Source organism: Dermacentor silvarum, chromosome 2 (genome assembly GCF_013339745.2).
Source record: "Dermacentor silvarum isolate Dsil-2018 chromosome 2, BIME_Dsil_1.4, whole genome shotgun sequence".
NCBI classification, from domain to species: domain Eukaryota; kingdom Metazoa; phylum Arthropoda; class Arachnida; order Ixodida; family Ixodidae; genus Dermacentor; species Dermacentor silvarum.
Window position 1 is genome coordinate 227,903,567 of NC_051155.1, and position 144,179 is coordinate 228,047,745.

At 46.8% G+C, this 144,179-nt stretch overlaps 4 protein-coding genes and 1 non-coding gene across 6 annotated transcripts in view; 3 read left to right on the forward strand and 2 right to left on the reverse strand.

Moving 5' to 3' along the window:
* Positions 1 to 7,330: 7,330 nt before the first annotated feature.
* Trnav-uac (transfer RNA valine (anticodon UAC)) lies at positions 7,331 to 7,403 on the reverse strand. The gene has a single exon. It is a non-coding gene; the product is annotated as a tRNA-Val (tRNA).
* A 548-nt stretch (positions 7,404 to 7,951) lies between these two features.
* Positions 7,952 to 52,614, forward strand: LOC119442809 (importin subunit alpha-3-like). Its single transcript, XM_037707842.2, has 11 exons — positions 7,952 to 8,124; positions 13,608 to 13,813; positions 17,668 to 17,763; positions 21,266 to 21,351; positions 21,480 to 21,566; positions 22,749 to 22,963; positions 23,681 to 23,812; positions 31,287 to 31,415; positions 38,213 to 38,317; positions 45,056 to 45,382; positions 48,597 to 52,614. The coding sequence occupies exons 1-11, from the start codon at positions 8,059 to 8,061 to the stop codon at positions 48,690 to 48,692; spliced, it is 1,545 nt and encodes a 514-aa protein (XP_037563770.1). The 5' UTR covers positions 7,952 to 8,058; the 3' UTR covers positions 48,693 to 52,614.
* Positions 52,615 to 55,860: 3,246 nt separating this feature from the next.
* On the reverse strand, positions 55,861 to 85,533 carry LOC119442812 (uncharacterized). 2 transcript variants are annotated; one of them, XM_037707843.2, is made up of 7 exons: positions 85,360 to 85,533; positions 79,304 to 79,400; positions 75,529 to 75,614; positions 72,720 to 72,812; positions 69,987 to 70,076; positions 66,075 to 66,135; positions 55,861 to 56,114 (listed from the first exon to the last, which is right to left on the reverse strand). In XM_037707843.2, the coding sequence occupies exons 1-7, from the start codon at positions 85,435 to 85,437 to the stop codon at positions 56,014 to 56,016; spliced, it is 606 nt and encodes a 201-aa protein (XP_037563771.1). In that variant the 5' UTR covers positions 85,438 to 85,533; the 3' UTR covers positions 55,861 to 56,013. The 2 variants fall into 2 exon arrangements, with proteins under 2 accessions (XP_037563771.1, XP_037563772.1); XM_037707844.2 differs by lacking the exon at positions 69,987 to 70,076.
* Positions 85,534 to 124,741: 39,208 nt separating this feature from the next.
* Positions 124,742 to 136,001, forward strand: LOC119442813 (uncharacterized). Its single transcript, XM_037707845.2, has 4 exons — positions 124,742 to 125,668; positions 130,458 to 130,878; positions 135,380 to 135,696; positions 135,950 to 136,001. The coding sequence occupies exons 1-4, from the start codon at positions 125,391 to 125,393 to the stop codon at positions 135,999 to 136,001; spliced, it is 1,068 nt and encodes a 355-aa protein (XP_037563773.2). The 5' UTR covers positions 124,742 to 125,390.
* Positions 136,002 to 140,685: 4,684 nt separating this feature from the next.
* The window catches only part of LOC119441241 (membrane metallo-endopeptidase-like 1), an 8,119-nt gene continuing 4,625 nt past the window's right edge, over positions 140,686 to 144,179 (forward strand). The window contains exon 1 of the mRNA XM_037705884.2: positions 140,686 to 141,232. Coding sequence (XP_037561812.1) covers positions 140,904 to 141,232 — 329 coding nt within the window. The 5' untranslated portion in view covers positions 140,686 to 140,903. The remainder of the gene's footprint in view (positions 141,233 to 144,179) is intronic.

Consider the following 144,179-nt stretch of genomic DNA (forward strand, 5'->3'; position numbering starts at 1 on the left):
CAAGTTTAGTCCATACTTGGGGAACCCACCACCTAACGAAGGCGTGTGCATGGCCTCTCGACAGAAAGTGACCTCGCGCGACCCGTGGGTCGCACCTGCTTACTTTGTGGGCGACACAGCCTCATTAATAGTTGTGAGCATGTGCCCCTTGCAGGCATATTCCAGGGGCGGCAAAGCGCGGCGCCTGGTCAGGGCCGCGTCGTGGCAACTATAATGCTAAGACTGTCGCTGTGCTGATGGTGCACCCGCCAGGGCGAATCAGTAAAAAACGTTTATAGAACGGTGGCTATATGGTTTTGTGCTCCTGAGAATGAGGTCGTGGGTTCAATTCGTGGCTGCATTCAAATGGGGGCTGAATTAAATGACGTTCGCGCATTTTTAGGGGCACGTTACAGAGCCATAGGTTCAAATTAAACCTAAACCCACCACTACGGCATCCCTCATAGCCGATGTGTTGCTTTGTACGTACGTAGCCAGGATTTGCTTGTCTAGAGCGGGGCTACGCAGAAGCGAGTCCCACTCATCTTTGCTGAACTTGGGGTATCTCGACCCGCACTCCCAGAGCATGTGTGCTAGAGTGGAGGTCTGCCCGCAGGATGGGCAGGCGTCGTCGCGATATACGTCAGGGTAAACGTCGTGCAGAACGGCCAGACACGGATCTGTAAAAGTCTAAGCGAAACAGCTTGCGCCCTATTCAATTTGGGGTGAGGGCGTGGAAAGACCCTACTGGACATGTAGAAAAAGTTTGTTACCTCGTTGTGAGTAGCGGGAGCATCCCTGTGGCCGTAGGGGGGAGGGGTGTCGGCTCTCCTTACAGAGGAAGCGCGGTCGGTGAGGTCGCGCGCAGCCTCGTGAGCAGACTCATTGAGGTTCGGGGGAGCACCCTCGACTGACCCTACGTGAGCGGGAAACCAGTGAATCGAATGATGCGTGAGAGCATCCGGATTGGAGACGCTAAGAAGACGAGCAGCTTGCTCGGCGATGCGACCCTTCTGAAAAGCCCTAACTGCCGTTTTGGAATCGCTGTAGATCTCAGACCCACGACCGTCTAGCAGGGCGAGGGCGATGGAGGCTTGCTCGGCGACTTCGGGGTCTGAAGTGCGAATTGAAGCGCTATTGGTGGCGTGGAGCAGAGGTAGAACACCGGGCTTCTAATCTGAAGGTCGTAATTAAGCTCCAATCCTCCTCCAGCCCACTACATTTTCAGGCATGGAGTGGCGCCTGACACCGGCAAGAAATATTGCCGAGAGCTAGTGGGGCTACTAGTCCAGGTGCAACCAAATTCGGAAAGCCTACTAAGCTTCAACGAAGTCACTCCCTCACCAGAACAGGAATTGGCCTCCTTGTTGCAGTATTCGGCCACTACCTTCGTCATGACTCCTGCAAATAACCCATGGCCCTCAGTCCCCAGCGGCTGCGGAGCACCTGACCAAGGCGACGGTCAGACCTGCGACGTGGCAGAGGGTGCTAAGAATCTCTGGGTCCGGACAGGCCGCCACTGGAAATTGAACCTGACAACGTTCAACATGCGCACCCTCTCAAGTGAGGCTAGCTTAGCAGAGCTATTTGAGGAATTGATTTATTGCTTTGCTTTATTTTGCTTCGTCATAGTACAGTGTAACAGGAGGCGGATGGAAAAGTCGTTCAAATGACGGCTTGATCGAGGGATCCTCCGCCCCCTTTGTGAACAATGACAGCAGCTGAAAGACAGCACAATATCACTTATCAGGCATTACCTGGGATATTATTGGCCTTAGTGAGGTTAGAAGAACTGGTGAGGCTTATACAGTGCTGACTAACGGCCACGTCCTCTGTCACAGAGGTCTTCCAGATAAGAGAGAATTTGGGATAGGATTTCTAGTCCATAACGACATTGATGGCAACATTGATGAATTCTACAGCATCAATGAGGGGGTAGCAGTCGTCGTAATAAAGCTGAATAGCAGGTATAGAATGAAGGTTATACAAGCCCCAGCCTCCAGTCACGATGATGAAAAAATAGAACAGTTCTATGAAGATGTTGAATTAGCGATGAGAAAGGTGCGTACTCAGTATACTGTAGTCATGGGCGACTTCAATGCAAAAGTGGGGGAAAAGCAGGCTGGTGAGCAAGCAAGTGACAACAACGGCATCGATTAATACTAGAGATGTTGGTAGAATTCGCGAAAAGTAATAGGCTCCGAATAAGGAATACCTTCTCCAGGATGCGCAGCAACAGCAAGTGGGCCTGGAAAAGCCCTAATGGAGAAACACGGAATGAAATAGATCTCGTATACTCTCTGCCGATCCCAGCATAGTGCAGGATGTAAAAGTGTTAGGTAGGATAAAGTGCAGTGACCATAGGTTAGTGAGGTCTAAGATTTCTCTCAATTTGAAGAGAGAAATAGTAAAATTAGTGAAGAAGAAACAGGCCAACCTAGACGCAGTGAGGGTAAAACCGGACCAATTTAGGCTGGTGCTCGCAAAATATGGAACAGAAAGATGAAGATAACATAGAGGTAATCATTGAAACCGTAACTAGGCTGATCTCAGAAGCAGCAATTGAAGTGGGAGGTAAGGCACCAAGGCAACCAGTAGGTAAGCTCTTCCAAGTAACAAAGGACCTAATAAAAAGCGGCAAAACATGAAAGTGTCAAACTCGAGAGATCAGATAGAATTCGCTGAAACTTCAAAACTGACCAACAAGAAAGTAAGGGATATTCGAAATTATAACGTGGGAAAGACTGAGGAAGCCATAAAATATGGACGCACCATAAAATCAGAGAAGAAAACTTGGCATAGGACAAGGCAAGATGTATGCACTGAAAGATAAGCATGCAGGGTAATATTATCAGCAATTTAGGTGAAATAGTAAAAGCAGCGGGATAATTATATACTGACCTGTACAGTACCTAGAGCAGCCAAGCTATAATTTCATTCGAAGTAGTGCTGAACGGGAAAGAGAGGCTTCTATAACTAGCGATGAAGTTAAAAGGACCTTGCAGGGCATGACCAGGGGAAACGCTGCTGGAGAAGGTGGAATAACAGTCGATTTAATCAAATTGGAGGAGATATCATGCTTGAAAAAAAAAATCACCGCCCAATTGAGCACTCCGTACAGATGGTTAACCAGCGAAGCTGAAACGCGCGGCCCCGGTGTTTAGCAGTGGGTTAATCCCGACGCTGTATTGAAGCATTTCTCAATTCACATTTCTCAATTATTGGGACACACACACCAGCGCTGGCGTGTGTCTCCCTTCTTGTCTTCTTGTCGTGTTTTTTGCGCTTTTCCCCTATTGAGTATGTACCGACTAGCCCAGCCTCTACGGTCTTGCAATTGGTTACATGTTTGTGTTTCTAGTGGAACGCAAGCGCCAATGGCGGGCGGACGCTCTAACCACAACGCCGAGCTAACTCGAGATATCGAACGCATGCGACAACGGTGAGCCGAGGAAGCGGCGTTGCGGGCAGAGCAGCGTCAACGTGGCAATGGCGGGAACGCGTTCGCCGGGGCTAGTACACTCTACCGGGGCCAACGCCCGCTTTCGGCGGGAGTTTCTCTAGCGGCACTTTGGCTTCGGCTGCGACGAAACGTCCACGTTGAAATCACGAAGTGGAACGCAAGCGCCAATGGCGGGCGGATGTTGCTAAGCAGACGCCCAGCTAACTCGAGATGTCGAACGCATGCGACAACGGCGAGCCGAGGAGGCGGCGTTGCGGGCAGAGCAGCAACTACGTCACTAACGGCGCTGCCAATGGCACGCGCGCTTGGGTGCGACGTAGAGAACGACGTAACTGACGGCACAGCCAATGAGCCCTTTATCTAAACATGTGGCGAACGGTTTTTCGTTTCGCCTAGCCATATACAGCTTTCGCTGTAAAACTTGCGGCCCTTTACACGCAATGCATCACGACTTCAAGTGTACCAGAGAGCTGGAAGAACGCCAAGGTTATACTAATCTATAAGAAGGGAGATGTTAAATAATTGAAGAATTATAGACCCATTAGCTTGCTCTCAGTATTGTATAAAATATTCACCAATATAATTTCCAATAGAATCACGGCAACACTTGACTTCAACCAACCAAGAGAACAGGCTGGTTTCAGGAAGAGATATTCTACGATGGATCATACCCATGTCATCAATCGGGTAATCGAGAAATCTGCGGAGTAGACCCAACCTCTCTATATGGCTTTCATAGATTATGAAAAGGCATTTGATTCATTAGAGATACCAGCAGTCATAGATCTCCATAGCCTTTTGGAGTTTGTGGCATTGAACTCGGAGGTAGAGGACAAGCGCGCAAGCCGAACGTGTGACTCGCTCTCGGAGGAGGAAATGGCAGATGCGAAGCCATGTGACTACTGCTAACGTCCGATGTTTCGCCCATCCAAAGCTAAACCGGCGGACGCGCCGGTGGGACGACCGTTCGTTGAAACGCCAGCATGCTGTGGCCTAGGCTACGGTGGACCGTCGCCAAGAACGGCGACGCTGTCCTGTGGTGACGTTGCTGGAAACGCTATAATCTTGACGAGTGCTCCGACGACAGGGCGCGGAGTGCCTCAGAGCGCTCGAAGATGGAGGAGAGCGATCGAAAGAAACCAGACGAACGCAAGGCGCGCACCCTCTTTCAACCAGCCGAAGACAAAGCCGCTCGCGAGAGCGGTCTGGAGCGCTACGAGACAGCCAGCCGAAGATGCCATAAGTTATCCAAGCTTTCCGCTTATGAATAGACAACTTGTAAAATAGTGCGCGTACGTCCACTTCCATGCATGCAGCGGCTGAACTACAAATTCTGGTTGGAAAACAAGGCAATATCCCCGTTAGTACTATTGGTGATATTTCACCGCTTCTCGGTAGCTCTTCCGGCTCGTGCTCTGCCCGGATTGACATTTCTCGGGCATGGTAGTGAAGAGCTACCGCACCCGGTTACCAGCTTTCGGGACATTACCCGGATGTACCGAGAGGAAAGGTGCAAACTGCCAGAACCGCACCCCAAACTCACCAGGCAACAACAGACCATCCTGCGTCGAGCGCAGGCGGGATCGCTTGCGCATCCCGTACTGATGAACCGCATGTACCCCGCGGAACATAATACGCTCTGTCCTTTTTGCGAAAGGGAAAAGAGCACCCTGCCGCACATCTTGGCCGAGTGCACAGAACTCAAGACCCCCCCTCCTCCCCTTCCCGCCAACACCTCCAATCCCCAACCCCTTGAGCGATGGGAGACCTTGTTATCCAGCCCCGCCCTACCGATTCAGCTCGCACTGACGGACAGGGGCCAGGAGCTGCTGGGAACATATGGGTCCCGTAACTAGGGAACCACCCCGTCTGGTGCCTGTGGGCACCACCAATATATTTTGGGCCCAATAAATATTTATTCATCATCACCGCTTCTCGGCCAGCTGAATTGGGCTGAGTCACTGAATTGCGTCTCATGAGATAACGGTAACATGGCCTAGAACGCGCGCTCTTCGCAACTGGGCCGGTATTTTGAAGCGATGCCTTATGACTTATTCTATACTAGTTTTATCATCCACCGCTCACGACTAAAGCCCCTATATATACTCACGACCGGCTGATCCCGTTGATAACGCGAGCGGACCGTCGCTCTGACCACGCACTGACAAAGAGCGATAAGGCATTAGCACCAGAAAGGCATCGCTATAAAATACCGGCCCTGGAATGAGGGACCCTCCCACCTAGAGTGATCCAAAGCTAAAACGCTCGGGAACATGTCTCGCAAATTAAAGTTTATTTCATCATCATCATCCCATGTTGATAAGCACCTGTAGATGGAAAATACATTTCTTGCGCATGCGCAGAATAGTTTGCAAACGGGTCATTGAATCAGGATCAGTGTATTTTGCTCTTCGTTTTTCACTTGCCAAATACTTTAAGCAGCGGCTTGTCACGTTTCTCGCTCAGTGAAGTTCATCGGTGCAGTCACTCTGATTATTTTCTGCCTAATCACTCGTGTGTGTGCTCAGTTGCAATTGATTTGTTCTTGCTGCACACAAGGATTGGAACGTAGGGGTTCTGTACTGTGTAATAGCTTGTAGCGAATATGTATTATCGCTAGTAACTCGCTTACTCCTGTGGACCGTCAAGAAACATTCAGCTTCGACCATTCGTGTGTTAATTGTCGGTGTAGTCGCTGTCACCCATGCTTCGGCGCATTGATTAAAGTGTGCGCCCATTCACATATTCTTAATACGTTGGCGATAGAGTGTGCGTAAGTTTGCGTGTGAGTTGAGGTAGATTTGTGTAGATAACGTGCGCGAAACTTACTTTGCCAGGAAGCGGCGCTACACCCTTTGTCATGAATTGTTTAACGAGCGGTACTCACTCTTGCTCACTCTTGCTGACGTTCCGGCCGGGTTGAAGTCTTTTCTTCGGAGGTTAGCCGTGAAGTTGGACACATATATTCTTTCCATTCCTTAATATGCCAGTCACTATTTTTGCAGCCAACTACTGCACACGTCTTCAATCCACCGCTCCATATTTTGCAGCGTGAATGTAGCACAGTGCGCGAGCAAAAACCCAGTTGCATTTCCAACAGCTGATCGCGCAGAAACAAGGCAGAAGGAGTGTTTTATAGGTGTTCTGTGGTAATGGTTTCGTATTCGTGCGCTTTCGCTCAGGCAACGTGCGGCGCGCCGCCGAAAGCGCCATCTCATTTCTTGAGAACAAACTGCTCCGCGAAAAGTGTCACATTACACCTGACTAATCTGACTGCCAACAACAGCAGTGGTGCACGCTTGTCTCCTGTATTAATTTTTTTTTTTTGCACAACCTGTGCGGAAATTGTAGAATTTCTCGGGCGGGTGTCGGTCCTTCGTGTTTTCGAGGCTGTTGCGGCATTGAACGGCAGGCTTGTGCGGACAAATATACGGGAGACACGATATCGCAGTCCGCACTCCCGCATACAACAGCTCTAGCGTGGTAGCACGCGCTGGTAACACACATAACTCTGTTACGCGCATTGCAGACGATGTTACGAAGCCATGTCAAACCATGCATATTGCCTGTTTTCACAACCTCCGCAACAGCCCTGGATGTTTAATGGAATTTCAAGAAATATTCATTTTACTTTTGTAAATGTACGTCATATCTAGAACTCATATAGTTTGCGAGAACTATACGTTCGCATCGAAGGTTTTTTAATCTGAGAATTTTCTGTTGGGTTTGGGCGACGAACATAGCACGCACCCTTCGCATGGCCAATGCCCTCTCGTGGGTGCGTGCCACATGCTGAAGGGAACATTAATCGGTGTCTTTGTATCGGCTGGTGCAAACCTAATCATAAAAACGGCAAAAAAAAAAAAAAAGGAAAAAAATTTACATATGTGGTTCCGCCCGGGATCGAACCGGGGACCTTTCGCGTGTAAAGCGAACGTGATAACCACTACACTACGGAACCAGCTGACCATGGCGTTATTCTAGCGGTACATAAAGGCATTTATAAACTGACAAGCTAAAGTTTAACTTTTGGTTTTATGATTGCACTGCACCATACCATCAAGTGCAATCCGTGCAAGACAAAACAAACGCAAGATTTTATTTACCCTGTCTAGAATGCCGAGTTATTAGTCTGAAACAGCCTAAACACAGCAGACAACAGACAGCGTGCGCGGCAGGAGTCGGCGCGTATCGCAACCTGACTGCTATGCTGGTCGCTATCGCATGCATACTTGTAAGCTGCTACAAAATCATGCAGGGAATGCAGAAAATTAAAAGGATTTCAGTCATAACACTAGCAATCGTCATTTTTATCCGTTATGCAAAATGTGCGCTCCGGCTGAAGGCACGATGAGTGCTGCGCCGTGGATGCTCGAAAGTGTGTTTCATTGCTAAACCATTTTGCGCCGCCTCTATGTTGGCGTTCTTACTTGCAACCCATTTTTTCTGATTTAATTACACGCAGTTTTATAAAAAAAACTTCCACATTGGCATTCGCAGCCTTCAGATACCTGTGACGTCATCAATGAAGTGCAGACCGGCATTTTGAAAGACGTGTTTGGTTCTGCAAGCCTCCGTTTTTCAAAGACTGCCGCGGCCAAATCAAAGAAGCCAGCATGGCTACAGATGGCCTACAGAAATCGAGGTTGCAGCACTTTAAAAACAAGGGCAAGGATCAAGACGTAAGTGCTTATCATCGTTTGCACACAACGTTTTTACACGCACAACCCTAGGCCTAACTGCTTTACCGTGTTAGTGAAAGAGCTTGCTCGCGTTGGTGGAGTGAACGACCTGACGAGCGCCTTAGTAACGCTAGCGTAATTCACCGTGACGTTGTCCCCAACAACAAAGTTCTTACTAGCTGACTTCTTATGGTGTGGCCGTTGTGTGTTGTGAAGCGCAGGTCACTTGTCTGTATTAGGCCTATTCGATAGTTCAAAGCAGAACTTGATCGTGCGTTGTGCGAGTTGCGGGTACACTCTTAGCTTGAAATTTCACGTTTTTACAAAAGTGCTCGTTCCTTAAGTTTATTCGACGTTCCGTAACGTAGTTACTTCACGCTACCAGTTGTCGCATTTTATTAACATTCCAGCGTGGTGTAAATGTCCCGAGACGGATCGTATGAAGGGCCCGGGGTGGTTGGTGCATCGACTGCGCGTTTTTGTTCATTTTGGGGTTTAGCTGATGCCGGCTTCAGACTGCTGTTTTTGACATATCTGACTGCATGAAATTACTCGACGACTCGTTTATGTGGTGTGTACGCAGTTGGCTTCCAGAAGCGCTTGGTTTTTGTCCCGCTATGTCAAGAATGTTTTTCCGAGTCGCAGCGTTGAATATACTTCAGCGCTTTAACTTTAGATGCTTAGCTACGGTGATCGATAAGTCGTTATTAAAAAGTAAAATAGATCGGTTGCTGTTTGCCGGTATGGTAGAATGATATGCTCGCGTCGCCACGTGCATATGCAAGTACGCAGCGTTGATGTCCACGCCGCGGTCCATTGTCGGAGGCGGTGCGTATCGCGGAGTGGTGACAGCGCGCCGTGGCACGGCGAATGGAGTTCGCATCTTAAATTGGCTATAGCGGTTGCAACAGCTTTTCGTTAAGTTTGGCTCGCGAGACAAGACACTTCTTCCGAAAAAGTCGTTTGATAAACCAACCGATGGCTTTCTAAAGCTGTAGCAGAGGCAGCCAGCGATCACTTATTAAATCTGCCCGAGTAAAAAGTAAGATAAATACGCTGTCAAATATTTCTTTACGTTTACTGCTTAACACGAGACCATTGGCGATGTTTGTCGTTTATTTGATGTTGCTCTTTCAAACATAAATATGTATTTGAAAGTTTTTTGTTAAAGTGTATTCTGGCACGAAATAGAGACTGTGCTTAAGCTTGCACTGCTTCAACTGAAGTGTTGAATGGAAATAGGTATTTAAGCATTATATATATATTTTTTCTTTGTGCTCGCAAAATTAAGGTACATCATTTAATCAAACCACCATGAATTAAACTGATAAATTGTTATGGTAAAAGTCTTGAAATACCACATTTTGTATCAGTTGGCAAATGAGTGAACACTTGCATTTTAACTAGTACAGCTAAAACTGCTGGATGTTTTTACCATGCATTTATTGTTCTGCGTCACATGCTATGTCTTACAAGCGATTGTGCTTCATGACAAGTAGTTTGAAGGATGGTTACCCATTGCTGCGCACTTCATTGTTCAACATTGTGCTGCTAGGCGTCTGAAACTTGTTTGTAGCTAATGCAGCAGTTGAATGCTTTGTGGGGAATTGTCAACCTCTTATGTGGCTTCAGTGTGAAAGCAGTGCAACAGACCAGTGTCTCAAATGAAACCAGCCAGTGCTGTTTATGATTTGCATGGCGTTAAGAACAAGCTGGAGAGCTGTGAAAATGATGCATCTTTGAAGCACAGTGACATACACAAATTGAATTATACATTATTTTTCATGCAATCTGCACTGTGAGTACTGTTATCAACAAACAATATTTTCTAAGATTTCCATATGCTGTGGTGACATGCTTTTTCTTGCATACTGTTCATGTGCGATGCTTAAGCACCAAATATTCCCAAATCCTAGGTGTTGGTACATCCTAAAGATACCATGCTTTGATGAGAACAGTTTATTTCATTACGAAGGCTTAGGTGGGCTCAGCTTCATTTAATACAAAAATTTTGCCACCTATAATATCCAGACTCTCATGGCTGCATCTTTCCTGACTTCATAAGGCTTTTGCGTGTTAGGTTTGTGCACGGCATGAGTTCCTTTGTTGCCCATTCGGGTACCTAACGATTAAATTGCTACTTGGCTTTTTGTGACAAAACTTCTGCAACTGTTTGAGATGTCAAGGAGTAGTACTACTTCAGTGATAAGCTACATGCAGTAACAAAAACACAAATGAGCCTTGCTAGTTGGTTTGTGACACACTTTGCCAGATGTGTGAAGCTTTCGAATTTGTCTATCGATAGCATAGTTCAGTCTGATTTCGAATTGGTAAACTTGAAAAAGGGGAGGTACCAGCAAATACATAGTTCATCATGCACCAACTGGCCCAAGAGCTTGTGCTCTTGCACCTTCAAATTGGTGCCTAATAACCTGCAAAATTGCTTTTAATCTTTGTATGCTGTGTGAGTTGCTGCTTTGCATATCTTGTAGGAACCAGCTGTACTTAAAGTGACACTAAGGTGCAATATGTCGGAGCAGATTGGTAGACAACACTAGCAAAATATTGAATACATTGATTTTGTTAACAGCAAAGGGGTTTGGTGTGCCAGTAAATAGTGTTGAAGCGGGAGGCAGAGGTGCCGCTGAATTCCCCACAAATCGTTGTATGACGTTTACAAATCTTAGCATTGCCTGAATATGGTTACTTAACTGCATAGTGTTAAAAATGTTTGAATAGGAATAAGCAGCTTAAAAACGAAGAAAGATCTTGCAGGCATCTTACAGTTTTCCTGCAGAAAAATGACTGATAGGTCTTTGAAAATGCCATGCTGCGTGTCACTTTTCATGGCTGCATCATAGTTACAGTGGCTTAGCAGCAAAAATGAAAATGGAAGTAAACAATATGCAGAATCCATAAAATGATTTTTTTACATAACTCGACTGGTGGAGCTAGTTTTCACACAGAACTAAATGCCACCGATATAGTGGATCAGTGCTCTAGGAATGAGCAAGTTGTGCCTTACAGGCTGAGAGAGAGAGAGAGAGAGAAATGAACTTTATTAAAGCACCGGCGGAGGTAGCAGGGTGCCACGCAGGGCCCTCTTGCTACCCGACTATATATGTGCAGTCATCAAGTTGCGTCTCGACGCTTACGCCGGGGGACCCAACGTTCTCCACGAAGCTGTCGCCCCTGGGTCCCGTCGCGCGTTTGGAGAGCAAGAGTGGAAGAGTGGCATGTATTAATGCATATTGGATTAAGAAATGAGGCAGAGCTGCTGTTATCTGTGCAAAAGAATGGATTTTGTTTCCATAAAGGGGGCATGAAACCAAATTTTCGAGCTTAAATTATGTATCTCTTGTTAAACCATATTGGATTAAGAAAAGAGGTAGAGCTGCTGTCATCTGTGCAAAAGAATGTATTTTGTTTCCACAAAGGGGCCATGACACCAAATTTTCGAGCTTAAATTATGTATTGTGTGTTAAACCATATTGGATTAAGAAACGAGGCAGAGCTGCATCTGTGCAGAAGAATGGATTTTGTTTCCTTGCCCGTCGCGGTTGCTCAGTGGATATGGTGTTGGGCTGCTGAGCACGAGGTCACGGGATCGAATCTCGGCCACGGCGGCCGCATTTCGATGGGGGCGAAATGCGAAAACACCCGTGTACTTAGATTTAGGTGCACGTTGGAGAACCCCAGGTGGTCCAAATTTCCGGAGTCCCCCACTACGGCGTGCCTCATAATCAGATCGTGGTTCTGGCACGTAAAACCCCATAATTAAAAAAAAATTTTGTTTCCTTAAAGGGGCCATGACACCAAGTTTTCTAGCTTATATTACATATTGCATGTTAAACTGTATGCGTCCCACAGCAAGCTGGCAACATTTGAGTGCATTTGGTGCAGTAAAAAGTTTGTATTGGAATTCTTTAATGTCACAGTTGAACAGTAAGCAGTCTGGTGACACGGAGTGGTGACAGAATAAATAGGCACCCCGGTAATGGCTCCCTTGGATAACAGAAACCTGTCTCAAAGGCCATGCTTTTGTGTACTGCAAACACCCTAAGTGATTGCAGGAGCTGGGAACACGTCATGTCCGCCCTGCGTCGCTTCGTTTTTGCAAGTGTTCTTGGCGCATCTTTGTGGTTTGTTACTGCATTTTATAGCGCAAACGAAAGAATTGCAGGCACAATTCAGTGGCGACACCATTGCTATACACTGTTGGGTGCTAGAGCATGTGGAGAAAGATGTCCGATGTTGTCCCTAACTGTTTCAAATCAGACGACACAGGGGTGGCCACTCGTTTCCTGACGTCACAGCCTTGCCAAAGTGGCGGTTGGGTTCGGTGGGAGGGTTTGGGGAGCAGCGATTTCAAATTGAAATTTTGGGTTAAAATGTGCATTGACGCCCAGTTTCTTTGGTTTATAACCATACTGGGCCCTCTACTCTCAGTTAAAAATTTAAACTGACAACTGTTGGCCGACCGTGTCATGGCTCCTTTAATTGGAAGTGTGAACTGCACTTATCACTGCCACGCCTCGGCCTTCCGTTAGTTTGAGTGCAGAGTTTCTGTAGCCTGATTCTGATATCTTGAAAAGCTTGTTAAATTTTTGCAACGAAGCCTACTCGGGGTGTGTTCTGTTTTTTTTTGCAGTCTTCATCTCTTTTAATACCCCTGTCACACGGGCACTCGAAAGTCTTTTCAGCAAAAAGACTTCTCCCGAAAAAGAATTTGGCTCGCACACACATGACAGGGAGCGATCTCTTTTTCAGAAGCGGTCTTTTCTGGAAGCAGAGTTCGTCGATCTCCTTTACGGCTAAAAGGAGTAGCCTCGAAACCAGTGGGCGCCAGCAATTATTATGTATTCAAGAAAATAAGCAAATGCGTATTTTTCTGTCGCCTTGGCTCATCATAAAAAATAATTTTATGTCTCGCAGAAGGTGGTAGTAAACCCAGTAACGTCAGAAAAAGAAGCCCAATGTTGCCAGACAAGCATGTGCACTTCGCTAGTTCTGCAAACGCTCTTTAAACTACTACAATATATCTTTACATTAATGTTTCTTAATCTGGCGTTGTTAAATTTATTTCAAAAACGTGTAATACAATAAGTTTTCACTTTACATGTCGAGACACATCAGTGTATTTTGGCCGATATTGTTTCGAACGCTAGCACCACGCTTTCGGTAGTGTGTCCAGAAGGAAAAACTAAAATGAGATCGTCGGTGCCGTGTGTCAGCTGCGTAACACCTCTTCATTAAAAAGTCTTTCAACTTGGTAAAAGACCGCTTGTGTAAAAGAGTTTTTTGCGTGCTCGTGTGACAGAGGTATAACACACCGTTTCTTTTTGGAAAGCTTGTTCTAAAATTGTATAAATTTCTCGCCTAATTTACTGTTTGTTGATAGTGTCCCTTTTGAGGATACTGCTGTTTTTATCGTTGTTGCTGCTGTGTGCTTATGTTGTAACATGGCTTTTTTTGCATCCCAGGAAATGCGAAGGCGGCGAAATGAGGTGACAGTAGAATTGAGAAAGAACAAGAGGGACGAGTCGCTGCTCAAGAGACGCAACGTGCCCCAGGTGGACTCCACGGACGATGAAGAAGTTGACAGGGGCCACCCAGATCTCCAGGCTATTGTGGCTAATGCAAGCAGTGGGGATCCCAATGTCCAGCTCAGTGCAGTCCAGTCAGCCAGGTGATTGTCTGCAGCAGTGTTTTTTCTGTGCTGTGTATGCTGTTACTGGATGAGTAATTGATCTGCCATCTCATCTTGGTAGCTAATCTAGTTTCTTTGAGCACCTATACCCGCGTCACACATACAAAGTTATAATTCTTTCAGCACACATTTTACAGACTTGCAGCAGAACTACACCAGTAGGCTGCAGATTGGAATGCTAGGGCTGTTAATTGTACTGAGTGATACCATATGGGATTTACTGGAAATTTGTGCAATTTTTATAGTGAGTTCACTTCGGTTGCTCTCGGTACGTGGAACTACACGAATGTATTAGTGGCTTATGTAGACTAACATGTATTTTTGCAGTGTGCTGAAACTGTGCCAGTTCAATCTGTTTTGTCATTGGCCTTTTTTTTATGCAATTATTTTATTTATTTTTTTTATTTACAAAATACTGCGGTCGAAAGACCAAGCAGGGGGGCATAACAAAAGCGATTGCCAAAAGAAATTCAAAAAACACAAAACATGAAACAAAAGAACGCAGTGAAGTGGTAGAACACTGTAAAATCCATAATTATAATCAAAAGGTAACAGGATTAAGCAAAAGTGCAATGCACAACCAAACAAATACGCACTATAAAAAACAGCACAGTTTATACCGTGTGGTCACAAACAGAATGGTACACATCTCTCAAAATCAGGATTATCCCCATCATAAATTGCTTCCAACGGTAACGCATTCCATTCATTTATAGTCCGAGGAAAAAAAAGACTACATAAAAAAATGTTTGCGCGCAAAGTAGGGTTCAAGAGTATGAGCATGTGTATGTCTCATTTGCCTTCATGCCACCTTCACAGCCGTGTGCTGCTAAGCTGTGCCATTTGTGTGGTCCTTCATGTTCTTTTGCTTTCTCTCATTTTATGGAATGCTTTTATCTTGTTAGCAGTAATGTTTATTCGCATTTGATACCCATTTGTTCAACCTTATTATTCTCCTGACAGGCCGCACAGAATGCACATAGAAACTAACATAAATGAATTATTTTGATGTCGCATCTTCTTTATTGCTGGTTATCCTATATTTCAACCCTGTATATATAAAAAGAGTATGCAAAGCAAGCAAGAGAGAATTTGTGACTGGAATTTTTGCACTATTCAGTAAATTGGCTCACAAAATCCCATTGACTGCATTTGGAATTATATTTAGTAATGTCACACACTGTTGCAGCGAAAGTAGAGGTCTGCACATTGCAACAGCCATGTGGACTTTACTTTTTTGCACTAGTGTATATTTGCAGCTGTGAAATACAAAATTACGTCGTCGTGCTCTAACAGGAAGCCTATTACAGAGACTTGCACAGAGACTTGCACAGTGGCTTTTAACGTGAGAAACAAAATAAGTTCGTTAGTGATATCGTCAAAAGATAGAAAAGTAGTTTTGCCACCTTTTTGCAGATAAAATTGTTATTGACAATATAATTGCGAGACCTTGTTTAAATGCAATCAAATGTCAAGGGCCTGGGCAGGTTTCTTTGTGTAAACATTTTCAGAGCCATTTAAAGATAATTAGTTAGAATGCTTTGGCAGATTATTGTTCAATTTGGCTTCTAAACTCTGCAAAAAAAAAATGAAGGTAGAATCTATTTACAGATTAATGTTACCTGTGGCAAGCATGCCTCACTTCATATTAGTTATTGGTCATGAGGTATTTTCGTTAACTGCAGTTGAATGTTTTTATAGTCATCTGCATACATTTAATGCACTGAACTGTCTTTTCTTGATGAAATCCTCTAACGATTTTGTACAGTTAGTCACACGTGCACATAACAAGCATACATTTCCATTTTTATACAGTTGACTTCTGTTAATTCGACCCCGAGAGCACTGACGAAATTGGTCTAATTATCCGGCGGTTCACACCTGAATTGTCAGTGCACCTGCATTTTATGGGTTTAAGGTAGCAAAATAATGTCAAAATGACATTACAGCTCCTAAACAAAGTAAAATTAGAATGTCCACCCTGTCTTCTAGCATGCAAAATGACCTCTGTACAGTCCATAGCACGTTTGATATTCTGCATTTCTCAAACAGCTCTGCAACATTTGCAAATGAGATGGTGGCTTACGCCTAGATTAACCATTTCGCTGATTCGTCCTGCGACGCAAGCACTTCTCTGGAACACCAAAAACATGTCGCTACTTTTTGCCAGTAGCTTAACATGTTAAATAAATTAGTAATCAAATTCGTAATCAGATTGATAGCGGTGCATTCTTGTCGTGCTATGCGAGAAAAATAATCTGTTGCCACCATTGGTTGCCATCTTGGGATGGCAAAGCATTCTTATAGACTATCTTTAAATGGCTCTGGAAATGTTTACACAGTAGACTGATGCAAAAGCCGCGAACACGGTTTTGGTTTTGTATCGAATTTCACCGCGCAAGCAATCCAGACAAATATTTTTTTAAAAAGAAAGGCGGCTGGTAAGCTCGGGTAAATACTGCAGGGATGGAAGTGCTGTGCCATCTTGCGCCAAACCATCAAGCCGCACCAGCCTACGTCAAAATGCTAATTCGCACGATGTGCGTGTGTTCATTGCCAACCACACAGCTATGTGTTGCCTAGCGTTTAGCCTTGGAATCCGAGCCTAAGCAATTCATTTCAGCGTCAGCGTCTTTTTAGTGTGGGTGTATTTGGTGGCACATTTTAACTTGCCCGCAGGATAATGAAAATCGTTTTGTGCTATACATCGCATTAGAATGTTTTATATGTCTTATGCATTTGACGTACTATGTGGACCAGCTAAAGGTGAATTGACCTGGCGCTCTTTTTATGGGGGAGTCGGGAAAAAAAGCCGCGCATTCAGCTGAATGTATAAGTCGTCTGTTCAGTGTGCAGCTCAGCAGTTTCGTTGAGAATTTCAAGCCTCACGTTTGGGCCTTTTTGAAAAATCTGCGTCGAATAATGGCGAACACTGTGAGAGTAACATTCGATTAGATTTTGCATATGCCGCACTTACATCTTGGTAACCAGACACACACGCACACACAAAAAAAACAACAAAAAACAACTTGGCTAGCATTACCAAAAGGCTATCATCATACAGTGGGCACTCTTTGCATAAAGCCCTTGGTGATTTTTTTTTTCTTGGCCACATTTAGTCGGCTCACTGAATATGTAACCTAATAGTGGCTTCTGTGAAACCCATATGGGGTTTCCTTTGTTAGGTGGATGAACTGCACTCCACTTTGCGGGCCTCCGCAGAACACGTTCCTTGGTTTGCCTGTATTTCACTCATGTTGAGCTTTACCAAGCTGACCCAAACCGCATATCTCCTGCTTCAAAATGGGCAATTCCTGCTCCAAACCTGCTCTAAAGTGCCGAATTTGCTGCTCCCACGGTTGCTCCAAAACTCCCTTGGCCACTTCCATCCCTGTACTGTAATAATTCATCATGAGCTACCGTTTTCACTTCAAAATGTTTGTGGTGCAGGCCGTAAATGGCTGTCTTCGACCAAAGGTGATGGATTTTTGATGCTTTAACTGTGCCCTAAGCACTCCCAAGACAGACGCGCTATTGGAGACACCACTGGGATCAGTTGCATGCATGTTGACTAGCCAAGTTGGATTTATCCGGCAAAGGCAAATTTCAGGATCAAAATAGCCAAAGTTGGACCGATAGAAATGTACGACCGACAGTGGTGCCTTCACTTCGGATCGAATTAACCGGGAAATTGAATGTACTGAAGTTGAATTAACAGAAGTCGGCTGTAAACATTTTCAAAGTGCAACTTCAGTTTTTATAAGCAAGCATTGATAGCTTTGTGCCTATGTAGGATGAAAAATTACTAATGAAGGTGTGTTTCGTTTTGTCAGGAGGCTACTCTCGAGCGATCGTAATCCGCCTATTGACGATCTGATCAACTCCGGAATCCTCCCTATATTAGTTCAAGCCTTACGAAGGCATGACAAGTAAGTATCCTCCTTTCTATTTTGTGGTTGTTGGGTGTTGCCAGTTGTTGCAATTTTGTTGGAGCTATTGTTTAATGTTGAGGTGTACACACATTACATGGGTGGGTGATAGGTGGGTTCTGACGACGAAAAATGTTCCACAGCTGAGGGGGCTTATTTTGAATTTGGACATTTGAAAATTTTGTATACATATCGAACAGTGGAAGTACGCTTTTGGATATTTCAGGTAAATGCACAAAATTGTTGTGTTGCTGGTACCGATTCATGTCCCAAAGTAACACAGGGACTATTTCGTAGATGCTTTTCGTACTTTTCGTACTTTTCATACTTTTCCCACCTGGGGTAGTGTTTATGCATCCACTGTTTGGTATGCTAGCATGATGAACGTGGTACACTAGCAGTCATGATGAATCATTGGATCACGTGTTAGGTTCATCAGGTGTGTTGTGACCGACTGTTGAATTGCACACTTTTTGAGCTTTTCTTGAGCTCGAGAGAGATGGAGCTGCTGCACTTGCAGTTAGAAGCAACAAGAACTTTTCGAATGTACTGATTCTTTTGCAAAGATATTTTGCACTACAGGGGAACTGCACAGGTGTAGTAACCATCGTCATACGTGCTGCAATAAATGTGGTAATTTTCATTTGACTTGATATCTTATGCCAGCAAGCTGGGCTCGTTACCTCTGCATCAGAAACTATCCTAACGACTTCAAAAGAAAATGTTGGTCACGGCTGTAGTTTACATTGACCACTATCTAATAGAGTGATTACAGTGAAACCTCGTTACTATGAACACCGCATTAACTTTTCAGGTTAATGAACTTTTCAGAAATTCCCTGCTCACTGCTTATAGTTTCAATGTAAAAATATTTCAGTACTACAAACTTAAGAATACCAAACTTTAGACAATAATTATCGTTATTCAGTTTCCGTGTCATGTTAACACCTTAATACTACTAATTATTATTCTGAAATCTGGGAGTTCGATTTCCGTCACGGCAGCCAGAACAATAGGCTAGCGACGACAAGGTGGCGAAAGCAAATGCCGTGGCACATGGGTTTGGAAAACCTTAAACGGAACCGGCGGACCAAAATGTGAGAGGAAACGTTTTTTTTCTGTTAGGGAGGCAACAACGCATCAGGTTTTGCTAGCGCATGCTGCGCCCAGACATGTCGCCTAGCAACATAGGCACGTCTTTCCTTCTTTTTCCCTTCTTTCTGTACACGCCTCTTCTTTTTTACGCGCTTCTTTCTGCAACAGTACCAGAATACCAAGAGTACCAGCCATGCGCGGGGGAAAATGTAACCTTCATGCTTGCGGGGTTGCCACATGGTTGCACTTTCTGGACGATGTCAAAGCTTGCACGTTGAAACAGTGCAGGTGTCTACCCAGTGTCCACGGCATCCACGGCAAGAAATGTGAAAAACAAACAAAAAAGAAACATGCTTTGGAGGTGACATAGAGCTTCCTCTTTGTCCGAATTAATGAGGTTTTACTATAACAGTGCCATTATTGAACGAAGACAGCCATGAGTTGTTACGCGCGATCAGAGCGCGCAGGAAGCAGAGTTACGAGTCAACACAAATCAGCAGCCAGATGGAGGAAAGTGGTGGGGAGGGGCACTGGCCTCCCCGCCATTGTAGTTTTCTCGCAACAGCTCTGCCGTTCCCCTATTCTTTTTTTTTTTTTTTTTCATGCGACCCAGTTATAACAATTACAGGTTATAACAATGGAATTTTCGTGGTGCTTGAATATTGTTATAAATGGGTTCAACTGTATAACGAAGCAATTTTTGTCTCAGATGCATGTGCCTTTACTATAACGAGGCAGGCTAAGTTACCCCTCATCCTATATAACAGTTTTTGGCAGAACGTGGGTCGTCGACTTGCAACCTACAGCTAGCATGTTGGCAAAGGCATAACCAAAGGCGCATACATATCCAAATGCGATTGCTGGCTCCCCCTTTTTGTTGCTGCTGTCTCCCCTTGTGTGCACTCTTCCTCGACCTCGTCTGTGATTTGCGTTTTATTTTTTGTCTGAGCGATGAGCAGCGGCACACGCACACGATTTTCAGCGGTGTTCAGGATAAAAGTTGTAGACATTGCTGAAGCGAACGGCAACATTGCCACTCAGGGCCATTTTGGCGTTTATTAAAGTTGTAGACATTGGCGGGCACAGAAAGGAAAACTGCCTGCTTGCAAACGAAGTGTAATGTCATTTCGTAGGTGTCGTACAGTTGCATTCTTAGCTTGAGAACGCACTTGAGGACTTTGTATGGGAGTTGCGGTTGTGCTCGTGACAGTGCAGTCACTTTGCTGCAAAGCTGCAGTGCTGTTGAAAAATAAGGCCGTTTTGGCTTTCCTTTTGTGGTTCCCCTCCTTTCTTCTCATTTCTTTCACTTAGAAGATAAGGGGTCGACCTACATTCCCACTCAAGTTTATATTCCGGATTATACAATCTTGTTTCTTAGTACTGAAAGGAATAAATTTGAAAAATGCTTAGAAGTCTCTAATACCCCTGTGAGACGGGCATCCGCAAACTCCTCTTAACTCCGTCGTCTTTATCTTGAAGGAGATGCATGCGATGTCACACGGTCGCCCTTCCACTAAGGGAGTTTAACGGAGCTTTTGGTCAAGGGAGATCGGCGATCTCCCTCAGCGGCTGAAGGGAGTACTCTCGTGGCCGTGCTTGTTGTAAAGCTGAGAATTTAATTATGGTTTGCATTAAAAGAAATGTCGAGTGTTTTTAAAACAGTTCTGTTGAAATAAATAAACATTCAAGTACAATTCAGCAACATTTATGCTTGCTGCTGGACCATACTCTCGACCTGTAGGCTATAGGCCTATAGGTCGCTCACGAGCTTACGACATCACAGTGCACGAAATGTTGAGTATTGTTCGGGTAAAACAACACAGAGCCGTGCAGAGCCTACTCGCCACGCCGCAAAGGAACACGGAGAAGCACGAGGTTACTAGTGTCATTGTCAGCACTGCTATGTTTAGCGAGCGCACTTTGATTTTTAGCGAGGTGTATGTTTTTCACATCAAATATAATAAACAGTATTTTTTATGGAAGGAGCATTAATGGTAATAGCTACAAGCATAATTATAAGTGATATTTTTGTAATTCTACAAACATCAAACGCCGCTGATAGCGCCTCTGGCGGCTTCTTTTGAAAACTTGTCATTGGCCGTGTGACACGGCCACAACTTCCTTGAGGTCGAACACCCCTAGGAAGTTTCGCGCTCCCTTATCCTAAAGGAGTTTGTGGGTGCCCGTGTGACACGGGTATTAGAATGCTTAGAAATTTGGTTTTAAAAGATTAGTTGAGTGGGGTATTCGGGCAGAAAAATATGTGACAAGCACATATTTTCTATTCTGTTCGGGAAAAGAAGTAGAAGGTATTACGCAGGAAGCCCAGATATTTGTGCAGTTTTGCACATTACATGACATGTGAATTCGTTGAAGCATATGTCTTACTGTACCTTCATTTTTTCAGCCCTTCCTTACAGTTTGAAGCTGCGTGGGCACTAACGAACATTGCATCAGGAACATCGCAGCAAACGCAAGCAGTTGTCAACGCAGGTACATTTACTGTTCTAAATTTCTAGCCTGGGAAGATTTCTTCCTTGCCTTGTTTTTGTGCTTTTGATTCAATATTTCTTTTCTCCACTTCACTAATATTGTATGTGTTGCCTTTTTTGTCCATCAAGATGCAGTACCACTTTTCTTGGACTTGTTGAGGTCACCACACCAAAATGTCTGCGAACAAGCAGTTTGGGCATTGGGCAACATAATCGGTGAGTTGTGTATCATTGCAGTTTTTGTAGCAACATAATGGTCATTGTCTAAGGTGAACCTTGAGTCGCACTAGTGTTCGCTTTGGATGGGAAGAGATTGTCAGGTTATTGTAAGTGGTGCCAAGGTGGGACAAGGCTCTTTTTAAATAAATTCCAAGTGTTGAGGTTCTTGCCCTTGCTTGTAACTCAGTCTGGTCAGATTGTCCAAACAGAGGTTATCTGTGCTGTTCAGGCCAGTCCGGCCAATACGCTTTAAGTAATGGTTTTCTAGTCGCATTACAATAGACCACCCTCAAAGCAGAGTTAACTACAGCACCATTGCTTTAAACAATGCTGGTGGTAGTCGTGCTTAGCAGATCAAATCGCAAATACGGTCTCTTCACGGTGTCATTTATCACAACACATTGAACAGCACCTTTGCTGAAATCCGCTATACTGAATATAAAGGGGAAAATATAAATTTTACTGACCTGTGCACTCCACTCGAAGCATACTTGAGCCTAAGCTTGGCATTAAAGGAAGTGAAAAATTAGTGAGCTTTATGAAAAAAATTACACTTTGTTTGCCACTCTTGCCTTGATAAGGAGGCTTGATAAGCCAGAAAAGATGCAAAAATGAGACAGGTGGTGACATCACTTTGATGTTGCCGCACTAGCTTGCTGTAGTGTCAAGGATTTTGACCACGTGCTCAGGCCTAGTTATCAGTAACGATGGGCTACATTGTATTAAAAAGGAGGTAAAGACAACTTCGCAAACTTTTACTGAGCCATAATGGCCCTAGTGCGAAAAAATACGTTGAAATCTCCGTCTTACTTGATGTATTGGTGCTGAGGTATCAGCGTGAAATTGAAATAAAGCTTTGAATAGTTATCAGCCTCTTACCTTGAAATTAATGCAAATAGTTTTGAAATACTATTTTGTCAGCCGGAACTGATTTAGTGTTTCTTTTTAGTGTCCCTTTAAGTCAGTGAAGGCTACTGGCGTCATGGTGCCAGCAGGACCTGTGCACATGCATGCACCCTCAAGTCTGGTGGACTGTTAATTAATTGCATGTAATGTGTATTCTGGATGCTTATGAAGATTCGAGGTGTTTGCTTGTAATTGTTCTTGGAAGAGGTATTAATGCTAATCTTTTAATGGGATTGCTGGTATCTTTATTACAAATTACCATCTTTGTTTCAGGGGATGGGCCACAGCTTCGAGACTATGTAATTAAACTTGGTGTTGTAGAGCCACTGCTGTCGTTCATCAAGCCTTCCATGCCGCTAACATTCTTGCGCAATGTCACCTGGGTCATTGTAAACCTCTGTCGGAACAAAGACCCTCCACCACCCCTGGAAACTATTAGGGAAATTCTACCTTCCCTTTGTCTCCTCATTCACCACACGGACAACAACGTAAGACACTTTTTTTCCTGTTAACCTTTGTTTTGCTGAGAACGCTTATTGACAGTATGGTCAACATTTTGGCAGTGCTGGTAAAATAAAAAGCTTCAACTGAGTGGACTAGGTTGAAATCAGATCAACAGTTTGAAAAAAGGAAATGTAGCTTAGCTTGTTGGGAAAATTTATAAATTACTGGCCTTTGTTTGGCAAGTGGCACCATACTGTAGATGCAATCCACAAACATGGAAAGATGAGATGACTGAGGAGAAATTGGCATAACTCAAGTGCGTGGCTCAAGGCTTGGCTGGGGGCACAGCTTGGTTTTGTTGTTGCTGCTGCAAGCTGAAATTACTTTTGGCCTGAGGTAGCATAGCTCAAGCAAGGAAACTTCATTGTCTCAGCCAAGTCTGTTGTTGGCCCAAGTTTTGTTCATTATAGCTTCTTTATATAATCTTATAACCAAGTCTGTTGAAGGTGTATTTTGAAAGTGTCTGTTGAAGGTGTAGAACTAATGGGAAATGTAGTCCACCATGTTAGAAAGCCTGTTGTATGTGAGGATTCTACCGGCCTAGCTTGGAAGTAATGCGCTCTCTCTCTCTCTCTCTCTCCTATGGCACATTTTCATTTTGAAGTGCAAGCAAGAACTTCGTCTCATGACCCTTGGCATAACATACTTTTTCTCAGTTTTTCAACGTGCTCAGCTCTGCCACCATTGCTTTTATACTGCAGATCTTGGTGGACACAGTGTGGGCCATTTCCTACTTAACGGATGGCGGCAACGAGCAGATCCAGTGGGTGATTGACTCTGGAGTGGTGCCCCTGCTGGTGCCTTTACTTAGCCACAAGGAGGTGAAAGTGCAGGTATGCCTTGCCTAGAAATAGCTCAGTTTAGACGCTGACATGCTTGCACTACTATTACACTGGCTGGAATCTGGGGAATCTCACATATATTGAAGCAATGCCAAGAAAAGGCTACCCCCTTGCCTCCCAGATGCACGCATAATAGGGGTTGTAGACGCACAGCCTATGAATAAGTGTTCACACAGTGACTCTTCAGCTTTCGCACCGAAAATCAATCCTTCGATGTTGTTTAAAAGCCGAGAAAGGGTGGAAAAGATATGTATGCCCAACACTGAGTATCAAGAATTCCTTTTCAGTAATGTAATGTTTCTGTTATGCACATGTGTGCTGCTATCTTTGAAATGGCTGTCATCTTATGCAGACGATATGTGACATGCCTTCTAAGTTCTGCAGTGTCACAGACTATGAAAAAGCATGCCAATAAGCTAGTTGGAAGACTAGCAAACCCTTTTGAATTGCTGACTGTGGTTGCATCTGACATTAGTGTGGTGTCCAGAAGGGAATCAGTGGGTGGGTTGTTGATGCCTGCTGCTACCTGTACTGAAAGCGATGGCCAGGAGCAAGGAAGAATTGATGGAAGCTTTCTCAGCAGCTGTGATCATTGGCGGGTGGCTTCAGCAAAATGTTTTTGTCACCTGCAGTTTCGGCTAAGTTCTTTAATTTGTGTCGAACAGTCCCTGAAGTTGTTTGCCCAGTCCACACATCCAGAAGAGGCTCCTTCTCACTTGCTGCTGCCCAGGAATGCTAAGGCTCCTGTGTAGGCTCCCCTTTTGGTTCCTGTTTTCTGGCTAATATGCATGGAAATGGGTGGGTTTCCGGCATCATAAGCAGCAAGAGGAACTGAATTGCAAACATTCAGCACAGCTATGAGCTTTGTACAGTAAAACCCCGGGGAAACGATCATGGCTGGTACGAATTTCGCTGTGATACGAAGGGAATCAGTGGGAGGGTTGTTGATGCCTGCTGCTACCTGTACTGAAAGCGATGGCCAGGAGCAAGGAAGAACTGATGGAAGCTTTCTCAGCAGCTGTGATCATTGGCGGGGGTGGCTTCAGCAAAACGTTTTTGTCACTTGCAGTTTCGGCTAAGTTCTTTAATTTGTGTCGAACAGTCCCTGAAGTTGTTTGCCCAGTCCACACATCCAGAAGAGGCTCCTTCTCACTTGCTGCTGCCCAGGAATGCTAAGGCTCCTGTGTAGGCTCCCCTTTTGGTTCCTGTTTTCTGGCTAATATGCATGGAAATGGGTGGGTTTCCGGCATCATAAGCAGCAAGAGGAACTGAATTGCAAACATTCAGCACAGCTATGAGCTTTGTACAGTAAAACCCCGGTGAAACGATCACGGCTGGTACGAATTTCGCTGCGATATGAATACATTGCTCACAATACGAAAAAAAAATAGCTGTTCCGAACGCTGTCGCCGCGCCGCTGCGGATCGTACGAACGCGCGAGCAACAGTGGCGGTGGCCGAGCCAGCAGAGCGACCGGCACAGACAAGGCGCACAGCGGGATGTGGGCGGGATCCATACTTGCCAAGCAACCGGTTACGTCACGCGGCGGCACAGACAAGGTGCACAGCGGGATGTGGGTGGGATCCATACTCGCCAAGCAACCAGTTACGTCACGCGGCTGTGCAATGTCTCGTTGGTCCCCACATCGAGCGGATCAGACCACATCACAGCCTAGCTGATGCTTTGACGAGCGAAAAAGTAGACAAGGACCGCTGCAGCAACGACCGTGGCAGCAGCCCCGACGGCTAAAACGCTCCCTGCACTCGACGTACTGAGGCGTTCAGTGGCGTGCGAAAACATTCGCGAGATCATGTGCGTGCACTTTTATGCCTTTCATAGGGGGTTGGTTGACGATTTGGGCACGAAGAAAGCACACATGATTAGTAGAACCCCGTTGGTATGTTTTGCAAGTGACTGCAAAAAAAAGAAAGCAAAAAAAGCGCAGTTTCGTCTAAAAGGTGAAGCAACAATTGCCATAGCAAATTAGTAGACAGCTGTACAAAGTAAGGATAGTAGTTTTACTGGCCGTATAAACTTGTAAATATTCGCTTACTAACTAAATTACCAAGCACGGTGTCACGCATGCACAGGTAAATATGAACACATCTTGCTCGAGGACCGTGGAAACTCGCTGTCAAAATGGTAGAGTAAAGAAGTGCGGCCGCAGCAGTGAGCGAATTGACCTTTGCGCTGTCTCTCGCTACAATGAGAACTAAACGTTGAAAGCATAGTGCATACGAAGCTACCGGCACTAGGGGCACTTTGTCAACATCCAACCGCCACATTCAAACGCAACGTAACATGCAGGAACATTACAGTACAGCAGGGGTTCTCTAGCATGTTGGTTCCAGGGAACCCTGCTAAGCTCCATGAAGCGCCAAGGAACCCCCCCCATTTAACCGAATTAAAATGTCCTAATTAACCGAATGTCGAATTACCCAAGGTATCAAGAAAACAATAAATGAATGCTTACTACGTCAACAGGTTTTTATTTACTGAATGAATTAGCAAATCTTGTTTCTATTTTGCACAACAGTGCGGCACCCGCCGCGGTGGCTCAGTTAGCAAAGGCGTTTCGTGGCTGAGCACGAGGTCACGGGAATCGAATCCCGGCCGCGGCGGCCGCATTTCGATGGAGGCGAAATGCAAAAACTTTTGCCCGTGTACGTGCTTGCGTTGTAGTGCATGTTAAAGAACCGCATGTGGTCAAAATTAATCCGGAGCCCTCCACTACGGCGTACCTCACAGTCAGAACTGGTTTTGGCAGGTAAAACCCTAGAAAGAAGAGCAGTGCGGAAGCTGAAGTTCTCGTCATCTCATGACTTATTTGAGCTAGCAGCGGTGAAGGCCTCGCGACATCCTTCGCAGCACGGCCGCGGCGCGCATCTTCATCTGAGACACGCTTTTCACTACCGCGCGCACATCCCGATTATTTTTTCGCTAGTGAGCTGGTCGCCAACAAATTGCCCGCCCATCGCGATGTAGCCGGTGCTCTTCATCTTCGACAGCTTTGCACTGAGTCAAAGCGAAACTACTGCTTACCGCAACCGCTGCGGAGAAAACCGCGGCCGTTATCGACGAGATCATGGTCGGCTACCTTGCGGTTCAGAAGGCAGGCGGCCGACGCCATAGCCGACGCACTCACCAAGTCAAAACGAAACTACCGTTTGCTGCAACAAGTGCACACGAAACCGCGGTCGCTATCGACGCGATCATGGATGGCGACTACGCAGCTGCGAAAGGCACGCAGCCGACACGCGCACCGTCAAAACGAAACTACTATTTCCCGCAACCGCTGCTGCGGGCGAAACTGTGCTGGTTATCGACGCGATCATAGATCGCGATTACGCACTTATGAAGGCACGCGGCTAGCCGCCAACGCGGTGTTACGCGAGGCAATTAACGCAAGAATAAAGGCTTTGAGGACACAATTAGGCACGAAGAGTTCCGGCGTTGCTGTCTGTCACGTATAGCGTACGATTGCCGCTGAGACCATACCAATGAGGACTGCATCGCTTCGTTTTTGGACGCTAGCGCCGTTTTAGCTCTTTTGCGGCGCGCACTTGTGGTGCTCCGCGCATCAGTTTTTTTTTATTCCTCCGAAGTATAACATCAGTGCGCACGCTATGGGCACCTACCCTATCTACAAACGGGAGAAATGCGCACGGTGGTAAGTTAGAGCCTCCGAGATTCAAGTGCGAAAGCTTAGGCGCGCTGCCCATGGCTGCCCGTTTTCGGAGACTGGGTGGCTACAAGCTGCTTGCGGATTTATTGCGCAGTTCGCGCGTTGCCGTTACGCACTGTGATGTGCTTTTTGACACTCGGGCATAGGTAATTGAGGTTCTGTGGATCAAGCGCACCTCGTGTTCGCCGTTTTCGCCACTTGGCGAGCGCGGGACCACGGAAAATTTATCAGTGGCTCGCGGAACCCTGAGCAGGGGCCTGCGGAACCCCCGGGTTTCGCGGAACCCACTTTGAGAACCCATGCAGTACAGATTGGCGACATTTCAAGGGGAACTTAATACGTGGAAGTCAATGGGATTTAGGTTGGGATCGCGAGAGCGGGACATAGCAGCGAGGAACGCATCAACGGAATTCCACTATTAGGAATTTTTTGTGCTAAAAATAAATTCATTTTTTCTTGACTTTGTGCATGTTTTGATGATACGAATGTTGGGTGATACGAATATTTCGCGCGACCCTGCGAGATTCGTATAGAGATTTTACTGTAGCTCATTTCTCACAGGGGCGAATTGTTCTTCTGGTGTTTGCCAATGTTTGCCAACTAAGGTCTCAAGGTGGCAGCTGTAGGCAAGGGTTGAACAGTGGTCACGGCTGGATCGTGCAGCTCGTCTTGGTGATATGAAGGGTGTATTGCAGTGGACAAATGGACCAGAGCACGAGTAGTTGCTGCAGCCAATTCCCTGAGGTGCAGTCAAGGCAGGCTTATTGATAAACAAAATGTGTTTGCCAATTGGTTGGTTGGAAAAGAGGAGTAGGGCTTCTAGTACAGCAGTCTCCAAGCATGAGGCCATCAGCCACCTTGGCAAGCTTTGCCATATTGGCATATTGTTTATTTTCTACTGTGTGTTGGTGTTGCTGGTGCATCATGGAGGAACCTACGGCACCTAGGCTCGAGAGTAGCTAGGCTTGACGCGCGTGCGAGGCCGTCATATTGAAATGCCGACGGCTGTATGGTAACGCAGATTTAGGGTCATACTCGATTCTAACGTGCACGCAATTTTTGGACCTGCTTTATTGGGAAAAAAGTGCGCGTTAGATTCGAGTAAATACGGTAAGTGAAGGAAACACTAAAGGATGGTGGTAGAAGTCATGAGTAGAGATGGGCAAAACGGCTCACTTCAGTGAGCGGCTCGGAACGGCTCAGCTCACTGAAATGAACCGGTTCATTTCAGCGGCTCACCGGTTCACTTAAACGTGTAACCTGTGTTATGCATGTTCTATAGTTATCTGGCTTTGAAAAAAAAACTATATATGCATAATTTAATAACCGTGTTATTGGTATTATCGTTATGTTTAGAGAATATATTTTTACATATATTAAAAGCGTGAATTTTTAGTTGTAATGAAACTTTCTTTTCTGATATTGGGGATAAAATGCTTATGATACTGTAACAGGCAGAATGTGACTTATTTTTTTCAGAAAAAAAAATATGTAACTTCATCGTCATTACAGAAGCTTGTCTGTTTTTGTGGTACTTTAAAATCAAGTTTTCTTAAAATCACAACACAAAATGATTGTATATTATGTTTCAACTTTATTCATTTATTCACATACGTATGTTCACTATAATATGAGTAAGCTGTAACGCCATGGAAAATGAATATAAAAATCATTTCTTGACGTACAATACAAAAATCATACGAAAGATCCACGAAACTGCCGCACGTACCTTTCGTTTTTTCTTTTTTTTTTTTTCCTTGAGTGCACGCGCGATACTGGCGATCATGCCATCATACGCCGGGACAAAAAAAAGGAAAAAAAGAAATGAAGTTCTATTACTACACAACAGATCATTGACCTCGTTTTAATGACGTGCTAATGATACACGTTCAGAAAATGCATTGAAGTGGATGTGATGGGCGACATTTTCATGACTATGCACTAATCAGCACAAATGAAAACCAGGACGTAAACTCTACGTTCACCTGTTGTCTTTAAAGAAACGGAAGACCATCTTCGAAGTGTTATTGGAGCAGCGCACGATGTGCGATCGGTGAGAGTCATGAGACATCGTTCGAACAGCAGCAGACAACGAACGGTACCATCCTTTGCCAATTAAGACTTCTTTACATCTCCCCTCGGTAGCATCGGGTGCCACACCATGGCCACCATTCGTCGGTCAGAAATCAAAACCTCGAAACCCAGCAGAAGACCCAGCTCTGACGGAACCGTTTGGCACGGCTCATTCAAGGAAAGAGAACCGGCTTCCTCACTCTGAAAGAACCACCGCTCACTTACTGAACAAAGGCCCAATCGGTCTTCAAAAGAGCGGCTCAAAAGATCCGGCTCGTTCCTGAGCGCTCTCTAGGAACGGTTTCTCACGCTCACTCAACGAGAGAGAGCGGGCTTCCTCTCTCCGAAAGAACCGCCGCTCACTTACTGAACCACGGCTCCCTCGCTCTTCAAAAGAGCGGCTCAAAAGATCCGGCTCGCTCAGGAGCGCTCAGGAGCGAGCCGGATCTTTTGAGCCGCTCTTTTGAAGAGCGAGGGAGCCGTGGTTCAGTAAGTGAGCGGCGGTTCTTTCGTTCTTCCGCCGAGGGCGAGAGGCATGAGCATGACTTGGCAAAAATGTCAGACTTGGCAAAAAAAGATTAATACTCAAGAACCACTGAAATGGGTTCGGTTCGGATGTGGGCACTAAGTGAAGGAAACACTAAAGGATTGTGGTAGAAGTCATAATCATGGGCATGACTCAGTAAAAATGACTGATTCAGCGAAAAAAAGATTAATACTCAAGAGCCACTGAAATGGGTTCGGATGTGGGCACTAAGTGAAGGAAAAGGCTAAAGGTTGATGGTCGAAGTCATAGTCATGAGCATGACTAAGGCTTCTGCCTTGAGGTCTTATAGGTAAAGCTAGACTCCTGAGGACTCGTGACATACGTGTCATGTAGGTCATGAAAGAGCCGCCTACGTCTTGGTGCTCTCATGGTCATTTCGTTAACTTGTTAGGCCACACTGCTTTGCATAACATCGATTCCCACAGGGCGTGGGATCTGCTGGCATTTTGTTCAAAATACCCCCAAAGGCCCTCATTACGAGGGTATTGCATGGGGCCCTAGGGGGTCACAGGCGCCTGCACATGCACTGGTCACAGATTATACTTATACTTCATAATAAAAAAAAAAGAATTCAATGCAAATTCACCAAATTTGGTTCATTTGATTGACAATGGCTAAAATTGACATTGTTCTGTGCATGCAAACGAAACATGTTGAAACTGCTTCTATGAGCAAAAGAAATGCACATGGCCTGCTCCATCAGCTACTATGTTCGTTTTGACTTCCCATAGCTTCTTGTCAATCCTGTGTAATTGCATTCCCATAGCGCTTTATATAGTAACAGTATGTGTCTGTTAGCGTGCAGCATTGAAATGCAATTTTTTTTTTGTCTCAGACTACCTGTTTGGCACGTTTGATATAAACTTTTTCAGCAGATCCCACTTACATGGGATTCTGTATAATTGCAGGGCGGACACAATGTGCTTTTGTCACATTATTGCAAACATGACCGTGGAAACCATATAAAAATATATACAAAGAACAAGTGAACAGCTCTGTGGTAGTTCTGAAACCGGCTTTATACTGAATTGCTCAGTGAGATTATTTGAGCAGCATCTTATGCCTCGATGTTAATGACAGGACCGAGTGTGCTCATGTTTAGATCACTTGTGCGTTAACTGTGTTGGCATTGTGCTGATGTTTGATTCTTCACTTTGCAGACTGCTGCCTTGAGGGCGGTTGGCAACATCGTTACAGGCACCGACGAGCAGACGCAGGTGGTACTCAACTGTGATGCGCTGGCGCACTTTCCTGCACTGCTGACACATCCCAAAGAGAAAATCAACAAGGCAAGTTAAGGGTTACTGTAGTTTGCTCCACTGCTGCTAAGACTAGCAGCATAGCGCAGTACTGCTGCACCAAACGCCAAATTTTTGCTGGCAGGGATATTTATTTGTGGGACATGACTCGTTTTAAATATAAAACTGAAACAAGTGCAAGTTTCCATGTCCCAGATGCGAAAAGTGGCCATTAAATTTTCTAAAGTTTCCAAGAATTAGTACAACCAGGCCACACATGGGAAAAAATGCCTAGCTTTACTAAGTTTTCACCAAAGGAACCAACACTTCCTGTTACTCAATGTAAATATTAGAGACGGCCTTGACTGCTGAGGTATTATTGCATTTTAGCATTGCCCAAGTCAGAAATAGAAAGCTTAGCGTAATGCATGCTATTGTTATGGTGAAAGATATGACTGTATATACATAATTGATATGGCAGTTTTATCGTGCTGTTATGTCTGATATTGATACCCAATATTAATTTCAAGTGTAGCAAGAAAAGCAGTTGAGTTGTAAACCGCATTTCGATGGGGGCGAAATGCGAAAAACACCCGTGTACTTAGATTTAGGTGCACGTTAAAGAACCCCAGGTGGTCCAAATTTCCGGAGTCCCCCACTACGGCGTGCCTCATAATCAGATCGTGGTTTTGGCACGTAAAACCCCATAATTTCATTTCAGTTGAGTTGTAAAGGATTGAAAGTGCTTGCACCTAACAAGACCTTAAAGTAGTCGAATTGGTGCATAGTAGCCAAACCTGGCAGCCCTGTGGGCGGGCTGTACGTACCACCCAAGCACATGAAGCTGTAGTGCTCATAACTTCAGGGAAGTCATGGGATAGGAATGATGACAAGACTCTCAAGAGGTGTTAGTGCTCTCCTGTGCTGATGCGTGTGGGCCTGGGGGTTCCTAGCACTTGGCCATCCGCCATTGTGGCTGACATAGCAGTGCATCTGAGGACAGCGTCCCTGTCTGCTGCTGCTGCTTCCCTGAAGCATGGCAGAAGATTGGTACACACCAGTGATCAGACAACCATGAGGGCCGTTCATGTGCTGGTGAGCCCCCCTCCACGTGCATTGGAGCAAGAGCATGAAGCAATGCACTGCCTTATTGAGAGTCCAGGGGTTTGTCTAGCTGGGAGCTCCTCTCGTTCTTCGCTTGAGTTGAGCACCCGTGATTACTAGCCCCTGTACTGGTCTGACCAATAATCGCGGCAGTGCAGAATTTCATTTGGGTTAAATATGCAGACGTTTAGCACATACCTGTTCGTTACTAGTGCACCGTGCAGCGCACTCAGGAAATGTCATGTAGTGATGAAAAATCTTCCCTAAAATGCTGCCATTACTGCTTATTGTGACCTCATGGAAATGCACTGGATTTTGCTTGTTTGCGTAAAGAATATACCATGTATCCTTGTGTAAGGGCTGCACTTCTAAGTATTGGTCTAAATATTTAAGAAAAAATTTTTTTTAAAAATACTCTGTGCATGGGCCTCGCTTCCTCCACCCTTCTAAGCACACACCTCATAAATTGTGGCTGTGTCGCATGCACTGCATTATTTCCAAATTGTATTGGAGAGGCATCTGGGGCTCCTTAGATTGTTGACTGCTTCTGCTTTTGATAGTCTGATAGAGAGTAGCTTGTCAAGAGAGAAGTGGCTGCTTAATAGAACCCTACTACAGTAGAACCCCGCTGTTACGTTCCCGGGTGCTGCGTTTTCCTGGCTGTTACGTCGTTTTCGGCCGGTCCTGGCACAGCTCCCATAGAACCCAATGCATTGGTAACCCCGCTGTTACGTCGCAACTGTGGGACCGTTCCCGCATCATACGTTGCGAACTGCCACACCGTGCCGGCCCGAGCGCCCATTTTGACTTTTCATGTTGCTTGGTTTGGTTGCTTGACGATGGCATTGGCCGCCCAGTGCCGGGGGCGACAGTTATTACGTATTTTCGGTTTCCGCCAGCAAAAGTATGGCCTTTGAGATCCAGCATTTGCTATCTAAAGATGGTGTCTATGACGCGTTGTGGCCCTAAAGTTGGTTTTGGCTCATAGATGTTCCGTATAAAGTCCAAGGGCGATAACGCCGTCGACGCGCGCCGCATGCTTTCTTTCGTGCGCGAGACGCGGTTGTCGGCTCCCCTCGCACGCTTTCACTCGCCCATGCAGCATACGGCGCGCGGCGCCGTATGCTGTATGTGCGAGTGAAAGCGTGCGAGGGGAGTTGACGACTGCGTCTCGCGCGCGAGAGAAAGAAAAGCAGGGAGGAAGCGCGCCTTTATCCGTTGCGCTCGAGGCAACGGCGAGGGAGCGAGGGGGGCGGGATAGCGGGCAGCGTTGTGCTCTGGCATCGTACTGCGCGGCGGCGCGCGGTCGCGGTCTTTATTCTATGGCGCGGTCGCGCGGGCCGTATCTTGAAAGCGATCTGCGTGGGGGCAGAGTCTACACAGTGCAGGTGCGTCGCGGCTCGTAGCTTTGTGCGTGCTGCGTGTTCTCGGCGCTCAGTTTGCGTTGAAGCGATAGACAACAGCACGAAGGTCACTTCGCTCGCTTCTGCAGCGGCGCTTAACTGCGCGTGTCCGCGCTCATCGAGTGAGATGTGTTATGTTTGCCTGTGGGCGCTGACACCATGTTTGTTAATTAGTTAATAAGCGAATGTTTACAAGTTTATACGGACGATAAAACTACTATTCTTACTTTGTATAGCTCATCGCAATCGATACTTCTGCTGTCGGGCGAAACTACTTTTTGTCACACGTAAGAATTAAAATAATATTGTGTGCAGTTCAACACTACTCCCATTTCTCAATTTTTCCTGTTTCCCGGCGCTTGCGTTTCCTCGGCTCTTACGTTCTTTTTTTACGGTCCCGTGAAAAACGTAACAGCGGGGTTCTACTGTACTTTTTTACTTATTTTTTATCATGCAATTTTATGTATGGCACAGCATTTGAGCTCTTGTTCGAGGATGATTTTTTACATTGGAAGTGCACACCTTCAAGCGACAATGAATAAGGTAGAAATCAAAGATAATATTAATGCTTTCTAAGTTTGTCGCATATGGCAGCAAGGTTGCCTGTTCTTTAATTCAGATGCACATTTATATACTTCAAACGTTAAAAAATTCGGACATGCTTGGTACTTCGTACTTTCTTGCGGCACCGCCGTTCTCCCCATAGACGCCATGCATAACGACCGAAATTTCGGACCAGCTAGGGCTCGCCATTCGATTTTTAGGACTTCGTCCGCACCAAACTTTTTGCTATTGTGGCTGTTGTGAATAAACGCCAGTGCTGCCATCAAACTGTTGAGTGAAGTTGGAACCTCTGAGATCCTCAAACAGGCTCAAATCTCTGAGGCTAGTAGGTCGTTCGCATCGCCATCACCATCGTTTTCCGGTTCTGTCGCCATTTTTTATGCTTTGTTGTGTTGAACATTGCATCAGTCGTCATTCCGTGTTAGTGTGCTGCATTGTGTATCGCCTGTGTTAACTACGTTTTGACCATGAGGTTGTTGCTGCACTAGGCTACTACAATCAACTTCGACAGTAGGTAGTATTGTGCGTACCTACAAGAAACGGAGCATGGCGCCAACTCCGCCATCGCAGTTAGCGCCGGTGACGAAGCGCTGCAAGTACGAGACGATGACAATGGTGCAGAAAGCTACTGTCGTACAGCTCATAAAGGTTACAGGTTGAGGTAGCCCGGGAATTCAGCATTTCAAAGCAGGGCTGTCTTGGGCTACGTCAAGAACAAAGATAAGATTCTTGGAGCGACTGAGAAATGTGCTACGGCCCAGAAGAAAAACCTCTGTCAAGGCACATACCCCCAATTTGAAGAAATCCTGAATATCTGGCTAGGGTACCATGGTTACGCAGCACATTCCCACTGTTTGGTGACCTGCTGAAGCAAAAGGCTGAGACCCTTGCGCTACGGATGGGAATCGCAGGCTTCAAGTTCAGTAACGGCTGGCTCTGCAACTTTAAGAAGCGATATGGCCTCGTCTTCACGAAAATGTGAACCGAAAGTGGTGCTGTGGATAACATGTTGGTTGCAAATTACTGCACTGACAAGCTGCAGGCCTTGCTCAGCCGCTACTCGCCGGACATCTTCAACTGTGACGAGACTGAACTGTTTTACAAGCTTCTGCCAGACAAGACTCTTGCTGTTTCCGGAGATCCTTGCCATGGTGGGAAGCATAGCAAGGAAAGGGTTACTGTTCTTTTGGGTGCAAACATGTCCGGAACTGAAAAGCTACCGCTGTTGGTTATAGGAAAGTCCAGAAACCCAAGATGCTGTAAAGGGCATTAGGAGTGTGCCCGTGTGATTCGAAGTGAACATTAAAGCCTGGATTACACAACAGTCGTTCGAAGGCTATGTGCGCAGGCTGGATGAAAGGTTTGAGGCACAAAAGCGCAAGGTGCTGCTTTTTGTTGACAACTGTGGTGCCCATGGCCTAATCAACAATCAGTGAACTTTGGAAACTTCAGTGATGTGTACAGTGCCACATTGTCTTGTGCCGAACTTAATGGACAAGGAAATTGTTAATAAAGTACTCGTGCCCTTGGAAGAGGACTCTGAAGAGAGCGTACCATGTGCTGCAGGGCCATTGAATGGGGACCTTTCGTAAGCCCTTGCGGTGCTTTCATCATGCTTCAGTGAGGACGTGATGCTATCCTAAATTCAAGCAGATTTGGTTCTACGTAAGTGGAATACCGTTCAACAACGCATTAAACAGTCTTTTTCGGCCTGAGGTGCTGTAACAAGTAAATAAAGGTTTTCTTGCCGAATTAGTTTTTTTCGGACATTCGATAGTTCGGACTGTTTCGCGATCCCTGCGAAGTCCGAATTGTTGGTCGGTGACTCTATAACGAAGCGTATTTATACACAATATCAATGTGGGGTCTCAAACATGCTCTTGGGACAAAGGAACGACAACACAGTAGTGCGAACGATCACAAGGTCATTTATTGCACCTTTCATACACCAAAGCCAGCTAGCCGAATTTCTACCAATGGTATATGCCTATGGGCACGCGCGACTGGATGTCGAATATGTTTTCCCCTATGTTTGACACTAACGCCTAATAGTTCGCATGGGCAGTCACGCGAACAATTAATTACGCATTCTAGTGTCCTGCTCCAAAACCTTTAGCAGGACCGTCCCGCGAACGGCTGGCAAGCGCGCGAAACATCTGTGCGCTCCGACCGCAAGCCAAAGAGGGAGAGGCTACTCCCTTTTCGCCTGACTAACCCCTCCGTTAGGTGGTGTTAGCAGCGCAACACTTGCTCCATCTCTTGTACATTCTGCAACTACAACTGCCAGCAGTGCTTAGCTATGCGGCGAAGCCGGTTTACAGGAGGTGCGAGAGCCATTCGGGGGAAAAGATATCGTGGTACATGTGAGAGTCGAGCCATAGTATCAAAATTTCACTGCTGCAGCAAGGAATGCTGAGGCATTAAATAAAAACGGCCATGGGCATAGATGGCCAAATGGTTGAAATACACGCGGCTTCTTGCTAACGCACCTCTCTAATCACGTGCTGCGGGACAGAGCGGGGCCCAAAGTGGAGCAGTGTAACAAGGCCCTCTCACTGTCATCAAACAACACCAAGAACTTCCCAGTCACGAGTGCAATGCTTTGGTGTGGTGCCACGAAACAAACATGCAGAGTGAGCTTATTCCGGAGTATTTATCTGCTGCCGTGTAGTGCAGCTTGGCTAGGGACAAAAGGGGCAAAGTGTGTCCTCCTCCATAGTACTGTAGCCCTTAGGGAAAGGCAGCTTTCGAGGAGCAAAAGTCCCAGATGTCTCTCATGCAATTCATGCATGCGCAAAATTGTTGGGCAAATGCGAGAAAGAAGGTTTTGTCCTGGTGCACGGGGCTGTCTTCTCGTGCGCGCTATGGGGGTGGGAATAGGGGTTCGAGTGGTGAAATGATCAAGCAAGTGCTAAGGGTGGGGGTGGCGAGTGGGGCACAGGGGAGCACGTGTCTCTTCTCCTAGCCCGCCATGGCTGTGCATGGCTGTGAGCCCTCTGAGCGCTTACGTTACCTGCTTGCTTCATCTTGGAGGTAATCTAAAGCGGGTGCAAAGCCCAAGCTAGCAGTGCTTCATGTGTACCGTCTTTCCGCGTGTTTAGTGCTGGAGGGCACGTAATCTCAAGTTTTGGAGACTGGTTGAAGTTAGACACACATGAAGCTTTCGCTCACCTCTGCGTGCGTTTTTCATGATCATGTCATCCTATGTGGGCGGCAATATTAGGTGCGGTGGAGTGGACACAAACAGCTTCGCTGGCTTTGCCTTGTACCGTTGATGTGCAAGTATTGTCGACACTACATGAAACCATATCTTTAGTTGCCAACTCTGATTTACAAATGAAATTTTTTCTTATTTTCTCATATTTCTCATTTTTTTCGTCTGAAGCGGACAAATTTGATATACAGTTTGCGTCTGTTTTATCGGATTGACCTAGGGGCTGGGATAATGTCACTAGTTCTTAACCTTTTGTTTTAAATGCAACAAACCTCATCAAATTCAGTACAGTTGTTTCTGAGGAAAATGATTTCTTCGTTGCCATGCATTTAGATAACAGCCCCTGAGCTAAAGCTTCATCTTAGTTGAGAATGCAAGATAGGGTATCTGCTTTTAATGAACACCGTTTGTGCATTCTGTTGCCACAGGCATCTTCATGATTTTCCAACTAGCAGGCTTAGCACTTCTTTTCTTGCCGTGATGTGCATGCTGGGAAAGTAGTAATTTTATAATGCCCCCCCCCCCCCCCTTTCCTTCTCCCGCTTTTTTCCCCCATCTTGCAGGAGGCAGTGTGGTTCCTGTCAAACATCACTGCTGGCAACAACCAGCAGGTTCAAGCTGTGATTGATGCTGGTCTAATTCCAATGATTATTCATCATCTCAGTAAGGTAGGCATTCTCATTTTTTTTTCTTTTGTACATTGAAGAATTCCAGGCAGTCGGCATTGCCCTTGTGTTGCTCTAGGATGTTAAATCCTATCAGTCAATCAAAAATAATTCAGGCCCTCTATTATGGTTTGCCGAATTGCAAGTTGTAGCTTTGGGGTGTACAAACCAAATGTGGATCTGGAAGACAGGCATGTAAAGTCATCTGAAAGGGATGCTAAGTAGAGAAACCATTTTGGTTGTAGAGTCTAATGTCGTGATAACGAAGTTGTACTTGCAGTGAAAAACTTTGTTATACAGTAAAACCTCGGTGATACGAATCTCACGGGGTCGCGTGAAATATTCGTATCACCTGAAATTCGTATCATCAAAACATACTCAATATCAAGAAAAATGAATTTGTTTTTACCAGAAAAGATTTCTAATAGTGGAATGCCATTGATACCTTCCTCGCTGCTGCGTTTTCCCAGCTGCTACGTCGCGTTTTCGCGGTCCCGACCTAAATCCCATTGACTTCCATGTATAGTCGAATCTCGATAATTCGAACTCGAAGGGGCCCAAAAATTAGTTTGAATTAAAAGGACTTATTTTTGAAATATTCGTGCATCATAGCACGACGTACGAATAGTGCGATTCGTGAAATATCGTGGCGCGCAAGCACATATCGAGCGAGGGCCATGAAACTGCCCGCGCTCGCTTCGCGATAACGGCAGAAAACGAAACTTCAGGGAGCGGGCGGCGCAGGCACGGCGAGAGAGAGATTGTGGTTGTGAAGAGGAAGAGGCGACACGGCGACGGGGCGCGTGCGGGGACCGTCGCAGGTGAGGGAGGAGGGCGGCAGGGAAGCGGATTTAGCATTGGCAACTCTGTCACTTCGGTGGCTCCCCTCGCCCTTCCTCTCAACACCCTTGTAGCCCCCTCACCTTCGACTGTCTTCGTGCGCGTCCGCCGCTCTCGCTGGCCCGGCGCCGCTTAGCCCGCTCCCTGAAGTTTTGTTTTCTGCCGTTGAAGCGAACATTGGCCGAACTGGGCCTCTGCCGTTGCTTCTCTCTGCGCTGCAGCTGCAGCGTTGGCTGAGACGTCGGCACGTACACGCGTGTTCCAGCGCCACGCAGAAACGGCGACCTTGGCGTGACGCCGTAGTTTTTTTTTTTTTTTCTCCGCGCGGCGTTGAGGGGTCTCGCCTAAGCTTTTGCTCAATGGCGGTGTCAGAGCAATGCCGGTCGGAGGCGCCGCCACGTGATTTGGCGCGCTGCTGAGAGTGTCGGTGCGCGGTATGTTCGAATTAACCATCGCAAATGCTTTTGCGTTCGAATAACCGGGTGTTCCCCGTGATACTTCGCCAATCTATAATGTACCAGCACATTACGTTGCGTTTGAATGTGGCGGTCACGTAAATTTATCGGTGCAGCCAGCTTGTACATTGCAACAAGCGACCGATGCGTTTCAACAAGCAACCGGCACGTTGCAGATACGATGCACCCGCGCGGACCTTATCGTCAAAATGATCTGCAATGTTGACAAAATGCGCCTAGTGCCAGTAGCTTCGTATGCGCTGTGCCTTCGACGTTTAGTTCGCATTGAAGCGAGAGACAGCGCAAAGGTCAATTCGCTCGCTGCTGCTGCTGCGTTTCCGTTGCTTCACCTTTCGGGCGAAACTGTGTTTTTTTTTTCTCTCTTTCTTTTTTTTTTTCGCAGTCCCTTGAAAAACGTATTAACGGGACGTTTTCTTCTTGTCCAAATCGTCAACGATCGCCTTCTGAAAGACGTATAAGTGCGCGCGTGTGATCTTAGGAATGTTTTCGCACGCCACTAAACGCCTGAGCACATCGAGTGCAGGGAGTGTTTTGGCCGTCGGGGCTGCGCCTCGGTCGTTGCAGCAGCGGTCCTCATCTACTTTCTCGCTAAGCATCGGCTAGGCTGTGATGTGGTCCGGTCCGCTCGACGTGGGGACCAATGAGAGATTGCGCAGAGGCGTGACGTAGTCGGTTGCTTGGCGACTATGGATCCCGCCCAGATCCCGCTGTGCCGGCTTGTCTGTGCCGGTGGCCCCGCTGGCTCGGCCGCCGCCGCTGTTGCTCATGCGTTCGTATGATCCGTAGCGGCGCGGCAACACGTTCGGAACAGCCGATTTTTTTCGTATTGTGAGAATGTATTACGGCCGGGGAGTGTTACGAATTCGTATCACACCAAAATTCGTACCAGCCGGGTTCGTATCACCAGGGTTTTACTGTATTGCTAATTTCGTTAATCCAAGGTTTTAAAGTTTCAGCAGTAAAAATAATTTCACAAATTCCCAGAATATTCCGAGTGGACATAGACAGTATTTGTTCAGTAATCACTTATAAACAAATCGCAAGAAGGTCATGCCATAGCAGTGTGGTTATGCGCACCAGTGCACGTGGTGCAGATCACACCGAGAGCAATGCATTGGCGCAGCTTACAGCATCCGAGATTAGCCTGTTGGTCGCTTGGTCAGCGCAGTGCTGTAAGTCTTGGACATGGCGGCTGACTGCGCTTACTGCCCGCAGCCATCATCCGATAGCTCCCTCAAATTAAAAACAAAATTGCAAAAGGATACAAATACAGTAAAAGCTTCTTAATTCGACCCTCGTTAATTCGGAAAATCGGTTAATTCGGACACGTCCTTTGGTCCCGGCAGGCGTTTGCATTATTTAATGCAATGAAACTCATTAATTCGGACGTATTTGGCCGCACATCGGTTAATTCGGACAACTCTCGGTGCTCGGCGAGCGCGGAGCGCCGCAAATGTGCGACGAAACGAGCCATAACTAGAGTGTACTCTACCATAACGGTGTTAGCGTCCACTGAAACGAAGCGATGGAGTTCGCATCGCCATGGTCATCAGTGGAAATTGTACGGGATAAAGGGGCTTTAGTACGGGAATGACAGCAACGCCAGAACCCTTCTTGCCTATTTGAGCCTTTAAAGCTTTTATTCTTGCATTTGCCGGCGCGCATAGCACCGCGTTGGCCGCGTGCCTTAAAAACTGTCTCCATCCGTGATCGCGTTGATAGCGGCCGTGGTTTCATCCGCAGCGGTTGCGGCAAAAAGTACTTTCGTTTTCACTCAGTGTCCGTGCCGACAGGGAATGGAATACGAACTCCTTGAAAAGAAAAGAAAAAGAAAAGAAATTTGAGCCATTCCACGCTGCCGCACGTTGTTTTCCATCCTTTTCTGCATCGCCATCCTCGCTGTGCCGTTGCCCTTCCGCCCCTCCGAACATGAATAGTCCACGCCACCCTCTGAAACATGAATGGACCGCGCCAACTGCGCTGGGGCTAGTGAAGAGCCGCAAATCTGCGACATAATAGAGCCAAAACAACGTTATCGTCCACCGAAACGAAGTGATCACCATCCATGATCGTCTCGATAGCGGCTGCGATTCCGTCCGCAGCGGTTGCGGCAAACAGTAGTTTCGTTTTGACTCGGTATGCACGTCGGCCGCGTGCCTTCATAACTCGGTAGTCGCCATGCATGATCGCGTCGATATCGACTGCGGTTTCGTCCGCAGTTGCAGGAAATGGTAGTTTCGGTTTGACTCTGCGTGCGTCGGGCGTGCGCCTTCATAACCGCAAGGTCGCCGTGCATGATCGCATTGACAGCGGCTGCGGTTGCGGATGAAGAGCACCGTCTACATCGCGATGCGCAGCGACCCGGCGACATTGGCGAAAAAATAAACGGGATGTGCGCGCGCTAGTGAAAAGCGCATCTCAGATGAAGACGCGCCGCAGCCGCGATGTGAAGGAAGTCGCGAGACCTACGCTGCTGCGAGCTCTAATCAGTCGTGAGATGATGAGAATTGCAGCTTCCGCATTGCGTTTGTGCAAAATAGAACCAGAATTTGCTGATTCATACTGTTGACGTAGTAAGCATTTGTTTTCTTGATACCCTCGATAATTCGACATTCAGTTAATTCGGACATTTGTTTCGGTCTTGTGAAATCCGAATTAACTAGCTTTTACTGTATTCATCCCAAGAAAAAAAATGTTGCAGTTTTGCCAGAAAGGCGGAGCATTAATGGCGATAGCAAACAGACAACTACACAAAGTAAGGTTCGTAGTTTTATCGGTGTTACGCGTGCTTAGGCGAAGATTACTCGAAGACCAAGAACACTCGCTGTCGTAACACGAGCAAACGCTTTGCACTGTGCCTCGCCTCGGAAACTTCAAATTACGCGACCGCGAGCACTAGATGCGTGGCATCAGCCATCTTGGCTCGGCTTTTGTATTTGCCAAAGATTACCTCCAAGATACGGCCCCGCATGGCCCACATATGGACAGCCATGCGCAGCTACAGCATGGAAAGGGCGGATAGGCACACGTCCCCTGTCCCCTCCCCCCTTTAGCACATGCTTGATCACATTACCGCTCTCACCCCCTTCCCCACCCTCCTTGTGCTGAAGGAATTGTCAGCTCTCGTGTTTCTCCGAGCACCCCGAGCTGCCGCGCCGCAAGTGTTATGTGACAAATGGTGTAAAGCTGTTCCTTACTGCGACCCGGCGCGCACGCGCTTCGACATTGGTTTTGCCGTTCGAACTTTTCATGCGGAAGGACGCTTGAAAATAACTTTTTCCTCGGCCAACATTATTTAGTTTTTTTCAATGAATTTTTCAATTTTTCAACAGGCATTCCGCTACAAAACTTACTGCAAGCACTATAGTTGGGTGTGCCGGGCTGCGGCCGCCGTTGTTCAGGGCTAGTTTGCATCGTTGTCGCTCTCGGAGTCAAACTCCAACGAAAAAGCAGTATCCTCTGACTCGCTGCTGCTCGATCCATCGATAAAATCTGCCGCAGCCATAGCAGAATCAAGATGTGCGATCTTTCGAAGCGTGCGCGCGCCGCTTTCGGAGGCAACTATTTTTGCTTTCTACTTAGACTATCGTGACAGTTCGGAGTGTGTTAAAAATTCACCGCCTTGCGGGGAAAAAGCGCACTGCTTAGAAAACTAAAGTGTAATTCTCATCCTTCGCGTCCGATAGCGCAGTGTATCCATGAGCAGCACAGAAGGTTCCGAAAGCGGCGTTTAAAACAATCTATAGCGGGCTAACGATGCCCAATGGGCGCAGTACGGAAACAGTTAAAAAGTGGAAGTGATAAGAATTTCACCATGATGCGAACTTTGCAAAAGTCCCGACACAAGTCCGTTAGCTTAAACATGCTAAATTTCTAATGTTGCGAGCTACTTTTCGTGTCGCGGCGGTTCATACTAACAATCGAGCCACCACGTGATCCCCAGTGGAGTCGGCAAGGAGGCCTCAGTGCGCTGGTAGCACCAAACACTGGCTGTTCTCAGGCCAGCACAGCCCCCACCCCCCAAAAAAATATTAGCGTAGCTTGCACTAGTGGCACAAGGCTAAAGAGACAGCGGAGCTGATCGGCACCTAGCTGGTCCTGGCCTTACGGGTTATGCTTTTGCGGAATTTATTGATTATTGATCGATTATCGATTAGATATTGATAATCTATCGCAAGGTATTGGCCACATATTTGGGCTAGGCTAAGCGCTACCAAGCTATCCCCAGCATTTTCCGGAATTTGTTGATTATTGATCGATTATCGTTTAGCTATTGATTGGCTATCGCAAGGTGAAGTGAGGCGTAGCTGTGTGCAGTGACGTCATCACTAGGCGAGTTTTTGCGAACGCTACGCGTGGAAATGAAAAGCTTAAACAGCTGCGCTGCTAAAAAAAATTTAGCTCTGTGCAGTATCAGGCAACTTGTTGGCCATTTTCAAACAACTGGCAACATCGGGAGCCTGCAATCCAGTCTTGCCGCGTCAGCAAGATCAACAGCATTCACTTCCTTGGGTGGCCTTATCTCTGTTTTCCATGCCTTCTGCCATCTTCAGCGCTTTGAAACTTTTATATCTTTGCACACGTCAGATCGCATAATACGAAGTAGCTTTGCTGCGGTAAAGAAAAGTAAACTGATTTCAGTATCTTGTGCAAATCATGTCCTTATCACCATCAGGTATCAGCTATGATGCACCGACGAAAGAAACTCGAGATGACCAGGCAAATCTTTAAATGTTTGCCTCGGGGAACATGCAAAGTGTGCAGCTTGCTGCTGCCAAAATATGTGTGAAACAAGTGTGTCAGTGATTCTTATTCGTGTCAGCCAATAAGGAGCTCTCCCGACGCACCATGTGACTGCAGTAACGAATCGCGATGCAAGTTTTCTTTTTAGCACTTGATTTGTTTCTTTTATTTCTGCATGGAGAAATACAGTGCTGTGGCAATCTGAATCTCTGATCTCTTGTGTTTACAACAATACCAAGATGGTGGTGCTTCGTCAGTGGAAACCCATGCTCACACGGTCAGAGGTGCAATAGCACTTCCTGAAGCCTTATTCAATATTGTGAAAACAGCACACTAAAAAGCTGCAGTTTTCTCAAATTCTGCTGCATATTTTCTACGGTTATTTTGCCATGGAATAAAGGAAGGTCTTAGGATTGCGGAAAAAAATATAAATGATAAAATCAGAAAATTTGAACAAGTCCTGGGCCATTTCTTCTTCGTGTCCCCCCTTCCCAGATTTAAAAAAAGTTATTGGGTGATACGAATTTCGCATGATAGATTTTTACGCTTTGCCGAGACATTCATATAATCAAGATTCTATTGTAGTAATTAACCTCTTACTGCGAAATTAACAAAAGTGTTTTAAAAGAATACCAGTGTTCCTTGAACTTAAATCGGACTTGTCCCTTGTGCTGCTACCCAGGGAGAGTTCCAGACCCAGAAGGAAGCAGCTTGGGCCATCTCCAACTTGACCATTAGTGGCACCAAGACCCAGGTGTCCTACTTAGTGGAACAGGGAGTTGTTGCACCTCTTTGCAACCTGCTGACCGTGCGAGACCCCCAGGTGGTGCAAGTGGTTCTAGACGGCCTGAACAACATCCTGAAGATTGCTGGCACCCAGTTCTATGCTGTGGCGAGCAGCATTGAAGAGTGCGGCGGCCTCGACAAGATTGAGGCCCTCCAGAATCATGAAAATGAGGAGATCTACAAGCTGGCCTACGAGATCATTGACCAGTACTTCTCAGATGATGTGAGTCGACCGTGTTTCATCCTTTTTCTTGACTTCAGTTCTTCAGCAGTACTGACAAGAAATTCTTCTTGGCTAGTCACTTCTTTTGTGTTAAGATTCAGGGATGAAAGGTGATTTTCTTTATAAAACACATTTTTAGATTTATACATACATTGTTTTGGTTTCCTTAATCAACTGAACCAATGAGAAAATGAGCTTGCTGGATGGTGGCACACTTGCTGCCGAAAGCATTCATGAACGCTGTTTTCAAGGAACAACTGCAGAGCACGAAAAATGAAATGCGCAATGAATGCCCTCATTTGAAAGATGCACGTTTTCACACTTTTTAGCCACAAGAAACCTTCGGTCGAGATCAGTATAATGTGCAGGAAAAGGGCTAAATGTAGCGGCATGTTTTTGGCCATGGCAAGTCCAGATCAACTGGCAAATGAAGACTGAATCATGAACTAATGAAATAAAAGGAAAAGGCATATTGTTTGTTGCTAATGTAGATTGACTGGCAGACCGAAAATTTCACTGGGTTAGTGGAATACGATTCGATTAAAGTCAGTGAATATGGCAACACTTCAATAATTCAACTCATAAATATGAAAAATCGGGTAATTTGGGCTTGTTCTGGGGTCCTGGCAAGCTTATGCATTACTTAAAGGGACACTAAAGGCAAATATTAAGTCAATGTGGACTGTTGAAATACTATTGCAGAAACCTTGCAGCGCTTGTCTCGTGAAAAAAAAAAAAAAGACTCAGTTTAACTCACCGTTAGCCCTTTATCGGTAGTTTGAAATGCCGCTTTTCAAACTTCCGCACCACTCACGGACATACAGCGCTATCAAACGTGAAGGAGGAGAACTATATTTTTGTTTTCTAAGCAGTTCGCCTTTTTTCCCGCCAGGCGGTGATGTTTAAGCGCGTTCCAAAGTTTTGCAATCGTCAAAGCAGAACGCAAAAATGTCTGGCTCCACAAACGGCACGCGTGCTTCGGGAGATCGCAGACATAGCGATTCGCTGCCTTTGCGGCTGATCTTATTGATACATCGAATAGCAGTGAGTCGGAGGACGCTGACTACTTAAATGAAACTACTCAAACCCGAAAGCATGGGCGGTGCAGAGTCAAGTGAAAATGAAACCTTTCGACTGCCTGCGTAGTTGTCAAGGGTAACTTCAAAAAGTATTTTTCTTGAGAATAAAAGAGAAGTAGAAAAGTAGCATTTTGTTCCGTCTTGCAATGCAATGATCTTTTTATCATGAGTGGTTGAGTATTAGTTACTATTATAATGAGGAGTCGCTACGTTATCGGTCTATTACTTGAATGTCCCAGTGAAGTCTCAAATCATATCCTGCATTTACCTAATTTTCTCGATTACTAAAGCTCTGTTTGCAATAATATTGACTCCTTAGAAGTTTTCGAGCGTTAATCTACTACCACGTTAGCTTGACCTAATATTTACCTTTAGTGTCTCTTTATTGGCATCAATGCAATGCAATGATCTTTTTATCATGAGTGGTTGATTATTAGTTACTATTATAATGAGGAGTCGCTACGTTATCGGTCTATTACTTGAATGTCCCAGTGAAGTCTCAAATCATATCCTGCATTTTCCTCGTTTTCTCGATTACTAAAGCTCTGTTTGCAATAATATTGACTCCTTAGAAGTTTTCGAGCGTTAATCTACTACCACGTTAGCTTGACCTAATATTTACCTTTAGTGTCTCTTTATTGGCATCAAACTAATTTGGTTATATTTGGTCGCACACTGGTTAATGTGCATGACCCCAGGAGCAGTGCTAAATGCGTAGTGGCAGAAATGTGTGATGCGAAAGAGAAAACTTGTGGCAACAGCTGTGTTGCATTGACAAGAATAGCAGAAAGTAAACGCATCCTTGATAGTAAGTTCCTGGTATACACTTTAGCTGCTTGCAAACAAAAGCTCCATGAGTCGTCTGGTCTCGCCATCTGGAATAGCCTACAAAATATGGGCAGGGATGAAAGAGGATGGCTGGCCGCAGTTTTAAAGGGGGTGCATTGCCAGCACTCATGCTTCTTAATCAGTTTTATAATCACTGTTAAAAACATAGTATATCCAGACCTGCCCACCTTATAACTTCAAAAACACTACAGTGAAAGGTAAAAAATACTAAAATTCATTGAAAGACACTAAAAATTATTTCATTATTCATTATGTTTACGGTTTGCAGACTTAGTTCTGTTGGGTTGCTGTCAAACGGCACTCTGCTCTATATAGTTGCAGCAACAATGATCTGTACCGTAGACAAGCAGAAGCGTTTAGGAAGTTTAGTAATTCAATAGTATTCCCGTAACGGCTGTCGAAGATTCAGTTATCGTTAGGCTTTGGTTCTATCACGTGATCTTGCTGCTGCATGGGTACTCCTGTTAATCAATGGGTCCAAAAAATAGGGCGATAAAAAAAATCACTCGGTGACCGTATTTGTCTTATTTTTAAAGTTTATGCCGAAATTGTATGCAAATGAATAATCGTAAAATATTTGTGTCAATAAAAAGCAATCGTTAACGAGGGCTAAAAATCTGGCATTTTACTATAAAACTGTAAAATTAGGCAATTATGTACAGTACTCGGGGAATGAAACGCGACAGGTAATCTTCAGAAACCACCGAATAAGCACAATTACTCCACAGCGCGATGTCACGTTGCTACGCATCTGGTCGTTAAAGGTGGTAGGAACTCTGATTTAAGCGTAGGAGCCAAAATTACACCAATGTAACACAAACTCAAGACGGCGGAAACAACAGTATGCATGTTAGCTAGCCCTAAATTTACGTGTTGCATTCCGTAAGTATAGTACATCTTGCTACATCTGAAGCTTAGATGCATTCTTCTCGTATTGAAACAAAGGAACGTCTCCTGTCAGTATGGATAAAATATATCGTCCCCGTAACAATATTTTTGCCATGTCAATTGCAAAAGTAAAGTCCTTCGAAGTTTTCTGGGTCTGCAAACACAACTGCCACTGAGCAGACAAAAGAGCCTGTAAGGAATCATACTAATGCAGTCGTTTGTTACAGCAGTTTGGGGTCTTTGCATTTCTGTTTACAGAATGTGATGTACTATTTCTGAAAGCGAAAACAGCCGATCAAAGAATTGACACAAGCATGGCACACTATAGTATTTGAAATGGGGTGGCTGTGCTTCCTACCTGTTCTACCCTTGCTGACTGGTGTGTCCTCTGGTTACAGGTGGACGAGGATCCGTCCTTGATGCCACAATCCTCTGACCAGGGTTACCAGTTTGATCCCAATGCTTCCATCCCCACGGATGGCTTCAAGTTCTGATGGCCATGCTCCGAGCCTCCCGTGACCACCACGGGAGGGGCGGGGAGAGTTGCTGCCATCGGGACAAGAGGGGAGGGGAGACGCCGCAGCTCCAGCAAGCGCGGCTGGCAACAACAGACGAGTGGCAGTGCGTGCAACTGGTGTGCAGGAGAGTGAGCGAGGCAACTCGGACACCCGTCTTCTGTGTGGGAGGTGGCGCGGGTCGGCAGTGGCACACCCCCGCTAGTGCTTCTGCATGTTCGACACTTGCCTCTTGCGGTGGCCACCACCAACCGTCGCCATGGGCGCTTTGCCCCCCCCTCCTACCCAGCATTTTTTGCCATCAGTTACTATCATTGTCCATTCCCCCTTGCGAAGACTCCTCCTGTCAAGCTAGACTGTAGAGAGGGGGTCGTAGCTGTTCACATTGTCCTTCCCTTCCTTCTCTCCTCTGCCCTTGTCCGTGGTTATTCTTAGCGTGTTTCTTCGAAAGTGGTTGCTACATTCTGTTTCTCTCTCTTTTTGTTCCTTGCTTTTCCACCTTTGTCACCCATGCCTGGTGCTATCTTGGAGAGAAATGGACCAAGCACTGAGGAATTGCTTGCCTTGCTTCTTTTTTTCTTCTGTTTTTGCGTGTTCTTAATAAGCATGTGTGGCCGCGCCAGGCGTCCTGTCCTCTGCATAGGTGCTGTGTCATGTTATGTACCCAACCTCTTGCGTCAGGCCAGCTGGATCTTGGCAAACATGAGCAAAGGTAGGATAAAAAAAAAAGACTGTCAGAAAAGTAGGTCGTGCACATAGTTTAGTGCTTGAAGGCAGATGTATTTTGACACTCTTTTGTGCAGGTTCTGCTTTTTATTGCTTTTAAGAATTGTGGTTTCCTGTCAGGTGTAATACCTCAGAATCTTCCAGATGGGAGGAGAGAGAAGCTAGTGTGTAATTATGTGTGTAATTACTGCCTATCCACACTTTGAGGTAACCCAGGCGAAGTTGTGTGAAAACAGGCATGCAAAGAAGCAAATGATCGTAGCTAAAGATGAATTTTCTGAGATATCCGTCAAGCGATCAAAGGCTGCTGTGCAGTGATGAAGCACTTTCTCCAGAGAGAGTGGGACCTCTGGACGAATTGAGCACAATAGCAAGAGCTGCGAAAGAAGAAAAAACAGCATCGCTGAAGATCAGTTGTTCATCCAGGTGCCTTAAGTTCTCCGGGAAGCTTCCTGATGTGCCCATGAAGCTGGACGCAAAAAGAAAAAAAAAAAGAAAAGCACAAAATTTGTGGCCAACAGAAGAAGAAAAGGCAGCGCTGCTGTTGTGGCACTGTGGCAATGGTGAGAATTGCTGGACACAGCCAACGAGCATGAAGTGCCAATCTGTGAGCATGTGGAGTTGGAGCTAAGGAACTGCTGCTGCTTGCTTCTGTGCCGTTTTCTAGTTTTTCTGAAGCACCCAGCTCTGGCTGCTTCGATCCATTTTGTGTTCCCAGTGGCAGTTATGCTGAGAGCATCTGGGTTTTGTGAGCAGCTCCCAAAACAGTCTAGAGAAAAATGGTACAAGTCTAGGATTGAGGGATGCCTTAAGCTGACTTGCTGGGGCATATACTTTTCCATGTAAATATTTACTGTGGTCCTGCATTACAGCACTCATTCGTGGCAGTAATGCAGCCGGAAAGAGCAGGGTCTTTCTGGTTCATTTTAATTCTCGGCTTGATTGCATTGTGGCAATCTTTGCCGCAACCTTTGATTGTACATGAGTCTGTTTTGCTCGAACTGACACCCCTCCTTTTCTTTTTATGCCTTGAGCAAAACATTAGGTGTTTATAATGTAGGATTTGTACACAAGTATGCTTAACAAATTGTAAAGCCATGTGAGGACACACATGATGGTTGTGTCACAATTAGGGAGGACCTTCGTCAAGATATGGTACAAGACGAGCAGAGCTAATGTACAATTTTTCGACCCAGTGGCTGCTTTTGCAGCGATGCTCTGTTTTGAGCTTGCTGAAAACCCAGAGGCTTTTCCTTTACCTTTTTTTTTTTCTCGTGTGTGTGTGTGTGACCTGGGCGATTAAAGGTTATCGCTCCTTTATTGTTTTGAGCATTGTGAGAAGTTTTGATGGCCAGTTTAAAGCTAGTATTACATTTGGGACTGAATTTTTTACTGCCTGTTTTGTCCTCGGGTGTTTAGGCCTCTTACGTGAATATGCAATAGCTGTGGGGTTTCACAAATGATAGTCTGGCCGTACGTACATTTCTTGTTGCATCTAGCTTTTTTCATGAGCCCTCCGAGAAGTACGGTCATGGCATGCATATTTTTAGGATCAACGGTATGCCCATTGGGTTCTTTGGCACAGCAAGCCAGTCTCATAAGGTGGCCAGTGTCCCGAAGAGTCTCTGTTCTATTTGCGGCAAAGAACATACAAGAATGTGCTGATCATCATATCTTCAAAGTATAGGTAAAAAACATGTTATCTGGATCTATTTTTCTTTTCTCTCTCTCTCTCTTAGTGCCAGCAAAGTTCTCGAGGCACCATTTTGTGAACTCGCAGTGTGCGTTAGGTGCTGATTGTGAAATTGCTCAAATGACCCATTTATTTTCTCTGGAAGGAGCGTTACCCAGTCTGCGCAGAACGGTGTAATTGCAGGAAGTACGAGACCCGTCTCTTGTTGATGCTGTGTTAAAGCTTCCCAAACGTCCATATTCAAGTGGATCGAAACGCCGCCTTGTGATATACATTGTCTGAAGAAGAAGTAAAAAAAAAAAGTTTCTCTCTCGCCTTGAAGGATCGTTATACCAGGGTGCAATTGTGTTGTGGGGAGGTGGAGCCTGGCAATCCTTAGTGTTGTTCTTTGGTAGCATTCCTCCTCCGCCTCTCTGGGCCTCATGTAGCGGGCTCTGGTGGGCATGCAACGTACAGTGCACTACGAGACTAGTGTATCCTGCTGTGGTTTCATCCTCTCTGTTGCCCTACCCCCTCCCCCTGTGAGCATTGTTTCCAGGGGGCTGTATGTGTGTGTGTGCATGATTGTGTATGTGTGCATTGTTGGGCACAGCTTGGTGAACTTGAAGCACTGTGTGCATATGTGTGCTGCTAAACGCTTGTTACTAGCGGCCGCTGTTTTTTCTCAAAGCCGGTGACAGCTTGTTAAGGGTGCGTTTGGTGCCTGCATATATTTTTTGCTGGGCCAAACTGTCGGTTAATGCAGATTTTTTGTGAAATGAGCTCAACAGACTCCTCCTTGATAGGCCTTATTCAAATTGAATCTTCAGTGACCACTCGCATGGTGCATGCAGGACGTTTGCTTGCTCAGCTCTCGAATCAAGTTCACCAAGGTGTGATAAATTCCTGTTTTGAGCACCCATTGTCTTTGTTGGGTGAACAGCAGCTGACAGGTAGTAACTAATTAATCTGTCGTTGGCTCTATGCCTTAAATTATTTTTCTCCGCCAGAGGGTCCTGCGTCTTACAGCCTAGGGCAAAGAAAGCCGAGTGCTTGTTATTTTGATGTGTTACCTTCCTGTCGAGCTGGTGTGCCCTGTGCGTCTCTGGACTGTGTGCAGTGCATATATATATATATATCTTTGTTGTTGTTTTTTTTTCGTTTTGGCGTCTCGATGCTCTTTAGATGTCGTGGTGCACCTTTGTAAGGAAAACAAATGTCTCCAAGGAGGACCATTGTACATACACTGCAAAGCAAATACTACCTGTAAATTTCTTTTTGGTGGGAATCGAAATTTGTTTTCCTTGCAAAGATGTTTCTCCTTTAAAGCTCCTTGCAGGCTACCTTTAGGTTTACAAAGAGTAACATGAAATTGAAAATTTTTTTATACTGTATAGGACATGCTATTTCAATCGGCACACAATTTAAAGGGTGATTGAAATGCCCCTTGTAAACCGAGGTGCCATGGCAAATAAAAAAACTATGAACCTGGTAATCAAACAACTTGTGCACAAGTGTACTTGTTTTGTGTCATTGTAAGGACTGTGGGGTAGTAGTAAAGCTGTCTCAGATTTGTGTCTCGGCCTACACAGGGCTCATCTCGAGAGGTGTGTCTCGTACTGCTGGCTCAATTTTGCGAATGCCGAAGTGTTGGCGTGTATCTTGATTGTGTAACTTAATGACAGAATTTTGATCAGGCATACTTCACAAAGAAAAAAAATTGCACCTTAATCAGTACCTCTAGCTTTATCACTTTCCGGTTGCTTCAATGAAATTGAGCATGACTCAAGTGTTGCTGAAAAGTGTGTGTGAACCAGCACAGTAAGCCGCGTGGTGGACGAACTAGCCCCAGTTGAAGCCCTGGAAAGGAATGCAGCACTGCGTGTTTGTTTAGAACCCCCAAAGTTGGAGGCACTATGTAATCTGTGGTGTTGAATCATACAATCTGGAACATTGCTTTCATACGAAGCTGACGATACCTGTGAAATGGTGTCTAAAGAAATCGCGTTTTCATGTATTAGTTCAATTCATTTTTGCGCATAGCCTTGTAAGCGCCGAGAAAACTCGACCATAAAAAGGCACGGGCGCAGATTTTTCGTCTTTTGTTCAAGTGTGTCAAATTTTCCTGAACCCAAAAGAAAAGTTCACACAAACTCCTCTGGGAGTTGTCTAATATCATAACCGCAGGGCTGCTTTATGAAATTAAACAATACATCCGTACGTCCGTCCTGTCTGTCGGTCGAGTGCGTAAGCATTGTCCCATTTACCATGCAGCCCGGTATGATTAATGTTATGAAATTTGATCCTACCACTATAAACGACAGCGTTGCAGCGGCACGAACTGCTGAGCACGGCGGCGCAAGGTAAATTCAGGCAAGCATACTGCTGTTTAGCGCCTTAAACATCCGCGTCGAGCCATTATGAACTGTGATAAGCTGTACTCCAGAGGCGGCTGCGGCGTTTGCCCCGGCTGCCGCGTATTTCTATTTGCGCCCATGCCCAATGCTCCACCGTTGGCGCGACCATGCGCCGCTCGCGCGTACCATGTTTCTAGCTGCACGGCCGCCTGGATCGGCGCGCGCGGCGCCGATTCAGGCGACCGTGCTAGCCGCTGCCGTTGGAACGGAGAACACGCTGTGCTGGGGGGTGACTAGGCACAACTGTGGCTGCTGTTAAGGGCTCGATGCTATTCCTAAATAAACGCATCACTGTTTTGATCCAAATATAATCTCACTATCAGGGAGGGAGCAGTCTACCTGACTGGAGCAGTATTTTTTTTATTTGGGGTGTTGCTGCGCTCCGCAACACCCCAACGACCGCCGCTTCGCGACGGCGCCCGGCACCACGGCTGCCGCCGTGGCACCGGGGTTCAACCGACCGCACCGCCAAACAGGGGGAAAAATGGTGACGCAAAGAAAGTTTCAAGCCAAGACGGGATTCGAACCCGCGCACTGCCGGTCCTTAAGCGATGTCGTAACCACTACGCCATACAGCCACGCTGTCGGAGCGGGCATTTATGCGAACCATATGATTGCGTTCGAGTGCCCTCAGCGAAAGAAACCATCTTGAAACATGGTACGCGCGATCGGCGCTAGCGGTCGAGCACTGGGCTTGGGCTCAAATAGAAACGCGCCCCGGCTGCGTGGACCATATTTTGAAAGCAGTGTGTGCCGACTGCTGATAGCTATCGCGCGCTGTGTTCTCACCGCGTTGCGTTGGAGAGACGTGTGGGCATATATCTTGAAAACGATCTGCGAAAGGGACAGGGTGCGGCGTGTGCTGAGAGTTTCGTGCCCCCTGTGTTCTCGCTGCTGTGGGATCTATCTTGAAAGCGATCGTCTTGCGTGACGGACGGACGGTCTGTCTCGTTGAGTAAGCATAGAAATGCCTAGGCATTTAGAAAGTTGCCAACGTGCGGCCGTAAGATTTTATTGCGATATCAGTTATATGGACCCTCCAAGCGGATTTCTGCTGTCGCCGTGAGGTTCCGTGTAAAGTCCAATGGCGGTTAAATCGTCGCCGCGCGTGTATGCTGTATGTGCGAGTGAAAGCGCGCGAGGGACGCGCGCTTTCACGGAGAGCGAACGTACGGCGGAGAGTAAACGCGACGTCTTCGGTCGTGCGAAAGGCCGTGGGGTGATGGGCGGGAGGCAGGGGAGGCGACGTTTAGCTGCGGCACCAAATGCGACTTGAGACTCCCACACGAAAGGTGGAAAGCGGGAAGACAGCGCAGGACGGAGAAGGTGCGGCTTCTACTCTGTCAGCAACTGCGCACTTTGCGCGGCTCTGGGCTGCCGTGCGCACGTATCTTGACGGCGATCTCCACACGGCTCTTACCTTTGTATGCGCTGTGCTTTCGCCGCTCAGTTTCCGTTGAAGCGAGACCGCACGAATCTTCGCTCGATGCCGCCGCCGCGCTTGCTCACGCCAGCATTTTGACAGTGGTGGTCTGCGGTCATCTGAAGTCCCTAGATTTTTTTGCCTTCTTTAAGTAGCGACAAGCTTTGAAGCGCCGCCGACGAATCTCATTGGGCGGCGCTCATTCCGGCCGCTATGTTCTTCCTAACGCTGTTCCCCCGTAATCACTTGCACGCTGCTGCGAGCAGTGTAGATAGCTGCCGTTGACGGTCGCATGCTATCTAGGAAGATAATGGCGGTCGACGGAGTGCATGTCGCTACTTAAGAGCAGGAAATCTAGGGACTTTACGGTCATCGAGTGTGCACGATCTATTCATGTTTGCTTGTGCGCGCTGACACCAGGCTTGTTAATTTAGTTAGTAAGCGAATGGGTGCAAGTTTATGCAGCCGATAAAACTACTATCCTTGCTCCGTATAGCTCTCTACTAATTTGCTATCGGAATTGATGCTTCGCCTTTCGGGCGAAACTGCGGCTTTTTTTAATTGAGCGCCTATAGTTCCTGAAGCTGGACTGCGGAGCTCTCGATGGCAGCTCGAGGAGGTGGCATATCTTTGCTTCTGGCTTCAGAACGACGCGGCCAACTGCTTTTCGGAATGCCAACCGCGTGAGAGAGCCTCCCTGCAGCTTACTTCAGTACACCAGCAGATGCCTGCCGCATTCTAGACCCACTGTTTAGACCCAAGATATATGGACCTTATCTATACCCGAACACTGACGCCGCAGACGAGCGTTGTCCACGTCCACTCATGGCCTCTGAGGTGGCGCGCGCGAAACGTGCGTGCGATCTCGGAGGTCATGGTTCAATTGATAAAAAGGAAGGCGCTCCGATGTGAAGGTTGAAAATGCTTTTTCTTTTTCGTTTGTAAACAATTGGGTATGACATCCCCCCTCGGACCATGTGGAGGTCGTTGGGCGATGATGACTGCGTGGCAGCTTGCGTCCCTCTGCCACTTGAGATTCCCGCAGTGTGTAGCCCGCACGGCTCAGGCTGCCTCGAAGGCCGTGTTCACGGTGGCGCCCGCCGCGGCCTCCTTGTGGCCCCATTCGCGCATCACTGCGTTCCATCTGGGGCCCTTGAAAAAGTCTGCGTAGAAAAAAAAAAAGGATTACTCGACACCATAGAGTTTCATACTATACTTTTATTTATTTAGAAACTATGCTCGACACGGTTGGCCGGTGGCGCCATTCAAGGGACACTTAAAAGAGCAGCATTAAATCAGTTTGAGTGGTAAAGTATACCTTCGGAACACTATTTCATTTGTGATTCTCAAATACTAGCGCGTAAAGAACAAGGGACGAACGTAAAGAGACGTTCGTCCCTCTTTTTACGCGCTCGTGTTTAACGATCGTGAGTAACCAACTAGCCCTAATTTCAGCTCTAGTGTACTTCATTTGGCAGAGAGAAACGGGCGGGATCCAGGATAGCCTCGGGAAGGACTGACCCCGCGGGCTTTCCTTTTGGATCCGCCAGTGGAGATAAATTCGTTGTGACGCTTTTTCCGCGTCACCTTCAATAATAATAAGACCATTTTGGCACATGAAGAGTTCTCGTGCAAAGTTTTATTATTCGGCGCTTTGAATGTAATGTAGACCACCTTTGCCAGTAAGTAACGACAACACTAGAAGGTCCCGGCTTTTTAAAGCGAAGCTCGCTTTTCCTCTTTTACTTTTCCGCTACTGCCGCTGCTGCTTGTGTTGCACGCTGCGTCGGGGGCCGGTTCAGAGCGTGTATATATATATATATATATATATATATATATATATATATATATATATATATATGGAAATAGCGTGGCAGAGGAAAAGTGACGCGAGAAACTCGTTTGGACCGTTCCATCGCGTCGCATGTGCACAATTCCCTCTGGAACACTCTGGGCGTCGCCACATTAGCCTCTTCAACGCTTGCAAACGCCTTGCAAATTTGTCTAGCGGACAACTGACGCAGGGGCGTAAGCGACTGGGAGCCGCATTAGATGACGTAGTAGGGTAAGACGCTACGGAAGCGGTCGCACGTCAAATCGACACTGTGCCCGCCGCGGTAGCTTTGCGGCTATGGGATTGCTCGAGGTCGCTGGTTCCATCCCGACCACGACAGCAGCATTTCGACGGGGGCGAAATACAAAACGCTCGTGCACTTAGTGCACGTTAAAGAACACCAGGGTGTCAAAAATTAAACCGGAGTCTGCCACTACAGCGTGCATCATAAGCCGATTGTAGTTTTGGCATGTACAACCTCATAGTTCATATTGTTGCGCTAAAGCTACGGAAAGGACGGAAGAAGAGGAGAACGAAGTGCACTTGTCTTGGTAGTGGCTTATTCATTGGTGTGGGTACCAGGGCATAAGGGCCTATTTCTAAACGAAATGGCAGATTCGTTGGCGAAAGCGTCCCTGAATGGCCCGGTAATTCATATCCTACCGATTTCAGCTTTCATCATTGGGGCTAGATTTCGGAGAAAAATGATGCTGCGTGAATTTCACGCCCCTTCTTTAACAAACTCGTCAGATTTTCAGCACTTGTCGCATTATTGGAATAGCAAACTCTGTCAAACGCGATCACTTGAAGTCGCAATCACTAGACTACGCTGCAGAATTCCATTTTTAAATTTTTACCTACACAGAGCTGGTCTGGTTCCCTCACCTAACTGTCCCTATTGTGGACAACATGAAACATTAGATCACTTTCTCATTGCCTGTCAAAGATATTCTGAATTGCGAAAACGAACCTTAGAAACACCGTTCCGCCTTCTTAGATTAGAATGAAATGTTCAAAATTTACTATCATTGGGGGCCTCTACCCTTGGGCACAGCGACGGGAAGGTTGTAGATGCCATCCAGAATTACATTACAGGGTCAGAAAGATTTAGATGACAGAATCACGGCTTAGGGTACCGAAATATTTTTACAAATTTGATGACTTGCTGTCTACTTCTTTTTTTTATTCATCATTTACTCCTTTATTCTATTCAAGTCATTTGATATATTCTAATTATTCATTCTCAGATGCGTATATATTCCCACATTTATGTTTGTATTCTTTTATACATCTCCCTTCTGATTGTTATTTCAAACTACCCGGTTCTTGGCCAATCCCCCAGAGTGGGTATGTGCCAGTAACTCCAAGGCTCTACATCTACATCTACTTAGCACGTATGTAAAATCTGCCCGACTCTTGGCCGATCCCCGTGAGTGGGTAGGCGCCAAAGAAGATAAGGTCATCATCATCATCATCATCATCATCGTAGCGGCTCGGTGTCGGCGCGGCCCCTTTTCATCAATTCATCTGTTAAATAAACACACCCCATCGTAACAGTTTTGGTGGACGGTGCTGGGTAAAACAACGGCGTCCCCGAGCAACGACGACGAACCGCCCGCAGGAGCGCAATCCGTGGAGCTTCGCCGAAGTCGCCGAATTGCCGGTCTGCCACCAGAGATGGCTTCCGACGGCGACAACCCGCCGCCTTCTTCCAGCTCCCAATGGCAGCCCTACATCGAACCACGAACCTTCGCCGGAAAAGCCGGGGAAGCCGTGGACGGATGGCTCAGCTTTTACCAACGCGCAAATAGGTTCAATGGCCGGAATGCCACCGCCCAGCTTAACGTTGCCTCCTTCCTCGAGGGAACCGCGTCAGTGTGGTTTGAAAACCACGAAGAAAGCATGACGACGTGGGAACGGTTCGTAGATGAAATCAAGAAGTGCTTCGGAGATCCGGCAGCTAAAAAGAAGCGTGCAGAACAAACCCCAATGCAGCGAGCCCAAGTTCCCGGCGAAACATGCACGACGTACATCGAGGAAGTGCTGAAATTGTGCGAGGCCCTGGACCCTCAGATGACAGAAGAGGACAAAGTTGGTCATCTTCTAAAAGGGATCGCCGAGGACGTGTACCAGTTCCTCATCGGAAAAGACAGTATCGACTCCGTCAGTGACGTCATTCGGCACTGCCGCACGTTTGAAGCCTTGAGCTCGGCGTATCACACCGAAGTTCGGCCGCCTGGCGAACGTAACTAACGTCGCCAGTGTTGACGTGGTCCCAGCTTCATCGGACCTTGCGTCAGTTATTCGGCAAGTGGTGCGCGAGGAGCTTGACCGACGTGAGGCGGCTTCCCTCTCGACTCCGCGGGTTCGAGAGCCCTTTGCTCACTGCGACTTCAGTGAGACGTCCATCAACGCCGTCTGCACAAATGCCTACAACTTCGCTCCTCGTTCAAGAGCGTCAAATCCTACTATGAACGCGCATCCCATTTATCAGTTCCACGGCGGTTACTCACCCAGAGCACCTACAGTTTCTCAAGAGTGGGATGGCCGTGCCAGTTATCCAGCGAATGACAATTTCAGTGCGTCCCGTGAGCGTCCCATCTGCTTCCAATGCGGTATTCGCGGACATGTCGCCAGATTTTGTCCACATCGCCGTCGCACGTCACCACCGTCGTATGAGCGACCGCGCACTTTCTATCGGCGCAGCAATCGCCACGGTGACGGGACACGCTGGCCTTCTGACTCCGATGGCAGGACAAACCACCAGGCGAATTACCGTAGCGACTCACCAGCTTCTGTGCCAGTGGCGCACCGACGGGGGGGGGGGTTCGGGGGTTGTAACCCCCCCCCCCCCCCCCTTGAGGCCGACTTAACCCCCCCCCCTTTTGTTTAACCCCTTTTCTTGCGCATTTGAGTACTGCAACTAAGATATAAGACGCGCAATCGTCTGCACACTCGCAAAAAGCGCATTTTTTGACAATTTCCCATGAAGAAATTGAAATTAGTGCTGTTTAGATGGTATTGGCAAACTGTCAACCCCACCCCCCCTGGCAGAGATCCTGGGTGCGCCACTGTTCTGTGCGGAGCTTGACGCCTCCGCCTTCACGCCAGCGCAGGTCTCCATCTCCGCGACGACGTCTGACGTCACCGCCGCCGGGAAACTAGGCGGCGCGACCAATGGAGGTGAGGTCGCCAGTCATCAGCTACACGCCCCTATGCCTCCGCCCGTCACCATGTGTCATAACAAGATTCGTGTTTTAGTGGACAATGTTGCTACGTTGGCCTTAGTGGACACAGGAGCGAGTGTCTCCGTTATCAGCCTGGATTTCAAAACCCAACTAGGCCGTAAAGTGATGTTTCTCTGGGATAACGCTAATGCAGTTCGTGCTGTGAGTGGAGAGTTGCTCCGACCTATTGGAGTGTGCACCGCGAACGTTTATTTCTCTGATAACGTGTATCAAGCCGAATTTGCAGTGCTTGCTCAATCCACTCACAAAGTAATTCTTGGCCTCTATTTCCTACAACAGTGCGGTGCCACTGTTGACTGCGGTACTGGCGAGCTTTTCCTCTCTCCTCTTGCCGACCAACCTGCTCCCTGTTCATGCACTCTCGCCGTCATTGAAGATTCTGTCTTACCGGCACGTTCCTTATCCAGAGTTCGAGTTGCTGCTTGCGGTGTCGACGCCGATACATTTGATGCAATTGTTGAGCCTGTGCCTTCGATGGTTGTGAAGAAGTGTGCTCATACCTCGATGCGTCCTCTCTGTGGCCTGCGGAACAACTACATTGTGGGTGTCAAATTTAGCCTCCCAGTCAGTTCTGCTACTCAAGGGTATGCGACTTGCCTCTTTTGAAGTGGATACCACCCTCCACATAGGCGCTTTAACTGATGACACGTCACACGAATCCCGAGAGCACGGGGCTGGCCCCGTTGTCCCTGAAGACTCGTTGCCTTTGCTAAAAATGATAAACAAGTCACTGTCTTCAGAGAAGCGTCAAGCCCTGGTCAGCGTCCTTAGTAAGCATGCGTCATTATTTGATTTCGAGCAGAACGCTAGCAAAGTACGCGTTCCAGCTACGCGGGCTCGCCACAGGATCGACACGGGTTCCGCGCATCCCATAAGGCAGAAGCCTTACCACGTGTCCGCGTCAGAGCGCAAGATCATCGCTGAACAGGTCGACGACATGCTAGCCAAGGGCACCATCCAAGAATCCTCTAGCCCATGGGCTGCGCCGGTCATCCTCGTGAAAAAGAAAGATGGGTCCTGGAGGTTTTGTGTCGACTACCGGCGTCTCAATTCTGTGACTAAAAAGGATGTGTATCCGCTTCCCCATATCGATGACGTTGTCGATTGCCTTCATTCCGCGTCCTACTTTTCATCTGTGGACCTCCGATCAGGCTACTGGCAGATACCCATGCCACGGCCGCTCGATGAAAAACACCGTGTGTTTTTCATCGAGCGGCCGTGCCCATGCATTCAGCTGACAAAGAGAAAACAGCTTTTGTGACCCCAGACGGTTTGTTTGAATTCAACGTTATGCCGTTTGGTTTGTGCAACGCACCTGCAACATTTGAAAGATTTATGGGCACGGTACTGCGCGGCCTGAAATAGGAGATTTGTTTGTGTTATCTTGATGACGTCATCATTTCTGGCCGCACTTTTGCAGAGCACAACGATCGACTGGACATTGTTTTGACGTGCCTTGAACAAGCTGCCCTTACAGTCAATTCAAAGAAATGTCACTTTGGCCAACGAGAGGCGCTAGTACTTGGACATCTAGTGGACAAGCACGGGGTGCGACCAGACCCACAGAAGGTCGCTGCAGTTAGCGGCTTTAAACAACCGCAGTCACAGCGCGAACTGAGGAGCTTCTTGAGTCTTTGCTCGTACTTTCGACGTTTTGTGCCCAACTTTGCCGATACTGCCTACCCCCTGACTTCATTGCTGCGCAAGGATAACCCTTTCATCTGGACAGCAGATTGCGATTTCTCGTTTCGTCAACTGAAGTTCCTGCTCTCTTCTGGACCCATACTTCGTCATTTTCACCCCTCTGCCACAACAGAATTGCACACCGACGCGAGTGGAATCGGCCTCGGCGCCGTCCTCATGCAGCGCTTTGGTGACGCCGAGCATGCCATTGCATACGCCAGCCGTTCGTTGAGCAAGGCCGAACAAAATTACACCGTCACTGAGCAATAGTGTCTCGCCGTTGTCTTTGCAGTCCAGAAGTTCCGGCCATATCTCTACGGGCGCCGCTTCACGATCGTTACTGACCACCATTTACTATGTTGGTTAGTTGGTCTCCGCGACCCGTCTGGCCGCCTTGCTCGATGGGCGATACGTTTACAGGAATTTGACTTTGCAGTCCGTTATAAGAGTGGCCGGGACGCCGATTGTCTCTCGAGGCTCCCTCTACAAATAAGTGAATGTGACGCCGACAATTTCGATGAGTTTCTGGCCGCCATCGACGACATTCTTTTCCCCGACCTGGCCACCTTCCGGCAAGAGCAGCGTGACGACCGCAGCCTATATGTTCTCTTCGCCTCAGCTGCTCAGCCAACAGGTCACAATGGCTTTGTCATCCAAGATGGCCTGCTCTACAAGAAGAATTAAGCGGCTGATGGTGCCCGCCTCCTCTTAGTGGTCCCTAAAAAATTGAGAACCCACGTGCTCCGTGCTATGCACGACGACTCGACCGCAGGGCACCTGGGTTTCACCAGAACATGCCACCGCATTCAGGGCCGATTCTACTGGACCAGTATGCGACGGGATATAGAAAAGTATGTGGCCAGCTGTAACAAGTGCCAGCAATTCAAGCGCCCTAATACTGCTCCGGTCGGACTCCTTCACCCTGTAGCGCCACCGTCATCTCCTTTCGAAATGGTTGGAGTGGATCTTCTCGGCCCATTCCCGCGCTCAACAAACGACAACCGTTGGATTATAGTCTGCGTCGACCATCTGACGCGTTATGCTGAAACCGCAGCGATGCCAACGGCCATGGCTCTTGATGTTTCGAGCTTCCTCCTGTCCTCTGTTATACTCCGTCATGGACCCCCTCGTGTTATTGTGAGCGATCGCGGTCGTCAGTTCGTGGCCGACGTAGTCGAAGAGCTGTTGCGTCTTTGTGCTTGCCAGTTTCGCCACGCGACCCCGTATCACCCACAGACAAATGGTCTCGTCGAGCGCACTAACAGAACTTTGACCAACATGCTTTCGATGTACGTGGATTCCAGGCACAAAAATTGGGATGACATCTTGCCTTTTATGACATACGCCTACAACACCGCAAAGCATGAAACTACAGGCTACAGCCCTTTCTATCTTCTTTATGTTCGATCACCCCGCAGCTTCCTTGACACCATTCTACCGTTTACTCCTCATACGGACTCTTGCCGCATAGCTCAGCTTCGTACGTTGGCGCCCCAAGACCACCCCAAGATCCGCTACGATTCACGACGTAAAAATGTGTCATAAGACAAAGGGGACATGGTATGGCTTTGGACACCACTTCGCAAGCGCGGCCTGTGCCAGAAGTTTCTGGCCCGTTACACTGGGCCTTTCGTCATCACCGATCGCCTAAGTGATGTAACCTACTCGATTGCTCGTCTCCTGTCCAATGGCTACCGGTCTAAGAAGACGCAGCTTGTTCACGTAGCTCGCCTGAAACGCTGTCATCCACGTGACTCCGAGTGGACGTAACAGCTACTCGCCCAGCGGGCTTCGTCTGAGAAGGGAGGAGTGTTACGCTAAAGCTACGGAAAGGACGGAAGAAGAGGAGAACGAAGTGCATTTGTCTTGGTAGCGGCTCGGTGTCGGCGCGGCCCCTTTTCATCAATTCATCTGTTAAATAAACACACCCCATCGTAACAATATATAGTTTAACACTTCTGCCACGATGCGATGTGCCATCTGAGGCAATGACAATGCTCAACCGCCTCGGAGGTTATAACAATGGCGCACAACAACGCCTCAAGCAAACACGTCTCCCTGTGTGTTCCGTGTACCACGCAGACAAACGGTAATGTACGCAAGATAACATTTGCCATCAACTCTTCAATTTCGTATTGGACTAAACGTTGAAGGAGTTAAACATTCGCCGTCAGCATCACCGCTAATTATCGTCAATCAAAGCAAACTGCACAGAAAGCTTCGCTTACATCAATTCCCACAGTGCGTCGGATCCGCATAATTTTCTCTCTCGCAAATTCCAGTCTGTACAACTCTGTGTGCTTATTTTGAATGCTAGGAGCCAATGGGAGAATATCAAGTAAGTCGTAAATTTGTGGTCATTCGAGTTACAAGTTAGCAGCGGTCAAAGTAACAATGCGAAATAGTTGGTTTTTCCCAGTGTTGGTTACATTCTTTTTGTTTTTAGTAAGCGTCTAATGGAAGGTAATCATAATCTTTAGCGTGTCTTCGGCGACAGGCAACGTTTCTCGCTATACTGGTTGCACAATAGGTATAAATGAATCTATTCAACCCGTCATCTTTGTGTGATTTACCGCCACAGCAGTTTTTCATGCAGCGATAAAAGAAAAAAAAAAGTTGCCGAAAGATAGCCGAGAAAGTTCTCTCTCGTGCGAAAGAAGGTCACTGGGAAATATTGCATAAGAAACGGCAAACTTTCCATTGGAAATGAAGTCGCTGAAAGGCAAAATAATCTGAAAATTATATCTTCGCATGAACACCGAACATGTGCGCATGATTCTTGAAAATTGAAACCAAAGGTGCTAGTTATCTATGAAGTACTCAATGCTGTTGCGGGAATTCCAAAGTGAGGTCGCCGCTGCCAATCTCGTTTTTACATTCTTTCAGTGATATCCCGTTTTCAGTTCCGCAAATGTAATTCTAAGAGGTGCAGGAGCCAGGTACATCCAGGGGCATTGTCACGTGCATACGGCTGTTATCTCAATAACCTGTTTCAAAAGGCGTGTGGCCGTTTAGCGCACATTAAAAAGTTGGAAGGCGATTTAAGCTAGCTGTAGCTGCAGCAGATGAAAGACAATGCCTCCTGAGTGAGAATAAGGCGGAGTCATTTCGCACAGTACTCTATCGCGTCTCTTCTCGCGTGAGGGGAGTTAGCGTCGGACTGCTTAAATTTATTCACTGCAAGATCTTCGGGAATGGCCTACATTTTAAAGGGGCCCTGAATCACTTTTCATCGAAGTGGAGAAATACATTTGAAGTGAAAATAGGCTGTTTCAGAATCACTTTACCGCAAAAAGTACTTCAATGCGTTCAGCAGAAGCGTAGTTATTGGCAACCAAGCACGGCCTCCGCTCTGCTCCCCTTCCTCCTTCAATGCCTTGCACTGCTACGGCGGAGTGGGGCGGAGCCACAACGCTCCGCCTCGGAAACGCCACCGTGGCGCGCAGTTCAAATTTCATTTTAGACTTCCGATTTTGGTGCCTACGAAGCGCTAAACATAAGCCAAACGCGGTTGTCTTCAGCGAGCCGCAGTGCGCTTAGCCACTGGACTTGTGGCGGCGGCCGCGGTGTAGCCGACCGCAGCGACCAATAGCAGCCGCGTATGGGAATGCACTTTATTACGAAATAAAGCACACAGAAAAGAGCGAGGATCATTGGGTCTTTTGAAACGAGAGCGTTTAGGAGAAAGGTGACTTCGCATTCCGCTTGCGAGCATCACGGACCGCGTACGACAGCAGAACTTGGCTGAGATGTTCACAACAGCGTATGCTACCCGCGGACTATGTTATTTCATCAAGCCAGAGGGGTGGTTCAGGGCCCCTTTAAGACTGCGAATACCCGCGAGAGCGGTCTACATTTTTAGACCACATACCCCAGGAGCGGCCCGCATTTTTAGGCAGCAATACCTTTGGGGATCGGCCACATTTTTACATTGCACATACCCACGGGAACGGTTTTAGACTGCACTACCTTCGGGATTGGCCCGCATTTTTAGACTGCACCTACCCATGGTAATAGCCCACATTTTGAAACTGCACATACCTTCGGGAACGGCCCACATTTTTATCGACTGAATATACACACGGCCCACATATTTATATTGCACAACCTTCGCGATCAGCCCAAAATTTAGACTGCACTATCTCTAGGATCGGCTCACGAAAGAAGCTAGAAACAGCCATACAGAAAAGTGAGAGTAATTAGCCAAGGAAGCATTGTCCTCAATAAAATAAAATAAAAATAAATAAAATAAAATAGGTGGGGTGCGGAAACGAAAGGAAGAGTGGAAAGAAATGTTAAAAAATAAAAATTAGCTCGAGATAACAACGTAAATTCAAAAAGCATGTGATGGCGCTTACTTGTGTTAGGCTTCTTGAGCAGGTCTTCGAAGTACGACATCACGCAGATCACAAAGTACACCTGGGAGGCAGTAAAATTAAATTTCAGATGCCGCGCGCACTGTGCTGTCCGGGCATTATCCACTGAAAAGTCGCATTAGGTCACGACGCGGTACGACACCGCTAGTCAACCTTTTAGTACTATTGCACTGACACCGTCACCGTGGACGCAGCCATTGCAGGAAACGCGGCTGCTTGTTCTCCATGAACCTAGATGTATGCATACACCTTGCACAATACTTTCTCTATCGGCTGGCGAAGGCAGCAACTCCGAGAGGCTATCTTTACGTGATGACGCTTCTGTGATTTGGTTTAGGACGACTTGAATCGCAATTAACGACAGCTCGCTCATTGCGTTTATTAAATATACAGCTAGGGCACTGATTTGAACAAAATTATCATCGCCTTTTTGCTTCAACATTTGTCGGAGCATCATAATTCCTACTTATTTCACCTATGCAATGAACTAATTTAGCAGAGCAAGCAGCCTTTCGCTAGGATTGTGATAGTTTCGTGGATCAGTTTGCAGTATCGGTAGGTGTTTAAAGAGCCAATCTGGAAGAGTTTGTCACGTTTCTCGATCTGCGTGGGAACAGCGTGAGCGGCTCGCTTTTTGTTTGTTACTGTTAGCCCCAATAGAGGACCATTACAGGAGTGAAAATACAGGTGAAACATTGACATTTATTTGACGTGCATCTTTCATAGCCAACAAAAGGTTCCATATTTGACATTTCATATCACACATTTCACAAATGTCTACGCAAGCACTGCTCCGCGTAAACAATATCTCAAAACACCGCCCTACCAGAGTTAGCAAATGAGTTCAATAGGTGACCCGTAAAACGAGCAATCGCAGGGAATTGTGGGGCGCGCCGTCTGCTAGCAGCTTCCGGTTCGACGGACGACGCGGCGGCATCGGCGGCATGCCCGGCGCACGTGTTTTTCTACGTGGTTTCAACTGTCGTGCGAAGCTTTCCGTCCACTTTGTCGACCATAAATGTCGTACCATTCATGCAGCTGATTTCTAGGTTTCAGTTGACTCTGGGCGCGACGATGACGAGCCAAGAAAGGCAAGGATATGCTTTTTATTCATAAAGGAACTCTTTCGTTTCGGCGGCCTTTTTCTGTTTCTGCCAGGTTTAGCTCAACGACATTTGCCGTTGCTTGGACGCACCGTCACTGACTGTTCTTCCTGCGGGTCAGTCAGACAGGTGAAAAAGTTATCGTTATCCGATAATTTATCAAGCGTATTGAAGCATTACTTAGAAAAGCGGGTGCTGAGGCGATGGCTACAGCGGTGCATGCTGCTCTGTGACCGTAGCTAAAAATCGTTATCGTCTAAAACCCCTATATATAAAAAGTAGCGCCATTCTTAGATCTTGCCACCATCGCGCTCACCCCGGCGTTTCCTCCTCGCCGCCTCCTGTCTCCCCAGCCTTCTCCGCTCCCCCATTGGCCAATCCGTGTCAAGTGGAAGCACGCGTTGCGCTTTTGTATATTTTTTTCTTTCCAGCGCGCTCCGACCGCCATTCTCGGGCCTGTGCGACGAAAGTGCTGTCCGTGCAAACGGATCAAACGTGTTAGGGACAAGAACTTCGTTGTGATGGCATGCTGCTGCGCCTTAAGTTGCCGCAACCGACAAGGCGAGGGCAAAAGGCTTTTTTGTTTACATCCGGCGAGCGCAAACGCTTGCTGCACACTTGGTATTTGCGCCGTCTCACATCGTCGCGTTGCTACTTCCAAAACGGCATTATTAAGGCCAGTTACTGACTGACGAAGCAAAATCGCGCCTCAAAAACTTCTCTGCAGGGCGCGATCGAAGTTTTCCGCCGATTTCCTCTGGGAGCGCGTTAGCTGTCGTCTGCCACGGCAGGCCCGGCGTAGGCGGCGCCACTGTCGATATCGCGCCTAGGGTGCCTCGATGCCTCGATATCGCGCTGGTCGCCCCGAGCGCGACAGTGGAACAGAGGAGGAGGGAAGTGGTTGGCGCTAAAACCCCTATATATAAAAAGTAGCGACACTCTCCTCCTCCTCCTCGTTCCTCCTCTCTTTCTCGCTCCTTTTTCGACCGTTGCGCCGCCTACACCGCTTGAAACACGTGCACTTGTTTATATTTCGCTGCTGATAAGATTCGACGATCGCCGACTGTGTTCGCCGCTATCGTTGTGCTCCTCGCCAGTCGGTATATAGACGCTTCTCGGGCGAAAATGGTGATGGAGCGTGATCGTAAACAAACGCAGCCAGCGCCCGGCGGCGCGACGGTCCACGTGATGCCATTAGGCCAATACCGACGCGGCGTCGGCCTCGGACGGGGTGTGCGAGGAGGCGGCGGCATTCTTCAAAGCGTGACGCTACTTTTTATATATAGGGGCTTTAGTTGGCGCTACTTTTTATATATATGGATTTTAATATCGTCGGTATAACGGCGCAGCTAGCGCTGAAAATGATAACTTCGCGCGCTGTCAACGGCATTTCTCGGTCGAAACTCTATAGGTTCATTTGAAGTGGTACGTGGTTAGACGTTCTCGTATCGCCGTCATATTACGGCTGCGCATTATCTCTATCTGTGCTTCTTCTTTCTGGGGTTTTACGTGCCGAAACCAGTTCTGATTATGAGGCATGTCGTAGTGGAGGGCTCCGGATTAATTTCGACCACCTGGGGTTCTTTAACGTGTACTACAATATCGCATATCGCCTCCATCGAAATGCGGCCGCCGCGGCCGGGATTTGATCCCGCGATCTCGTGCTCAGCAGCGCAATGAGTCTGACTTGCCCTCGCAAGTAAAACGCGTGTGGGGATGATAGCCATGGGTGGTGGCTGGCGGTGCGATTGTACAGTAATTTTATTGGTTTTGCTGTTAATAGTTCTGCCAGGCAGGTCTCGCAAATTGGTGGTTGTTTTCAGGATACACAAGACTTGAGACAGACTTGAAACAGGCGACTTTGTTCCATTGCTTGAACAAATTTTCTGGGCTAAGCTTAAGAGTTCAAATTTGTATACTCAATGAAAGTGTTGCTAAATCAGAAATTTACGTGGACTAGTGGCTCCACCCACAATTTTTGTTTGCCTTTTCTCAACAAAGCTTTACTCTCTTTCTGTCTCCAAAATTTAGCTCTGCCAGACTTTTTTTTCAAAATAAGACAAAATACACCACTGATCGAGTGCCAAACTTGATTCCTTTTTTGGGCCTTTGTGTTCCGGGTTTGGGAAAATGCGAAACTGACGCACGTGGAAGCTATGCGACCATGAAACCAAAAGCGCTGTCGAACTAGCACATGTGCAGAAGCTCCGCCCTGTAGCTTTTCCTTCATTGCTACAGAAAGTTGTCCGCCAGTATAGCCGACAGCTTCAGTCACAGGGTGGTGGCTCCAGGTCTTGTCCACGTTGCGAACCTTCTTCCGAGCTGCTGATGAATCTAAATATGTCCCACTGACCTGACAGCTGCCGTAACATGCGATAAACAAACTGCTTGATTCCATAAAGGTATGCTGTGGCAGTTTACGTCACTCTCTCAAGGTGACACGAGAGCCGTTGACCTGTAGATGGTACGAAAACGCCACACAAAGAGCCCTGGTGGCTTGGAGAACCACCAGTAAAAATATTGGTCATATCAGAGTTATGCTGGGCGACATGGCCTAGGGCATTGTGGAAGGTACCAACTTGAGGCACGTTCTTTTTCGCACTGATACCAAGCATGATTAAGTCGACGTGAAGAGGCAAGAGTGTCCAAGGTGTTTCGTGTGACCTTAACACATCAAGGGGCAGGCATCCCGCCTCATTCGTATTGCACTAAGTGAAATTTACACATAATTTACTCGGAAATATGGCTCTTAGGAGAAGAAAGTTAAAAAAAATTATAAACTTTTGCTCACCATTAAAAGGAAAAGCAACGCGCAGAGTCCAGCCCCACTGGCGAACCACTCGGAGTAGCCGTCTCCAAAGACCTGGGCACCATTCTGCGTCTGCATCAAGGCGTGAGGCAAACATGTGAGATTGCAGCAAAAAGCAGCGGTATAAAGAAGCACAAACAGTTGTAATGGTAAGGTCTTGATGAGGGCTAGTTGGTTCATATTTAGAACTGAGGTTTGAACAGCGCGAATGAAACAAGGACACGAAGAAACAAATACCACAGACAAGCGCTGACTACCAAATGGAAGTTTATTTGAAATTCTTCATCCATTTATACTTTTTCCAGCAGAGGCATGCGTACACCAGTCGCATAAACATCAGCAAAATCAGCAACATCATAATATTCCAAGAAGAAAAGCTTTTTATTTCTCCGACAAAGTGAGAGAGGGAACACTTACACATTTATCTCCTTCCTTTCGAATGTGAAATGCCTCTATTATTTCTCTTTCCTTCTTACTTTTTCCTTTCCTCACAAATTTTGTCTTTTCAAAAATAGGAGTGCATGGAAACTCTTTGCCATGTCCCGCTAAATGACTTCCATAGCCATTCTTCACGTTATTGTTGTGCTGACGAGCTCTATCATTGAAACACTGTCCTGTTTGTCCGCTATAAGTTCTGCCACAGCTCAGCGGTATCTTGGGATAACTGATAGATAACGTTGCACGTGCAGTCAGTGAAACGGGATTTATGATCGATGGTGCACAGTGGCTCATTGAACGTTTTCATACGATTGCATATCGAGAAAAGCTTATTAGTAAATTAATTAGTAAAAAAAAGCAAATTAATTAAAAGGAAGAAGGAAAGAGAAATAATAGAGGCATTTCACATTCGAAAGGTAGGAGACAAATGTGTAAGTTTTCCCTCTCTCGCTTTGTCGGAGAAAGAAATAGCTTTTTTTTTTTTCATGGAAGATTATGATGTTGCTGATTTTGCTGATGTTTATGTGACTGGTGTGCGCATTTCAGCGCTTGTCTGTGGTATTTGTTTCTTCGTGTCCTTGTTTTATTCGCGCTGTGATCTCTCTTGACTATATATATATATATATATATATATATATATATATATATATATACTGTTAGTGTGAAAATTTGCTCGGATATTGCGTAATAATGATTGTCACAGATCGGTGACCTGTGCATACATAGGAAATATTTTAAAAAATCAGAATTACATTCTGGGGTTTTAAGTGCCAAAAAACACGATATAATTATGAGGCACGCCGATTATGAGGTAGCTCCGAATTAATTTGGACCACCTGGGGTTCTTGTAAAGTGCACCCAATGCACAGTACACAGGCGTTCCTGCGTTTTGCCCACATCCAAATGCGGCCGGGATTTCATCCCGCGCCCTCGGGCCTTAGCAGCGGAACATCAAAGCCACTACACCACCACGGCGGGTCATACAGATTTCAACGAGATGTTCCAGTATGAAACATATGCTTTCACTCCGTCGCAATCTTCTCTCCTACTTTTATAAGCAGAAACCACGTTCTTAACATTTTTAGTACACAAACATTCTTAGTTTGGGTTCCTGTCCTTGAGGCTTGAGTAACTCTCTCTCTCTCTCTCTCCGTGCGGTTTTCCTCGCCCCGCAAGCGGAACGCAACGGAGCGTGTATTACACGGGCGCGCTGTCGTTTCGACCAGCCACACATTTACCTTCTCCACGCCGCATGCACATCACGCAGCCGTTTTCAGGCAAAGTCAACGTTTGTTGAGCCGAGCCAACGGACAGAGCGTATTACTCGGTCTCTTCAAGCGTGATGAAAAGAGCGCGCTTGCAGATGGAGAAACATCTGAAAAGACGAGACGTCCAGCGAGACCAGCAGCGTGTCCATGGAAGCGGTTACAAAAGCTAATGTCACAGCCATCGCGACACGGGTAGAGCAAGGGCTGTCGTGGCTGACCCACTTTCTGGAACCTTTGATGCTTTTAGGCCGGGCGCTGCTTCATTTCAGTGGAAACGCAGAAGCGGTCTTTTCATGGCAACCACATGGAACGCCACTCCGACGTATTCTTGGCGTGACGTCGACCGGCGTCAGTGCGTCCATGTCGCCTTGCGCAATAGCCACACTGCTATCATTGGCCGAGGTGCGTACAGCAAAGTATTCGATACTCAACAGGAACACGTTTCGGCGGAGATTGTGCGCTGTCGTCCCACAGTGTGCAGACTCGCCGGAAGTGGGTGGTGCGGCCCCTATATATTGGAAACTCGCTCCGGGTGGCCTCCAACTGCCGATGGGAGCGGAATGCAAGAAGGCTCATGCGCCGGTGCTTTGTGTGCACATTAAAGAAGCCCAGGTGACCAAAATTAATCTGGAGCCCTCCGCCACCACGGGGCGACTCTCATAGCCCATTGTGCAGTTCCTAGACGTTGAAAACCCCTTACTTTTTTAAATTTAGTGGCAATTCCTTTAATACTAACGAACATTTGCTTATACTCGGAGAGACACGTCACGGTGGGTTGATGCGGTTATTTTAATAGTGACGCCGCCACCCGGCTTTTTATTCTGACAGTTTTTTTTTTCTTTTCAGGCATACAAAGCTCAGGCTATACAGGTAGAAGTCACCTAAGCATTGTAGTATATTTCATCGGTGTAATCCATCTGTTTAACATTGAAATGTACGGAAATTCCCAAGGCATTTCACGTTGTGAAGTGGCGCGGCGAAGCATAATGGAATAAGCAGTGGAACTTACAGCGGCGATTCCAAGCACGACCATGCCAACGACGCAAAGCACGAGGTCGACAATGGCCGTGACTATCCAGGGAAGCACGAGCTGGGCACGCTCCTGAATCAGGGAGAGAGAGAGAACTTCATTAAGGAGAGACAGACAAACAACATAGACAAACACAACAACAAGCGTCTAGTGCTACTCAAGGTGATGGTTGAGCTGTCCACCAGTCATTTTCCGGCACGTTCCTGATCCACTGAATAAAGGCCGCCCAGAGGGTTAATATTCACTCTGCTTGGAGGCGAAGTGAGCCAGATCATTGGGAGCCAAGGTCTTCAAGAAGCCTTAGTGCATTGGTTGGATTTCTGGCTTGGGCATGGTGGGCACCTAAACAATGGGTTGTAGTCTTGACTTCTCTCTTCTTCCGCAAAACGCGCCCGAGGTATCAAATAGTGATTACTTCGCTAATGTGGTCGTTTCCAACGGGAGGGGATTTTTTGTTATGGGATGTGCACGGGACACTGTCGAATTGTTGCGATCGCCATAAAAGATGGCGCGCTGCATGTATTCAACTACGGGCCCGCGCTCACAGAGCTTATTTCTAGCGTAAGAGTTGTCCACGATCGGCTGTCGCAGCGGCGATTGTCTCGTTATCACGGAGATGGATATCATGAATTTGAGACGCCTGAAAGCCGGCCAATGACGAAGAGATCTACTGAGCAAAGTTTTGAGAGTACGGCCCCGCATTTTCAGCAGCGTCATTCGATGCGCCCACCCCCATTTACCAAGGTTGCCCCGTAAACAGCGCAGCTTTCTCTTGTTCGCTGCTGCATTCGAAAAAAAAAAAAAAACGATTCTGGGGTTTTTATGAGCCAGAACAACGATTTGATTATGAGACACGCCGCTGTAAAGGACGTCGGAATAATTTCGACTACGTGGGGGTTTTTAACGTCTTCCTAAATCTAATAAGTACGCGAACGTTTTTATATTACGCCCCCATCGAAATGAGGCCGCCGCGCACGGTCGGGATCGAATCCGCGACCTCGAGATCAGCAGCGAAACGCTATAGCCACTGGAATATACCACGGGGGGCATCCGCCTTCGTGGCTGCCTGTGCCTGTCATATCCACGTTGCAGTATGCTGTGCTTAAAATCTGCTCGAATGCGCACGTTTTGAAGCATTCTTGCTATCAGGGTTTTCGAAAATGGGCCGTATACGAAGCCCGACAAGCTCTTGTATGCGGCGTGGGTGACCCTCCTGAGCATTCAGCCACGTCATGTTCATCTTGCTGCCAAGACTTCTGCCAGTGGTTTCTTTTGCTATAATCAGGAGGGGTTCTTGTTACACGTTGCAATTGTGGACGCGAAGCCGATGACTTTTCATGACATGTCCGTTTCGTCAATAGCCTGCCCTATCAGTTTCAAGTTTTTTGCTCACAAAATGTGTCCGCACGAAACTACTCGTATGTGCACATTCGACTATTCGTTTCGGAGCGCTCCGGCAGCGCTCCAAAGGTCGTGTATAGTACAGCAACTATAGACGTTACTGTTACTTCTACAATGATATTGGCCTCCAATGGCGAGTATGAAGCCAGAATATCGCTATTTCGCCCGCTCGTTCTTTTTATGCAGCTTTAAAGCTGTCTCAAACGACCTTAAGTAACATTGTCAGAGCCCTCTGAGATGTCGAAAATGTAACAACAAAGGCAGAATGACAGAGAGGAATGAGAGAGAGAGAAGAATGAATATTTGTCGCTCAAGATCTGCAAACTGATGAAGAACCGCATGCAGCCTGTAGATTATTATTACGGAAGAAACAGTTTGTGCTGTGAGCTGTTTCACAGCCAGCTCGCGTGACAAACGGGAGCTTTTCCGGCGACTCTTTGCGCCTGTAGGTACGCACGTACCAAAGCGGCGATAGAGGTGCTTGACACCAGGATCTCCCTATGGCACGACCGCAGCTTATCAAAGTCTGGCGTCGCTACGTCAGTAGAACGTACGTCTACTTTTCCTGTCATCCGTTGATTACGTTATCTGAGTTTTCGCGTAACTGCATCACGGAAATGTACCGCAACTCATATCGTGCGTGGGTTACAGATGGGTTGCAAGCTTCGCAGTTTCGCCATAGAGTGGTTTCGCAAATGGGGTGTGGTCATTGGGTACATCGTTAAGGTAGCTGACAGATCCGAAGGACCATTTCTGTTCTCCCACTTGAGAACGGCGTCGCTATCACCGTAGGAAGCGAGATACGAAAGCTGTTGCAATGACCGCTTTCGCCCTGGTGTCGCAGGACTCCGTAACTTGCGCACTTATATAGCTAGACACAGGAGGCCTATGCTGAACTCTCTTTCATCACATCTTGTAAGCGCGCTTCATCATTGTGTAAGTCGTTTTGCGCGTCATGCCGCAACACATAGCTGATTAGAGGGACGCCATAGTAAAGGCAAACTTGGAAAGATTCGACTTCAAACCTTTGCAGCGTATACCCGCCATATCTACTTCGGACGTGCGCTAGCTGGGACAAAGAGAGTCCACGGACGTGTACTTGGGGTGTGAATTTGAGAAGTTACCAATATGAAGACTATGAACTATGGCACACGGACAATATATTTCATAAGTCGCTTTTGCAGTATCTGCATAAAACGGGTCTCCATGCTTATATGTAATTTCATTCCGACATTATGCCGAGTGGCAACCCAGGCGAATGAAAAGATGAACGGAGAGAGAGAAAAAAAATAAATAAAGAGAGAGATGGTGGGAGAAAAGGGAGTGAGGTTCTGAAAGCAATCCCATAGATCGTGTAAACCATCAAAATAGTTAGGTGCTGACTTACGATCTTCGATCCCCAGATGAGAAGAATGCAAGTCGAAGTCCTCAAAAGGCAGTATATACAAGGAAACAGGAATAGCATTGTGTTCACTGCAAAAGAGAAAAAAATCAGAAACACAATTTTGAAAAGGGTGGCGAATTTGTATAATTTAGTTTAATAAATGGCTTTTACTTAATTAACAAAAATAATTTGCGTAGTAAACTTGCGCACAATGTTATTACGGTTAACCCTTTTCGTTTAGCCGTACAAACAACATATATCACCTCTAAATTATTGCAAAAAGTGATAAACATATGTCAGAGAAGTAAATTTTCGTCGACTGTGATGTGCGCTGATATCGCATTTAGCAGTGAGGTGCTCCTACTGGCGTAGTGATTGTGACCTTTGGTCAGTTTTTAAATGCGTAAACATTTCTATGCCTACCCAACGAGGAAACTCGTCCGTCCGTCAGGTAAGACGAGATCACTTTCAAGATAGGGCCCGCAGCAGCGAGCGAATTGACCTCGTGCTACCTGTTGCTTCGACGCGAACTAAGCGGCGAGAACACAGCGCACACGAAGCTATCAGCACTCGGCGCACTCTGTCCCCATCGCAGATCTCTATCAAGATAGCTAGGGCCCGCGCGGCCGCGCCATACGCCGCCGCCGCCGGAGTACGGTTGATCACGGTTGATAACGGTTCGCATCGAGAGAAGGCAGCGTCATCGACCTCGTCTATGTACGAGCTCTACCAAACGTGACGCTGTTCAATTACGTCACGTACTACAGCACGCATGGGCCAGTGCTCATACTCCACGAAGCAGCGGCATCATCCAAACGCACAATCACGTAACGTGAGCGAACATTGCTACTACTCGCCTCTTCGTCGTCTCATGCTGGTCTCAGTTAACATTTCGGTGTTGCAACCGCGCTTCTCGCGCTTCTTTCGCTGTGTTTCTCGCAATTATACCAAACACAGCAGCATATACGACGACGAAACAGCAGGTGATCAGCAGCAAATGCTTACGCATCATTTGGATACCTCCCACAGGAGGTTCTGCGTGTAATTTATTTCCCGCTTTCGCAGTGATGGCGTCAAGATTAACATATTTTCCCCTTGCAGTGTATGAAGGGGTTCGACGTCTCAAAGCCATATTTGCAAGAGCCACTTTCACGGAGCATTTTACCCGCGGTTAAATTTACTTACGGTTGAAAAAACTTTGCGCAAGTGACCGTAAGTTGCTACACAGTGGGTTGTCGAGTTATGTATTAGTAAGGTATTTTACCTGCGTCACTGGACAATTCGCAATACTTCGCTATCACTTGCACGAAGCTCAATCCTGCTCTCATCGAGATGAAGCCGCGACGAAATGAGGAAATCGAACCAGCAACCTAATGCTGCTTTTTTAGCTGTATACGCGCGTGCTTTCGTTGTCAGTACTGGAACTTTCGGCAACTCTTCGAAGCAGTGCTGGCGGCTCCGTTTGGGAGGTAATGACATTTCTCTGCTGTGGACGAAGTCGCAGATTCGTCATATAACCACACTGATCACAATTAGAGAGGGGCGCTAAATTTGTGGTTATCTATATAGCACTAGAGGGAGGGCCTCCTTAAACTATCAATTGCAGGCTGTGTATGCGGGACGCCAGGAGAAAATACAGATCCCTCTGGGTTTTCAAACTACTTAAAGGTAAGCACGTGCATGAGTATAGCCTCGTTCTGTATTAAATCAACACGTAAAGCCCCACGAATCCAACACGTGATTAAAAGCAACCGACTGCTTGAATATGCCCTTCCGCCGCTATGCAACTTCGACTTTATCAGCAACTAGAATGATCGCTTGAGTTGTGCCGTATCTCTGGTGGACCCATTGTTCACGGGGGGCAGCGGTAAACGGTCTCCTCTCTCTCTCTCTCACGCGCACACACCCACACACATACAAAAAAAAAATGTTAGAAAAAGAAAGAAATGTAGCGCTGTTGAAGGTAGGATGCGAAGAGGGCCGTATTTCAAGTGCCGGCGACAGTCAAATGAGATAAATATGCAAACACTATTGATTAACAGCCTTGCCCTCGTCTTCGATGCCAAGCAAGCGTGCCGACCAAACGCCGGGCCTTCATTGTATGCCATCACCACTTGCGGGTATCAACACGTACAGGGATCAGGGGGACAATCAAGGCGGAACTCCTAGCGTTCACCTAGGTGAACTCCTAGCATACACTAAAGCAGGGAGTGCACTGGCTATGCTGAGGCGGTTTGGGGCCGTAATGAGGAGAGACGGGGACAGCGTCGACAAGAGGGCAATAAGGCCTGCTTAGAACTGACGGCAAAAGAAGGCAGTGTACCGCCCAAGAGGAGTGGCAAGACAATGTTGGAAAAGACTTGGAAGCGAAGAAATTGAGATGGGAGTTGTGAAACGACAAGCGACTAAGCGAATAAAAACTACGTACCACGCACGCGCAGAGCGAGATACGGAATCGGCGACACGGTTTACAGATGGAGAGAGGTGATAGAAAAAGAAGCTGCACGAAGAAAGTCTTTCATTTCGCGGGACTAATTTTCACGATTTTCGAGTAACTTGAATGCCACCTGGAAGTACGGGGCGAATATCCCCCAGAATATCCCCGAATATCCTGGCGATATCCCCCCCCCCCCCCCCCCCCCAGGCTAATTTCCCCAGTTTCCCATTAAAGCCATTATCTCTGTGACATCGCGAAATCTAGTAGAAGAACCGCGAAATTTAGCAGCCACGAACATGCGCGATGTTCGCGTCACGCGAGAGGCATGCAAGATTATACCGTTGCTTTGATTATACATCGGTTGGAGTAGGTTGAGTGAGTGAGAGAGTGATGAATTAAGGTAACATATAGGCTGCCCCACTGCATTTTCTATATTTACTTGATTGTAGGTGAATGTCTGTTATGCCGAACCTTGTCACATGAAAAAAAAAAAAAAGAAACACGGGAATGTCCCAATTGCTGGAGACTTCACACACCAAGGAGCTGGTCGCATATTAAAGCAGGGGATTCAGTACTAGCTCGTATTTCGTGCATGTGGTTTTAAACCATCTTATCCTTCACACCGCTTAATCGACAAAGTACGTCGACGAGTGCGTCAGGAATTATGATCTTATAGTGATGCCCGTGCGAAGGTCACCGACACCGCTTCCTGCGTTTAACTTAAGCGGAAAACAGCGTGGCAGTGTGTGACTGTACCGCCCACGAATCCCAATGGTATCTATGATGCAACAACAAGGTACATCCTCCCGCATTTTTAACTATAGCGCGCGAGTGTCCATCACGGGTCATTTTAGTGCCTTATAAAGCGGCGATAATCAGCGAGACCGGCAGAGGTACTCTCAGGCGCACTAAGCACTCTCCTGTGCAAGAGTCGTCTAATGCGATGTTCCCTTCAGGAGGACGCACGACCATATATTGTTCTCGCGCGATATATAGTTAAAAATGCGGGAGGCTGTATACGAGCCGTTATTGACATAGAGCGCTCACGGCATGCACGGCACATAAAGATTGTGAAGGTGCCGTGGTTGTGCTAACATTTTTAAAATTAAAATTTAGGTTTAACGTTCAAAAACTGCTCAGTGAGCTATGAGGAACGCAGTAGTGGAGGACTCAGGGTAAGTTTTGACCACTTGGGGTTTTTTAACGTCCACGCAAATCTAAGCACACGAGCGTTTGTACATTTCGGCGCCGTCGAAATGCGACCTCCACAATCGGGAATAGATCCCGTGACCTCGTGCTCATAAGCAGAACGCCATAGATACTGCGCGCCGGGTCACTGACCTTTCACCGACCCTTGGTAGTCGGGTATGATGCGGCTGTCACTGGAGGCCACCAGGATCCGCATGAAGGCGGCCAGGGACCCGCCCATAGACAGCGCCTGCGCGTGATTCAGTACGCGCTCGCAGTCATTCTTTAAATCACGTTAACCGTCAGGAGAAGAACGCGGTGCCTGCTCATTGTAACTAAACATGTCAGTGAAAGTCTCGACGTCACGAGTCTGAATGCAGAGTCTCCGCCCTTGTGTTGTCTTTCCTTGTCCCGTCGTATATAGCGCTCCTCGAAATAAGTGTCAAAATGTACTAACAAGCTCAATTTTCAACCCCGGATGCAGTGTTCGGCAGTATAATTCTGCGTTCTCATCGAAATAGTGTAATGTGCTGTGATATACCTTAATTGATTCCCGGGATTAGCCGTCACCCCCAACGACATATCGATCACTTACAACAGTCTTTAATACAGCCACTGGATTCATCCAGCGGCGGTGAGCATAGCTGGAACTTCCTGCTCAGAGAGGCATCGCACAGTGTTAAGAGTTAGCGTAACATTTTAAAAATTCAGATCCTTAATCTAAAAGTAGATAACGTGTCTTCATGGACCCTAGGTTTAACGATGGTAATGAACGGGTAACCACTCACAGGGTGAACTTAAGCAAGAGACGTTTGAAAGAGTGCTGACGCTCGAGAATAGAGAAGAAACAGAATGACGTCGATACAATTTGCTACATGGCCGTTGGAAAATATGCTCATGCGCTGATTAGCATATAATAAGGAGTCGAAATGGGGACTAGTAGTGCCATTAAAACCCTATAAGAACTTGGGCAGCACACTGGAGTGTGGTGGTACACATTGCCACCCCGTTTCAAAAAGAAAAGCCACTCATCGTCGTCGTCATCATCATCATCATCACGAAAAAATTTATGAACTGTGCACAAAACCAGACTGAAATGAGATAGTATTTGAAAGCCGTCCTCTTGTGTGCAAAGCATTTGCCTTGTGAGGTTTTAAGATTTTGATGATTTCTTGGGCAAGTAATGTCCGCCTCTTCGAGTAGACCAGCTCATGAACTAGAATTGGGCTATCTGGCACAGGCAACCTTTAAGAATTTTTGAAAGTGTTCGCTGAAACACCCTGTATATATATGCTAAACGATATAGTGAGAGTTGGAGAGTGATTTGTTAGCGTATAGGGGGGGTTAACTATGGATGCTGACGCCGGCACTATTCTGCCAAGCCTAAAGGCACCCGAACAATAAAGCGGAACTTTTTTCACGAAAAAGTCTCTACGTCTCCTACTATATCCAACAGCCTATTTCAAGAACAGTGCGCAAATGTGCCGATGAGGCACATCTAAGAGCTCACAGTTTCAAGAAGGATCCAGACATACAACAGCAAAAAAGAAGTGCGATCACAGGCCTGGCGATAAGGGCGCACATACACTGTTAGAAGGAATCGAGATATTCCGTGAGCCTAAATGGAAAAAGCAACGCTGGCACGCATTGTGGGCTGCAGTGCGATAAAAATAAGTTTAGGAGGCCTGTTTTTCGTTGAAATCCATTGTTCTTTTGGAGCTTGTCCCGCTCTGAATTCCTGGCTTTACTCACTTGGGTGGCAATATATAATTATTGTAAGATAAGTAAAATCGCATCGCCATGATACTTCACAGAAAACCAGGCTGGAAGCTTCTCAAGTTTAGAGCAGTTTTCAAATGTGCGCTCCCAGTCTCCCTCGTAAGCTCACGCAAACGAGCACAGCGTGAACTTTACTACCAGTTTAACCGGGTTAATGGTGACGCGCAAGTGTTCCTGGCGACCTCTTCATAGCATATGGGGAACGATGCGCAAATCGTGCACCGTAAGAAGTGATTATCCCAGCGCTCAGAGGAAAGAGGATAACCTGCTTCACTCTTCAAACGAAGCAATACAGGCGCGCGTGGAGTTAGTGCGCTCGCGCACATCGTATGAAGCGTATAGTTCGGTTGTAGAAGACAGACGTTTTCTAGCCTCGAAGGTGTATTGCCGGCATTTGCTCCTGCAGGGGCTCTCTGTTGCAGTTCTGTGCTTCATGGCCACTGGCTAAGAAGGCCGTAGTGTCATCTATAAAACCTAGAGTGCACGTGTGCTCTTAGAAATATCTCAAGAATGTGCTTAAAGGAGCTGCAATTGCATCGATCGGTGGAACGTGATGTTCAGCACACCACGGCTGTCAACTCCTGAAAGCAAAACGTTCATTTTAGATCGACAAAGTTTTTAGTTTTTCTCCGTTCGTAATTTTAATGAGCAATGCCTTATGTTCTGAATTGTATAATTAAAGAAAAAGAAAACTTGCTAATGTTGTAATTACTAGGATGTTAGCATGGTTTTATATTGCCACGGGGGCGAGAGTAGCCAAAAGTAAAAAAAAAACCTTCATTAACGTTAAATTAGTTAATTAAAGTTAGTTACCGTTAAAAAAAGCTGTTTAATATTTGCAAACTGCTCGAAATGTATACTCGATTTGGTTTCGAAAACTACTTGCGCATTCTTAAAAACATTGTGCAGAAATTATCGTCGGTGATTCTCAATGTAAGCGAGTAGCATAACGCTTCAAGAAATCTATTCACTTTCTTCTTCTTCTTTCTGGGGTTTTACGTGCCGAAACCAGTTCTGATTATGAGGCATGCCGTAGTGGAGGGCTCCGGATTAATTTTGACCACCTGGGGTTCTTTAACGTGCACTACAACGCAAGCACACGGGCGTTTTTGCATTTTCGCCTCCATCGAAATGCGGCCGCCGCGGCCGGGATTCGATCCCGCGACCGCGTGCTCAGCAGCGCAACGCCTCAGCCACTGAGCCACCGCGGCGTGTATCCACCTTATTAAAGGAATGGTGCCCTTGACGACGACGTATATTTGTTGCAGCGTGGACATTTAGGTAGCCTTTGTTGTTTCGTTACGCAATTACGTAGAGAACAAAGCCGTCCACCAGCACTTCTCTAGTGGTATATAGTATGGGTGGACAGCGCGTGCGTCTCAATGAGCTGTGACAGTTGGCGTTCGTCAACGAAGGCGCCCCACAACGTGAGCGCGCGCGCCTTTCCAACCTCCGACTAGCAGCCTCCGACTGCCAACCACAGACCACCAAAACGGGCGATAGAGCCAAAGGAAGCTATTTGCTCTAAAATTCTGCATACCGTTGGGTTGCTAGCCGTGGATTGAAGTGTGTATTTCTCAATTTCGAGCTCCAATATATATATATATCCGAAGTAGTTCTGGATCCGAAGTAGTTCTTCGGATCCAGTGTTAAATAAGTTAAAAGAGGTGCAGGGGCGCACATAGAAAAGCGAAAACATTTAATTTCGGCGCTTCGAAATTCGCCGAAACCGACTCTTTATGCAGGCCGGAGCCCGGCCGAAACGTCGAATTTAAATGTTTTTTATTTTCTACGTGCTCCTGCACTTCTTTTATTTTATGCATATAGTTCACGTAGACTGCCATGCGGCATATTGAGGGAATGAAATTACATCTAAGCACGGAGGCCCGCTCGTGCAGACGCTGCAACAACGGCTCTTTTGATCGTTTCTCAATTTCGAGCGATCGTCGTAGGCTCGTAGGAGCTGCAATTCTTTAAATGCCCAAGAATGAACTGACATCTGAAAGCCGCACGAAAACAAGCGATACTTCAGGTGGCATTTGCTCTTTCCCTGTATTCAGTATGATGGTATGACAAAACTTTATTACGGTCCCTCGGAACGCGCGGTTGTGATAATGAAAAAAAAATAATTAGGCCCTTGAAACCGATAGACGCTAAGAAAGAAAGTGATGGCGAAAATTTCAAGTGCTTCGTACTCGGTAAGAAAATCAACGATAAAGATGATAAGGACGAACCGTATCGCATTGAGAAGGGGGGAGAGCGATATCGAGGACATTAGCTCTGAATATAGATATGATCAAGGCCTGCGGCCTCGACTTCTCCTCGCAAAGCCACATTGCTGTGCCGTAGATTGTTAGGCGTGATTCGCGATAAATGTTTCGCAGTATGTTGATGCATGTACTCGAGCGGCAGCCTCCAAGTAACGTGGCGTTCTAGTGAACTCCCGTTCTTTTCATGCAGTCCACTTCAAGAGGCTTTCAGATGCTTCCAGAGGATTCAAGAGGCTCGCAAGCTTCGTGCTTGAGAGCAAAATACGCTCCAAACAAACGCTTGTTCACTTTTTCGCGACCGCGGCACATACTCGTACATAAGATCATGATTGTTTTCATGTATGCTATGAACCATTCAAAACGTTTTCGCAAGTTATATATTTTTGCATTTTCGATTCACGTGGAACGTTTGGAGCGATTCACGGACACTCGAGCTGACCAGTGTCATGCAGGAAAAGTTGACCCCGCAGACTGTTCGCGAGACCACCCTCGTGAATTTGAAGATGCACAACTCCCACTGCACCTGCTTCTTGCTTTCCGTTCGTGGCGCTGTTACCCTTCGTTACGATCGTGTGCACGAACCACCGTCCCAGCAGTGTTCCACACTGAGTTGAAAACTACACGCACAAATGGTGAAAGTACAAATTCGTGCAAAAATTAACTCGTTTGCAGCAATCGCGCGCCTTAGCACTTACTGTCACTGCCCGACCGATGTTTGTTTAGTTTGAAGAGTTTAAACGAACAAACGAGTAAAGAATTCAGCCGGTACATCCTTCCTGCCGTAGGCGTCACGAGTACGTGATCTTTCTGGGTGAAGGCAACTGGTCGATAAACCCGCGCATGCTACCTGTAGGCATCAATGTTGTCAAATTCGAGACCCTCGTTATGTAATCACCGAGAGGAAAGGGAACCGAGGAGCCCGATTTTTATTAATCAATCATTGGTGGCGCTGCTTAACACTTCCAGAGTTATTTCTATAGTAGTAAAAACATAAATACCCCAGAAAGTGGATGGGAAAACGGCGCCGCGGTAGCTCAACGGTAAGAGCACCGCACGCGCGCAATGCGATAACGTGGGATCGTTCCCCACCTGCGGCCAGTTGTTTTTTCATCAATTTTCAATTCCATTAATTTATAATTTCTTTAATTCAATTAGTAAGTACAAGTAATTTCCCCTATGTTGTCCTTGCCATCTATGTTTTTTGACTTCTAATGATTGATTAACAAACGTTGGGCCCCTCGGTTCCCTTTCTTCTCGTTCATATATATATATATATATATATATATATATATATATATATATATATATATATATATTAATGTTAAGCAGCATGTTACAGTGAGAAACACTTGGTAGAAACAATAATTCAATGCGGCCAGGCCATAAGGGCGCTCGCACATCACCTATCACATTCAACATGGAATTCGCAGCTTATATATACTACATAATGTGTTGCCGATTACATTAGGTTCTTGGTTGCGTTCTTTAATATACTCACAGAGGAACTCGAAACAGACAGTTACTATACATTTTAAGTACCATCTCTTATAGCATGCAATTTGTCTAAGGTTGTCAGATACTTCAACGGCCACCACCAGGTGCGACTAAAAAAAATATTTTAGCGTTCTCAATGGCAAAGCGTCGGAGCTACCGTTACGCTATATAGGTAAAATTTCCTATAGGAAGGCTGTAGATCGTACCAACCATGTAACTCTACACGGCTATAGAAAAAAAAAACATGTGCTAATAATACATAAAAGCACGTTTTTTCTTGGTTCCGCACGCATTTAGTGGTCGATCTTCATTTCTGCAAATTGACCTTCACTCTAAGTGTTACCGAATCTCCAGAAGAAACCATAGGGCCAGGATACTCGTACATTTGAACTACTGAGGCAGGTGACAGCAGAGTATTCTATACTTGAGTCGTAGTGTTCCATGTACTGCGGAATTTGCCTTTGCGTAAAGTACAAAAAAAAGAAATCACACAATAAGAAGGAACTGCGAAACTGAAAGCTGCTTCTTTCAGCCTTTGTTAGGTTGTCTACCTTTCGTTGACAATTATCTGCAGTCATCTGATATGCGGAATAACCAGTGACAACGTAGAGAGCCAGGGAAAAGAAGTGCAATTAGGAAGCTCCTTCAAGCACGATTCGCTCTTACCGCGCTCACATAGCCGATGATGACGCAGGCGAACTTCGGCGTGACGAGCCCTCCGAACGGCTTTACGGTAGCGAACATAGCGCAACCCGAGCACGCTGGCTGGCCGTACCGGTGCCGAGATCGCCGCAAGTGGCGCAAGCCCCCGAAGGCGATCGGCCACAAGTAGCGCACTGTCTCAATGTCTCCGATAATGCAGCGAGGGTTGGGACAAAAGAAAGAAAGAGGGAAAGAGAGAAAGGGGTGACAAGGAGCGAGAGTGCGGGAAAGGACAAGTCGCGGTGTTTTCGTCTCTTCCTTCCCCCCATAGACTTTACATGCAGTGCTGTCGAAACTCAAGCCGGATATCTTGCGTTGAGTTGAGAGAAAACAATTAATCAGTGTACCTTCTTGCCCCTTCCATGCGCCTCGCGCACTCGGTTCAATAGCCAATCAGGTGGGAGACAGCACGGGAACCCATTGTTGACGAGAGCCCTGTGTTCATGACTCAGTTTCTACGGAGGAGTAGTAAAGGCGTTCGCACGTTTCGGCCAGACGTGCGAACGTCTCGCCGAAACTGTGTCCACGGTAGGGGACGCCCCTTCAACCTGCCATTCGCACCCACTCATCCTCGCCGCCCCACCACCGTACATGATATTTGCCAACTTTTTTTGTGCACATTTCTGGTTTCAGGGGAAGCACGTGACATTAAACCTTTTGTTGCGAATGTGGCCTGCTCGAACTCCTATAAGGAGTACATGACGTTGCAATGTTCTGACGATATTTGCATCCAGGGCAATTTAGCGGCAAAGCCAGTTAGTTTTCGCGCGCCTTATTGGCTTTTGCTATGCTGCACGGAACTAGCGAAACTGTGTGGGGAGGGCAGCAGCAGCAGCAGCGAGATCGTGAGTCGGGGATGACAACCCGTGATCCCATCCGCCGCCGATAAAATTGAGAGAGACACGCCAGGTGATAATGCTGCGAGTGCGCTGGTGATAAAAGGGAGCAAGTAAAGAAAACAAGAGCTACGCCAGAAAGCTCTTTTCAGCCATGCCAAGTGCAATTGCATTACAAAAATGCAACGCTGCGAGTCAACTAACATGAAAAGCCAGCTGGAGCCTTCAGCTTCAGTTGGAACAGGAAACTCAGATCAATGCGTACATGTTTTGACTGATCTCATTTTGAGGTGCCGAGAAGAATTCGTAACTATTTGCCATAGTGCTATGAAACATCGTTTCAGCTTAGCGCCGTAGTGCGACGTTTGACGTCATTATAGAGGGAGAAAAGAGATTGTGTACTTGCAATTCTTCTTTCTGGGGTTTTACGTGCCAAAACCAGTTCTGATTATGAGGTGCGCCGTAGTGGAGGGATTTTGATCACCCAGGGTTCTTTGACGTGCACTACAACGCAAGCACACGGGCGTTTTTGCATTTCACCTCCATCGAAATGCGGCTGCTGCATGACGCGGCCGGGACTCGATCCCGCGATCTCGTGCTCAGCAGCGCAACGCCTTAGCTGACTGAGCCACCGCGGCGGGTTGTGTACTCGCAGTTAGGGTTTTTGCCAGGGATAGTTTCTTGTAAGGCTGACACGGCAGACAGGAACTCGGATGTGTGCACCTCAGGGGGCACGGAGAGGTTGGACGTTTTAGGCAGGGTAATCGTAGGCAGCGCAATGGTAGATGGCCCAAAAATGACGCAAGACTTAAGAGAAACTCACTGGACGAGCTTAATTTTGTCCCCTGTATTTTTTGCACTATCACAGTGACCATGTTTGGACCGTCTGCACATAAACTGACTTGAGATTGTTTGGTTTCTGTGTTGAAGTAGCTGAACAGCCGAGGCCAAACCGCTTTCATGGCGCCTCAAGTTTATCCAAGTGTGCTATGGAAACCAAATAGCGTGTGTTTGCTCAAACATCTCTTCTTAACTTATTCCCCACTAGCACGAATACGTATCAAATAGTTCTCCGTTAAAACAAATTCATACGAGAAGCAACGTGTCAGCAACAGGCGTACCTAGCCTTGCAGACGCATTAGGGCTATTGCCCCGCACGAGCGTTTCCTTTTAACGTGTGTGGGACTAAACATGTCGCCATGTGGCGAGATTGCGTGAGGTCGTCAAAATTAATCGGGAGTCTCCCACTACGGCGTGCCTCGTGATCATAGTGCGGTTTTAGCACGTAAAACCCCAGACTTTGTTTCAATTTGACAGCCAGCGGACTGTAGCATGAAGCTAGAATGAAAACCCATTCGGGCTCCTCTGTTGTAGCTTCATGCTGCAGTCTTATCGTAGGGTGCCAACTTTCGCTTTCATGAGTCTTCCTCCAGCTTGCAGCTGTCCGTAGAACTTGTTTCGCGAACCATTGTTCCCGTGGTTAGAGTTGTCGATTAATTCACCCTCGCGCTGCCAACTGACAGCTGCTTCGCTAACTCAGTTGGCAGAGCGATTGCTCCCGAAAGGCGGTGGTTCCGGGCTCCATCCCCGGACCAGGACAAATGTTTTATTCCACTGCGAAGCTTTCCGTCCAGGGAACCCGCACGGGTTTCCTCTTAGCTTCGCGTTACAGCTTCGATAGTCGACGCAGCGAGTAAACTTATCGCGCTTGCACGTGAGATAAATCAGGGCCATGGATTCGAGTGACTTTGCAGACGCATGAACTTCATTCCCTCACGCACAACTCCGTCTACCGTCTCGCCGATCACAACGTGAGTGGTCGCTTATAAGTTGTCTGTGGCTCTGAGGAAACATTTACAAGTGCACATTTTTTGCGCATCCGAATGGCTGATGGACTTAGCTATACTCTATGACGTTTGCGCGCATTGATTCAATCGTACACGTTGTTTGTGAGTGACATCATACTAGCGCACAAAGAACAGCATTCTTCACCACTCTAGACGAGGTGGACAGTCGTCCACTCTCAGAAATCCGTATTCTTGGACGCTGATCTCTCGAGTGACACCAGCTCGAGCGGCGGTCAAGGCGCTGCTGCGTTATTTATGAGCGACCGGCCTGGGCGGTAGACTATGACTGCACGGCACTCCGACACTGTGACATAGTGTGGCATTGTGCGTGAGACTGACACTTTTACAGACCGCATGTGACAGCGCACCGACTTGCCTCCTTTTGTCTCCTGTTTTCTACGGAGTAGCCGACCGGATATATTCTCTCATTAACCTCCCTTTTTCTTCGTCGTCGCTTTCTTTCGTTCGTGTTATATTCTGATGCTTGTTTCTGTGTACGTTAGTTTCTTGAATATTAATCTTGAAACCCATTCTAATTGGCATTGTCAACTTAAGGTCCTCGTCATTTGCTGCAGGTCACCTCAATACTGCTCAACATGACCTCATCTTCGCAGCGCACTTTATATATTCCCCTTTAAACTTTACTTCTAATCCTCCCAAATCTAGCATTTTGAATTATTCTTGCAGGCATGCAGTGAATAACAGCGGAGTCATAGTTTTTATCGACTGGACATCGTTCTTAACTGTAATTTCCCAGTTTTCTTTTTGTCGATAAGTGCGGCAGACTTACGAAAGCTTACAAATTTTGCATTGATAAAGTCTAGTACATCACAAGTTTATTTTAATGTCTTTGTGCGCACTGTTGGAGGGACTCACGTGGTCATCGATCTGAGCGCCCCATCTGTTCATAAAGCTTCGTGCACACAGTGAACAACAAAAAGGGTTAACGCACAAATTTATGAAAAAAATTAAATACGCTACAAAGTAAGAGACCTGTGAGGTTGAGTTCTTACTATTTTTTTTTGCACCATCGGAATTGTTGGAGGGGGATGAAGATGCAATAATAAAGTTCTGTTCGTTTAAGGTACACAAGAAATTACCAACGGGCATCTACTCATAACGAACAGTAAAACAGCTAGCAAGAATCAGCTTAATGTAGTACACAGGTGGTTGTTATGAAGATATTACTTCAGGCATGGTTCTCCCGGCAGTCTGGACTGGCCGTTGCCCCGCCGAAGCGTCCATTTCCAGGACTTAAAGATTTGTGTCACCGCGTACCTGTGAGTCTGATGCAGTCGCGCCTCGTTAATGCACGGACACCCTAGTTCCAGATCACTGTCCATAAAGCGAGTTGTTCTAAATAACGCATTTTAATAGAAAACGTTAGACAGTTGTTGAGAAAGAAGTGCCGTAAATAAAATTCATGTCAGTGCTTTGCACCGTTCACTAGAATTAGTTGAAAAAATATAAGCAAGTTTAAGTGCTTCTAGTCACTGCTATCACCAATAAATCGCAATTCAGTTTGAAGCACCTCGCATGCCGGAAGGAATGAGATGGAAGACCTCGCATTGACGGATCTTCCGAGCAACGAAGCATTCAACTCAAGTAAACTCCGTCCGACAGAAGTGTCAAAGAAGTTTCAGTTCTTGACGAAGCTAGCACTCGAGAGTTGAGATGCTGCTCAGTCTCCAGTGACTGCTACGCATTAGATGGCAGTAGGACACATGAAAGACCTAGAAGGTCAAGTCATCGTCTCACAAAGCGTGCACGCTTCAGGGAGCACGTGAGTACCTAAGCTGTCACGTGAGTGTCGCGGAGCAAGAGACGCTGGCCAATGCGGTCGTGCTGACAGCGGAGCTTTTTACCGCCTTAGGCAACCCGCACGCGCTTCACCGTCACGACGTGTGTGCTTTCGGCTCATTTCTTTTGGATCAGCTCCTATTCATACCCGATATTGCCCACATTAACGAGATAGAAATACATGAGCGTCTACGGTTTCCGACAAGTTTCCATATTAACGAGAGGAAAAAAAAATGCGTGGGAAAAGTTTGATACTTGCAGAAATTGTCATTATCTATAATTCGAGTCACCCATATTAACGAATATCGTAATAGCGAAGCACGACCCTACACTTTGTCCTGAAGGGCGTAGGCGCTGCGTCAGTGCGTCTCTGTCCGCGTTGTATTACAACGCCTTCTGTCACTGCCTTTGTACTGTGTTTCGAAACACCTTAGGAGCGGAACGCAAACTAGAAGATAAGGTTTCCTCAAATGTCCACATTCGCGTCCTTATCGTGAATACTTGATAAGAACGAGAAGGCATTGTGAAGAAAACTTATCGAGCAAAGTGGGTCCTCCGTATGCGTGTCGCTTCGTTCAAGGTTCTTCCATTTCGAGACAGCGCGGCTGCGAGTAGGTGAACGAACCCAACAATCCATACCATATTCTTGAAGCTTTCCTTAGTTCAAATCAAGTTCGAACTTGAAATAAAGGGACGGTAAGCACGAAAAAAAAAAAAGGAAGCCCAGTGGCCTGCCAAGATTATCCGTGTTCTTTCGTTGTTGAATAATTGTTAAGAATTAAATCAGTATGTCAGGTCAATGAGGTTGTGAATATCTGCCAGTGGAATGATCGCCTCACTCTGAGGATGATGTGCATAAAATTGGAAGAACAAAGAATCTAAGTATCCAAAAATCTGCTGTACTTGCCGAGGAATTCTTAGAAATGACAACTTCGATTGCTAACAGTGAGAGAATTATGAATGCTACGGTATTTAGAATGCAGTATCGTCGTACTTGTCTCAAGCAAAAAAAAAAAAAAAAAAAAAAAAAAATAAACGGACACATTTTCGTTTTTTCTTTAACCATTTAAAAGTAGTATACCTGTTCTGTGGATGTTTTCGTCATTCTATCTATATTTAGGTCGTAATTGAACAAGAGAAGTTAAGTGTCACTTAATCCAAAGAATTTTATTTTGTCATCACCGCAACAAAGCTTTGATAACATCGGGCCTGGTTGGGCCGGGCTGGTCAGGGTCGGCCCGGACTTGCCTTCTCGATTTTAAATATATGCGGCTCCGGACAGGTTTCCTCTTTTCATTATTTTGCTGAAATTAGAACATGGAAGTAAATTTAATCACCATATATAGTAGGCGTGTGCGAATATCAGAAATTTTGAACACGAATCGAGTAGTCCTTGCTATTTGATTTTCCAATAATAATGATAAAAAAAAACGAAAGAATAATAGACATGCACATGCACGCACGCACGACAAGTTCAGCATCTGGCTTGTCCGGGATTTTTGCCTTTAGCGTGGGGGCTTGTGCCAGGTTCGGAACCACATCCCGCGCATACAGGTCTAGTCCCCATCTGTGTTTGTGCTGTTTGTTTTTTGATATTCTGATACTCGGTCATTATTACATGCATCTAAGTAGATAGAAATACACCCAGATGTGTCGTCTGATTGGTTTATGAAAGCGAAGCATTCTTTGCCGCTTACCTCCGCTTTCGGAGTGCTGGCTCGCACTACTGGCCTGCAACGGACGTATATAGATAGTTTTTGAAAACCAAGGTGGTGTGGGGTGGTATCGATGATGTACGTATATAAGCGCGGACGTAGCTTCAGTACAAAGCCGTCGCCATTACAGCGTCGTTGTCCCATCGTTATATCGTCGTCGTCACCCAGTCGTCGTCATACAGTTGTCAATCCATCCCAGAGAAAATGTGTTCAACTTGGTTCTGCTTAAATCAGCCAGGAGCGGGTAGCCAGTGCGCTGCGATAGCGAGGAGCCGAGAGCCGCAGCGCACTGGCTGCCCGTTGCTGGGTGACGTAAGCAGAATGTCGCCTCGAGGGGCGCGGCTTTGAGCTCGCTGCAGCCTTCGTTTTCGCGCGCTCTGATAGCCGAAATTCGTCATGCCACAGTTACCCGGGTAATCGCATTTTTCACAGGTCCAAAAATTGATGTGGCTTGAATGGCGAGCTTGGTTCAATTTCCCAGTTACTGTGAGCCCGCTGAAACTAAATGCTTAAAACTTAATGAATAGATTTTTGTTCATTAGCGGCTGATTACCACGTGTCACCCGTCACCCCGTGGTCGCTACCACTGACGGAACGTCACCGAAGTAGCCGCCCTTTTATTTCAAAACGGCTATTTTTAAATATTACATAAATTCTTCGTAGAAGCAGGAGGTCCCCTTTCAGCTACATGCTCTGGGACCTCCTTCTGTATACTTATATATAAGAATGTATTCCACTTGCGAACGAAATAAACTGAAACTGAAGCACCCGGTATAGTAAGTACGTTGACCTGTCTGCGGCATACTCGACTGGACGCTAATAACAAAAAAAAAAGACGTTTATTTAACATGTGTAGGGCGTACTCACAGCGCTGCAGAAACCCTTGAAGATAGCTACGTGCGGCCTTAATCTCAAAGTGGTCACGCCCGATATACATGCACTGTTCTCCCTTCAGGAGCCGGCAATTCTTTTCAAAATTATCCGCTAATGCTAGCAGATGCAGTTAAATATGCACTGCTATTTACAGGAACAGCTTACTTTATTACGAGGCACGTGGATGGCAGTAGCGCTGTGCTAAGCAGCATGTAAACCTTTTTTTTTACTTCATAATTTCTTGATTCGCGAGTGCGGAAAACTTCGTTAGAAGGTGGTTTCTGGTCTCAGCATGTTCCCTGCTCAATCTTCTATGAGTTGCGAATACGGCGTTCTTCTTAAAGGTAGCTCGTGTAGCTCCTAAAGCTTCAGCAGTGAGAGCGATGTCAGAAGTCAGGTGTCGAATTCAGAAAGCTTGTTGTTCGTAAGTACTCTTTTTCATCGGCCGGCCGCTTTCATTTCACCAATAATATGTCTATTATTCGGATTGGTTAAGAATTTCTCTTACGAATAATTCTAAAGCGTAAGAGCTTTCTGTGAATAGGGACAGAACTTCGTTGCAGTTAAAACAGTTGCAGCGCGCCTTCTGCTGCATTGCTCAGAATTCGCACGTATACATGGACCCAATCGTGCATCACTTAAGTGCTGTAGTCGTCGGCTCAGCCTGAAAAGAACACTGGTGCTTATTCGCTCGATTAGGTGAGCTCAAAAACGTGGGTGGACCCATTTAAGTTCACTGCCTCTGCACTCCGAGGGCAAAATCCTGCAGCGAGTCTTGTCGTACACTCCACAAAGCCGTACTAATCAGCACTTAACCTCTTAACGCGGTTAATTACTTGCGTGAGTACTTCGCAATGTCAGGCACAAACGTGGATGGCCTCATTCAAGTTCGCTGAAACTGCGACTTGGGCCTATCTTAATGGCCCTTTTGTGTCTCTAGTGTTAGCGAGAACGATATAATGCTTTCTTATTTATCTTTACCGAGCGGTCCACCGACGATAAACGGGCGTCGAGTAGTGAGTGATCGGGACATCTGCGAAAGCATTACGTTGCTCTCTCAAGCTACAAAAGATGGACATATTAACATAAGCTTTATAGTGCCTACCTGATGCGGAGAGAACACGCCGTATACTTAGCGCGCTCCACTTTTATAATGTTCTACCGTATTTCGTGGTGATCATAGGTGGGCAAATGCCCTCATTTTTTGTTTGTTTTCTCGCTCACCGCTCTACCTCACCCTCGTGAGGTAGACCGCTCTACCTCACTCTCGTCCTCACCTATAAAAAGATTATCCGACCTCCCTCACCCTCACGCTGAAAAGGCTACCATCCTTCTCTTACCTTCCGTTTTCTACAATTTTAAATAAACCATTTACTCAATCCGCGAGCTTAGTTTGCAACAGTGGTTGTTTAGGGCCATTCCTATTGTCAAAGCGTGCCACACTACTTTGCTTTGAGGCGCTTTACCATATAGGTCGGCAAAATAAACGGAGCTCACTCAGACTTACTCATAAATGACATTTTTTGCTTCAAGCTCACTAGGACTCATACTCGTCAGAACTATACTCAGCCAGGCTCACTCGGATTAAAATCAAGTAATTTATTTTTCCTTTCGTTACATAAAGGATAGGCAGCCGCTAAAAACTACTTTTACAAGGCGCTTGTCGAGGCGACGGTCCCTGTATTAGCAACAACATACGGCATATCAAGGAACCAAAGATCACCGTTCTCTTCATGAGGAACAAACAAACATAAAGGGCGTTTTCTAAGCACAGTGAAATACGGACAAGTTAATCGTAGCACTTAATTCGTATACGGAGAATTTTCTTTGCACAACAAGATCAGACAAGATCACACATTTTAGCACAAGCAAATACAACGTTTACACCTCAACAAGTAATTGTGATAACAAAGAATCAATAACTTTATTCGCTGGAGAATATCAAATAAATCATCATCATCATCATCATCATCAGCTTATAATTTATGCCCACTGCAGAACGAAGGCCTCTCCCTGCGATCTCCAATTACCCCTGTCCTGCGCTAGCTAATTCTAACTTGCGCCTGAAAATTTCCCAACTTCATCACCCCACCTAGTTTTCTGTCATCCTCGACTGCGCTTTCCTTCTCTTGGCACCCATTCTATAACTCTAATAGTGCACCGGTTATCTACCCTACGCATTACATGGCCTGCCCAGCTCCATTTCTTTCTCTTAATGTTAGCTAGAATATCGGCTATCCCCGTTTGCTCTCTGATCCACACCGCTCTCTTCTTGTCTCTTAACGTTAGCCCTAAGATTTTTCGTTCAATCGGTCTTTTTGCGGTCCTTAACTTGTTCTCGATCTTAATTCTTTGTTAACCTCCAAGTTCCTGCCCCATATGTTAGCACCAGTAGAATGCAATGACTGTACACTTTTCTTTTCAGCGACAGTGGTAAGCTCCCAGTCAGGATTTGGCAATGCCTGCCGTATGCACTCCAATCCAATTTTATTCTTCTGTAAATTTCCTAATCATGATCAGGGTCCCCTGTATTAAATAAATAATAAATATCAAAACTGAACTTTTCTTAGGGCATGCCACCCATGGTGGCTCAGAAATGAATGCTGGTTTTGTTAAGCATGATGTCAAGCCTTCCATTTATGCCGCCGCGCTTGCATATCGGCAGTGAACAAAGTAAAAAAAAAGTAAAAAAAAAACTTTGGGAATACTTTTCCAGCAATAAGTCTGTTTGTTAACAGCATGAAAAATGCATGCCTATGGATGGCGGACTAGATGGAACACGCATGTATGTGCTGAGTGCTGTCATGTTTCTAATAAATCGCTAGTGGTGTTTTTCGTGCCGAATGTTTCAGACTGGTTACGGGGATTCTACAACAGAAAATGATTCGGAATTCATGAATATATACTAAGCATATACGTGTTATCTATTCAACTACTCTGCTGTGCTTGTTCTTGAGAATCAATGCAATTGACAGCTCGACGTTGTGGAGGTTGAGCTAAAACACTTAAGCTGAACGTTTAGTGTAATAAAGTAGCTCGACTGTCGTTTCAATGCGCAAGCCTAAGAATAAAACAAACAAGTTTTGGTTGTACTTAAACGAGTCCTCCCTATATTACAGACAAGCTTTATTGCGATCGCAATTATATGAACACTCCAAGCAAATTTTTGCAGTCGGCCATTGACATGAGGTTCCGTATATATTTAGGTATATGTATGCTATTTGCCATGCCATGCTACATCACATGCGGTATATGCAGGTTTTGTTGCCACATCATTATATCACCGAAGTTGCTCATACCAGGTCTTACATTCTTGACAAAACTATTCCGCGGGAATTTGAGAAAAGCAGCCCATAAACCAATGTCATGAAATAAAACACCGACAGCGCAAGCCTTTTTCTTAAATCTTCTGAGGCTTAAATGTTAAATGTGCGAAACAATGTCAGAGGTCAAATCTTAAAATGATGTAACTTTATTGGCGGGGATCCGGGATCGGCTCAGGAAAGGTTTGAAACATATACAATACGGAGAAGTGGCGGCTAAGACGCTAAGACGTTGCCTTTAAGTAATAAAAATAATTGAAATTGTCCGATGGCAAGATTCAAACAGAGGTCCCCGAGCACAACAGCTCGTTTTTACTTAGCTTATGTTGTGGGCACGCTCGACTTTCATGCGTTGCGTCCCCTGGTATTGTTTTCCCCACATGACTCGCGTTTCCTGTAATCCGGCTTCGCCGCGTGGTTTTTCGCCGACGGGGTCGGTGTAGTTGCAGACGAGAGATGGCGCGAGTGTTGCGCTGCTAACGCCATCTAACGGCGGGGCTACTCGGGCGCAAATGGGAGTAGCCTGTTCCGCTTTGGCTTAGTGTCGGCTAGCTGCGTGGACGTTTTGCGCGCTCGCCGGTCGTTCGTGGGACCGTCCTGCGAAAGGCTTAGGAGGAGAAGGAGACCGGAATGGACAAACACGATCTTTCGAACCCGCTACCGTTCGTGCGACCGTACTCAGCAAACGATTATGCTTTGGTGTCCTGCATGGGAGCGAACATATTCGCTCACTATCCGGTCGCGGTGAGTTGGACTTGCTCGATTTGTCGCGCGCTCATCGGCAAGTTCTATCGGTATTAATTCAGCTGGCTAGATTGGTGTATAAAAGGTGCAATAAATATCCTTGTGACTGTCTGCACTACTGTGTTGCCGTTCCAAGGCAAGGGCAGTTAGAAGTGGGCTTCGACGTACATCTGCGCTAGAGAGGCTTCCTGCCAACGCACTTAAAAACTTCAGACTTTAAACCCACCACGCATACGATCTGAGTGACTTTTCTGTACTTCATAAATATGAACCGCCTTTTCCTTATTTAAGCTCTCATCGTCACCGCACCCTCCGGCCCTCGCCCTCACCTCACAGCGTCTGCCCTCCCCCACCTCACCCTCACCAATCTTCCCGAAGGTGATCCTCACCTCACCACGCGAGGGTGAGGGCATATGAGGGTGAGGAGGCTCTTGTGAGGGGGCCCATATCTGGTGGTGATATCACGCAGATAGATGATGCCGGGAGGAAAAATTTGTGGATGTATATCCATGTAATTATCTACTAAAATTTACCGGACCTGTGTATCGCTGCAAAAACGAAACGTGCACCTTCTTATTTAAATTTAAATATAAAAACGATGTTGGCATTAAGAGTAATTCCATCTTATTTCTGCCTTGGTGCCGGGTGATGAGTAACGGCAGGTTCACGTGAAACAAGAGATCTACTTAGGATGTAAGCGTGGAGAGCATACCGCAATATATTATTGAGCCGTAGTATATCACTGAATATAAACAGAAAAAGAACAAGCAAATACTTTAGTATCTCTTAATACGCTGTTCGTGGCGCGATTCTTAAAAAAAACGGCCCCACAGTAATTAACAAACAATGGCACTTAGTATCGAAAGGAAGAAACAAATAAATTTATGAACAGTCCTGTATCGATGCCATAGCTTGCTCACGGTATAACATTATAGCAAAGGAAGTGATAAACGTGCGTTTTATTTTCATTACGCGCGTCAAACCTCGTAACATTGCGACTAATTTCCCATTGTGCATCTGGTTTCGCATGTCCTGCCAGATTACGGCGTCCTTGCTGTTGTATTTTTAGCATAAAACTTGATGTTTGCAACAGCGCAGCGTTTCGTAGTCTAGAAGGACACGGTTTTCCCGCATATTGGGTGCCAGAAGTGCCGGTGATGTCAGGAGCGCCATATTTGGATGCCACTATTGATACACAATTTCCGAGGAATTACATGTTTTATCAGCATGAGATTTATCAAAGGCGATGGAACCTGCCACAACAACCGGGCTCAAGACCAGAAAATGAATTCACAAAGCTTTTGGTTCGTAAGAGCTCTTTGCCATTAGCTGGTCGTCTTCGTTAGTAGTACAGTGTCACGTGAGTACTGTTAGGGTGAACACCTCATTAGTATTCAAGTTGGTATAACTTCAACATAGCTTCTACTTCAGGGGGAAATGTGCAGAATGCGACGGCTAATGATGATGCCGATAAAATAAATAATAGTTTTTCATCATCATCATCATCATCATCATCATCATCATCATCATCATCATCATCATCATCATCATCATCAGCCTATATTTATGTCCACTGCCGGACGAAGGCCTCTCCTTGCGATCCCCTATTTTATTTATTTTGTGCTATAGGCTCGTGAAAACTAATGAGGTGTTCACCCTAACAGTGCTCATCACTGTACGTCTAATGTCACGAGTGGCTGGAACCTGCTCTTAGAACAGTTACAGCGTGAGATATCTTTTTTTTTTTTTTTTTTTTTTTGTGAATACAGGCCCAACGTTCTCTACCCCCTGCTATTGACTTGAACCGGTGGAGCGCACATTCGACAGCTCTTACTGAGAAACGACATGACCGGTCTGTCGGTTTCAGCATGTGGGTTCAAGAAGAGTCTCGTGACAGAATCGCACTGACGTATGCATGATGCAGGCCTACACCAATTATATAACATTATTTGCCTTTTTTAGTAATACCTCGCTGCCCCCCTTACGACGCCTCTCCCCCCAAGGTATTTCTCATCGAATAAAGAAACAGACAAGCGAAAGATTATTGGTTTCACTCAGACGACACAACATGAGCGCAATATCTCTCCGTGATTTCGCGCACCTTATAGTGTCCATGCACGATATTGTGCCGAAAGAGGACGCACAGCGATAACTTACTCCAGAGACGGTGGCGATAAGGAGCACCGCTTTGTTCGGCGTAGTCAGGCCGCAGAAGGACTGCCACTTGCGATAGTCCATGCCGTCATTGGCCTTTCGGTCGGCGCTCTCCACTTCCACTGACACACGTGTCCCCGATGCAGCCGTGCACATGGACGGCCGATCGCGTCTGCCCAACTCGACGACGGAATACTCGTCCTGTTGAAGTACACCGTCAGTCGGTATATACTAGCAGGTTCTTCACCCCAGCTTTTCATTATTTTGTTTTTGTTCTTCTTCTTCTCTCGAGAGGCAAACGAGCGCTAACAAATACATTCCAGGACGTGAGGCGAAAGTGAACTTTGGTCGTCATTTTGCTTTTAGCGCGCTCTGGCATGCATCTCGGGTTTCAGGAGACGATTCGCGCCTGAACGAGAGGCTATAGCAGCGAGCTGGGAAAGAAAAGACAGCATTTTTCCACATTCCCGAACGTCCGTGGCTGTTATTGCGGAACAGCTAGTGGATACAAATGCGACATGTGTACAGAGACTTGCAAGTTTGTTGCCTTGAAAGTATGAACAGAGGCAATGACATCGGTAATCATTGATGCTTAGAAGAGCACAGAAAAGTTGTGGGCTTTTAAGTCAAGGTAGATGGCTTTATTTTTCGATACCTAAAAACCCGGACCATCAAAGACAACCTAACAGTATTTATGAGCATCACACGCACGCACGCACACTCGCACGCACGCAGCTATAAACCAACCGTTTTCTTTCGTGGAAGGAATACTGGTCTACAGACTAGGAGAGTATTTCCAATATCGACGTATTAACGCTTTGTCGTGGCGGTAATGAAAAACGTAAAAGGAGCATATTTTCCTGGCCAAAATGGACACGGAGAAGGAGGAACGGGCGAGGAGCGGCTCGCGAGCACCCCACTTTGCTTTTGCTTCATACAAGAGTTCATATATTCTCTTGAGCTTTGAACCGCATATGCCGATTCGCTTGACAAGAACAAACGAAGAAACGAACAGAAAAGCAAAAAAAGAGAAAAGAAACGAGAAGTAGTTGTTCTCTTCAGCAATACGGTGATTTCGATCCCGTTTTATCAGAAGACAAAAATTCGTTTTTGTTCGCCACACTCATCTCATTAAAAGGAAAAGAAAGTAACTGTGGACTTGGGGGAGCCCGAGAGATTATTCTTGCGAAAGGAATACAGCTTTCCGGCGTTCTCCGCGAAAGTACCTGAGAGGTCCACGAACGTCACTTGCTAATCCCGTGACTTCTGCCGATGTCCTGAGGGCCTCCATCTTTTCAAACAGTCAGAAGAGCTTTTTTTTTTTTTCGACGGAGAGATTACGAGTCTTCGTCTTATTGATCGACTGGGAAATTTACCGTACTCTGCGGACCTTACCCTCACCTGGCTTGGCAGTGAATGTCTGGAATGCAAGCTGAGCAGAAAGTCTGAGACGTTCGCGAAATGTTCCGGGAAGTCCACAGTGGTCAAGAAGGCATCGTGGCAGTAGGAAAAGAAGCAATTGAAGCCGCTTCCATTTCAGCTCAGCGGCAAGTATCCATGTCTCCATGATGGCAATGCTCAAGATTCGACCAAATGTTAATTTCTTCACCACAATTACTATCTTTCGCTTAGCTGCCTCAGCCTGCTAAAAAAACCTTCGCAGGAGCCGTTATATGCTGAAATTATTTTGAAATGCTGAACTTTGGTCTTTTTTCAGTCAGTCAACCAAACTGCCGCTGCCTAAACGTGTAAAAGACACGGCGGATAAGTACCAGTGTTGTGTGAATTACATAGCCTACTCGAACTACTTTACGCACTAAATTCTAGAGAGAGGCTCGCCAATGTAATGTTTCGAAAGAATTGCAGCACATTCTGTGCGTCTGCGGCTGTCGCTTGTTTTGTAGACTCTCGGCCCGTGGAGGAGCACCTCAAGCGCATTGTGCGTGACGAAGGCCTTTCTATAGCATTCCCGAGAGCTACAGGACTCGAGAAGTCTGTGTGAGTAGTTTTAATTTGCATCAGACCCAGACGAATCCCGACCTATCTAACCACAACTTCACACTCGCAGGGATTCACGAAGGATCTTTTCCAAACTGCATCTGGAGCTCACACGAACACAACGAGTCCTTATGAGACAAGCAAAAAGCAACACACTCACTCATACCTGCCCACGCTCACCCTATGAGTGGTTCCAACAGTGACACACAACCCCCCTGCATTATTTTGGGCAAATATCCATCGTCCTTGGATATGCACGCCCTCCTATATGCCCCCGCAACTCTCAAATAACAGATATACCCTCTCCCGAGTGGCCGACTACTGCAAGCACCCGGCTTGATCAATTGTGATCGGTAGAATTTATCGAACAGGCTCTCGAGCGTGCTGCACTGGACATAGGCCCCCAACAAGCACTACGCCTAGCACTTTCAAGAATAAGGTGCCTTATTTTATTTATTATGCATCTGCAATGTGCGGCTGTCACTTTGCTGACGCTATAATTAGATGTGCCGGCCGAAGCTATGACAATGCAGGAGTCCAGAAATGTGCTATCGCCATCAACTACGTGCCACCTGCTGCAAAGCTGGGTGATTGTACCCATATCAAAGGGAAAATTCGCGCGTGTTATACATTCATGTGTTATTGCCTTTAACAGTGGACCCAACTGCGAGTGCCATGCGCGCGCACGTGCGAATGTTTTGTCTGCATACACCGTTCAGGTCATCAACCAGACCAACATCTTCAGTTTCTCATTAAAACCAGCATCTCTCTCAGTATAAGGACTTCCGCTCTCGCTGCTATTGTTTTGTATTTCAAGCAGTTGTTGGTTACCTGTGTGGAAATAGCTCAGGCGCGACAACAATGCGTGACGTATTACCGACAACACCAGCAATCGTCCCGTCAATCACACAGGGGAGGGTAGAAAACTGTAAGGAAGCAATATGATAAGAGCGAGGAACAACTTATGACGGTATCGCGCTCTCTCTCTCTCTCTCTCCGATGCAATGCAAGTCTTTCGAGATGCCTGTACATTATGATACTTGTATATTGTAGCACATCGACCTTTATCGGCCCCTACCGCAAACAACAACGCTGGCAGCACGTATGAGGCTGCTTGCTTATCTCTATTGCCGAACTACAATGACCTCTCTAAATAAGGCTGAAAGTGCATCTTTGGGTTAGTCAACCCTGGTCGCATCATATGTATCCGGTCTGCTGGGAACGCTAGTGCGAGTGGTAGATTTAAACGTAGATTACTGATGCAACTGAATAATAAGCGAGCGCGGTCAGCTAGCCAGAGGTTGCGATAATGTTTTCGTAGTCAAGTATATCCCCACGAACGGAATGTACTGTATTAAACATCTAAAAATGGAAGCACTGGGTTGCCCAGATCTAACTGCATGATTTGTTTGGTTTGGTTGTAATATGGTTTAATCCGAATGCAACACAGAGGCCATTGGAAACACCGTTGTTAAAGGCTACTGTATAATTCTGACCACCCGAGATTATTTAACGTGCATTCAAGGCATGCCACACGAGTGTCCTTGCGTTCTATTCACGCCTGAATCTGGCCACTCTGGCCGTGGATCGAACCCCTGAACACGTGCTCAGAAGGAAACGCCATAGCCACTGAGCCACCACCATGGATCGCAAGACGTGTACTGAAAGTTCGAATTGGAAACGGTAACGATTGTCATCGAGTTAAAGAAATGTAATTCTATAGTTACAACTTCATTTTTTTTTGCGAGGGACTCTGTTGCCCTGCGAGTTGCATTCAGGTAACTTTCGTTATAGATATGTGAATCATAGAAATTACACAACGGAATTAGTGGACATGATGGGCACAACTTCGAGCAAAGACACCCTCACCTTCACAGAAACAGGACTTCCCTTGTTAGTATCATTCAGCATTACCTGCAAGCGTAGGGCAGAACGCGATTGTTTGTTCACCCCATGGCATTATCTGCACACCTCAGAAAATGGGCGCCTGGAATCTTCGATATAGGTATACCTTCAATGTCAACGGTAAATATATAACGTTTAAGACCAGAGGCTACAAAACGAATTATTTTGCTGTTAACTGTCCACTCTCTGTCTTCATGCGTGAGGTTGATGATGATGATGATGATGATGATCCTTTATCATGGCTCGCACCCACTGAGGGGGATAGGCCAAGAATCGGGCGGCAGTAGGTAGCTAAACAAAAAAATTCTTTTTGACAATGAGAAACGAAAAGTAAAAGAAAGCAAAAAGCGTGGGGTTATTCGTATTGAACAGAAAGAAGAGGAAGAACGTTGGCCAGCTCGCTAATGCGCTGCCACGAGCACGCATTCTATCACGCGCAGCGCCTTAGCTCTTTAGCTCGGCTTGATTGCCTTTGTGCGTGCATTTTTGCCAGTCTGCTCACCGTTACCATAATAATCATGTCCGAAAAGCGTCAGCAGAAGTCAAGTTCACTGGCCAAATTGAATCAGATGTCTCCGGCGGCTAGCAGTCAGAAGCCGAATGAACGTACTCAACGCATCGATCATCAGTTGAGTGACGGTGCCCCCGAGCAGACCGTCGTTCCCATCTCGCCGGCGAGCGAGAGCGAAGCCCCCTTCAAGCAGGACGGCATCTCCAATTCCCGGACTTCGCGCGCCGAGCTCCCATCTCAGGAAGCGCCGCAGCTGCCGCACAGCGGGGATGACGTAGCCGCCGGTCGCTTACCGAGTACGTTGGACCCAACAGTTACGCTGGCCATGGGACACCCTTTGTCCGCGACAGCAGGCGGTGGCACGGAGCGGAGGAAGAAGCGCTCCTCGAGTGTGTCACTCAGCAGAAAGAAGGCCAAACCACTCAAACAAGGGCGCGATAGAGGGGTGTCATTGACGTCTACGGAACGGCGTGCCCTCAAGCCTCCGGTATTTGTCGTCCAGTCGCCCACCTTGGACAACAAGCAGACGCTGGAAGAAGGGAGCGACCCAAAGGCGCCGCCCTCCTGCAAGACTTTACCGACGCTGGTGCGGAGTGGTACAACACGTTTGACGAACGTGCCCGAGCAGCCGCCGTTACCCGGTCCCTCAGACGTACAATGTAGTGATTCTTCGCAGCCCTATTCGCGTCTTGGGCAATGGACAACGGCCTCTAAACGAGAGTTCCAAACCTCGCCGGTCAGAAGGGTTTCCCAAACTGCGCCCCAAACCGCGGTCAGTCCGTCATCCACTAGGCGCCTGGGCTTAGAGTCTCCTACAGTACAAGAGCCTTACGGACCTGCAGTTTCCATGAATCGCCAGAAATTGTACTCACAGATGCAACCATCGAAGGATGGAGCCGACAACGCCGCCGTCGTCGTCGCCTCATCGCCGCAATCTCAACCGGTCCGTCGAACGATCGGCCGGTCTGAAATGGCGCCAGCGTCGCCGAAGGAGGACGCCGCGTACGGTACACCGCTCCTGGGGCCTCGATACATCACCAAGCGCCAGTCCACAGCCAGCTTTCATTCATTTGCACCGCAGACACCCAGCGCGCACGGTACGCAACTCGAACTTTCGAAGAGCAACCTCCGAGCTGGTGCCGCGGCTGCCATGGAGGATCCGTTGCTGAAGGCCAGGTCTGGCACCGTGAAGATTCTTTCGCCACCGCCTTCGAGCCCGAAGAGTGTCGCGCCTTCGCTGTCGCGTCCGCAGCTCACGCAACAAGGTAAAGCTGGGAGTTCAAGCACCATACTGAACCCGGAAGGGGCGCAAACCGACGTGCGCGTGAGCGTGATCCAGGAGCCAAGCCTGCGTTCTGGCATCAGTCTAGGAGGCCCCGTCGACGTCTCGAAGGCAGGATGCTGCATTTCTTTGGTCCTTAAAAGCATGGGTGGTGGCGCGTGATGATTCTTGAAGCACACGACCAGAAGTAGGAGTATGCGTGAGTGAACCACACTGACACGATGATGAAAATGCGGAGAATATCTTGATGAGGAGGCTTACGGCGCTCCTGCATACCCTGCTTTTAGTCAAACGCGCATTACGTCCTCGTTATGTGTGGTGGCGTTGTGCGACAGCATACTCTTACTCTTCGAGCTTGCACCTTATGATACCAGGTCGAAGAAATGTCAAAATTATCTTGTTAGGGACGACAATCTGCTCAATACTTATGCGAAGGTAATGTTAAACGTTCAGCTACAGGCAATGTTCACTGATTCAGTACAATGATGCATGGTTGAATTAGAAGTAGCGTGTCAAGGGCTGCATACATATGCAGTGTCTCTGACCGAGGTGCACTGCCGGTGCTTTGTGAGTCACGAACGAATAAACTATTTCATTGTTTCAACGATATTTTTTTTTTTGACATGCACATCTTTGCGAAATTATTGCTACGAGGAGTGAAGCCGTGTATAGTCTTCTAACCAATGACCTAGAGAGCCGCTGCTTCCTGGTCTATTCAGTGACACGGAAAAAATGCCATGGAAGCTGCATGCTGGACGATATTTTCGAAGAGCCTTCAGTAGTGTAAGTCGGCAGCGTTGCATTCTTCTTGTAGCTACAGGGTGACCATTAGGCTTTAGGGAATGTTTAAAGATCGCCTGGTGCAGATAACATATTTAGTCATTGAGCTGGATTATTCGCAGAGGCGGACATTACTTGCACGAGAAATCCAAACACTTAACACTTGACGAAACTAATTAACAAGAATTCGAAATTTAAGTTATTGACTAATTACTTACTGGCACCTGGCAAACGGAGCTCCAGAACTAACCATAATCGATCTATCCAAGCTTACACCGCTCACACTGATACGTTCAGGTACTCCTCCTTCCCGAACGTAATTGAAATGTGGAACAAGTTACCGATGTATGTTGTGGAACATACTGATCTGTCTCAATACAAACAAACTCTGGATGACTATCTGTGCGAGTGCGGCGCTTGATTCCGATGTATTCTGTGTTTGTGATTATTCCACATTTTTCTATATTTCTTTATAACCCTCTCTGTAAGAACCCTCGCAAGAGGGTTGACAGTATTGTTAAATAAATAAAAAAAAATATGGCAATTTCACGAATTGTAGCCGGTGAGATTGCAAGGCATTTCCACTTGGAATGAATTTCCAGAATGACACCAATTTGGAGATATGCGCCATCACAATCGCCGTAAAAATGCACTGTTTCCACTTACTTTTTTTTTTTTACACAAAATGCTCTTTTAAACATTGAAGCACAAAAGTAACTGGAACTCCCATGTAACTCGTCCGACACTTTGCGAAATAATGTCTTAAAATTGGTGTCATCCTAGAAATTCTTTCAAGTGGATAAGTCTTACAAACTCACTGGCTACAATCCGCAAATTGCAATATGTGCCGTAAAGTAATTAAGAAGTTAATTAGTCAATTTTTCACGATTAGTTCAACGTGTGTTTCGATTTCTCATGCTAATAATGTTCGCCTCTTCGAGTAATCCAGCTCAAGGACAATATGTATGCTATATGCCACAGGCAAGTTCTAACTATTCTGTAAAATTTCAAAAGGATCACTCCGTATATAAACCGAGTACGTTGAGTGATACTTTGAGGCAGTTTTAATTTCAAGCCATATTATTTTCCCGATATTTAAGCTGGCAGAAAATACTTTTATCGTTGCAGAAATGAATCACCCTGTGCAAATCATGTTAAGCTCTCCACAGTTTACCAAAAAAAAAAAAAAAAAAGTTGTAAGCTGTGGTTACCGGCAGAAATTTGCTCAGTAGTGCTCCTATGAAAGATCTTCCGGCCGTTGTACCTAGAATCTATCCAATTCTAAGATAAATTGGTCGATTCAACACATTGCCATCAAATCTGATTCTCCTGCTTGTCACAAGTTCGATACAAGGCCGCGGAGGATGCATTTATAAGAACAGCGGTATGCTTAGATTTAGGCACATATTAAACAGCATTGGGTGGCAAAAATTAATCAACCCCATACAGCATCTCTTACAGACGGACTTTCTTACGTTAGTGTTCATAAATCCATCATTAGTGGAGATCTCATGCCAAATCACCAGACATTTGCTTCTGCCATTGCCGATTTTCTTTAAAAGATTTTGTGAATTGTAAAAATTTTGGATATATGTAGCTAACATAATTCCTTCAACTATATTTAGCCACTGAGTGCACATCGCTACTATACGCTTCGATTTCGTGACTTACAATCGACCCTCTAAAAAAAAAAAAAAAAGTGTGCCTAGTTGGCTTTCCCGCAATGCACAATTTATAAATGGCCGGTATATTGTTAAAATGATTATTACTTGGCAGCTGCTGCACTGATCTTGCGTTCGTAAGTTCAGTGCGATAGGAAGGAGCACACGGAAGCTAGAACAATGCACTAACCGAACAATAGTCATAATTTTCGCAATGTGTCCTCCATCATATTTCAGTCAGGTTGCGTTGCGGGAAAGCCAGCTTGCTTGGCACCTTTCGAAATGGTCCATTGCACGAACATTGGCAAAACACGGCAGTGGACCTGACTCGGACTTTCCTGAAAGCCACCAGCGGTCTTGAAACTTACGAAACGCTGCTCAACTACATGGCAATTGCCACAGCAATGATGCTTCACTGTTTTTTTTTTTTTTTTAGGTGTGTAGTGCGGCAGAGGTAAAGTTCACAGTCCACTGTGGGTGCAAAATACACGAGGCCGCCATAAGAACCAGGATAATTCATGCGATAGCTTGCTTTTGTACGTAGAGGTGAGCCTAATGTCTCGCTAAATTAAGCACCCATTCTTCCTTATACTGCACCTCCTTTGTTTCATCCACGTTGACATGACCCTCGGATGATCGCACTCTGTATTACAATTTAACATGCAAATAATTAACAATATATTAATGACCAAAAAGGCGCGGTCGTCTTGATTAATGCGGAACATTGTAGAATGCAGCTGGCTGTCTGTGTCTGATCCCAAAAGAAGAAAAATGGGGGAAAAAGGGTAGAAGTGGTCTATTTTTCATAGAAGAAAGGGAAGGAATTCTTGCTGACCGCACTGTAATAGTCCAATCCAAGAGTGGGTATACACTGGTTCAGCGTGTGGTTTATCCCCGAATTTCGGTAATCGGATACTCCCGTGTGCTTGCGTTGTAGTCCATGTTAAAGAACCCCAGGTGATCAAAATTAATCCGGAGCCCTCCACTACGGTGTGCATCATAATCAAAACTGATTTTGGCACGTAAAACCCCAGAAAGAAGAAGGTAATCGGATCTCGGTGTCAATTTGACAGTAGTAACAGTTACTAGACGCTGCGCGTACACAATGTAACATTTGTTCTACACAGCCATTGCAACTGCGCGTGCGTGCGGGTCTGTGTTAAAGCGTATTTCATAATTTGCGGGCATTATTCACTTTCCTAAGAGGATGCGCTTTGTAAACAAATATTCAATAAAAATGAACACAAGATCACATGCAGGAGTTCCACACAATTTATGCGAATATCGAACGGTTCGTCGCCGAAAAGTTGCACTTTGCTTAGGAAACGCCGCAGGAAACATTATGAAACGTTGGGAACGATTGACTTGGGACCCTTTCGGTTCTTTAACGCGAACCTAGACGCGAGGGTCGCTCAAGTCAAACCCGGATGTTCACTAGTACACACATACACATATACACTAGCGCCATCTGTCTGCAATGCTTTGCCGAGAGATTTGTCGGCTAAACGCCGTCGTGCTCTGATGTCGCTTCGCACTGGGAGTGACGTGTTGAAAAAAAATGGCGGGAAGTTAACGCAGTTGTGGAAACGCACATTGTAACGAAGTTTCTCAGCAATAAAACCGACTCAAAATCACCCTAGACTTCAAGCTCAGCATGGTGACGAGGTGCTAATCCGTGGTACAATATTTGAGCGGTGCAAACTGCTTCGAGATGCGTCAGTGGGAAGACAACGCTGGATGATGCTGCTCGTCGACAGCGACACTCATGGCGGTAATTTTTCAATGCGACAGCATTATATACCCCATTGCGCGAAAACCCGGCGTCGTCGTCGGTGGCGTGACCGAGCGATGGTACCAGAAATGGCCGATGGCGTAAAGAAAAGAAAAAAAAAAGGCGTCAAAAACGGTCGGATTGACGTCAAATTTCTCTGAGAGGTTCCTGTAAACAGAGTAAATTATTCGGAGGCCATCCCGACCTCCCTACAAGTGACTATCATCTTTTTGGACCACTGCCGGGAAGGCCAACACTTCAGCAGTGACGATGAACTGCGAAGCGTTAATGAAGTCATTCAGGTCGCTGAGGTCAATGAGCAGGTCAGCAGAGACGATGATGAGGTTCATGGCTACGATGCAAGGAGCAACGTTTCTATGCGGCCGGCATCTATTGGCTGCTGAAATGCTGGGATAAATGCGTCAGCTTTAAGGGGGATTATTTAAAAAAAATGTGGTGTCACTTCCACGTGTCTAAACATATGTTTAGTTATCCTAAAATAAATAAATAAATAAATAAATAAATAAATAAATAAATAAATAAATAAATAAATAAATAAATAAATAAATAAAGTCCGGGTTTGACGAGCACCCATTGTATATGGGCCACGTCGTAGACGGTGGCGTTCGCAGAACGCAACTGTGTGCAGCTGTCGCTGATTTTGGTTGCTCGCTGATGTCGTTACGCCGAAGACACGCGAGATGTGAACATTATTTCAGCTTGGGCCAGTTGACGCTCGCTGTGACTCATGTTAATTAGCACGAGATCGACGAAACAGGGAGACACAAGAAAACGCGAGCCGAAGTTGGAAGTATTAGCGCATCGTCCTGTGTGTTCGTGTTTTCTTTGTGTCACCGTGTTTCGTCTTCGCGCTAAATAACGCGAGTCTCGGCCAGATGTCGCACTGTCACACGCACACTTTTGAGTACGCTTGAGTCGCTATAAATCGAACTAAATGCGGCTCGAGCGCTTCTCCGCGTCACTTTCCAGCATGCTTGCGTTCCATATTGCTGTACTATGGCTAACGCATCGTGAAAGGGGGAAAAAAAAAAAATGTCATTCGCCTGAAAGTATAGCACGAAAATGAAAACAGACTCACGTACGGGTTTCTCAAAAAGAACGCTTTGCAGTTAGACGAAAAATTTTCCTGCTCCTTAAATAGAACCTGGCACCATAACGCATTTACGTTGCAGAGTGAGGTCGAACTGATCGACAACTCGAAATGCAAGAACAGTTAATGAGCAAGTCAGACTTGCAGAAATCAGCAAGGTGGAGGAAGTGTCATGAAATTAAAAAAAAGTAATTTACTCGAAGATAGAAATTACGCATTTGTCAGAGAAAGGTGTATCTTGCGATGTTCCAATGCAAGACAGAACTCAATGGGGATAAATTGTGCCTATGTAGCAGCGGTATAACACGTTAGCGTGGTTGACACCTGTCTCGTGCTCTCGCAGGCTGCGACGCCGGTCGTTTCACCGTTGGAAGGCCGGCCGGACTCCGTGGGCACCTGGTGCAGCTTGCCGATGTCGCCGACGCCGGTGTCGCTGCTCACACCAATCGCCGTGAAGACGCCGGACCTCGCCAGTCCGATCGGAGAGAAAACCGTGCGTGCTTCGATTGCACTTTTATTGCGATAGCAATTATATGGACACTCAAAAGCAGATTTCTGCCGTCGGCGTCGCCGTCGCCGTCGCCGTGAGGTTCCGTATGACGTCATTTGGAGATGAAATCGTCGCCGCGCGCCGAACGCTGTATGTGCGAGTGAAAGGGCGCGAGGGGCGCGTCTTTCACGGGGAGTGAACGCACAGCGGAGAACAAACGCGCGTTCTGCGCCGTGCTCGCTTAAGGCCTGCTGAAGTAGGCGTCTCTTTTCTCCTTTACAATCACCATATATGTAGAGCAAACGCGCCTTCTTCAGACGCGCGAGAGGCCGTGGGGGGGGAGGGAAGGGAGGCGACGTTTAGCTGCGGCACCAAGTGCCTATTTATATCAGAGGCTCCAGCAACAGTCACCAACGCCGCACGCATTTTGAGCTAACGCGGGCAAAACGCCGATGGCGTCGACAACAGTTCTGCGTGTTGTTGCTACCAAAGCCGCTCACCTTACTTCGTATGACATTGCTGTGTTGCTATCGCATTCATTGCTTCGCCCTTAGGGCGAAACTGTGACATTTTTCTAATAGTGTTGCCACCATTGCCAAGAAAAAAAAAACAAAAACAAAAAACAAAAACAAAACTGGCACCTAGGGGAAGCGGATCGAGGAAGCCCGCGCTTTCTGCGATCAGTACTGTTTGAAAAAAGTTGTCGCAGTTTCACCTGAAAGGCGAAGCATCAATTGCGATAGCAAATTTGTGCTATACCTTTATCCATTTGGACATGCAGCAGCACCGGCAACACGCAGAACTGTTGTCGAAATGCGTGCGGCGTTGGTGACTGTTGAAAAAAAAGGCACTTGGTGCCGCAAAACGTCCGCTCCCTTCCCTCCCCCCCCCCCCCCCCCCACTGGCGATTGATCCATATATGGTGATTGTAGGCCTACTTCTGGAAGCGGGAACATCGTTCACTCCCGGGAAGCGCGCGTCCCTCGCGCCCTTTCACTCGCACATACAGCGTTCGGCGGCGACGATTTCATCTCCATTGACGTCATACGGAACCTCACGGCGACGGCGACGGCGAACGGCAACGGCGACGGCGACGCCGACGGCAGAAATCTGCTTTGGAGTGTCCATATATTGCTTTCGCAATAAAAGTTCAAACAAAATAAGAACAACATGAAGTGGTAATATGCCGAGTGAATATTTTGCCCGGTTGAAGTTTATTGATTGAATTTATATATAAAATTTGGTACACACTTCAAATATTAAACGAAACCAGCGGGTCACTAGCCCGCTGAGCGTCGTTTCTGTAGCTCAGGATTGTGTGGGGGCAGAAGAACCAATAATGTGTCTCCATTTAGCTCACGCGGCCCAAACTCGTCGTATCAGCTGACGCGATAAGCGCCAGCAGAGGGCGGTCCCCGAGAAGTGATGCAACTGAGTACAAATTGTATGGGAAGGCCGAACTATGAAGTGGTGGGAATTCACCAAGGACTGAAGCTAGGATGTCCTCTGTTCTGCATTGTTCTTCATGCTTTATGTTAAGGGCATAGAAGGACGATAGGAAAACAGTGAATTAGGGTTTGATTTATCATACACACGTAATGGACAAATGGGGCGACAGAAAGTCCCCGGACTGATATGTCCGGAGGACAGAGTGCTACTAGCGGAGAATGCAAGATATTTACAGACACTTGCGAATATGTGTGGCAACGCAGCGACAAATCTAGGCCTTAAGTTTAGCACAGAGAAATCAGGAATTATGATTTTATGAATTACGAAGAGAAGAGTAATTACGTGATGTCAATTCAACAGCGAGCAATCCCCATAGTCAAGCAATATAAATACCTCGGCGTATACATAAATGAAGGAAATACTTACTCAAGCGCCCACAAAGATAATCTGAAAATACAGGGGAAGCGGAATGCAACAATAATGAAACATTTGGGCCCACAATAAATATGGAGTGGTGCGTGGAGTCTGAAAAGCAGTAATGGTGTCAGCGTTAACGTTCGCAAATGCCATTCTGTGCTTAAAATCGGATATCTTGTCGGCATTGGAAGTCAACCAAAGATCAATAGGCCGGTTGGCTTTGGGAGTCCCGCGGCAAAACCACAATTGAGGCAGTGCAGGGGGACATAGGTTGGGCCTCGTTGGAAGTCAGAGAAGCGCATACCAAATTAGTTTTCATGAAAGACTCAGGAATATGAATCAAAATAAGCGGGTGGCTAAAGTGCACACGTATCTGTATCTAAATAGCGCGGACACAGAAGGGAGGAAGAGCTCAAGGAAGTTGGCAGCCAAGTACAGGGTATTTTAAAGTGTAGATAGACAAGCAGGAGTAATCAGAAAGAAAGCGAGACAAACAGAGACAGCGAATTTCATTCATAGAATGGAAACGAAAAAAACCATGGAGATTTCTCATTCAAGAAAAACGAAATTAGAAGAGATTATCTGTACGATAACACGAAAGGAAGTGCCTTGCCATATTTGAGGCTCGAGCTGGTTGCCCAAGGACAAAAACATACCGGAGAAAATATTCGAAACATGAGGCATGTGTATCATCATCATCATCATCATCATCATCATCATCATCATCATCATCATCATCATCATCATCATCAGCCTATATTTATGTCCACTGCAGGACCTCTCCCTGCGATCTCCAATTACCCCTGTCCTGCGCTAGCTAATTCTAACTTGCGCCTGCAACTTTCCTAACTTCATTATCCCATCTGGTTTTCTGCCGACCTCGACTGCGCTTCCCTTCTCTTGGTATTAATTATGTAACCCTAATGGTCCACCGGTTATCCATCGTACGCATTACATGGCCTGCCCAGCTCCATTTCTTTCTCTTAATGTCAGCTAGAATATCGGCTATCCCCGTTTGCTCTCTGATCCACATCATTCTTTTCCTGTCTCTTAACGTTAGGCCTAACATTCCTCGTTCCATCGCTTTTTGTGTGTTCCTTAACTTGTCCTCGAGCTTCTTTGTTAACCTCCAAGTTTCTGTTCCTTTTTTAAGATTATGGGATAACTTGTGAACATGAGGTATTACGTGAAAATGTCTTTTCTTCTTCCTGTTTTCCGATTTTTCTTCCTGAGCGCTTTATTTTTTTGCAGGAGTGTTTCACACACAGTTAGCACTGGTAGAATGCAATGAATGTACACTTTTCTTTTCAACAACAGTGGTAAGGTTCCAGTCAGGATTTGGCAATGCCTGCCGTATTCACTCCAACCCAATTTTATTCTTCTGTAAATTTCCTCCTCATGATCAGGGTCCCCTGTGAGTAATTGATCTAGATAAACGTACTCCCTTACAGACTCTATAGAGGCTGACTGGTGATCCTGAGTTCTTGTTCCCTTGAGTGGCTATTGAGGCGTGTGTATGCTGCAGCAAAAATCCGGAGACCACTCAGAACATCCTAATTGAAAGGGAAGGGATTCACCCAGTGAGACCCGTAGGTAACGTACACCTTCCAGAAGCGCTTGGATTTAGAGTGGATGGAAGCATCAACCGGTCAACAGTCGAGATAAGCAAGAGACGTTTAGAACAAGAACTTGATTTGGGCGAGTTGGTTCATCTTAAATATAACTTGAAGCAGTGCGAAGAAGACGAGGGCAAGAATCGAAAACAAACACAACAGGACGAGCGCTGTACTGCCAACTGGAAAATTTATTGAAGGAACGACAAGCTTTATAACATGTCAAAAAACACCAACAAAAAAGGTGGAAAGGCATGCGTATAGCCTACAAGTAGAGATGTTTATCTAGAAAGCTTATCTGAAGTTTTGTTAGATTGAGTGACGCTGCGCTGACACATTTATTTCCTGCTTTGGTGAAGTAGTAAGCTTCTATTTCTTTTTCTTTCTTGCTCTTTGCAGGCTTCATAAGCCTCCGAACAATGGGGTACATAGGCATTTATTGCAATGTTCAGCTAAATGGTTACCGTACCTGTTTATTTACAATGTTTTTATGCTGCCTAGCTCTATGATTAAAACATTGGCCGGTTTGGCATATGCACACTTGCCCGCATTTTAACGGTGTAAACAACGTCGGAGGTGCACTTGGTGAATTTTTTTTCGTGCATTTTTGGCGTTTCCAATTTTGCATAGCATTGAATAGCTTCGAGAGTGTGCAGGGAGGGCAAAACACTACGATGATTTGGTGCCTGTTGGTCACTTTTTTAAGATTATGGGATAACTTGTGAACATGAGGTATTACGTGAAAATGTCTTTTCTTCTTCCTGTTTTCCGATTTTTCTTCCTGAGCGCTTTATTTTTTTGCAGGAGTGTTTCACACACAGTTGTGATGACAAAAGATGAGTAGCCGGCTGTTTTAAGGCGTTCTATCTGCTGTAAGAGGCTATTTTTCATTTGGTGCCCACAGAACTTGTTCATTGCAGCTCGAATACATGAGATGGCCATTCCCCTTTTCACGAGTTTTGAATGGGCACTGTCATAGGGAAGCAAGCCTTTCTTTGACCTAGGTTGATAAGCCCAGCAAACATGTTGATTTGATGCAAATGAAATATTAATATCCAAGACTTGAATGCTATTATTGTTCGGGATTTCAAAGATGAACTTTAGCCTCCGACCGTGCATACTAAAAAATCTCAGAATATTTTCAACTTCGCCAAAGCAGTAGTCTGGTGCTGCTTTAGAAAAACGAAGTATTCGTCCACGTAGCGGTAAATGTGAGTAACAGAGGAGTCAACTAAAGTGGCGCAAATGGCATTTGTCAATGCTAGATAAAAGTGATACAGCTGTGTGTGAAACGCTCCTGCAAAAAATAAAGCGCCCAGGAAGGAAAGTCAAAAAGCAGTAAAAAGAAAAGACCTTTTCACGTGATACCATATGTTCACAAGTTATCCCATAATATTAAGAAAGTGACTAACATGCACCAAATCAACCTAGTGTTTTCCGCTCCCTGCAAGCTCTCGAAGCTACGTAATGCTATCAAAAGTTGTAAACGCCAGCAATGCACCACCAATCACGAGAAAAAATTCAAGTGCACCTCTGACGTCGTTTACGAGATACCATTAAAATTCGGATGAATGTACGTAGGACAAACCGGAAAATGTTTTAATGATAGAGCTAGGCAGCATAAGAAACAATGTAAAAAACAGGTATGGTAGCCTGTCACAGACCCCATGAACGAGGCGCAGACGCCGGACCAAATTCCAAAGCCGACTTATCAGCTTCCGAAAATAATCCCACGAAAGCAAGGACAATTAAGAATGGGCCCTCTCGGTGCGCCAGCGAACGCCGGTTGCTGTCCAAAGACCGAGTCAGAGCCCAGAGTTGTCAAAACACAACAAAATATATTCTTCACACAAGGCAGTTACACACACACTTGCACACTTAGGCTAGACACAACACAATACAAATCAGATGGGTATTAACAAACACAATAATTCACCACAAGCACTAAGAGTCCAACACGTAAAGCACAAAATGAAAAGGAACACTAAGTGTCCAATCGTATTCACCGTGCTGGTTCTTGTCAGACGATCTCGGCGTGGCTCGGGGCAAATCTCCAAGAAGGAACTTCTTCCGGAAATGCAGACGCTCGATGAACTCGTCGACTAGCTTGCCGGGGAATCCCCTTCCGCAGACGCTCGGTCTTCACGTTACATCACTTCACCGGTGCGGACTGAACTCTTGAACTCCTGAATTTCACCATCTGATACTCGCACGGCGGTTATATAGCTTCCACAGGCGTTCTCGAACTTTCCTATCGGTGTCGTGATCTTGTAGCATGGCCAAAGCTTGGGAAGCTTCGAGTCTTTTCTCGTACCTTCGACCGCCGCTGTCGGAGCATTCTCGAGGGGGGGGGGGGGGGTGATGACTCATCCGGTTGGTGTGTGCTCACGCGGTAGTAATGTCTGTCGACTCGCCGGGTGAGAAGGTGTCTCAGCGCGCGCGTGTGCTCTCTCTCTCCGGTTAACGTCGCTTCGTCGAGGCTCTCCTAGACGTTCCGGCGCCGTTGTTAGCGTTGTTGTTTGAGGCGTATGCGCTCTCCCCCTCTGTTGAAGTTGCCGCGGCCGGCGGGGCCGGCGTGTTCTTTCGCTGGCTTGCGTGACACTCGGCGCGCGCTTGGATTACGCGCTCTTTTGTGACATAGCCATTTCGCAGCGCATTGCAATAAATGCATGTTCACCCCATTGTTCGGTGACACTAGGTTTCTGAAGCATGCAAATAGCAAAAAAGAAAAGAAAGAAATAGTAGAAGCCTACTACATCACCAAAGCAGGAGGTAAATGTGTCAGCGCAGCGTCAATCAATTCAACAAAACTTGAGATACATATTCAAGATAGGCACCTCTACTTGCAGGCAGTACGCATGCCTTTACACCCTTTTTTTTGAGATGTTGTAAAGCTGGCTGTTCCTTCAATAAAATTTCCAGTGGGCAGTACAGCACTCGTTCTGTTGAGTTTGTTTTCGATTCTTGTCCTCGTCTTCTTCGCGCTGCTTCAAGTTATACTCAACACGTTTAGAGTATTGGTGGAAGAAAAGCAGGGAAGAGACTGACACGACCGGATCCGTTACAGGTATAGGTAGATGTACGAGGTAGATAAGTTTTGAGGAAGAGAAAGAAGATTAAGGAGATGTATACAAAAATGCTAGAATGAAAAGCATGTATAGCCTACCTGAGTAGCTCAAGCAGACTAGGTGACTATTTGTTCCCGCCCCGTTTCGAAGGAGATGCCAATAAGTCATCATCGTCATCGTATCGGCGAGAAGCCGAAGTAGAGCTCGGATTCGTAGGAGAAAGCTTAGAAGCAAAAATAACAAAGTAAAGAATGGACCGCTTACTCTCGCAACTTGGAATAACACAACAGATTCGGAACTGCTTTCAGTTCAAGAAATCAGGAATGAATCTGCTTGTGATAATTCAGTTGTTGGCTATATATGAACGCCCGACAGAGCGCTTTCGATGCAAGTTAAGTGTCAATTTATGGGGAACCGAAAAACCGGCACATGACGTGCCGGTGTTGAGGTCGAACCGGCAGCCCCAGCCCAGTGAAGGAAACACCGGCCAAGCGGCAAGCCTATACTTTCGGATTTCCGATGCAAGACCGAGCTCAATGAGGATCAATTGCGCCAGTGTGGCAGTGACACAAGGCAGCGCGGGTGAGACCAGTCTTGCGCTCTTGCAGTTGGTGTCGCCGGCTGTTTCACTGTTGGAAGGCAGGCCACTGAGCGAGCCGGACCCCGTGGACGCAGCCTGGTGCAGCTCACCGAGCTCGCCGGCAGCGCAGACGCCGCCGCCGCAGCACGCGCCGATTGCCGTGCAGGCGCCAGTCGTCACCAGTTCCATAGAAGAGAGAACCGTACGGGCTTTGATCGCATCTTGTAACGTTACAACGGAAAACCATGTTAAATGAGGATTGATAGTGCCAGGGTGGTAGTGGTATATCAAGGCAGCGCGGTTTCACTCGCACTCTCGCAGGCGGTGTCGCCGACCCCTTCGCTGTTGGCAGGCGGCCCGCCTTTCAGCGAAGCTGGCTCTTTCAGCACTTGGTACGGCATGCCGAGGTCACCGACGGCGATGACTCCGATGTCGCAGCACACGCCGAGCCCCGTGCAGTCGCCGATCTTCACCAGTCCCGACAGACAGTTGAAGGCGCGCGAGTACAAGGTGCTCAGCGGTCTCCGAGAAATGGTACGCATCGCAGGTATTCCCAGGTAGTGAACGTCGCCTGATACGTTTTCCGTGCTTAGTCAAATGCTTTCTTTTTTTCCAGCGTTCACAATGCCTGTGCAACGTGTTGTGAACATGTGTTCTTAAAGAGAAACCTCTCTTTACCTCATTCCCCTGGTTTGGCGCCCGTCGGTTTCTTGTCGAGTAGACGGAATCGATCCACAGACAGCGTAAAGATAAGCTGGGCCAATCCTGGAGACGATACAATCAAAACTTAGCTGATCTCGGAGACATCGTAATCAAAGGTGGTAACATGGGGTGCCCCATTCTGTGTCCTCCTAAGCGTTTTAATTTGTTTTGTTACTCAAGACGATTCTGGAGGCAGTGCAATGAAAGGCGTGGGTGAGCCGATCCTGACAATGCTATCCTACTGCAGTCGCTCAGGTTTAGCATGTGACAGGATCTGTAGAGTTCTTTGCCTCTTTCTCCGAGTTTCGCGTCGGTACCTCGCCGAACAGTCGCAGAGGTGGGTCTCTCACACAGCTGTCACGCTCGCGTCGCAGTGATGAGGAGGAAATGTCTCGTGGGGCGGTGCGTCGTGGAGGAGGGGGGGGGGGGGGGGAGAAAAAAAGAAGAAAAAACAGCGTCGTAGCGCGTTTGCAAGGATAGCTGTGACGTTAGCGTGAATGAGCTTTGCAAAAAAAGCACTTGTGTAGCGGCGCTTATTTATACGTCACAAATGGTGCTTCTATAGTTCAGTGCGACCCCAAAAGGCGTCTGCCAACGTCTCTATAGGCAGGTGCACTACATCATGCCTCTGCAAGAGAATTACTTGTTTGGAAAGACGTTTTAGTGTCACTTTTGTGCTATTATTTAGCTGCGGTGACCGTAAAGTTGGGAGAGGAAAAAGGGAGGTGTAGACACGTTAAACGTCAAGCGTTGCGTTTCGTACTTCTATAAGTACCCATATATACTTGCCGATTCTGCCTTCACCGCGACACCAACGGGTCTCAGTATTGAGAGAGCGATGGAAGCCATCGCGGGTATAGATATGTTCGAAAGTGAAGCAGGGACCATCATTCACTTCGTTCAAGAAAGGAAGAAGAAAATTAATTCACTCGTGTATTGCTTCAACACAAGCAATATGACATTGCGTGGGGTCCTCATAGTTATTTATTAGATTTCCTTGTTTATTACGATATAAGAAATAATGGCCGTAATCACGCCACCGGCCTTTCCACCAAGTTAAACTGTTACATTATTCATACGATGGCGTGAAATGAAATGAACCATTGCTGAAATGAAGCTCACAACCATAGGAGTTTATGCGCACGCACGCACGCACGCACACGCGCGCGCCCACGTGAGTCCCAAGGGGTAGATATGCACCGGAAGGCCTAGGCAGAGACAAGGTGACGTAGCGAACAACACAACGTTTAATTACATCGAGACGTAAAAAGCGGTCAGTTCGACCATAGCTGCTTTTAATGAAGAGCGCAGGCGAACGCTCATGCCGTCGCTGGCCATGGGCGCTTATTTACTACCCTCGAATAAAGGGGCTTTACTTTTTATTAGCCTCGAGCGCTATACCTTCAGGGGCGCTGTGAGCGTTGTGCAACTACGTACCATAGTGTGCCGTTTGTTAGCTCTAGTTCACTGTGCTAGCACACTTCTGATGGTCGTTTCAAATAGCTTATTCGCTTGTTTTCGTTCTTCAGAATTTATAAGAACGGCTATTTTCTAGATAACAATCGAATTCTCAAAAGTGCCCAGTGGCGTACATTGCCTCTTGAAGACGAACGCAGGAAGTGATTAACTTTTCTGTTGGCTTGAAGTAACTAACCAAAAGTTGAACCATTACTTTTGCTCTATGAGCGCACATACATTCACGTTGCTGACTGTCAGTGTTGACTGGTCAGTATTGACAGAACCTGCCGAGAGAGGCGCTGATTGTTGTTGCTCCGTAGGGAGTCTACATGCCACGCCGTTTTAGGCTGGTGTCAGCCATTGTAGGGGTACTTGCCGCCGCCAGCTAAATTGGTGGGTTAAATCTGGGACACAAAATGGTGAAAGACCAGCCGACAGACCACATTTCCCGCAACCCTTGGTGACGTGAAATTAATTAACTTCTTTTAATAAACTTTGGCCTCAGCAGCCAAAGACAAATGACGCGTCTGAGCGCCGTACACGGCACGTCTACCTTTTAGTTAAACAGACTAGTAAGGGCAGTATTTATTACAGCACACTTCGAAAAGCACCCTTTATATATTATGTACAACTGGAAGGCAACGACAATGCTTAATGCAGATCACATTCTTGGCGTGAGATAATCCTACCACGACCACGCCATCGTGCCTTATAACTTATTGCTTTATATGTGTCGCACGACGTGCAATAGAAAAGTAAGTTTGATGTGTTAAAATAAAAGGAAAAGGCAACTAGTATATTAAAGATGTATGCAGGTTTCTTGTGCGCATTGGCGCAAAACTAAATTAAAGAAATTTGGTAGATCGCGTGCCAACATGAGTACATCAGAGGGTGACAAAAAAAAAAAACAAGGCAGAAAGACTGGGGACCAAAATGGCTACCCACCAAATTTGGCGGTAAATAGCGGTCAAAATGTTAGTGTTGTCACCACCCTAAAACGGCGTTGCATGTAGGCTCCCTATTGCTCTGACGCGACGCCTGGGCAGTGTTATACCGGTGTCACACATACACTTCTGATAGCAATCAGGACCAATCCGGATTGGGTTTTATCCGGATCGAATGTTGCTACACTGATCATTTGCCATCGCGATCTTGCGAGATCCGGATCCAGGCGATCGCGACCCGAGAATCGCGATCAGGCCCCTTGATCGCGATCGCAGGCTGATGTCTGCGCCCTCTAGCGCAGTATTCTGTAAACGCTAAAAACAAAAAGTGAAGGCAGCTCAACACAGAACGTTTAAAAACCTTTGTATCGCAATAGTAAGCTGTATAATTGAAATATTACACAAATTTAACCATATTTTGCAAAACTGAACTTGTAGCCAAGGCATTATGCAGTTCTGAGAGTTGCCGACGATCAGCAAACGATATTAACTCGATCCGGATCGTTGGACCGTGTAGCAGTGACTACTGTTGATCGCGATCAAGAAATACGATCGGGATCGGCCCCGATCGCGATCAGAAGTGTGCGTGTGACACCGGTATCAGGAGCCTTGCCCTCCGACTGACGTCGACCACCGCGCCGGACCTGGCGGACGCTGCAAGAAAGCACCTTGCTGCACTTGCCTCGTCTAAATGCAGCCTCTCACATCGTATAGAGATGGTACAGTGCCTAGAATATACTCTAGGCACTGTAGAGATGGTGCCAAACTCGGCCGTCGCCAGCCTATTCGCGGCGGTGGCGGCACACGTGCACGGAAGTTGTTCTCAGAGGTAGGTTTGGGCCCACTACGGTGGTATAGTGTCCTGGCAGACACTGAAGGACTCACCGAACAAGCTTTTAAACGACCCATTAGCGGTTGTCACCGCAAAAGGAACTTTGCGAATAAATTATTTCAGTGGATTTGTAGCGACAACTGTGCACTTTTTCACAACCTCACTGCACAAAACGCGCTTCTCCACGCAGGCCCACAACGCGCTGCAGCTTCCCGGCGCCCTGTCACGGCGCTCTGGCGATCGGCTTGACAAGGTCGTGAATCTGTCGCCCGCTGTAACTGTCCCGGTTTGCTTGCTGAGCATTGTGGTACTGGTAGCGGCGCTGGTCCTATTGCGCCTTCTGTGGTCCTCGGCTGGACAAGTGCGTCGCGGCAAACGCTGCGAGACGTACGCGTGCCGCGAACACGCGTCCGAATTGGGCGCCCACCGTGAACACGAGCTCACCGCAAAACCCTGCGAGGACTTCGGGCGCTTCGTGTGTTCTGGCTGGCCCCGCAAGTAAGATGCCGGAACTAAACGTGATCTCAGTCTTGTGCAACAGGAACGGGGCAACTTTGGCAATTTCGCACACATGCCGCAACCCAAAACCTGCTGAAGGGGTCGCATATTTGCATAATAACGTCTGGTCTTTGGTAGAGCTTGTACATGTCTACGAAATAGGAAATGCTATGGACAGCGTCATAAGCGTGGCTGAAGCTGATGGCGCAGAATAATGAGCGAGGGTTTCCTATTCCTCTCCATTCCATTCTGATGAAATATTTCTGAATGACACCATTTTAGATACATAGCAATTTTGCAGTAACTAATATATATATATATATATATATATATATATATATATATATATATATATATATATATATATATATATGAGGAATATAGCATATAGATATACTGTATATGTCCGAAGGGAAAGAGGGCTGCGTCGTTCTGTTTACTGCGCTATACTGTTACAGAAATGGCAAAAAACAAGAAACTGGCACACATGTGCGCACCTGTCTGTCAGTTCTTTTTTGTATTTTGTCCTTTGTGCAACACTATAGCGCAGTAAACAGAACGATGCTATTCCAACTAGTTCCAGTAGAAACCTTTTTGAAAGAGGGGACAGGACTGGCAGGGATTTTAGGTTAGGTTAGGTGCCGGCAGTGTTCACGTTCTTCTACAACAGGAACGAAAGCTCGTTCCTCTTTCCTTCCCAATCTTGGAACGCGTTCCAGTTACACTTTTAACATTTGAATGTGTCGTTACATTAATGTTACATTTGATTTTTAAAAATCAAAATATAGTGTCGGATAATCCTGCGGCGAAATAAAGTCAGGAATTTAAAAATAACATCGAACTACGTATATTATACGAATTTGAACACCGCCGGCGGCAGATTATCTGGAGATCAAAAGAATCCAAAGAAACGCTCCTAGACGAATTTTTTTCAGGCAGCACCGGACATACTCCAGAGATGTCTAACTGCAACTTTGGTGATCGTCTATTACAAGTGCAACGCATATGAGACTTTCCACTACGGTCTTCAAATGCGCAGTCAGGATACTGCGCTTCAGATCTGCAAATAGAAAGTTACTCACATACACCAATATCCTCCTGAGACCCGAACACAACAACGGGACGACATAATCGACCTTCAAGGTAGTTTTTATTGTCCACTGTTATGTCATGAAGTTGAAAAACATTTTTTTAAAAATTTGAATACCACGGATAGATGCCAAGAACTCAGTCTCCATGTACGTGAAAAAAAATGAATATCGCCATCAACTCCTCCTGTTAGCTGTGGTAAAGACTGCATTTCATTGTTTAAACGCTAAGATGAAGATGTAACTACGTGTAGTACATTGCCATGTTGCTGCCACATCCGGTATTTTCACGCAATCTCGGTGAACTCGAAACACGCCTCGAAGTCTTTCGGCCGTTTGGGATGACACAGAGGTCTAGACGAATTTATTGTCAAATTTCTCGAAAGCGGGTGACAAGAATATGAGTACACCACTTCTTTACAGTTACACATGCACAGTATTTCATACCAAGAGTGAATATTTTACGTAATCACTTCCGGGTGAATTTCGAAAAAAAAAAAGTTGAAGACAATGTGCAATCTATTGTACAAAGGGTCTCAGGAAGATATAATTAAATTTCTTGCACAAGAAACCGCATCGAAAGGAACAATACATAGACGTTTAATGAATACTGATTCAATATTGCAGTATGAGTGGAAAAAATGTCATAGTTTCGCCCTAAGGGCGAAGCAATGAATGCGATAGCAACACAGCAATGTCATACGAAGTAAGGTGAGTGGCTTTGGTAGCAATATGAATTGTAGTAAACATGAGCTGATTAAGTAAGCAGGTGTGCTGCGGCGTAAGTAGATCGACATGAAGAGAGACTCGATGACCACGAGAAGGCGCGTGTGAAACGGTGGTGTTGATGAGAAGCGCTGCCCGTGAGCAGCGCGTGCGAAGGGACACACCTGTAGCGCTGCACTGCCGATCCGGGCAGCATTGCATGTGTAGCGTGCGTTGGAAAATGTGGCCCGACTATTACTAACTGTGGTGTGAGCGCGCACAAACAAACATGAATAGATCACACTGAATGACTGCAGACAACGACTGTCAAAACGCTGGCAGCAAGCACATATACGCCGCAGCGGGCGAAGTATACGTGCGGTCTATCGCTTCAACGGAAACTGAGCGGCGAATGCACGGCGCATAAAGGTCAGAGCCGTGTGGACATAAGAGGCGGTGCGGGGCGAGCGACGAGCGCGGTTGTTGGCAGAGTAGAAGTGCGCCCCCCCCCCCCCCCCGCTCCCTCCGGCGCTCGCTTCCCGCTTCCTTGCTTGCGCGTGGGAGATTGAGTGCGTTCGCTCTCCGTGACAGCGTGCGTCCCCGCACGCTTCCGCTCGGGCACACGGCGCGCGGCGAAGATTTTATCTATACGGAACCTCACGGCGACGGCGACGCCGACGCCGACGGCAGAAATCCGGTGGAAGTGTCCATATAATTGCTATCGCAATAAAAGAAATGTGCAGAATAGATATTCGCAATTTAGTAAAGATCCTTTTTTGAACTCGGCAAGAGTTACATCTCGATGTCAGTGTCCCACAAGCAGGCATGGAGGAAAGAAACTACAGGAGGGAGCGTCACGTGACAATCTTGAAGCCTAGTCATAAAGAAAGATATATAATGGAGAACTGACGAAAGAAAACGCACCCTAGTCACGTGAAATGCAAGTGTTAGTTCTTTGCGCCTCACGCGGTCGCCCAACCCCCCTGCTTGATGTGCTGCGTACGTGCGTGCGTCTGTTCAGTGCCGTGGGACGTTTACAGAAGGAACGCCGTTCCCTCTGCCGTTCCTTCGTAAGAATAACGAGTTCCTCCCAAAAGGAACTAGTTCCAGGAACGCCGTTCCTTGGAACGTTAATTGTTCCGTACAACACTGGGTGCCGGTATAGGTTGGGTTAGGAGGTTAGGGGTATTCCAGTTGTCAAAGCGACTCACCGTGGTAAGTCGAGCGTGAGTTATTAGCACACTAGTCCTCGTTGATATGACCAACGTGTTCCCGGGTTAAGTTCATAACGGTGAGGTGCGAATCCAATGCCGCCAGGCCATCTTTGCACTCGAAGACGGTGCTCTGGCTAACGCTTGTGGAGCTAGAACTTCCATTGTCACTCTCCGGAGACTTGGAGTGTGCTAGAGCTAGAGCATGCGAATGCCAAAGAGTCCAAACAAGTGACATCCGCAAGTGACGGTACCTTGCCCTATACAGTAAGTTGTTGAGTGAGAAAATGTTTGTTGCCGGCTCACTGAGAAGTGACTTGATGTCAATAGCGCGAATCATTTTACTCGGGGCAAAATGCTTCGTGTAAACGTTTTGCAAGCAGCCCTATGGTCACTCGCGAAATGGCTTGCCTGTATACTTTCGACAAAGAGCAGGGTTCGTCTTAATCTGTTGTTGGCTTGTAATTTTCATAGTCGCGCTCATACGCCGTCTGCGATGCAGGTACAAGATAGCGCTATCTGTGCGTGAGCAGGCGATAGTTGGCTGGGTTAACCGAGTCGTCGATCCAGCACGCTCGCAGCCGTCGGACGTCAACAGGACGCCGTCCATTACGCACCGGGCACTGACCATGGTGTCCGCGTGCATGTCGCCTGAGAAGGTCGACAACACAGACATTTTGGTGAAGTTCATGCGGTCCCAGGGCCTCGCGTTTCCCGACGAACAGTGGCTGCTGAAACGAGCCAGCTACCGCGAGCAGCTGCGCACGCTTGCCGTGTTGGCCGTCCACTGGCGGTTGCCACTCTGGTTCGACCTGAAGCTCGTGACGTCATCACGAGGACCAGGAGAAACCAAGGGAAAGCGCATGATCTACGTGACGCCGTCAAGCCTGGCCTACATGTTCAACCGGTGCGTATTAACCCAGAAGGTTAAAAATATTTTTAAGCCTCCTAGGTATATTAACTGAACCGAGCGGATGTGAAATGCTGTTTCGGTCTAGTTTGCAGCTCATGGTAACAGATTAACTGCGCGAGTCAAAGATAAGGCCTAAGAAAGCGACACGACGAGTACTGACTTCCAATTACTGTTTTTTTTTCGGACGACGGCATATATAGTTACAGAAGAAGCATGCAAAAGCAGATACAAGAGTAACTTGTAATCATGCATGCATAACCAGCAATCGAACATACAGAATGACACCTTTGTTACATGGCTTCCACGTGTGACATTAAAGCATTCCGGCAGAACCCATCTCGGGATGATTGTTGATGTTAAAACGATTGGCATTTAAGCAATGTAGCGACACCGTGTTGCCACAACCAAAATACGTCATGTATCCAAACTGCAACTGGACTCCTCTTTCGCGCTTCCCTCTGGGCACGCCGCGCCATCTAGTGGTACCACCGCGAAGTCCGCGCATGGCTGAATGTGGACGAGGGTTCGATTTCTGCCAACACTGGATATATCTTAAAGGATCTTTATTGTGAGAGCATTACATGGCTCATGAGGCGGAAAATCCGGCGTTGGCGTGACCACACGACGGTCCAAAAGGTCTACGAACCCGCGACCTTTAATGTGAGTCGAACCGACTACCTTTGGTGTTAATTAAGCCAGATTTAATTAGGTACAGTTAATCAAGATAGAACTTATAAAGGTGTGGCCGCTCGAGTCACGTTACTCCGCCAGTGGCGCCACCAGACGTAGCCGCGCTTCTGCTGACGTGGCCGCAGTGCTTTCGCATTCATTCACGTAGGAGTAACTAAGTTGCCCCCTTGAATCATTTGTTTTGTCGAGTGGCACATTAATTCTACGCCTTCGCCGCTAACACACCCTCGCTCGTTTCCTCGCCCACACACCTTACCCTCCCCTTCAAAAGAACCGTCCCTATATGCTTACTCCATGGGCCGATGAGAGCATATGTTGCCTTGAAAAAGACAGGTCCGCTTGTCGAAACGTTGGCTCCTGCTTTCACCTTGTTCTCGTTTCGTTCGTCGTCTTGAATTTCCATCTCCCGCCTTCCCCGTGTTTTTTTTTTCCGGCACATGGCTAGTGTCACATATCCAGTGGCCCATGTTGGTCCGGCGGTTGATTTCGAAACCGGTCCTCTCAGCACAGCAGCTCGATGCTCTGCCCATTAGAACATGGATTACCCAGTGACCCAAGTTGGGGTGAAAGTGGCAAGATATACGGACAAACAGACAGACAGAGAGACCGCAAACTGGTTGAAGTTCGCGAGGAAAATTATTCACGTAAAAAATAGCTGAAAGTTAACGCTTGTCCTATCGTTTTCTTTGGCCTTGTCTTATGCTCGCGCTGTTAATCTGTCACTAAGAAGGTGTGCTGAGGCACGATATTTATACAGACGTATGAGGAATAGATGACGTGTTGGTGATGGATATTTAATCTAGAATTTATAGGAAAAAGCAGAAGTGGCAAGACAATCGATGTTAGCGAATGGAAGTTAATGGACTCCAGGGTAGGGAAACATTATCGCGGGACCTCACATATAGTGTATTTGATGGAATTGAACATTAAGATCGAAGGCATGAAGGGTGAACGCGGATGATGCCGAATGGAGGAGTTCCGCTGACAATTATGGGGATGAATGACTGGGTAGTTGTGAAGCACTTATGCCTTGTTTCGGATTTTCTTATACCGTGGGCAACGACCTCCCAAGAGAGATAAGAGTGATAAGGGAGGTCGCGAAGGCGAGGTGTAAGAAACTCTGCCACTATTCCTGAATGAAAAAGAAAACTCGAGTGGAGGCTCCGCACAGTATTTCAAACGAATCGTCTATCTTCGCGGAGCTGGTTTGGTGTTTTAATTTCTAGTTTGCACGTGACATCGCATATTCACAAAAAAGTAAGATTGCTCTGCGTAAGACACAATAACTCGTAATAGGCATATTGTTTTAAGGAGAACCATTCATTGCCAGATGTCACGTTTCTAGTTTTTTTTCTCGAGTTTTGAGGTGCAATTCCAGACCGCCTGCTTCAGTAACTTGCAGCAGGCGCAGTTCTGCTACTACCAATTGGTGAGAGGCGAACACGACACTACGAAGATACGCGAGAACACGTGTTTAGTGTGTCGGTATCGTTAAAAAGTCCCACTTGACTATGCCAATCACCACAAACTGACAAAGAGCAGCTTAGAAACGAGCGCGATACATGTAGCACGGGAAAATGTTCATTACATATATAGTATAGTTAGGCCTGAGCATGGTATGCAGCCGCTAGCAGCACCAACAAGATTTACTATCATGACAGTGCGAGTATTGTCAGAAGCATGGCTCGCACATTGTCGGGTCTTGTTCATGAGAAAAAGCCAACTGGATACCGCATACGGTAATGCAAGATTTCTATGCGAACTGCGACTGAGAGTACTGGCTGAGATGATGCATGTGTTCCTACAGTATAAGCCGCCGGCGGCAGCTGCCGGCGAAGCTCAGGCACAAGCCGGAGCCGACCCGCCTTGGTTGCTTAGTGGATGGTGTTGGGCTGCATGAGGTTGCGGGATCAAATCCCGGCCACGGCGGCCGCATTTAGATGGGGGCGAAATGCGAAAAAACCCGCGTACTTATATTTAGGCGCACGCTAAAGAACACCAGGTGGTCCAAATTATTCCGGAGTCCCCCACTACGGCGTTCCTCATAATCAGATCGTGGTTATGGCACGTAAAACACTAATTTTTAAGCCTGAACTGCGACTTCGGCCTGGATTTGGCAGCTCACTTGTTGATTTGCCTATCGCTGCTTCTCTGTCCGTCCTTCACAATGTATTCCTCCATTGTTGCATAGCTGGGCGCATCCAGCCCACGTCTCTTGCCATGCACCGTGCACCCACCACGCTTTCAAACGACGGCGGAAACATACCTGAATACATATGGTGCCTTATACGAATGAAGTTATGCCTCTCCGGCAGGACAGCTCACGACACAGAAGAATTTCACGGCCGCTTCGGAACCAAGGAATATAGAGAACTAGAGAGAACACGTCGTAAAGCACAGACATCCTTTTTCATAGGCACGCGTTTGTGGAAAATCTGCAATCTAACTGAAAAATGAATTGTCGGATTAACAGGATACATTTTCCTGCCTGCAGTTTAGGTGTCGATTATATACAAGGCCTGTGCAATAAAGGTTCGTGCAGAACGTTTAAAAAAATTGTTTCGCAACCTTTCAGATACATCAAAGATACACCGAAACAAACACTCCCCACTAGACACAATGCACTGTTTCCACATAATCTTCCAGCGCTGGAAGCACCATTGGAAGGCCTCTTCTGTTAAGCGTTTCCTTTTGAATTGTCATCGATTTTTACTTAGCTTTACCGCGCTCTTTTTTTTATTGCCTTGGCTCACTCTTACTTTTCTGCTCCTTGCTCATGCGACGTCTGATCGATGTCGTATTCGTAAATCCAGGTTCAGCCGCGGGTAATGACCCTTTGCAGGAATTCATCGCTGTCATCTGAAGTTTTCAATAAATGCAACTTTCTTTTCGTCGCAACGTTTGCTCTGCAGTGTAGTCAGGAATTTCGGCGCCATATTGGTGCAAACCCTGTAATTTCTAGAAATTTTCAGTAAAATGCCGGTAAACGGCAACTTTCTCAGACCAAGTGCTTCTGCTATCATTCTAACAGTCATTCGGTGGTCACTGAGCACAAGAGAACGCACACGATCGTTGCATGTTTTTTATCTTCTCACGAGGTGGAGGGGCGTCCTCATTTTGCATCATCCTTGGGGTATTCATGACCTATCGATATTGACCCTTTGGGCAGTCTGTTCGTCGATGTGCATTTCGACAAAGACTAAAATTGGGCTGCACAGAAAGCGCAGGCATACATTCTGCCTTGTCGTACAGCAGTCTGGCTCGTACTATAGAGGTCAAACAGGTCCTCTCGAGTGAATAGAGAGAGAGCGGCAATGCTGCACGCTCTCTCACGTTTTTGCTGAGTCACTATAGGGAGGCCAGCTATAGTGCTTCTTTGTAGCTTTCGCAGCGTCGCCAAGAAAACGTTTTTGCCGAGTACAGTGAAGTAATTGAAGACGAAGAAAAATGGCGGGCAGTAAGAGCGTCATTAAATGATGACCCGTTTCCGTCTGTCTGTGCCGCGAATGGTAGAGGTACAGGAAGTTGTTCAAAACAAGCAAGTTTCGAGGCGTGGCACAGACTGAGAAGAGAAATTTTCCGTCTGCTTTCACGCCGTCTTCAGTTTCGCTGTCTTCAGCTCCGCTGGAACAAAACAACTCGCATTAGCCTTGCATGCAGTTCCCCCCTTCAGGGCTTCCCACCCGAGATGATGGACTGACCATGTATATTATCAAATTCTGCCGTCTGTTATGTGCGATAATTTTCAAGCACAAAAACCGAAAAGCGCGTGGCATCGCGGAAAAACAGGCGGATGGGGGGGGGGGGGGGGGGCGGGGTAGTCGCGTCGTCGTACGTTGTATTTTCGGCAGGTCCCAAGTGTATACCCAAATTTGCGAAGTACTGCGCAGTTGGCGTTAGTACTGAGTCAAAAATCACCTTCACCTGCGGTTTCCTGCCTGAACAGTTTTGAAGTGCGTATTCTAAAATGTGACTCTCGCCAACGATTTCGTAACGTTGTCGTCTGCAAGTCTTATGTTCTTGCTGCATAAGATCTGTGCGCTGGTGTACATGCTCACAGTCTACATTGTGTGTGTGCTGCGTGCTCACGCAGGATGCACATTCGTTTGATAAAAGAGGCCCTGCACGACAGTTACGCCCGCAGCGTGTCCTCGACGGTGTTCAACGACGAGACTTGGCAAGGTGGTCTCCTGGAGCGAAGCGCGTACGTCCAGTCGAGCATTCTGGGCAACCTGAGCGAAGCGGTCTTAGAAACGACGCGCTCGTCGGCGGAGCCATGGTTGGGCGACGTGAGGCATCTAACCAGATTTGTAACTCAGCTGGACCCGGACGACTGGCGGTACGCGTTCCAGTCAGCCTTTGACGCCGAAGGTGCGGCCGCTGTCTCACCGCCCATTAGTTTGGACGACCCGGTCTTCCTCAGCGACGCCAGGCTGCTCAACACCATCGAATCCCTCTTGGCGGCGCACCCGCCCTCAGACATTGCGGCCCACACGAGCTGGTGGGTTGCCCAGGTAGGTTCATTGCAGTTGTAGAGGACTAAAGCGATGGAAATATGAAATAAGGTGACGTATGTGGACCATTTGAAGGGAACCTCATTTATTTGGGCTGCTTCGCGCCAACATCATCGTAGTCGGCGCAGTGGCATGATCGAATCATTCAACACTTGAACTCCGATGGATGCGAACTGGTAGTGTTGACCAATAAAAGTGGGACGAGAGAGTTCAGAAGACGAGGAGGAGGAATTCCAGTGGCTGATATCTGCAGAAAAACAAAGCGGACGTCAGGCGGCGCACAAATCATAGGTGGAATGGTTACAAAATGCGAGAGGATGGGGAGAGATAATAATATATGTATATAAAAATAGCAAGTTTCAGCGATTCCTTCGGCTCTCGACTCATTTACAGTGACAGCATCATTCTCCCACAGTTAAAAACACCGTCGTAATTTCACCTGCCTGCTTTTTGTTCAAATAATTGCGCTCACTCACTACGGGGGAATGAACAAGTAGCCATTAGTTGTTAAAGCGCTGTTGGTTGGGGTGAGTGCGGTCGTAAAATATTCTATTAAACTAAATATTTGAGAAAAAAAATTGACAATTCAGTATTTAAGCGATAATAATAAAGTATGTTATATTGGAGAACGAAAAATTCTTCTCTGTGATGCACGGAACTTCCTTTCTGTATGGCATCATAATGCATTTTGTAGAATTCGAAATGTGTACAGTGTGGCGACACTGCAAAAGGAAACGATCTAATATGTGGCTCTCACTCTGCTGGCACCGTAGCTGCAAGTGCATGCTGAAACTACGTCAATGCAGTACGCAGATGTATGCAGACAGATGGCAGCGCCACCACCCACAAGTCTACTGCTACAAAGCTAGGGAATCGTGCACTTGTAAGAGGGGAAAACTCTCACGGGCTCTACATTCATGTGTTCCTTTTAACGGTGGACCACACTGTATACATGGCCATACTTTAACACTTTCATGATTTTCTTGTCCAAGTATGGTATTTACCTACTTCAAATGTATTAGTTTTGTTGAACCTTCTGTTCACAGCTGTTTGGCCAAAGACTTAGGCTAATTTTTTTAGGTGGTTCAACATTATACCATTAAATATGCGTATACGGTTGTGTTGAACTATAATTGCCTGATTGTCGGAGTATTGTATATGCCATGTTTGAGGCTTATCACAATCATTGTCTCGAAGACGCCTCCTTTGTGCTACCGACGCTGTTTGCACGAGCATGACAGCGGATAATTGCAGGCCAACGCACCACCGTCCTGTCAAGGACAATTTTGATGCGATGCACGTAATGCCACCCTCGTCCGCTGCAGTAAGGCGTGTGTCTGGCCTTCGAAGTACATGCACAGACATCACCGCTCTCAGAATCTGTGTGGCGCGTAAAAGCCTTGTCGTAATGGCGCAGCGCTGCCATTCCGCGAGATCGCAGTGGGTAGCGAGCCCAACAATGAAATGCGCATTGCTGCAGTGACACGGGTTCGAATCCTAGTTGTGGACAAAGTTTTCTTTTTATCGTGCTGTGGAAATGGTGAAGCTGGGGATGACGAGGCGGTCTGACGATGAAAAGTTAACATAGATGACGACAACGGTCCTCGTCAGCGTAACGGAATGGACAAGGAAAGCCCAATTTGAAACATTTAACTGCTGTCGCCGCTAAAAAAGAAAAAAAAAATGGCTGTGGTTAACTCATGCAGTTATGCCTGAGTGTGCGTAGCGAGAGGTACGGTTAATCTTATTGTTTAGCCTGGTTCTCTCTATGGTTACATCTTTATCGTTTAGCTTCGTACGTCTGATTGTTTAGGCTTAGTTGTTACCTCTCGTTATGGTTACATTAAGGACTAGACATTTTTAAAGTGTAACACATTTATTTTGAAAGTCTTCATCTTGTTGTTTCTCAATTTCCACAAAGACGGCCGGCCCGATGGTCGGTGAGGCGGGAGGATAAAGGGTTGTCGTCCAGTGATTTGAACACGTTTCGGGTGCTATCCTCATCTGAATCCACTCGCCTGGCCGCTTCGTACTTACGACGCTTCTCGAGGCGTGCGGCTTCCTCCGTCTCCTCGGCTCGCTGCCTCCTCTTGGTTTCGTTCCGACGACGAAGCCTGGCTTCTTTCAGTCTCTCCGACTCACTTTCCATATCTGCCGACGAATCCCACCGAGCCGCTCCTTCTATATATATATATATATATATATATATATATATATATATATATACGATGCAACGCCGGCTCCTCCTCCGTTGTTGCAACGCGGTTTCACCGCCTCCTCCTCTGACGTCATGCCAGATGGCGAGGCGAGCGGCGTTACCAGCTGCGGTGGTTGCTAGGCAACGGCTCAGCTCGCGGTGCGGCAGCCAGCCACAGCAAAACGGTGAGAATACGGCCAATGTAGCTCTCGCTACAAAATCCGAGGACACCTAAGCACTTATGAGTCGTGAACGCGAAAGCATTAATGTTCATTTGAACGCCGCTGAGCGGTCCTTCGAGTTGTGAACTCCTCGCGAACAAGCGAGCACGTTGAGGCGCTTGGCCAACGCTGGTGCACTTCGATCCGTGACGTCATGCCACCTTGCCCGACTGCCATAGAGTCTAATGGGGACACTCTCGAGTAAGCCGCGGTGATTTTGACGTCACCGCTTTCGTCACGCCGGGCTTGGCGATGGAAATTTCGGTCCAAGTGATGTCATAAAGCAGAATCGCCTGCTGATCTAGGAGGCGCATGGTTTAGCCCAGTGGGTAAGACACTCGGCTTCTGAGCATGGGGTCGTAGGTTCGAAACTCACTACCGCCAACGGTTTGATGCGAAAGCATCAAATGGCCCAGGGTACTGCATGCACAGTGCACTACTTTTGAGCAACCGACCGTAGTCTCCAACAAAGTATTAATTATGAGCTGGTACGTTGCATTTACAGAGACCTCCACAATGCTGATGATTAAAGTTGTCGCACATGGTTTGCTGATGATCCGTCAAAGGCCTGCAGCGTTTGAAATTTGTTCTCTTTGCTCCATAGAAAAGCAAAAAAAAAAAGAAAAACCCGAGATGAAATATCGAAAGTACAGTATCTATGAACATTTCCGCAGCTTTTGCGACAGCGAATGCAGATTCTTATCCCACTAGCGCTCCTTGACTTCCGCGCAGCGTGTTTTCGTGAAAGAACTCGTGTTGTGACCTACGTGAATACATCTGTGCTCCCATGAACATTCTTGGCCAAAAGTTCTCGGCCACTACATGCGCGAACACGTTGATTTAGTGCCTTGTAGTAGGGCTTGTATTCGTTTCTAAGAGCTCCAAGGTCTTGAAGAGGAAGAGGGATGCCGTTTTTCTCCATCCAGAGCTTCCGACTGGTAAAATTACTACAGGAAGCCTTTCAGGCCCGGGGATGTTTGATAGAGAAACGCATGTCCCAAACGCATAGACGGAGACCGGTTGTAGGCAACCGAAACCACCAAAGCCTGTTCAGAGATACGCGGCTCATTGGGACTCCCGGAACGCATCTTCCAGCGTCCTTTCTTATGCCGAAGTGCTGCACTCAAGCGCTGAATTTTGCATTCAGGTGGTTACCGCACGGCTTCACTGCCAGAAAATATTATTGTGCTTAACATAGGTGGTGACGATAGGCACAAATATCAAGTCTTTTTACTGAGCACATTTTCCGCACATTACGTGACCACCAGGAGCCAGTGCAAACTCAAGGCGCCTGCATGTTCAGATTCACGAAAGAAACGTAGCCCACCTCTACTTGCGCACTCATAGAAAACGGAATATCTTAAACAAAGAACAACCTTTCGCAATGAGCATTTAAGATCTTCACTGTGGAGCAACGCTCCGCGCCGGAGATTTAGGATGCCATGTCGCAGGTAGCCACATACAAGCATGTGGTGCTTTAAGGTCTATATTGCCCTCATGGTAGAGTGCTAATTTCTCACACCACGTACCCAGGTGCTAGCGCTAACAGGGTTGAGATTTCTTCAGCATGCGGCTGATAACACGCGGAAAGCCACATTCTCATCTTTCTAAAACGAAATTAAAGTGCCATAATTGACTATTTGAGCAAACGGCAATCCCCGTTTCCTCTCTGATCTACACCGCTCTCTTCCTGTTAATAGACAGGGAGAGAGTGGTGTGGATCAGAGAGCAAACGGGGATAGCCGATATTCTAACTGACATTAAGAGGAAAAAAATGGAGCTGGGCAGACCATGTGATGCGTAGGATGGATAACCGGTGGACCATTAGTTATAAAATGGATACCAAGAGAAGGGAAGCGCAGTCGAGGACGGCAGAAAACTAGGGGGGGGGGGGGGTGATGAAGTTAGGAAATTTGCAGGAGCAAGTTGGAATCAGCTAGCGCAAGACAGGGGTAATTGGAGATCGCAGGGAGAGGTCTTCGTCCTGCAGTGGACATAAATATAGGCTGATGATGATGATTATGAATTAACTATTTGCTTATTAACAAAATAAAGTCCGTTTCGTCCGTGCTGGTCCTTGCAGGTTCTGTCTCCCTTGGCGTACCAGGTTGTAATCGACTTCGTGCGCGCTACCGAGTTCTTCGGCGCCATGGTGCACGCGCTTATGTGCGCCATGCAGGTCGAGTCCGTGTACAACGTGCTTCTCGCAGTGCTCGATCGCCACCGCCTGACGACGGAGACGCGCTCTTCGGTCGGGCTGCTCTTTGAGCGACTGCGCAGTGTGGCGATGAGGAAGCTGGCCACCTCGTACAATCTTGACGGCACTGTGCGAGCCACGTTTGCCGAAGTCGCGGAGACAGCGCAGGCTGTCGTCTGGCCCGAAAACAGCAGCGATGACCGGTGAGTGAAGCACTTGGGTGAAGAAAAAATTATGAAGAACCTACTCCACGGTTGTTAATCCAAGAATGTATTTAGCCTGCTTTGGCAGGTGGTTATTTGTGGCACTATATGTTGGGAACTATGTATTATGGGTGGTGCTCCCTTTACCACCATGCCTTGTCCTTACACGGGAGCCAGCCAGTACTTCAAACACCACTTCCTCAAGGACCTGTTCGCAACCTCGTGCAGTGTCTGCGTCCACCTGTCATTGCAGGGGAGGAGGAGGAGGAGGAGGAGGAGGAGGAGGAGGAGGAAACTTTATTTGATGCCAGCACTAAGGCCCAGTAAAGAAGAGCGCTTGCTCCGCTAAGGCTCGCTGATGATCTGCCGAGTCCGAGTGAAGCCAAGCACTCCAGGAAGGAGGGGGAGGGTGAGGGAAATAAGGAGAGGTAATGACACTGTTACATGAGTACAGGATGGGTTCTGTATCTGCCTTTATCTCTGGACAGTTGGGGCAGTGAGCTGTGCTACGCCATCCGAAGTTGTAGGGCATTCGTGGGGTGAGGAGAGTGTTAGTCTGAACTTTGCGAAGGACATGTCCTTGTTCCGTGTTTAGTAAAGGGTTACAATGGGGTAAATTGGTGCGGTTTTCCCTGATGTTCTTGTAGCGTTCAGGTATTTGCTCTTTGTACTTGGCGGCGTCTTTCACTGTCGTTGGATGTGACCAGTGAATCGAGGGCGCCCGGAGGTTAATTTCACGGGCACGTTGATGAACCACTCGTTGCAGACGCAGCGTCTCAACCGACAGCGTCAGCGTTTCCGACCATATGTGTAGTGTCTCAATGACAGCGTCTCAAAACGCTAGATGTCACGAGGGAAGAATGCGAGAACGCTGCCCTTACTATCGGTACCACCGCAAGGTGGTATGGTGTGTTCTTTCAATGCCTATGCCTTAGCAGTGTATTGCATGACCACGGATTTTATGGCAGCAACAAAGGTACTTGCTGTAAACAAGCTGGCACATTAGACATGCTGCTGACTCAACAGGCACACTCTAGCTCTCGGTTGTTGCCCACAACATGTTTACAAAAACTTGGAGGACGCTTAAGCTTCGGCATTAAGAGTGGAACGCGATAACATTCAAAGATTTCTGGCTGCTTCTCACGCTTCCCGGCAACTGCAGCTTATGTAACCGCACGGTATGTTATCTTACACAGTGTGTAACCGTAATGTTTACTGGGAAACGCTGGCGGCGAACGCTATGGACGAAGGCGAGCTTTCTGGTAGAAACGCGGCTTCTTGCGTGGGCCGATCCCGAAGGTGGTGCACAGCCGCGCCAAAAAAAAATTACATCATTTTCAGGTTTCTTTTATTATTTAGCACTTTTAATATTTCAGTCTGAGAATACTTAACATAAAAGACATGCGCTGTCGGTGTTTTCTTTCATGATATTTGTCGGCTGTCATTCTCAAAACTCTGAGAATCTCATATAGCATGCCATATACATAGACCTAAATATACAGGGGTGTTTCAGCGAACACTTTCGAAAATTCTAAAAGGTTGCCTGCATGGCAGATAGCCCAATTCTAGTTCATGAGCTGGTCTACTCGAAGAGGCGGACATTACTTGCACAAGAAATTGAAATGCATAATCGAATAATTAACAGAAATTTACTAATTAATTTTTCACTAATTACCTGATGGCACATATTGCAATTTACAAATGGTTGCCGTGGAGTTCGCAAGGCGGATCCACTTGGAACGAATTCTCGGGATCACACCAGTTTCGAGGTATTAATTCCCGAATATTGCGGAGAAATTCATTGGCGTTCCAGTTAGGTTCTTAACAAAACGTCGCTTTTTGCACTGAAACACAAAATTAACTGGAACGCCAATGCATTTCTCCGCAAAGTTCGGGGGTTAGTATCTCGAAACTGGTGTCATCCTGAGAATTAATTCTAAGTGGATCCGTCTTGCGAACTCCACTGCTACAATTTGTAAATTGCAATATGGGCCATCAGGTAATTAGTTAAAAACTTAATGAGTAAATGTTTGTTAATTAGTCGATCATGCATTTCAATTTTTTGTGCAAGTAATGTCCGCCTCTTCGAGTAGACCAGCTCATTAACTACAATTGGGCTTTCTGCCACAGGCAACCTTAAATAAATTTTGAAAGTGTTCGCTGAAACACCCTGTATATACGGAAATGTTCACTTACGGAGAACGTCGCCGACCTCGACACCGGAATTTCCGCGACGCGGGGCTCTGAACGCTATCGCGCTATTATGCAGCGCTCCACTGAGCAAGTTAACTGTCGACAATGACCAGCTGGACCTCGGCGATGACCAGAGTGTCCAGGTCGGAACTTCCTGCATTATCAGAATCATTCGGTAGGTGGTATCAGATGGTACCGATGGTAAGGGAAACATTCTTGCCCCACACCACCGTGCTGTTCTTACCACTGTCTCCCCACTGTCTTACCAATGTCTTACCACTGTCTTACCACTGTTCTTACCACTGTGACAGTCACACACACAAAAAAAAAATCGCGGTTAATTTCCTGAGAAAGTTTTTCTTTCTTCTTTCTAGGGTTTTACGTGCCAAAACCTGAGACAGTTAAACACTTAATAAAGACCTTTAAAACGGTTCTCTCTTTGCCCACTTGTCCGAAGTTTGACATGGCTAAGCGGTGTTTGTTTTCACGCAGATTAGAAAGGTGGCCTATTCCGGGGACACTGTAATAGTAAACAGGGCCGATCCAGGAGGTGGTGTAATCAGAGCTCGGCCAATCCCAGAGACTTTGCAATCAAAGGTGGTGACTTGGTCGGCCGGTCGTGACCTTAGTGTGCATGCGTCCTCTCCAGGGTTATAATGCGGTTTGTAAAGCAGATCACAAGTGTGGCGGTCTGGGCGAGGTGGTATTGCATGACCTTTTCTTCACATTACCACAACTCGGGACCTCCTGTCTAACGTAGTTTTTTTCTAATTTTGCTTCACTCATTGTGAGTTGCGCTAATGTTAAGAAAACGTCTTGTAAATGGGGCAGGTCTTGGAAACTGCGCAATAAAAGGTGTGGCTAGCCCGAGCCTGATAACGTCATCGCATTACAGTCGCTTAGGCGCAGCATGTAGACTTAGCTCTGTTTTTTTACTCCCGGTTTGGCTTCGGTATGCCTGGCGATCAATAAACGTTGTGCAGTGTCTTTTACACATCCATTCATGGTGCCGGCAAACAATTACTTAAGCTTAAAACAATACACAATTGAACGCATCATGTGCCTCTGGACTGCATTTAAATGAAATGATTCGAGAAAGCTTCGCTTAACGTGGGTTTCAACGAGTGTGTTGGTTCTACCGTAATTTTTTCTTTCCTGCATGGTAACAGTAACACGACGCTTGCCTTCTTGCGCCGCCAGTGCCGAGATGCGTCACGCGGCATGCAGCAGCTGATGCGTGCAAGTAGCTCTGGAGCTTGTTTCGTGAATTTGCAGTTCAGGAACTGTCTTGAAGAATGTTTAAGCGAGTATATGTTAATTGAAATTGTTTAGTGTTGGAAAGGTAACCGAGCCAAGGCAGTGCCAGAGTAATTTAAAGGAATAGAGGCGTCAAATGTTCGGCTTTAGCTTCTTGAGTTTAGATGAGTTTTGAAATGCCCAGACGTATAACTCTTTGTCACATGGTAAACTTTTATAAGGAACGTCCTATACTACTAGATTTCGGATGCAATTTCTGGAGAGCAATTCGTCATAACATTGCCAATGACTGAAAGTACATAACGCTAATTTCGTACTTTTAGAACTTTGCAAATACAAAGGACTATGACTGCATGCTGCCTTCTGTGCGTCAAGCCAGTGCGCACGAATTGTTGTGTAGAGTTTTAATGCGTCACAGCTAGAAGCGAGACAATGAGCCGCTGTGTAACACGCATTGGGCATTGGACGTGCTGCATCGGTCACGTCTGGTTCGGATGATTGTTAAGGGAAAAGAAGTTGCGAGAAAAGAACATCGTAATTATTTGTTGGGCGCGTACGTTAGAAAGTTCCGCGTGACGATTTATAATCGCTACGTACTCAATATTATAAGCAAAATAAACGCAGGCCTAATTATCCGGCTACCACTCCAAGATGTTGCTTCATGGGCTACGCAGACGGCGTCTGAGTTAACGTGACGATGGGCGATAGTAATGGAAAATGAAATAGTTCGTTCGAAAACACGACCCTCTGAAGATCTTTGGCCACCATAGGCACAGAGTGCGCGCGACAATTAATCAAAGTAAGCAGCAATAAGTCGATCAGCAGTGCTTGTTAGGTGGACAATGAACTCACGACAAAGGATTACATATGTTTAATGATGGGAATTACTTAAACCCGTAAGCACTTCTCATTCTTAATTTCATCTATATTCCGGATAATTTGTGCTCTCCAGAAGCAACCTGCGGTTTTTCGCTGGTGATTGCTTCTCGCTTGGAAAGATTTATGGCGGCCCACGAACGTGCTATCTTATCTCTGCGCCGTGCCTGAGGAACGTGTTACTTGTGTGTAAGTCGTACTTCACGTATTTTCTGACGCATTTACTTTTACACATTAATTTAGTTCAATAAGGCACTTGCACTTGGCGGACGGCCTAGGAGAATATGGATGTATGCTTCACTTCCGCACAAGAGCGTGCGCGCTTAACGTACGTAGCTTGTAGTGGTGGTGGTGCTTGTGTAACGTCGTCTAACGTCCGTACCACTGCGCTGTACGAATCATCCACTTTCACAGGGTGAAATTGAGGCGGATTTTTTTTTTTTATTTTCCCGTTTGGATTGAAGAACTCGGGCGGTAGCACTTTTCTGTGTAATGTTCTACGGGATCATTCGCTCGCCTGTCATGCCGATAGCCACAAGTCATGTCGTTCGGCAGGCATGCAGTACCGCAGATAACGCGCAGAAGCAAACTATATCGCTGTCACTGCTCCGTAGTTTGGGAGCACTGCCGACTTTTTATCTTCAGCAGTGTATCTTACGCCAGCGCTGTCGTTGCGATAACGCGTTTCGGCGAGTAACGTGCCTGCGTGTGGCCGCCGCAGCGAGGATGTGCTGTTGCGGGACCTGTACGGCCACGCCGAGCCCCGCTCGGACGACGACTTCGTGCAGCGCTGGCTGTCCAGTCGACGCGACCTGCGCCGTTCCCTGGGCACGGCGGCCCGTGACATCGCAACGAGCGTCTTCAACGCCGATTACGTCAGCATGGCGTCGTACGACCCCTTCAGGCGGCTGATCTCGCTGTGGACGGTCGCGCTGGAGGCGCCCTACTACGCCGAGGGCGGCACGAGTGCCATGCACTACGGAGGCCTCGGATTCCTCTTCGCCAGGGAACTGTTCCGGCTCGCCGACGTGGTAACGGCAACCACCGCCAACGACAGCAGCGTGACCAGACGTTGGACTGCCGGCGGGAGTTTGTGGGACGGAGACGGCGACAACTCGTCAGCGCCGGCTGCGGAGTGCCTCGAAGAAGGCGTCTTTCCGGACCTCCCTGCGCTGGAGACGGCCTACGCAGCATACCTCCAGTATCGCAGGTATATACAAAGAGAGAGAGAGAGAGACGCGGAGACGGAGACCCTCAGTTGAGGTGGTTTACGAACGGATGGCTTTCGATGGCATGCACCCGGTGCTCGAGCACAGAATGCAGTTAAAGAAAATGGTGATTCCCAGTGTATACACGTAGGAAAAAAAAAAAGAATGCTTAGAAGTCTCAAGTGACAATATTGAAGCCTTTAGTCTTAAATAAATTGATCAATCGGAAACGTGATGCGGAAAAAATCTTAAAAGGGAGCATGACGTTTAGCAGTCAGTTTCGCAAGTCAACCACCTCCGACACCTTTATATCGTTATCAGGCCGTAAATTGCTTGATTCGTGGTAGTTTTTTAGCAACGCCGGCCGCCGTAGTTTCCCGCTACTTTCTACCGCCAGTGCTGCTCGCTTTTCTGCTCGCGCACTTGAGACTAAGTTTTAGGCCTCGGTAGCTGAAATCATTGTCACAGTTTTAAAAGAACACTTGCTCCGGAGCGTCCGCACGATCAGCCGCGTGCTACAGCTTCAGAGCTGCGAAGCCATACAATACAGGCGACGAACCCAGTGCAGCCGCTTGGGAGAACTATAGCGACGACCGCTTGCCATCAAATGCTTCGGTGCTTTTCCCATGATTGCTCCTTTCCTATATACCGCGTGTTTCAGCGAACACTTTCAAACAACTTTAAAGGTTGCCTGTGGCAGATGGCACAATTCTAGTTCATGAGTATAGTTTCTCGAAGAGGCGGACATTACTTGCAAAAAAAAAATATGAAGTGCATAATCGACTAATTAACAAAAATTCACTAATTAAGTTTTAACTATTTATTTTATGGCCCATATTGCAATTTACCAATTCTCGCCGTGGAGTTCGCATGGTGGATCAACTTAGAACGAATTCGCCGGATGATACCAGGGCCGCGATTTTGTAGCGATGCCTTATGACTTATTCTACTCTAGTCTTATCATCCACCGCTCACGGCCGGCTTATCCCGTTGATAACGCGAGCGGACCGTCGCTCCAACCACTGACAAAGCGCGATAAGCGCGAAAAGGCATTATTACCGGAAAGGCATCGCTACAAGATACCGGCCCAGTTTCGAGTTATTGATTCCCGAACTTTGCGGAGAAATGCATCACCGTTCCACGTACTGTAGTGCTTCAATGCATAAAACGACGTTTTGTTAAAGTAGCTGGAACGCAATTCATGTCATGACACACATGTCATGACATGAATGTGTGTCATGACATGTGTGTCATGTAGGTCATGAAACCTCCTCCTACGTCTTGGTGCTCTCGTGGTAGTATCAATAAATGTAACTAGAATGGGTTCGGACATGGGTACTAAGTCACGGAAACACTAAAGGGTGATAGTAGAAGTCAGTCATGAGCATGACTCAGCAAAAATGACAATGACTCAGCGAAAAAAAGGGTAACACTCAAAAACCACTGAAATGGGCTTTGAAGTGGGTACTAAGTGAAGGAAACACTAAATAATGGTGGTAGAAGTCAGTCATGACCATGACTCAACAAAAATGACATTGACTCAGCGAAAAAAGATTAACACTTAAAACCCAATGGAATGGGTTTTGGATGTGGTACTAAGTGAAGTCATAGCATGAGCATGACTAAGGTTTTCGCCTTTAGGTCTCTTAGGCGTAGCTAAAGGGACTCCTGTGGACTCATGACATGAATATCATGACATGCGTCTCACGTAGGTCATGAAACCGCCGCCTACGTCTTGGTGCTCTCATGGTCGTTTCGTTAACTTGGTAGGCTCCCCGCACACTGATTCACATAACATATATTTCCACAGGGCGTGGGATCTGCCGGCTTTTTATTGCGATAGCAATTACATGGACACTACAAGCGCATTTTTGCCCTTGTCGTCGCTGTGAGGTTTCGTATAAAGTCCAACGGCGATAAAATCGTCGCCGCGCGCCGTGCGTTGTGTGTGCGAGTGAAAGCGTGCGAGGATGAGCCGGCAACCGCAGCTTAATCTCGCGCACACGAGAGAGGAAGGCGGCCGTTAACGCGCGAGAGCGGGGAGGAGGCGACGGAAACAGGAGGGGGGGGGGGGTGCGTTTTGCTTCCGCGGCTGCTACTCACGGAGCTACCTTGAAAGCAATCTGCGACGCGGCAACAGTGTGCGCCCGCGGGGACCTCATCTTGAAAGCGATCTGCGATGGCCCAAACTGTATTCGCCGAGTGCCGGTGCCTTCGTATGCACTGCGATTTCGACGTTTAGTTCGCGTGGAAGCGAGAGCCAGCGCGAAGGTCAATTTGCTCGCTGCCGCTGGCGCGCTTTCTCACTCCAGCGTTTTGACGTGCTCCCGCGGTCATCGAGCGAGATGTGTTCATGTTTACCTGTGCGCGCGTGACACCATGCTTGTTTTTTAGTTAGTAAGCGAACATTTACAACTTTATACGACCGATAAAACTGCTGTCTACTAATTGGCTATCGCAATCGATGATTCGCCTTTCGGGCGAAACTGCGAGTTATTTTATTGAACTTTCCTTCTTTTAATATTTCCGTGCTTGATACGATGATTTTACTTAGTTTCTTTGGTATCCTCGGTGAAATACATATAACTTGTTAAGGGCAAAAAACAGATTTCTGTGCCCCTTTATACGTATGTGGATCAAATGCAGCTTTAAAAACATTGTTTAGCAAGTGCTCGAAAATGTCAAGCGGGCGTTTACAGCTACGTTTCCCATTTTCCCGAGAGAACTCTGCGTTACACAAGTTTTACATTATGAAGAATGCGGGGCGACTTACCTGCAATGTGTCCCGGAAACTTCAAGTTCCTGGCTTAATTAGGGGCGTCACTAATATTTAATGAACCCTCATTTTTTCGTTTGCGTGATATGACGTTCGCCTGGTGTCCTCGGTGAAATAGACGAGGCACTTTCTTTGTTTAGTGACAGTAAGGACCAGGTAAATGGTGATGCGTA

Coding starts and splice junctions, on each gene's coding strand:
- LOC119442812 (XM_037707843.2), bottom strand. CDS start 85,437: ATGTTCGCTACCGTAAAGCCGTTCGGAGGGCTCGTCACGCCGAAGTTC. Junction 79,401..85,359: donor TCATCGGCTATGTGAGCGCG/GTAAGAGCGAAT, acceptor AATCACGCGCAG/GCGCTGTCTATGGGCGGGTC. Junction 70,077..72,719: donor TCGTGCTTGGAATCGCCGCT/GTAAGTTCCACT, acceptor GCCTTGATGCAG/ACGCAGAATGGTGCCCAGGT.
- LOC119442809 (XM_037707842.2), top strand. CDS start 8,059: ATGGCTACAGATGGCCTACAGAAATCGAGGTTGCAGCACTTTAAAAAC. Junction 17,764..21,265: donor GCCTTACGAAGGCATGACAA/GTAAGTATCCTC, acceptor TCATTTTTTCAG/CCCTTCCTTACAGTTTGAAG. Junction 38,318..45,055: donor TTATTCATCATCTCAGTAAG/GTAGGCATTCTC, acceptor GCTGCTACCCAG/GGAGAGTTCCAGACCCAGAA.
- LOC119442813 (XM_037707845.2), top strand. CDS start 125,391: ATGGTGTCCGCGTGCATGTCGCCTGAGAAGGTCGACAACACAGACATT. Junction 125,669..130,457: donor CTGGCCTACATGTTCAACCG/GTGCGTATTAAC, acceptor GTGCTCACGCAG/GATGCACATTCGTTTGATAA. Junction 135,697..135,949: donor GAAAACAGCAGCGATGACCG/GTGAGTGAAGCA, acceptor CTGTCATTGCAG/GGGAGGAGGAGGAGGAGGAG.